The sequence below is a fragment of the Coloeus monedula genome, assembly GCF_965178545.1.
Source record: "Coloeus monedula genome assembly, chromosome: 1".
Lineage (NCBI taxonomy): Eukaryota > Metazoa > Chordata > Aves > Passeriformes > Corvidae > Coloeus > Coloeus monedula.
In genome coordinates this window covers 25,877,933-26,006,084 of record NC_138781.1, presented here as the reverse complement: position 1 = coordinate 26,006,084, position 128,152 = coordinate 25,877,933, and the positions used below count along the sequence as shown (strand labels likewise).

Sequence of the window (128,152 nt, the reverse complement as noted above, 5' to 3'; positions counted from 1 at the left end):
AAAGGTAACCTGTGAAAAAAATACTGATTTTAGAAGGATAGAGCAGGAGATATATGTGATAGAGGACCAGGCTTTCTATATATTAGAGCTCATATTCTTCTAGGGAAACTCATGAAATAAAAGGTAACTCTTCAGTTTTGCTCACTGTAGGCTGTTAGAGAACTCCTTTTGAGCTGTATCATATGTTATGATAACCAGAAACATAGAGGATTTACAAAGGGTTGTTTAAAGAATTTGAAAATGAAATATGCTGTATTTTAACAATATTCTCTGTTGCTGACCAAAGCCCTTATTCAAACCATCAATTTCTTGTAGCCACAAAATGGCTACACAATGGATCCTGTAATGGCTGCACATTTGGCCATCTTTGCTTTAAGCCATCAGTGAAGTAAAACATTTACACAAATAATTCTAAGTTGGAGTTTTGGAAGTCTTTTGGTGTTGTGGGTTTTGTGATTTTTGGTTTGGTTTGGTTTTATTGGGTTTTTTTTCTTTTTTGGGGGTGGGGGGTATGTGTTTGTCTTTTTCTTAGGGACAACAACAAAGTGAGCCTGGTCCAAACAGGACTGGAATTTCAGGAATGGGACTGTCAGGAAGTAAAGTGAATCTGTTTTAAGCAGTTACTGTTTTAATCCTTGCTCCGTTTACTTACAAATGGAAGTAATAATTTACCTTTGTACTAATGCAAAACACTTCTCAGGCCAGTGCTACATAAGTGATGCAACAAGACTGTCATTTCACTTCTCTGACAACCTAGAACTGTACTTACTTCAGCAGTTCATACTGCCTTGCCAGTACATTCGCTTTTAGCTTTTATTAACTTTGCAGTACTCAGAAGATCCATGTGATGTACTTGATGCCTGAAGAGACCACCCTAAAAACAGAGATTAGACAAGAGTAAGGGAATAAAGGTAGGTATTTATTTGAAAGGCCTTCAAAGGTACACCCTGGGGAGCCAGAGGCTACTGCCAAAATAGACCCCAAGTTGGACAACAGGTCACGAGTTCTTCACACTTTCATAAGTTTGGTTCATTTGCACATCAGGGTTAATTCTCCAATTAAAGCTTCAGTTAATGATGTAATTTCCCCAAGCTTGCCCCCCCTTTCAGAGACTTTTGGTTTACACATTTTGGGCCTAGGACAGTCTGAGTGTCCTTGTAGAGCAGCCCTGGAGAGGCTTTGTTATGTCTGCCTAGCACGAGAGAGCAGAAGTTAACAGGCTACAAGAAACTTCAGAGTTACACACTAGGCAGTACAGGATTTGAAAAATATGAAAGTTAAAACCTAAGGCATCATACTGGTGCTCTCAATCTGGGTATCTAAAAGAGAGGAATGTGTGAAACGAGTATTTAGAATCTCAGGATCAGGTAGGAACTAAGGAGTAATACCAATTCTTCCAGGAGATATCCTCGCTCCTCAAAGTGTTGTATCTTAGTCTTTTGATAAATTAGTCTTTAGCTTCCACCTTCTATTACAAGGGCACAAATCTTTTGCCCAGACAGTAGCCTCCTTTACTAGGTGTGTATAAATGATTAAATGCTGAATGAGTTGCCCGGTATGAAGTACTGTCATTACTATCATTATGCATTATCATGTAGATACACCAGAGGGCAGGATTTAAATAGCATAAATATCTTCATTGCATAAATATTCAGCAACGAAATGATCCTTTTGATACACTTACTGCAATCTGGTTTTAAGAAGGCAGATAATCACAACTTTGCTAATACAGTGTATGAGTAACAATGGCACTGAATTAAGACACATCTAGTACTAGGAACAGTGATTTTTAAAAGCTGTTTAAAATATTTATTTCAAATTTCACCTATTAGTGTCTCCTAGCCAGAGAAAAAAAAGCTAGTATTCTTTATAGTAATTATTCACCTTCTTATTGAGTGAAGAGTGCACCAGGGGAAAAAATATAAATTTAAGGCAGTGAGTTTTGATTGATATTGAAAGGGTTAAAATCATTGTACTTGTGTAGGCATTAGAGATATAGTAGCAAATGTTAGAGGTTAGCAGGCACTAACCACAAACTTAGGAAGCAGAATGTTGTACAGTAGAAAGATAGTCGAAGAGACAAAAAGCAGCTGGAGCTTGCCAAGAAACTGCAGAGGCAGCAAAACCATAACTGCACATGCTCTGCAGCAAGGGGTGAAAAGTGCATTGTGAGGAAGATTGTGGCCTTCACCAGAACGACCACAGAGGAAGACTTCGAGCCTTCCTTGGTGCGACCACCAGAGTGCACTGAGCCTGTGCTTCGTGTATGCTAATGATAATAACGAGTTCTAAGAAATTACTTGCATAACCACCCCTTTTCTAAGAAATGTAATGAATATGCATGAAATGCAACCATATATTGTAAGTTACTGTGTGCTTGGCATGCGTGCTAGGAGGAGCGATCCCCCAAGCACCCAGCGCTGAATAAAGCAAATGCCCACTTCTCTGACTCTATCTCAGAAGTGTCTCTAGGCTCAGTTTGGAGTGATTCAGTATCATCGAACAACCTGACCCATAGTGTAAGTCCTCTGACATTTTACATTCATGTGCTCTAGAATAGTCAGGTTTTTTACTACTTGTACTACTTGTATACATCTGTATCACATCCTCATTTAGCTGTGGCTTTTGAAGCAACAGAATCATAATTTACTTTGTCTGTCTTCATATAGAAGCTCTCTCTTATCTTTGTCAACTCTCTCTTTTCATTTCTTCTTTACCATTTTTGAGTTTCAGTAATGAGAATAGCAGGAAGTATTCAAGGAGGGAAGGTATGTACCAGGAACAAAAGTTATACACTATTTTTTCCAGTAGAAGAGATGACTTAGCATGTATGCAGGAACTAAAGGCTTTTTAACTTGAAATGTCACTAGCAACATAAAATGAGTTGTACAGATAAAACTTTGTGTTGCAGACTAGAGCTTTAGTATGGTCATGTAATGGGTGCATTTAGACAGATTCAGTAGTCCTGGAAGCTGAATGTGCTGAGCATCTAGTTCAGAGCATGTGGTTCTGGGCAGCCATTGGAACACTTCTGTACTAAAAAGTTTTGCAAGAAGTATTGCTGTTAAAAACAACGCTGTAAATCTGGAGTCATTGCTTCCATCAGATTTGATTTCTAAGTGAATACAAAGCCACGAAAATATATACTAACAAGACTAGTGAAAAAAAAAAAGCTCTGAATTGTAAATCAACAATCCTGTTGTGGAACTGTCAAGATTCTTACTGGACTTCCAAAACACAGTAAGAAGTGAAGAAGAGCTTAGGCTGTTCCCAGAGATGAGTTACAGACCAGCATGTAACAGATTTATGGATGTTCTAGCCAGAGAAATACAACTAAATTTGACCCTATTTCTGTCCAAATACATCATGTGCATCAGAACTACCATGGTACATGTATATTTGACTAGTCACATTGTTATGTCTAAAAATTCTAAGTGTTAACATTTTCTGATCTCTGCCAGATGAGAGTCATGTTTGCAGGTCCCAAAAAAAAGTGCGAAATCTTTGAACACATCTGGAAATCCATTCATTTAGTTCTGTTTTGGCACATAGTGCAGATAAACCTTGCCAGCTGCTGGAAAAAGCATTTTTTTTCCATAGCTGTTGATCCAATTGGCTGTTTGCAGTCTTGGTCTAAGCATGCATAAGGGTGAGAATAAGTAGGTAAACAGTACGAGTGATCTTGTGACTAGTTTGTTGCTAATGAAGTGTTTAATGATCACCAATGTCTCGAATACAACAGACGCTGGGTGCTGACAATATTTATCATTTATACAGATATTTAATGTAAATATTAATGTATTAACAGATATTTTGTGTAAAATATTGTATTCCATTGAAACTCTTTGTTTTCCATGTGTGTAATGAAGGCAATATTTACTTAATGAGGACAGTTAGCCTCAATAAAGATGACTTGTATTTGACAGGAGACGATGTAGAGGTTTATAGGAAGGAGGCCCTTTAGAATGAAGGTGCAACTGCTGGACCAGCAGATCCTTCCTCACTTGAACTGGGTGAAGAGGGTGAGCAGTGTTGATGGGTAGAATTTTTTCTGTTAGCAGCATATTCCTTCAGTACACTTCATGTTAACAGAGAGTGAACAGACTGACAATTCTGTGTAGGAATGGTACTTCATACAGTTGTAGGGCAAAGGTACAGCTCTCACGTGCAACCTGTCGTGGCTTAACCCCAGCCAGCAACTAAGCACTGCACAGCCTCTTGCTTATTCTCCACCCTCATCAGGATGGGAGGAACAGAATTGGAAGGGTAAAAATAAGAAAACACACGAGTTGGGAGAAGAACAGTTTAATATTTTTTTTCAACCAATTAACCAATTAATTTTTTTAACTAATAACAGTAATAATATTGTAATGAAAAGGAAAATAGCAAAGAGAAATAAAACCCAAGAAAGACAAATGATGTGAATGAAAACAATTGCTCACCACCAGCTGGCACATGCCCACCCTGTCTCTGAGTAGTGGCCCCCCAAACAAGCATCCTTCAGCTTTATATCCTGATCATGACGGCATATGGTCTGAGATATCTCTTGGGTTAGCTGGAGTCAGCTGTCCTGGCTGCGTCCCTTACCAACTCCTTGTGCATCTGCAGCCCACTCCCTGCTGGGGTGAGATGAGGAGCAGAAAAGGCCTTGACCCTGTGTAAGGACTACTCAGCAACAGCTGAAATATCTCTGAATTATCAACACTTTTTCCATCATGAATCCAAAACAGCCCCATACCAGCTACTGTGGACAAAATCGAGTCTACCCGAGCCAAAACCAGCAACACAAACAGATTAGTGTTATCTCCATCTTTACTAAGAGCTAAGGTCTCTTTGAGTTCCTTAGTATGAGTTGTCTCACCCTTTAATTTGGTTAAAGTTACATATGCCGTCATGCTCATGGCTCACAGCACACACGAATAAATAATGGCGTTTGCAAAGGTGGATTTCTAGCTGAATGTCTCTTTATAAAGGTATACACCCTTGGAGAAGCAGAAAGTGAGTGCTTAAGAAAGTGTTTGTAGTCTATCAATACATGAGACCTTGCACCCAGGCTACATGAAGGATGTTTCTACTGACCTTAATGAAGACAGATACTTTCTTTATGTTCATTGGTCAGTGGTGCCTTATTTTTTTCCTCCCTATTCTTTCCCGTTCACCAACATTTTAACGAAATCAGCAGGAAATGTTCTCTGCTCACTTAAAAGCTTAATGTACTTGGCTTACTTACAAGCTCCTACTCAACATATCCCAGCCAACCCTGAACTAGCATGGGATTTTCTGCTCCAGCTGGATTTTGCTAAGTCTGTAGGGCCTGGTGGGATTCATCCTAGGGTACTCAAAGGGATGATGTCATTGTGAGACCTCACTCAATGATTTTTTAATGGTCTTTGGAATCTGGAGAGGTTTCAGCTGTCTGGAAGCTGGGAAATTTCAAGAGCAAGACGGATGACCCTGGTAACTACAGGTGTGTCAGTCTCACATCAGTGCCCGGTAAAATTATGGATGGGATTGTTCTGGGAGGTAGTGAAAAACTCCTGAAGGAAAATACAGTCATCATCGGTCACAGCTAGCATGGCTTAATGAGGGAGAAGTCCTGCTTGTCAAAGTTTATTTCCTTTTATGACAAGGTAACCCACCTAGTTGATCAAAGGAAGCCAGTTGATATAATCTTTTTGGATTTCAGTGAAGTTTTTTATACTGTCTCTCACAACATCCTTCTGAACAAAATGTCCATCACACAGCTGGATAAACACATCACGTGATGGGTGAGCAAGTGGCTCAGGGGTCAGGTACAGGTTTACAGTGAATGGGGTGACATCAGACTGGCAACCTGTCACTAGTGGGGTTCCACAGGGCTCCATCTTCGGCCCTGTGCTCTTCAACATCTTCATAAACGACTGGGACACAGGTCTATAAGGTATACTAAGTAAATTTGCTTATTATACTAAATTGGGAGGTGCTGTTGACTCCATCAGAGAGGCCCTGCAGAGATACCTTGACAAATTAGAGGGCTGGGCAGTCACCAATTGTATAAAGTTTAACATGGGTAAGTCCCAGATTCAGCACCTGGGACAGGACAACCTTGTATGTATGGACAGACTGATGAATGAGAGGCTGGAAAGGGCTCTAGAGGTCCTGGTTGATGGCAAGGTGAACATGAGTTGACAGTGTGTCCTGGCAGCCAGGAACAGGCACTGGAACAGGCTCCCCAGGAAAGTGGTCACACACTAAACCTGTAAGAGTTCAAGAAGCATTTGGACAATTCCTTCAGATGCATGGTGTGATTTTTCATTTTGGCATATGCAGGGCTAGGAGTTGGACAAGATGATTCTTGTGGGTCCCTAACAGCTCAGGATGTTCTATGGTTCTGCCCTGTGACCAAGGTGCTGAGGGATGTCTTGCCTGGTAGGCAGTCCCTGTCTAGGGGATGTCTGCTAACCTTCTGCTGGGCATTTGTACTTAACTCCCTCAGGGCATGTTATGATTCCTTGAGACTCATCATTGCGTACTTTCTCTCACCCCATTTTTTAACTTAACACTGTGATAACACAACTTTACTCTGAAGCATGCCAGTAGATAGAGCAAATATAATTTCCGTGCAACATTCTGAAAGCTACCTAAATGACCCATCACCTTTCAGATATCCTATCTGTGTCTGATCCCTCAGAGGATTTAAAAAGCAGAAAGAATTTCTGAGGAAACCAGCTCAAGAAGAATTTTTTTTTTTTTTTTGTCTTTTATTATTGTAATTGCTAATGCAGTTACCGCCTTTGAGTCCTGCAGACTGTCAAAACCATCAGGTCAGACTTCAGTTCTAGCCTGCAAGTGATGTATTGCTCTCACATCTCTGATCTAGCCAGTGCTGCAACATTAACACAGACAAGGTGAAGACATGTGACTGGCAGAGTGAAGGGTAAAGATGTAGGTTGCCTAAAAGTGGTTTTTTTTCAAATGTAAAAGTACAGTTACTTAAGATGGAAAAACACTTGTGGTCCCAGACTAACACTGTCCCTTCTAATAAAATGTCTTGGTCTCTTGCTCAGCCCTGGCCAAGTGCCCGATGATCTTCATTTAAACTTTGGCCAACTAAACAGCAGCAATAAAAGATAAAACATCTACATGCAAGGTAGAGCCGTTTACAAGTGGGTAGGCTATTTATTCGTAGATTGCTTTATTTTGGTAAACAAAACATATTTTCCAGTATGACCTACAGGACATATTTTCTACGCTGAAAACTTCTTCAATCCACAATTTGCTTTCTGAATGCCTTCAAAGGTAAGAGGCTTTGTTATTTCCTTTTTGTTTTTAGAGGACTGGACTTATGGTTTCTGTATATGTGACTGCTTGATGGACTTGAAAAGAGGATTTAGGAAGGATTTTTACATTTAAAATATTGTCTTTGTTGTTATTGATATTTAAAATGAATTTTTATAAAATACAGGCTTTTTTTTGTAAATCAGTTTTAATATATTTCAGTGTACTCTAGAAATATGTTGAATTGCTGATTTAAATGTTCTAATTTTCATTTTGTCAGTATATTCTCATTAGAGTAGAATGTTGGGGAGGATGAAAGTTTGGTAAGAAAGTTTCACAGACATGTAGGCTTGGCAGAAAGATCTCTGAATGTAGAAACTGAGGATGAGATAGAAATGAAAGCAAGTTTTGATATAGAGTAAAAGATGTTTTGCTGAAACACTGACCACTGAATAACTGAGAAGGCAAAAGTTGGAGATGAGTTGGAAGGAGATTTTTAGGAGTAGGACAAAGGTATGTGACTACAAACAAAGACATGTTTTTCACCAAGTAAATAAATCTCAAGAAGAGCATAAGTAAATAGAAAACATGTCTTTACCAAAAAGAGAGATATGGCAGGCAAACAAGAAATGTTGAAGTAGTAAGAAAAAGAGAGGTCTGAGAATTCTCCACTGTAAGCTTAAATTGTAACTTACTTACTGTTGTGATTGGATAATAATGACTATAATATGGTGATGGTAGTAGCTAAGATAGGCTATAGGCAAATGTAAAGGTATTGTGTATGGTGCTTATTGGTTGTTATGTGTTAAGATACTCTGCAAAGAAAGGTATAAAATGCTTTGTAACTTGAACAGAAAGGGGCTTCAGGTATGCCTACAGCTGGAGCTGGCAGCTGTAGGGCTCTGGATACCCACTCCCACAGGATACCCACTCCCTGAAATGCTGTAACTTCGCCTATGCAATAAACAGCTTTCAAGAGAGCCGCCTGAAGTCCAGACATCCTTTGTGAAACTTTCTCCTATAGTAGAATACTGTCTTTATGAAAAATATTGCACATATTCTGTAATAGCCATGTAATGTTAATAATATATTAACATACTGAATTTCATTACTTAGCCACTGTTTCTTAGAGGAATAAGTTGTTCATACAGATGCTCCAGACCTAGGTAATATATCTGTATCCCAAAATACCCAGATCTTTGTTTATTCCTAATAAATAGAGTAACAATTCATTTAACCTTTTTTTGTTAGCTATTCGAATGACTTTTTGTTAAGAACGAAAAGGCAATCCTGGGTTATACCCATATTTCTTCTGTAATGAAACAGGTTCTACTATACATGTGAGCTAGAGTTGAGGTAGTGCTGGTTACTGTGCTTAAATTAGCTACACAGTGACTTATAGAATTGTTTTCTGTATATTTTCTCCAGCACATGCTTCCAACAAAGATGTATTTAAAGTATCTGTATTTATTTATTTGCTTCTATTAATGAAGTATTCACATGCTTTTTACTTTTTACTTTTAACAGGAAGGAAACGTTGTCTAACTGGGAGGAAAGTCACTATGAGGAAAAAATGTCTTTTCCTTTGCTTTATACTTCTGGCTATGGTAACAAACCAGGTAGTACATGGGCAAAACAGAAAGAAAGGAAAGAATATTTACTCTCCCATGCCAAAAGATGAAGGTAAAACTATTTTCTTAAAGTTTCTGGTTGACCGTGTTGCAGGTATCCATGCATTTTAGCATAATTATTTAGTAATTGATAACTTTCATGTGAATATATAAAATGTTTCTTTTGATTATCAGGGCTGGAAAATACTTTGTGACTACTTGGGCATGGATTCCAGTTTAATCAGTGATTTTCATGGACATGCATATCTCTTAACAGAAATTATAAGAAACCTGACTTTTTGTTTTAAATTGCATGTGGAAAATTTTATATACAATATCAACTAAAATACTAAAACAATCCCATGAAGATGCTAACTTGACAGTTTGCATTAGAATTTCTGGGATTTTACAGTGAAATTTATCCTTAGAATTTTTACCGGGAAGACAGAGGAATCTTTGGGAAAATAATTTTTGCAGAGAATTATCTGAAATCTGTTGTGCAGGTGTTCCCATCATTCATAGATTTAACTTTCTTGTTCCATTACAGGTGATATGTGTCTCATTGATATAGTCTTTATCTTGGACAGTTCAGAAAGTGCCAAAAATCAGTTGTTTGATTTACAGAAGAATTTTGTTGGAAACATAACTGACAGCATTTTCGAGATGAAGCCAGTTAAGTCCCACATGTATAATGTTAAACTAGCAGGTATGCAGTTCAGCAGCACAGTCAGCATTGATCATCCCTTTACAGCCTGGAAAAATGTCCAGAATTTTAAGCAGAAAATCAATTCTCTGGGCCTTATTGGCCATGGCACTTACTCCTATTATGCAGTTTCAAATGCCACTCAGCTGTTTAAAACTGAAAGTCGTAAGAGAAGTGTAAAAGTGGCTTTTTTGATGACTGATGGTGTGGATCATCCAAATAGCCCTAATGTACAGGGTATAGCCACAACAGCCAGAAGTCTTGGAATACATTTTTTTACCATTGGCCTTTCTAAGAAAACAGTCCAAGAAGGAAAATTGCGCATGGTATCTGGTGATTCATCCTCTAAACATGTGCTATCCCTGGATGATGAGAACCTGGTAGCTGATGTAGCATTGGAACTGGTAAGTTATGCTGATGTTATTCTTGTCACGTGTCTACCCATGGCAGATTTCATTTGACTTTGGTTAGGTAAGCCCTGAAGACAGTGCAGAGGGTTTTGTGGTGCCTTCTCTGCTACAGCAGGAGTCAGGGCAGCTGGAGCTTCCTTTTCCCAGCCCCCCTCCAAGGAATTGCGTGCTTGGACAATAACAGCTCAGCTGTGCTGATCACGTTTCCCAGCACACCGCGTGTGTCTCTGAGCAAATGAAAACACTTTAGAAGGTAGCTTGATCTCATGCATAGTCACTGAGTCTTTCCCCTACATATTCTGTTTGTAGGGCTTTCCAAAGGAAGGCCTTAGATTAGGAAGTCTTTTCATGGTCCCTGTTGTTAGCACTGCACCTTGATACTGTCTGTTTAGCTATCCCATTATTTCTCGTGTTTTCTGATCGTTGGGTCACATGGAATAACCCTCTCTTTCTACCAAGAACCCTTTTCTTTATGAGTAGTTGCACAGACTGGTTCTTACCCCTTTGAGGAAGGAATGAGGGATGAAGGTATCTCTACCATTCACTTTGGAAATTCTGTAAACTAGAGGGGAAAAATTAGTACTCTGTTAAATTAAATCATATCTGTATGAAAGTAACATTTTTGTTTCATTTTATTTTCAGGAAGCCTTGCTACAGAAGCAGGTAGGGTTTTTGAGCTTTGTGTTTGATTACTGTTATTGACACTAGACTTCCCAAAGTCTGCTTCTTCTATAATGCAACAATACTTGAGGATTAATCAGCCTTCCATCGCTGGGTAAATTTTCTGACCGTGGTTGCTTTTATTTTAACTTTCCTCCATTTCTTCTGTCCCTTTTCCTGAGAAATCTATGCTGTTAGATCATTAGTGAGTAGTATCAACAGTAAGACATAAAGAACTCTTCCTACAGCAGTGGAATATGTCTAATGCAAGATACGCAAGTTAATTCGTGGTCTCATTAGAAAACAATAACAATGTCAAAATGGTTCAAAATTTATATAAAGTTTCACAGTGCTGTGTACTGTGTATATGCTATCTTAAACATTTGTAATTATTACAGTAACTACAGTCACTGCAGTGAGATTTATTTTTGTTATAAATAAATCAAGTAACAGATTTTTGTTGCTCTAGATGGAAGTTTAATGTTGATTATATGAGAAATAAATGTATTAAAACATCTTTTATTTCCTATTATTCCACTTTTATGTTCTTTAGTCTCTGGCTAGGCAAAACCAAAACTTTCACTTTAAAATTTTGAAATAATATATTTGAAAAACATACTGCTTTATCTTTCTATTAACCTTGTAGTGTGTGCAGAAGATCTGCGAGTGTGAAAAGGGAGTAAAAGGAGACAAAGGTGATTCTGTAAGTATTCATTCATTTGAATAGGCTCAAGAATTTGAATTTTAATCAAAATCAATACTGCACAGGACTTCAGTTGGTTACTATGTAAACTATGTAAAAACCAAGACATTAGCTGTGCGCATACTGCAAAAAGATTGATTTATTGTAGCATATGAAGTTGGTAGTGAAAGGCCACTGTTAAAAGAGCTCAGAAAAAAAATCTATCCATAATCAGATACTATCTTGAAAATGTATTTCTATTATTGGGTAATAAAACACTGTGGATAAATAAGTACATGATTTTGGAGCCCAAATGAAAAAGTTATTCTTGAATCTTGCAGTGGAGAAGGAAAGGTCCAGTAGACAAAGGTTTTCATCCAGCAGCAACTTCTATTTTTGTGAGGAGTAAAGGTTCAAAAGTTTGAAGGTAGTGGGCTGTATGAGGAAAGATCTAAAACTCTGCCTCCAACACTCTCTTTTCTCTTGTGACACTTCAGACATGTTTCTTGGCTCTGGTAAGGAACAGAAAAGTGTGAGTTCAGATGGTGGATGATCTCTCTGATAATTTTTCTGACTTTAATATCTCCCCCAGAGACAAGCAAGGTGCATTCAGAGGTTTTTATCTTTCTCCCTAGACTCTAACCAGTCAACCATACAGTTAGGTTATGACACCAGGGCCTATCATTCAATCCTTCTGGATAATGGGCATCTGGATAACGTGCATCTGAACCTCTGTTTGCAATTTAAAATTTTAGATCCAAGATTTTTTAAGTTATTTTATCCAAAATTATTAGATGTAACTTATTATACAGGTGTGTGTACACCAAACTTTCTAGTCCTCACTGTGATGATCCTCCAAAGAGTAATAATGGTGCAGTAATTTTTTTCCTTAGGGCTGCTGAGTATTTACCCTAAACTGTTCTGTACTGTTTTTTTCTAGGCAGAGAAGATGAGATGGTGGTGGTTAATTGAGAAATGGGAAGGAAGAACTGTGTTTGCTTTCTTCAATGCCTTCCTGATTAGATTTTTCAGATGCTCTGTAGAAAATCTATTTATTGTTGAATATTGTTTAAAAAAAAATTGTAGATACCTGATAATACCAGAGTGGGTTTAGCTAAATGAATGTTGTGTCATGTGTACCATACTTGAATCAGTAGGGGTTTCTACCAAAGCTTATTCCAGAATGATTTTGCGCTAAGATATGGTCTTAGACAAGCAGGTGAATTTTATCCTTACAATGGTAATAACATTTTCTTGCTTTGTTTCAGGGCAGTGCTGGTGACAAAGGGGAGAAAGGTGACCCAGGACCAAAAGGAAACAAGGTAATGTGAATTTAAAAGAAAGAAAGCAAATTTCTATCCGGTTATTCAAACCATAGGTATGAATATAGCAAAGGAAAAGTATGTTAAAATAAGTTCTAAATATTGAGGTTTGCTTGTTTATAGTGAGCTGCTTTAGAAGTATGAGAAAAAAATTTAAAACTAAACTGCTATCAAGTTAACACTGCCTATCATTCCAGTTCTCCTCTGGCAGCAGAGGTGTCTGAATATAGCTGAAGGCTCTTTGAGTTCCACAGAGCTTTCTAACAGTACACAGATCCCTTGAGCAGAGTGCTTCACTCTGTTGACTAAGATTTCAGTCGTCCAGTGACAATAGTTGAGTTTTCTATGTTAATGTTCAGGAAATGTGTATCCTTAATTGTGGAAGGAGGAAGTGTGAATATTAGTAAATAGTAACAGTGTTAACAGTGTTCTTGGTTTTAGTGCAATAGGGATAAATGAAAGGGCAATACATATTTCAGTTGTATTCCTTTGCTTCCAATAGGGTGATGCTCAAAAAGGTGATCATGGAGAAAAAGGTGAAGAGGTATGTGACTACTACAGTGCTAACTCATACTTTGTCTTTTCACATTTTCTGAACTAAAAATGTTATTTTCATTTTTTATATGTCTACTTTATTCAATTATTTAAAGCACCTACACTAAGGCCTGGTTTACAGAAGCATATATACTAAGAGAAACAGGCTAACCATGTGCTTAACTATACAAATGAGATGCTACTGGAAGAAGGAACTTTCAAAGCTGTGCAATTTTGAATTGACTTGCATTAGATTTATCCCAAAGGCAGAACTGAAAATGTCATTACTAAAAACACTAGATAGTCCTTCAGTGGCTTCTAAAAACTGATAATTCTCAGAATTCTTGTTGATTCACTGGAGAAGGATTAACACTACTCCCTGTAGAAGAGTAACTCAGTTTAAAAGTCCCATTTAAATGACAGCATTTATCTACTAGGAGGCTGGCAAACTGAGTGGCATATTTACAGCTAATATATGAGTAAAAAATAGACATCTAGATTTGCAGATAATTATATGTTTAGCAATTTCAGAGATATATTTTATTGTTGTGAATTGTTAAACTTCTGAAACATAATTCTTTACTGGGGAAGTGGGGCTTTTTCTACTTAAATTAGCAGTATGTTAAGCCTTTGCTTTCTCTTCTATGATTTTTTCCTTTTTTTCAATTTTTAAATAGGGAGCTCCTGGCTACAAGGGAGAAAAGGTAAGTTTTCTGTAGAATAGAAGTAGTCTGAAAATAAATTGTCACTTGCTGACTGTGTACATGAAAGAATGGAAAAAAGAGCTCGTCTTGTCTTTTTGTCGTGAAAGCTCCTAATGCAATCCCTAGAAGTAAATTCATAATTTATGTAAATGCTTACAGACTGGATTGCTGGAAAAAAAAAATTAAATAAACCAACCACAGAATGTAATCTAAATACAAAAAGAAGAGTGGCAAAATCCAGAAATGCAGTTTCTGGAAGGAAAAAAAATGGGGGTTGAATAAGAGGTTAAGTGAAAAGAAAGTGAAAATGTTTACTACAAACACAATGTGGCAATCATTAGCTTTCAAAAAACTTTCCACAAGGAAGTTTAGTTTTAAGCTATTTATAACTTGCAAGGGCTAATGCTTGATCAAGAAAATTTTCAACATAGTCTCTCCAAGAAGATAAAAAAGTATGCATTTCCGTAACTTGCGGGATTCTAGAGATGAAATTACAAAGTGGACCATCATAGTCAGAAATGAAACAGAGATAATCCCATTTTGACTTTTCTTGTTTTGGACACTTATCTCTCTACATTGTTAATAAAAGCAGTGCCTCTATGAATCTTTGTATTCTTCAGTAAAATGCTTCAGTCAATTTTGCGGTAACATTTCGTGAAAATGGGCACAGTGGACTCATAGGTCTGCTTTTCATGTGTCTATCGATATGTTAAATCATCAGAAACACTGAATTCTTTCTTCATTTCATATGTATAGTCTCACAATTGTTATTCAGAAAAATCTCAGACATCACAGTAATGAAATCAGAGCATGGAAAGGATCTCTGGAGGCGGTGCGGCGAGGTGGAAAAATGCAGCAAAACTTATTAGATATTAAATATATTATTCTCTGATGTAAGTTGGATGTTTTGCATGCATTTTCAGAAATAATCTATCTTGAGCAGAGCAGATCATATCTTCTACAGACCATGTACAATGACACCACTTCCACGTCCTCAGAGCCTACTAAACTTCTTGTGCTACTGCTTGCAGAGTCTTTAATGCATGAAGTATAATCAAATCATCTTGTTTAGCTGTGAACCCTTTGATTTCTTATGAAGGGTGAAAGGGGAGAATGTGGACCCCCAGGAACAAAAGGAGAAATAGTAAGTATAATTTTTATTTCAACTGTTTTATCTTGATGAAGATACTAGAAAACAATGTAACATATTCATAAAAACAGCTTGAAAAGATTATTTTAAATTTGGAACACCTTATAATTCCCTGATGGTAGAGATGCATTCATAGTAGAAGTATGATTTATAGAAACTGAACCCACAGTTCACCACATTCTTTTTTTTTTCCATTTTGCATAAGAAATGCAGATCCTTGCCTAAAACAAAAGCTGCCCTGACCAGTGCCAAGCCTTGCTTACACTTGACTGAGCATTTTACAGAGACCACCCAATTTATTTCCGTAAAAGTTTGACTTCAATTTGAGTGTATAAATTTATATTGCAATAAAAGCAGGTTCTTACCCGACATGACCAACTGTCAGGTCTACGAGCCCATCTGTGCATTCACGCTTCTATCCTGTCCTCCTTTCTTTTTAACCTGGAGTGCAGTAATGTTGCAAGTGAATACAGATTTTTATCTGGTTTATTTGCATTCTGAAAGAGGGAAGGATAATTTACTGCTAAGTGAGGTAATCATGTATCTTGATTCATACGAGCAGGTTTGTATGAGTAATGCAAACCACTGATTTATAGTTAGAATTGTTAAGAACTACCAACTAGATTGCACTTATCATTCTAGTAAAGTACATTTCTTCAGTTTTGCCATCCATATTATGTTTACCTTTATCAAAGACCTTGAAAAGTTTTTGTTTTCCTGGAAGCTGCTATTTGATGACTAATTTCAGGTAGGAATTAATAAATATTCATTCCAGAAACACTTATAGCAAAGAGAAAAGGGCATTATACTATAATGAAAACCTAAAGGCTGAGAATATCTTTTGGGATACTGTGGTTCAAAATGGCAGCAAGTGAATCAGAAAAGTCTGAAATATCAATGAAAAAGGAGAGAGCTGCATCTCTCAGAGGAATAAAGAAAGATCATACCTTCTTTATCCAGGCAATAAGTGAGAAGTAGCATGATGTTATCTGAAATGTCTACTAAGCTAAAAGGAAGCTGTTCAGAAGCTGGCAAAGAACATAATCAAAGCAGCCAAGGAATCTGGATATAGAAAACATATGCCAGGGCTGCCAGAAATCTGCTTGCTTCATTTCTGTTGAGGACAGTGATGAAAAAACTTTGTCTTCTGCAGGGGATCAGTCAGTTCCAGAATTCCCACCTTCACATTCACAAATCCCGAAGATAGAACAAAGTTATGACTTTATTTTTAAAGAAAGCATTCTAGGCTAGACAAAATCAGACACAGAACACATATAGCCAAATGTATGAGAAGCAAATTCAGTGTTCTGAGATCAATCTTTAACTGGAGTGATGGATATTGAAGGATAATTGGGAGTCTGATTTGAAAATGTTGCATTTTTCCACAAACAGTTTTTCATCTTACTGATCAGACTGAATCCAGTAGTTTTGGTGCTGTATATCAGAGCTTTTTCAAATGCTGTTCAGGTTTGAAATTCGACAGTTTGTTTGGCTTTGAAATCAGAACTGACTCAAGTGATATGTTTGTGTGCTACCAAAAGTAGCCATCATTGCATCAGCCACTGTTTGTAGCCTTCATTCCTTGTGTAATTGGGCTGGAAATGTGCTGGAGCTGAGTGGGATTATCTCTCTGGTGGCTGATGCTTGGTCTGGGAGCAAACGCCAGGGAGTAGAGAATCTTTTAAAATTTCTGACTCTCAATCTCTAGGGAGGGCAGTTGATGGAGTTTCTGCATAGGTATCATTGCTAAATTTGTCAAGGCTATTAGGAGTTCAAAATGTGACACATAACTTGAAAAATGCAGCAGTCTGCCAGTGCCTCTGCCTGTAGAGATGTTACTAATTAAAAGAGAAGTAAGAGAAATAAAAAAATAGTAAATTTGCTCAAAACTATTTTTGCTTTAGAAATAAATTATAACTGAATATTTACTCAAGTAGTGAAATTCTGTAGAATATGCATTATGGTGACTAAATAAAAAACAGTGAGGCAGAATGATTTTTGAATAATCTGCAGTAGTGGTGACTGGTAAGAACTCATTAAATGGAGAAATCACAGCTAATGTAATTAAATAGCATGGCATTTTAAATTTTTGGATGCATTTTTGATGGATTTTGTGAACTATTAGTGTGACTCTGCCAGGCTACTGAACAGCAGTTAGAGTTAGTGAGGCAAAGTTACCTGAAGTTATTCTGGTATATACACTGCAGCATTTTTATTAAGAATTCTGTATCTAATATGTTTCTAGGAACTAAATTCAAAAACTTGTAGCAAATAAAAATTTTTTAATCAAATAGCTAAGATATTAAGTAGCCATTCACTATGCTTGTTGTAGATGAAAAGTATTTTAACCAAATAATGAGGGTGAAATGTAACAGGTAATTACTGAATACGTATGAGAGCAGCAGTGCTCTGGTGAGAGAATAAAGTGCCTAGAAAATGCTTGAACAGAGATTTGAGCCATTACATATACATTTCAAGTTCTTGACACTTGAAAGTAGATTGCAATTTCCTTTTAATCTGATAATTGAATCCAATTTTTCCTCAGGGTCTGCAAGGCTCTGTGGGCCCTACGGGACCTCGGGGACCTCAGGTAAGGGAACTAAAAGCTACCAAATAAAAAGGAAAGACATGTTCTGTAAGTTTCTTCTACGTACAACCTGTCAATTCTGTGAAGAACAGCCATGGTATATGTGGCACCAGGACAGCAGAGTCTGCCAAATAATTTTGTCCTGCAATTCACATGGAGTAATAAGTTACCCTTTCTGTCAGCACTGGTTTTTGAATATTAACAATATTCACAAGGTATGATGCAGAAAACTCTTGTCCTTTAGAGCTTAGAATTGTGCTGTATTATACTGCACCCCATTCAGGGGAAGTAAAACCCCAAATTTATATGTGTCTTCAAAGACAGCTCATTCTTTGCTTTTACTTTTTTGTAGGGTATCAGGGGAGATCCAGGTCAGCAAGGCCCAAAAGGCATTCAAGGCAATAAGGTAAGATGTAGTTGTGTATGTGTAGTTGAATATGTTATTTGTATAGGGAGAGAGGATGCAGAAACTCTGTAGAATCTTTATATTCTAGTGTCCTTTTTTGTCAGTAGTTTTTTTATTATTGGTGTTATTTGCATAGCAATAATGTCCCCACCTGCATGGTGCACCCTCATGTGATGAAGGCTTGGTGTTGTTGGCACATACAGCCACTTCTCCATCTGGGTCTCCAAGAGCATTTTGTAGGGCCGCAATAGGATGCAACCAAGGGCCTCCCTAGAGACACAGCACTTATGTCAGAATTTCAATCACCTGAATATGTGTCTTGACTTTTGCCATCACTTGGGAAGTTTTTTTTCTAGAATATTTTTGTCTATAATGCCTGTGTTTAAAGATTTTAAGTATTTCTAGATATTGGTTAAAACCTTCAGACTGAGTATTTATAACAATTTTTAATTGCTTGTGTACTGTAAAAACTTAAGACAACTTTGAAATTGGTTGACGTGAGAGATTTTATGACAATTAATGCCTTAGTGATATTTAAAATAGATAATTTAGAGTTAATGACTACACCTTGTAAAGCAAAATCAGTTGGATAAAGTTTGTGATTAATTTGGGAAGTCTTCTGGTTTTCAAACCTTTGGGAAATTGCTTGATGTGAACACAGTTGTCTTGCCCATGGGAGAGTTATTAACATCAATGTTCGGTACAGAAAGGTCTTTCATTTATCAGTTTGATGCAACAACTTTCTATGACAGGATCATTGATAGCCTGGCTAACAATCTAAGTTATACAAGGCAAATGAATTCATACAAAGCTGCTTTGTAAAAGATGCAATATAGAAACACTCATGTTTTGTTTCTTAGGCAACAATTTAATTAGAAAATTCACAGAAATAAATTTAGATATGGGAAATGCTTATTGTAAAAGGTTTGGAATATTGCCATCCATCATGATTTTCCTCCTCCTGATAAATGCTTTTTCATACTTCTCATTTCTTCATCTTCTCAACAAAATGCTTGATTGGGAAAGCTTCTGCAGAGTATTTCAGAAGTGGAAAAAGAAAGATGATGGATTTGAAAGAAGCTATTCATACGTGTGGTGGAAAAATCATGAGTCTCTTAACTTCAGTACAGCAAATGACAGTAATTATTTTATCTGTCATTTCACACTGAAGAGTCCAAGATAGTAGGACCAGATATTTCTTTTATATACAGAACTGTATTTGTTGAATCTTTTATGTCCTCCTGTCAGTCTCTTCACATACTTTCATGTCTGTAAAATACATACATCTTTCTCTAGAATCCATCTACATGGATACAATATTTATGGTCTTTTGTTAGGCTTTAGCTGCAGATTTTCTGTAAGAATAAAGAAGCTTCCTTATTTTATCAGCTTCCAACTCCTCAACCTGCTGTTCAAAGCCTACAGATGAGATTTTTCCATGCTCAAAACATCTATAATAAAAAAAATACCGCCAGGCAACTTTAGCTAACACGCTTAGATATATACTTAAAGAGTATAGAAGAAGCATATGTATGTTTAAGGGTTATCTCGTGTCCATACTGAATACCAAAGCTAACCTTTGGCATTTTGGGGCTTATTTGACATGAGTGAAAAATTTTTTAATGATCAGTAGAGATAATCAGTGGTTGTTTTCAGATTAATAAGCAGCCATTCAGCTAGTAAAGGTCAAGGCCTTTTTTGGTTCAGACACATACCAGTCCTTCCAATATTTTTTGTCCTGACAGAAGGATTATTAAATTTCTCTTTTAAGATTAGTTTTCATGACATGTAACACAGTATCTCTGAAAAGTGGCAGTTGTTTATAATTGCCTTGGATTAAATAAATAAGTCTATTCTTAGTGCAGTTCCTTGGCCTTTCCATGCTAATACTTTCTGCTTTTTGAATTGAACTAGTGAATTCATCTTGGTGGCATTGGTATCGATGCGACATTACGCAAAACACTGCTGCTGAACTTTTGTTCTTTGTTACTGGGCCATGTTGAGGTTTGAAAGAGTAGATTCGGTTCCTCAAAATACAAACTCCAGCTCAGCCTTGGCCTACAGATGCTTTGTGTCTCAGTAGTGAAGTTTACAGTCCACTCATGTGTCTGGCCGGCTCAGTGCATCCCACACCTCTATAATGCGGGTTACAGGTATGGATGCATCCCGTCACTTGGCAGTGCCAGGTGGCAGACACAGGTGGGGACAGTGTTGTCTGTGTGCTGTCTGGGTGCCACTGGCTCTGGCAGCCACCAACAGGAGAGGCTTGGTGGCATTACACCTTCAACTAATTCAATTTGACTTGTCTGAAGCAAGGTAGCATGGAGTCCAGAAACATTGTCCAAGAAATAACTTAAAGGAACTTTTCATCTTTACTTCCATTATTCATAGGCACTTTCTTATTCTCAAGCTGCTGGCTAGTCTCTCAATGTGAAGTTTCCCTGACTGTGCAATACTTTCTTTCCTTCTAATGATACTGATTTATTGTGTTGCCAGTAGTGAGTTGAAGCTCTCTAAGTCCCACTGCCTGCACTGAACAACTTTCCACTGACAGGAACTGAACCAACCTGTTTCCATGTAGATGTAAACGTTTAGAAGCGATCATATGGACCTGAATCACATCCTTAGCCTCTTAGTCTTTCTAATGCACTTTGTAATTGGTCCTTATATTTAATAACCTCTTTAATATACAGACAAATTTCATCACTTTACCTCTACCCTCTTTTCAAGCCATGTGTGAGTATGTTGAACAACCTGTATCCTGCCCAGAAGGCAGCTCAGTGTGGCATTAACTAGAACCAGTTTTTGCCATTATGCAAATTTTAAAAAAATTTTTCTGTTTGCAATTCTGCAAAGTTCTAACATCTCAAAAACATCTAAATAATCTTATTCCTGTATATATAAACCTTCTCCATAAGGAGGTCGAGGCATTTAAAATGAGACATTTGAGTTCCATTTCCAGAAAAAAAACGCATAAAAGTATGTTGATTCATATTATTATTATTATTAATTTACCTGTCTAAATATATTTCCATTTAACCAAATACTAAACTTCCGTGTCAGCAGTAAACCTACAGCACAGTATAAAATACAATTTTTAAGCGAAAAACACTAGAGGGTAACAGGACACTTCACTCAAGCACAGGTAGGAGTTGGGAACTGGCACTTTTCACTGTGTATCTCCTGTCTTCTGAACGAGACATCTTGGTCCTGTTTCCAGAGCAAGTCCTGAGCAAAGGACTGCTTGTTTCCTGGTTTGCTGATTTTCTATTGCCCATTGACAAGTTTCATGCAAAGATGTTAAGTTTATCAACGAAAAAAATATTTTTAAAGCCAAATTCTATGCTGTTTTTTCTATTTCACTAACTTGAAATACCAAAATAAATACTATTCACACTGGTGCTTTATGTTTTCTTAGATATCTGCTTCACTTTAAGGCATTCTTCAGCCTCGCCAGCAGTCACATCTTATCTATATTGTAACATAAAATAAAAACTTGGATCAAAGTGTACCTCATTCAGCTATAAAACTTACAAAGAAAACCAATGGGAAAAAAAATGCAGTTATTTTATCACACAGAATTAATTAATTGAATTTGCAGAACACCAATTAGTAACCCTGGGTCTAAGGTAGAGATGCTCAACTCTTGTCAAACTGCAGCTTATAGGAGCAAGAAACTCAGATTTTGTGTTCCTTGTCTCACTAAGAATTCAAGGGTGGCCCATGATACAATTTTGCTGGATGATTCAACAGTTTCCAAAACACAGAAGATCCTACTTCACTTGGTAAAAGACTAAAAGTACAAGAAACAGAAAGTTGGCAAAGAGAAAAGCCATGCCACTCTTGGTTCTGCTCTGTAAATGTAATATAGTCTGTCATAAGCAGTCCATAAACATTATCCAGTGAGAATCCCATCTATGGTTTGACTTTTCCAGTAACCTGATTTCTGTCATTTTCCTGCTTAGGTTCTACGTATCTCTTAACTCGGTTCATACAATTAAACAGCATCTGAACTGGTTACTTCATGTCTTTTGTTAGACTTACCTATTCCCACATTGTGTTGTTGTGTTCTCAATAGAAGACAGCTTTGCTCTCCAATAGCAATAAAAACCAGGAAAAACCCAACATTCTAACACAAAAGGACTTAATTCATCTTGGTTTCCTCTCCAGGAAGGAAACAGAATCACCATGATTTTTTCTGGAGTTCTAGGAATGAATATAGCATTTTGCAAAGCTAAAATGGGGTCACCTAGTATTCTTAGTGTTGGATAAAAAGTTTATTTTAGGCATGCACATATCTGTTGATTTACTCAGACTAGTTGACATTATTTTTTCTGGTTTTAGTTTATTTTCAAATGCTTAACTAATATTTATTAGAAAAACCCCAGACCAACAATGAGGTATTCTATGCAATAGCACCAATAAGGTTCCGTAAGAGTATACTTCAGGTAATTTTTGAAAATGTGTTTGTTAGTGAGGACAATAATAGTGACTATTTACAAATTTCAGTGAATAATTTACAAACAGAATTATATGGTTACAGATTATAAAATTGGGGTGTGAAATCAGGGTATGACCTGTGCTCCACTCATAAAAAAGTAATGAGCAGGGAGTACTTATGGTTATCATTTCAGAATTGACATTGGGTTTATTTAAACTCTTAAACCAGCTACTAGATATTAAGTGCATGTTTCTAGAAATCACAATATATTCATGGAAAGGCTGAGAATGATGATCTTAAAATCCACTGCTGTAGTAAGGACCCTCTCTGATTTGATTTGTGTAATAAGATTTTCAATTAAAGGCTAAAGTTTTATGAACAGACATGTATTCAAACCTATAAGGAAAAGGTTAAGTTTGAATGTGGATATTCAAAGCTGTTATTTCTGTAAAATCCTCCTGGGACAATTCTATGAAAAATCTATCATTGCATATTTTCCCAAATGCATGTCCCAGAATGAACTGCTAAGGCATCTGCTTCTTCTCTCATGACATATGAATTCTTTCCTCACTTATGTGGCAAGTTACAACTTTCCCAGGAGACTGAAAAAATCCAACTTTCCTATGAACAAGTTTAGTTTCTAGCTATCTGTTAAAATGCTTAAATCTATTAAATCTATTTGCATTGTTGTTGCCAATGTTTAAAGATAAAATCATTACATTTGAAAGACTTTTTTTTTTACCATAGCTGTAGACTGAAATATAGAGTGTTTGTGTTCCTTACAGTATACATGGGCTTTCTGAAAAGGAAAGAAATTATTTATATTGGCACTAACAGGAACTCATCCTAACATAATGAACAATTTGGGGGGGCAGATGGTGGTTTTTTGGGTTAGACTGTTAAGTATGTTCCAGACCTAAAATGGTACAATTTCAATATGTTAAAACATTAAGCTCAGATCGAGTGTAATTTTCCTTCCCATTGCTCCAGATTATATTAGATGCCACCTGAAGGAAAATCCCTATAAGGAGAGAAAAAAGAATGTGAGCAAAGCATTAAACGAAGAAAATTATTACAAAAAAAGCTATTTGGAGAAGCAGACTTTTCTCTCTACATGTAGACATAATGTGATATTATTGCCAGAACTTTATGGTTTTCATAAATTCCACATTACCTGTAGCACCAAGACCACAGAAGATAAAACCCAGATTTGTTAATAGCCATTTGAAGCTTGAAGCATTCAGTCTTTAAAATAGACTGAATCATTTAAGTTTCCAAGTTTTGCATGTGGTCTGGTAGAAGGTTGGGTTTCTTTCTCCATTAATATTCAGGCATCCTCTTCTATCCATAAAAAAGTGTTCTGGAGAACAACATTTTCATACTACCCTACATGGTTTTTTTATCACAAGGGCTTCTTACACTCCCTCCCCCAGCACCTACTAGTACCATACCTACAGCAACAGCTCTTGCAAGGCACATGACACCAGTCATTGCAAGGAAAACTGTGTAATGTTTTTATCATGGTTAAAAAAAAGAGCTTTTGGAAAAATATTAACTTCAGTAGGACTATCAGCTGCATTCAAGGCTTGGCTCTATCATGTGGGTAAACTTGCAAAGGAGTGAATTATTTGTGATAGGAAGCATCCCTCAGAGTTACTGTCCTTGGGAAATTCTGTCAGGGACTATCAGCATGAACAGGAAACACAATGTCCATTTGGATGACAGGAAAAAATTGTATGGCACTTACCAAGCACAACAAAGGGGGTTGGCTTATTGTTTCAGCTGAGAGATGAGCCTGTATTTATCAGATATAATTTTTCAGCATGCAACAAGTTCCTACACCATTTCAGAGGTTTAGTTCTATCAGCTGGAGCCAGTGTGCTTAGTTGCATTTGCCGTGCCCAGGGCATGGTGGTGCTGTATGCAGTTGAACGACTTTTTTTACCTGACACATTTTTTTTAATGTATTTTCAACTTTGCGTATCTTTTGGATTCATTCTGTGGGGCATGGTCACATATCCTGGCACGACAGAAACAGCAGTCTGCCTTCTCCATGGAAGAAACAAGGATTGTGAATTGGAACAACTAATACTTAGCATGCTGCCTTGCCTGACAACAGCCTGTGCTTGTTCCTTTCTCACTCTGGCACCTCTTGCAGAGGGTAGATCCATCCCTTTCCATCTTAGACTGCCTTCAGGCCCTGAAGCTGCACAGGGCTGAATCTGTTAACGTGACTTGTCAAGTGGAAAGGTACTGAAGCCAGAGTTGGTGCTGAGGTAAGGGAGCCTATGGGCTGAAAGGCAAAACTTCCCGGCCACCAGGCTGTACAAAGTGTAGAAGATGGGTCATTTAAGGAATTGTTGTTGTTGTTGTTGTTGTTTCATCAGTTTCAAACAAGCACATCAGGAAAAACACAGCTATGAGGAAAACGGGTAAATTTGCAATTGGCTTTATGTCAGTAAAAATTGTCATTTGTGAATAATCTGGATACAGATGAACTGAACTGTGACTCTGGTCCAAAGGTTTCATGAAAATATTATTAGGAAACCAGAACAATAAGTTCTGCCTAGCAATACAGTTAACCTTCTAGCTGTATTTTGTATTTTGGCAATAGTTGCATGCACAGAATCCACAATAACACAATATCAATGTTGTTAATACCCTGTCAGTGTCCTGTGTGGAGATACGCTATTCTGCTGGGTAATACCAGTTTTGTCTGATTTGTCTCTGCCTTTTAGGATGTAACTTCTCCTGGTGCTGTATTAATTTATTGAATTAAAAGATGTGCTAGAAAACCTTGCATTTTGAATAAGTTTTACATTTCATAGCTACTTTCCAAATTATTATACTGTTAAGGTGGAATGAATTTAAGTCTGGGCAACAAGTTCCACATTATTCTAGATTTAAAGCTGCAGCAGTAGCACTCCAAGTGCATAGTTATCAGAAATTAAGCTTCAAGAATAATCTGTTTATTTACTTCTCCTGTATCTTTCCATTCCTGCATCTTATCTTCGTTCTTTGGCTGAAAGAAAACCTGATTGGTTTTGTGAGGAAATGTAATTTTTTACACTTCCATTAACTTCCCAAGTGCAAAATTGTCATTGAAAGAACTCGGCACATAAAATTTCTCAGTAAATAAAAGTTTAAATCCCCAAAAGATTAACACTTTCCCATAAAATAAACACATTTTGACAGAAATGTTTTTAGTAACTTATTGTTAGTAATTTTATGTGGCTGTGTTGTCTGTCTTAGAAACACAGTATCCAGAAGGGAGGAAGAGAATTAGGAGCTGCAGTCAAAGATAGCAGTAGGAACAGAAGTCATGCTATGTGTGCATTTGTTGTTATGGCAAGAATCTTGAGTGCAGTGTTGCAAGCACTGCTTCATTTCCAAATACCCATCTTTCTATCAAGGAAAGTCTGTGGAAACACCAGAATATTGGATGAAGTCAGGACCAAAGATAGGACAAAGAATAATTTTTTTTTTTTTTTTATCTTTCATGATACATTTGAAAGAGTGGCTTTATAACATTATTATCTCTTTCAGTAACTTGTATGGCCAGGATATTGACCCTGCTTCTAATCTTAACCTATTTCTTAAAGACAGGTTCAGATTGTTTTGTTTTGTTTATTTGTTTTTTACTTAAAATGTATTCTCTAGTCCTAAATGAGGCTTTGGAAAGACACTGTCAGAATTTAGTTGAAATTCTATTCACATTAATAGTTTCTTTCCATTTTTTCTCCTTAGGGAGAGCAAGGCCCTCCAGGTCCCTATGGTCCTGCAGGACTCCCTGGCATTGGAGAGCCAGGACCCAAGGTAACTCTCAGCAGTATGTTTGTTAAAGTGATGACTATGGGCAGTCATTTTTTTGAATTAAATTTCTCACTCACTGTTTTATCAAATTCTTATCATCTAAATGTAAAACTGATTGACAGGGTTTTGTATTCACATAGGATAGAGATAAAAGACCTGCTTTTCCAGCAACTGTTGAACTTTTATGATGATCCTATTGATAGAAGTCAGAAATAATGCCATTTAAATGGGGGTTTTCTGTGTGAGGTAATTTTCAAGCACTAGCAAATGGTTGCACTAATGAGTAAACCACACTTGGAGATATAGGAATACATCTCGGTCACTGTGATATATGGTCAAGTGAGAGATTTGCCTTGTCTAGGGAACAGATATTCATAAAAGTTGTAAGATACTCTCGTGCAGCATTTAATACCTCCATCTCATTTTATTGCAAAAGACCAGAAGGTGGAATCCAGCCTTGGAAAAGTCATGTCTGCCTATGCTGGTCAGACAGATCCCCCTTTGGAAAACTACAAAAACATCTGCATAGGAAACATGACTCCTTAGTTTACGGGAGTTTTGTCAGAGACCTGCATCTCAGTCTCAGACAAGAAGTGTAAATTGGGCAGAGCACTCTAGTTCTGGTGCTGAGTCTCTGGGGTAGCTTTATGCCATCTTTTCACAGTGTTTTGGAGCCAAGTGCCGTTGTCTAATATACTTACATTTTCTTGCTTTTAGTGCTCTAATTTTTATGTTCATTGAATTCCTACATATTTCCTGTGCAGTGGGGCAGATCCCGGAACACAGAGAGGGTTTATAAGCTCAGAAACTGGTATTTTGCCATGTAAAAGGAACAATATTGGGTCCTTCCAGAAGGGAAAATAGGTTATGGAGAAGAAATGGCACCCTCTGTCTCTTTACTACTCTGTAGAAAGATAAAAATCCTCTGTTGCCTTATCCTCAAAGCACATAGTTTTCAGTAACGTGGAGAAATTGTGAAGATTATGACACCTTGTAAATAGAAGATGCAGAAAGCATGCAGCTCCTGGAGTTCCCATGCAATCCCATATTCCACTGAAGCAGGCAGGCTACAATTTGAGTACCTAGATAGAGGCTACAGTGAGCATCCCTCCTGCCTCAGCAATCCTGCTTTGGTACTGTAGCCAAATTCAGTCTGACTTAGCTCTCTCATGTCTGTCATCTCTTAGGCTTTGCAATTTTAAGCAGTTACCCCTGTGTCTTGAGGGCTGGAATGCAATCTAGTGCTTCAAGTATTAGTTGAAGGGTACTTACCATGTATGGGGTTTTTTTTTTTCCTTTAGGAGAAGCTACACATTAGATTTCAAGCCTTTGTGATGACACAGTTAAATCATCTATAAGTAAATGTTACACTCTTCAAAAGTACCAAGTTGAATTAGGACTGAACTTTCTAATTTTCTTTTTCACAAGGGTGCTGAAGGTCGAGAAGGTGCAATTGGATTGCCAGGACCTCCTGGAATTGGTGAGCCGGGAATACCTGTAAGTCAATGATACGTGCGTTGGAAATTGAAATGCAGCAAAGTAAGTGAGTGTAATTGATTGTCAGTAGCTATACTGGCTACTGATTCCATAACCACCTTGTACCTTGTCTGGAGCAGCACGAGCGTGTTCAGCTATTCCAGTCCATTTCATCAGTAGTTGCATGTGGCTTGTCCAAGCAGGAGAATAAAACCACATCCAAGTCAGTTTTGGGAAAATAAAAAAATTATATATGTATACTCCTACTTGTTTAAGTTGAGGATAATCTTTAAAAATTGACTCCTGTGTGTAATTTGGATCGCTTCAAGAAAAAGGACCCAAATTACATGCTTTTAATTATGTCTTTATGTTCTGAATTACAGAACTTTGGCAAGCTCTTGATTAATGTTCTCTGGCTGCTTTTTTTCCCTGAAATGTATAAAATGTATGGTTTTCTTATGCATATGAAGCCACAAATATAGATAGATGTGTTCCAGTTTGGCCAGATTAGAAATATATCCTCTGAGAGAAGGCACAACCACCCCTCCCCCCACCAGGTTTGGGAAAAAAAAATTTCCTCGAAGGAAAGTGAAGGAGATAAAACTATTTATTTAACAAACACACAGGAAAGGAAAATAATGCTAAATAATAAAATCTGTCACTGTGGAGGAAAAAAACCTGGGAAAGTGTTAGAGTCCTCCCTTTGGTCTCCTCGGAGCTGGGGCTTGGCCCAGGGCAAGGCCCTCTGTGCCCGGTGGAAAGTCCTCCTGATGTGCTCTGATGTTAAAACAATCAAGCAATCCAGTAGAAAAGGGAGAAAATCCGAAATTCCAGAAAAGGGAAAATTCAACTCTCAGTCTCTCTCTGGAGAAAAAGCAGCTGAACAACTGGCCAAAAAAACCTGTCCTGGGAGCAGCCAACCGGGTGCCTCCTCCCTCCCCCACTGCAGCTGGAAAAAAAAATTGCTATCTCTGTATGACCTTGAACAAGCTGCAAACTGCTTTGAAAAAGTTTTGCTCAGTTTTTTTCCTTCCCCATCTCAGGCTCAGTTTAGAGGCATAGAAGGGCACAAAAATTAATTTCTGGGCATAGGCAGCGATATGGGGTACACATCATAAGGTCACCCCAAGACAAGGTGTTAGTTTAATTCTAATAGTATTTTTGAAAGTTACTTTGTGGTTTGTGAAAGACTACTTTTCTCGCAAAAATATATGGAAATTTTTTGTTTAATCATGACCATTTTTAAAAATACTTACTACATTTAAATAATGAAAGTTGGCTGAATTTTGCAAGAAGAGAGAAAGTATTAGAAAAAAACTTATTTCTGTACTTGTGTAAATCAATATTAACATTCATGTTACGTGCGTAACCTGTCATTATGTATAAAGAAATGTGTTCAAACTGATTATTTTTATTAGGAAATTAATGAAATTATATGAAATTATGGGGAACACATTTCACTGTAATAACATTTTTTTAATAAATAAATCTACATATTCATTTGAGTTTTAAGAGTACAATCTTTAGACATTAATTACATAATTTACATCAATTCAGCATTGGCTTTTTCTAATCTAAATGACCCAACTAATGGTTGTTACACTTTACTTTACTTTCCTGGGCTCAGCCAGATGTTATGGAAGCATTTTCACTTATCAGTGTCATAAGTGTTGCAAAAACCTGTACTAGCAAATTAGACAAAATGTCTATAAAAAATTGAATTGCTGATACAGTTGAATATATTTTCTCTTTTCTTTCAGGGACCACCTGGCCCTGCTGGTTCACCAGGTGAGAGAGGTCCGCCAGGAGAGGGCATTCAAGGCCAAAAGGTAGTTTTCTGGAAATTACTTTATTTAACACTGTGGATCAAATTTGCATTAGTGTCTAAGTTATTTAAGGCCATTGATAATTCTGTTAGTATAAAATGTTGGATGATGGATCTTGGTTTTCTGAATCTCTGTGCTCTCTGCATATCCCACTGATTTCAGAAACGCTATCCAGGTAACTACAAAAAAAATTGTACAGTCCCTCATCAGCAGTAAGTTAATGATTTTCTTATTTATGTGTTTAATAAGATAACTTCTTTTGATTGCATTAGTGAGATAAATTGTCTTCCAAAAAACTACTAAGCTATTTATATTCTGTATTGGAAGAAAATATTCAGCAGCTGCTTTCATTTTGCTGTACCATTTTGGGAAACTGGAAGATGGGTTGTATGAGTCTCTGTGGACAGTTACCTCATTTAGGGCATTTGCTAGGTTAATAGATGTCAACTTTCATTTTTTTAAAAATAAGTACAAACAATCAAAGATCTATGAATAAATCATAACTGAGTTTCCTATCAAAATATATCCCCCTGTTTTAGTGGCGTCAAGATTCTCTAGAGCCTTGAACTACTAAGCAAACATTTTTCTTCCTATTATGGAAAAGGCATCAGTCATGTCTTTGCACTCAGTTCTGAACTGATCTCTCCAACTAGTGAGCATATTGTCATGTTTTAAAATATAACTTCCTTCCTCCTTGTTGGGGTGGCTCAGCTCACTCAGGAGCCCAGATCGTTACGTGCCACTCAAGTCAGGGCCATCCATTTTTTGGTTTCCCCGCCCGTGACAGTGGGTCGGAGGGTGGATCATGGGATGGCTCGGAGGTCTAAGCCACATCCCCCTGAGTGGTTCTCGGGCACAAGTTACCTCACCCTGTTCTAGAAAGTTCTATTTCTCTCTGTTGTTCATTGGTTCCCTGTTGTGACTTCCGCCTCCCTGTTTTCCCCAGTGATTCGAGTTTAGTGGTATCCTCCCGCTTGGTTGTACTCCATTGGGTGCTTCCCTTTTCCCTGCCTTGTTCCACCCCCCTTTATAAAGCCATGCACGGCTTCCCTTGGGGACTTTCTGGTCCCTGGACCCTCCGGCAATAAACCTGTGTTGGAACCCACACCAGAGGCCCCTCTCTGTTCCTTTACCCCCGGGCTGACGCGAGCCCAGACGCCGGCTGCCTGTCGTGCCTCCTCTGAGGAGGAAGCAGCACACGTGTCCAGCTTGCGCCCTGCTTTGCCACCAAAGGTGTTCCCTGGGGACATCGTGGAAGTGACGCTGTGTTCCCTCTGACTGAGGGCACGCCAGAGCTCGACCCTTCGAGTCGGCCTGCGTCACCTCCTAGTATTTAATTTTCTTCCTTTGAAGTCCTATGTTCAAAAACACAATGAATGCAGATGAAGTATGTTAAGAATTGTAACCAATTTCTTTTCTTTTCTCTAATATTGGTAATTCCATTGATTATTTTCCTAGTTTGTTTGTAAAGGAATGCTTTTTTCCTTATTAACCACATTGAGATGACCAGTTTGTCTAAGATGGTGTTCTTTATAAGTTCCCAAATATAAGTTTCAAAACTGTCATATATTTCTAGGGTGAAAAAGGCTCTACAGGTAAAGATGGTGATCCTGGACCAAAAGGTGAACCAGTGAAAGGTGACAAGGTGAGGCACAGGGTATTTTTCTAATTGTATCTATACTTAATTATAGTTAAATTAAGACTAATTTTTTACACTATATCACAACTATACAAAGGTATGTTTTACCTGGATCTGAGGAGGTATGTTACACAGTTCCATGCAGCTCCATGGGGTGCATTCATCAATACAAGCAGGTGTTAGCTTGGAGCACTAAGGACTGTATTCTATGCAGCTGGGAGTATGAGGGAAGAAATGTACTTTTTTTCTCCTAAAATAATTTCAGAACTATTCTATTTAAAATACTTTAATTTTTTAAATAAATATTAAAATGTAAAAATCCCTGAGTCATCTCATCTAATGGACCTGGAACAGGCAAAGAAACACTCAGATATTTTTAGGTTTTTGATGTACTCCGTAGCTGTTTTTCTTCTGTTTCTTCTGCAAGTTTTTCTTCTGAGTGTTGTGCAAGAAACTGTATATTTCTGTACAAGAAAAACTTTAAAATTAACATCAATATGTAAAGATGAGCTATGGATCCTTCTAATAATAAAGTTACAGGTATGATCATCTAATGTTATAAATGAGATAGAGTTTGTAGGGAAGAAGGGCTATTATTTTTATTAGAGCAGTTGTCATAGGCAGACTTCCAGATATTCCAAACATATTTCATTCAAATAGAAGCAGTGACTTCAAGATAATACAGCTTGAGGACTGCTGCTCTGTAGCTTAAATATGTTAAACAGGTAGCATGAATTACTGCAATTTAGTTCTTGGGAATACTTTTTCTATAGGGTGAACAAGGCCAAGTAGGACCACAGGGCCCACCAGGAGCACCAGGAATAGGCAGTCAAGGAAGCCGGGTAAGTCTACATTTTGGACATGTAATGAGTATTTGCATACAGTTTTCATTTTATATTTTATCAGAGCTGTAATTTTGATGTAAATACATTAAAAAACTCATAGTGATTTTTCATTTTTAAAAGTTTCAAACTAGTCTTTAGGCAAAGCTTGTAAATACAACTGTTTTCAACTGATCTGAATGGTCTTAGAATCAAACAAATGTAAATTTGGTCTAATCTGCATGATAATTTGCATAGGAGATAAATCAGATGGCATTGTTCTGATGGTGAGATATTGTACATAAGAGTTTCACAAGGTTAAGAACCCACCACTTCTGAATGTCAAGCCCTTTGAAACTTGAACACACCCTTTAGAAGTTGGATAAAGAAAAATTGAAACATTCCAAAAGATCTTCTGGGTTCTGTTAATTTTGGAAAGAAGATTTCATGCTTCCATCGTAGTATCCCATGGAATCAAGACTTAGGTGCAGATACTGAGAGGTTTTCCATTTGTTTTTTCCCTAAAAGGTAATTGTCATTACACTTGACACGTCAGTGAAATCCACAGGCTAGTGACAAAGGAAAAATAAAATAAAGATCTCAGAACTAAGCCCAAGGACAGGCAAGCTAATTGATTTCTTTTAAAGATAAGATAAAATCATTATTAACTGAAAGATGGGCACATGGTGAATTTCAGATGTGGAAGAGTGTAATGCACTAACTCATTTATTTTGCTTTGTAGGGTATACAGGGTCCACGAGGAAACCCTGGGGCAAAAGGCTCTCAAGGTTCTGGTCGGCCAGGACCAAAGGTAATGGTTCAGACATTGTTTTTTAAAAGCAGCACTGTCACAAAACAGTAAGTGTCTTTGCCAGGCTTTTCAAAAGTGTGTTTCATGAGATGAAAATGTAACTCTTCATTGGAGATAACAATTCCTGTTGAGTCTTAGAGGGAAAGCCATCCATGTTATGAAGATCTTCCCAAAGTGGAGCATATGGCTTCTGCCTGCTTAGCATCAGCTCTTAACCTTTGTGAATGTGAACTTCTGGTTCTAAATGAACACATAAACAGAGGATCTTTCAGACTTCTTTGTGTCCAGTGAGTTTGGTGCCACATGCATGCTCTCTTCAAGTAAGTAATTTTACCTAACAATTTAGCTTTAGTTCAGTGATGGTTTTGAGACTTCAAGCTAGTCCCACCACACCTTCAGCCTGGCCTTCAGCGTTTGGTGATCATTGTAAGAAAGAACCAAAACCAAAGATAGAAACAATAGGAGAGGAAAAAGAGCTGAAGGGTACTTAGCTGACCCTGCACTGCAGAAGGAGGGGAAGTAGGAAGAGTACACAAAAGTGTGGAAAACAATTACTGCTGTCAAAGCCCAGGCCTCTAGTGGTACAGTGCCAGGTGAGCGCTGTGAGAGGAGAAAAGGGCAATTGCTGAAATGTAACGAGAACAAGTGGAATGAACTGATGAACTGTAAATCAGAAGTGTGCTTAGTGTGCTCACCTTGATTTATGAGAGGAAGATATTAGTCACTGTAGCAAAAGCAGGGAGAAAACTAGTGATTTTCTTCTGGGTATAACTTTGGCACGTAAGCAGCAGTTATAGCAGCAACATTTAATATTAATGTGCAGAAAAATAGGTATCTGTGAAACATGTTATGTGGTAGGCCAGTTCTCTTAAGGTGATAAAGCAAAATTGAAAAATGGAGTTCCTATCTTTTTAACTGTTTTAGAACCACAGGAAGAAAGAATTATGAGGGTAAAACTTCCTTTTAAGCAGGACTTCTGATTGTTCTTTATTTGGACTCACTTTTCATTCAGTGACCAAAGAGTTTTTGATATAGTCCTGTAAAGTAAAAAATAAAATGTGTTAAAGCATAAGGAAAAAAGTTGGAGTGATTTATTTAGACTTGCTGTCCACTGCAGGGTTAAAGTAAAATAGATGCAGTCCTACAAGTTACAGGGGGTTTTAAAGAACAGAATTTTCCAGTTGAAAACTGCTTGTCTGAAAACTTGACCACTTAGAAGGATAGAATTGTAGAATATTGCAAGTTGGAAGAGACCCGTAAGGATCATCACAGCCACCTCTATGTGTAAGCAGCTAATTAAATAGTGCAAGTAGTGAATGAAGCTAAATTGTGTTCCTCTATTAAACTAAGGACTTCTTGTGTCCTAGGGTGAACGAGGTGAACCTGGACAAAAAGGAGAAATGGGACTTCCAGGAATTAGCTCACCAGGAGTCAAAGTGAGGCTGCTTTTATTTTTAACTGTTCTTTGCATGGTCTTTTAATACTCACACTAATTGCTGTTAAACCAAGTAGAAGATTTTTTGGCATAAATTAACTTGTGGTAAAAATAAGATGGAATTTCAGTGACTCTTATAAAAGCATTGCCACAACCATAACTGGAACAAAGTTTTCCCCAAATCTTTTTTAGTGAGGTCTTTCCAAGACCTGTTAGAAAGGTTGCTAACTCTGTCCCAGTGCAATAATTTGAAAAAAAAAAGCCAGTCTGTGTCACAACAGTGGTTGTACTGCCTACATGTTGGAAGAGATGTTAAACACTCAAAGCTTTGACTTCAGATGCCATTTTGAGGACTGTACACTGTATCTTTAATGACTTAAGTAGGGCTTCCAAAATCAGGTAAGGTGGCACAGTCATCTTGTTTTTAATGATTTTTTCTTGTATCATGAAAGATCCTGCTTCCTGTGGATTCTTCCAACTCTTTCTGGTATACATCAAAAGTAATGCCTTGGTCAGTTTGTACAAATGGTGAGGGGTTGGTGTCTGGTCAATGACACCATTCAGGCATTTTTGGCTGACCTTTCTTTAAGTCCCAGATGTTTGACTAAATTACATTCATCTAACATTGTTATTGTGCACAGAATAACAAACAGCTTTCAATCATGATTTTATTCACTGAATAAATATAAATTTATTTAATACAAACCCAAGATTTAAGAAGAAGGTGGGAAACTTGGTAAGAAATTTCAGATACTTATTTTATGGGTATTAAAAATTCCTGTCTCTGTAGAACATTTAGCTTACTGGAAATAACAACTTTTATTTGAGAAAAAATATTGTTTATCTTTAATCAATACTTTCACAAACTGTTAGATCCATTTTACAAAATAAAGAACTTACTGAAGTATGCAGACATAATGATTTTTTTCTTCTTTAAGGGAGATACAGGTCTACCAGGATCCGCAGGAGAGAAGGGGGTGAAGGGAGAGATGGGGTTGACAGGGAAAAAGGTAAGGACCACATGTAAAAGATGGACAAAAATGGTGATGAAGTGAGAACAGATTATTTGCAGGTTTGCCATGGTAAGGAGTTCATCCTTGAGGAAGGCATATGCCAATACTTCTGCCAGGGATAAAGGACTGGGTGAGATGTTTTCAACAAACTCTACTACCAGTGGTTACCATCCGAATGAGCAACTGAGCTGCAGGCAAGCAGTCCTGCCTTTTGTGGGCAACTGACTACTGTTTAATTTCACAATCTTCTTGGAGAGCAGATAGCTCGTGTCTTTCACCTGTTCCTCATGGCCTGTTCAGATTTTTCCTGACACCAAGAAGTAATGCTCAATCAGTGTGACTTAGGGCATCTCACAGCGTGGTGAGCTGTGGCTGAAACCTGTCAGCCGTGGTGCAGGAGCCATCACAAACAGCTGAACCCAGGGCTGTTTGATTTCAAGGGAAATTCTGAGGATCTAGGAAAAACTGCACCACACTGGGGAAAAGAAGCATAAATTCAAAAGGAGGGACAGTAATTTAGAGGGGTGCAAAGCAGAGTGCCCAAAAGAGTAAATTTAGAGCAAATTAAATGAAAGCTTTTAATTGTACTCTTTCCAAAATGGATGAGCTGCTGAGTAAGCAAATGCCAGTGCTTTGTATGATTTTTAACTGCTGCCTCCAGACTGCTACTGTGCAGCTCTTATGTGAGGGTAGCACCTGGCTGACATGTAGAATTGATAAACTAAACATAATTTGGAGTCAGAAAATCATCATTTTTGACTGAGGGCTTTAAATCAGAAAATATCTGAATAGCTGTAATAAGTATCTGTTAAGAATGCAGCTTTGCATTTTTGTCACCTAAAAGTGCAATACCTGTTTGACAAGCTACGGCCTGAAGCAGTAATCCTTCCACTGTGAGAAAAAATGTAGCGTTTTTGTTGCTACTTAAGTATACATTTAAATTTTGTATCATCCACTGCTCAGAAAGTAAGATTGCAGTGTATCAGAAGTGTATCAGAATTAAGAGTACATGTTGGGTTAAAGTTACAGATGGCCATGCTGGGTTTTTGTTTTTTTCTCTTGCATATTGCCTTTATTCTGATGATTAATTCTGTCATCTTCCCTGTTGTAACCCACTGAAGGTAAAAGTAGTAGTACTGAGCTGCTACCCTGGGTATTCAGGGCAGTGCAAAGAGCAGCTGGATGCCTGCAGTGAGTAGCACAGTGATACTACAGCAATTATTTGCAGGTGTGAAAATATCTCACCCAAGTGGGATCCAGACTGATGCCTATCAACAATGGGCTCTGTAATATCACTTTCATCAACAGTTCAAATCAGAAATGGATTTTAACCTCATTTTAATCTACCTTTCACTCTCTAAATTACCTACAGGTATCCTGAGGTACTGATCTGACTTGTATTATGCATAAATATTTTCTAGGTAATGTTCCTTAATAGAATGTTTTATGTGGGCTATTTGTGAGTTATTTGCTGTAACGTTCCTGGCAAATATTTTCGGCTTGGATTGGCCATAGGCTACAGACTTGTCTAAAATTACTTCTCAGAATTGGTCCATCAAGACATTTTCTGATAACTTTGGAAGCATTTCTCTTCCTCTTATAAGAGTATGCATGCAATCCTTCCTAAAAAAGATTGATGCAGTTGCAGATGGCACTATTGCAAATGTCTGTGAAAAAAAGGAATATGAATGTAGGAGATTGCAAGGGCTTTAAGAGACAGAATACTTTATTTTTTGTAGGAAAAAAAAGTTACTAGATATTTACTGACATTTTTGGGGAAAGTGTTTATGCAAGCATTGTTTCTCATAAGTCTAGCAATAAAATTAACTATGTGAAAAGTAATTAACCATTTAATCTCTGTTAGGGGGAAAAGGGAGATGAAGGTCCAAAAGGCTCAGAAGGACCGCCTGGCAAAGGAGCCACAGGCCAAAAGGTATGACTTGACATGCACACTGGGGAAATACTGCAGACTTTTATAAGTTTGGATTCTGAGCTATATTTTCTTTCATTATATCTTAAGTAGCAATTCTATTTTAACTGGACTTAAAAGGATTTAAGAGAGAGCAATGTGTTCTATAGCCTGAACAAGTGCAGCAAAATCAGACTCTAAACATAGAGCCTAAAGTTAACAGGGCAGCAGAGATTTCCTAAAAATTCAGTAGAGAATTTTCATCAAAGTTCAGAGGTGACAAATTAGCTCAGTATGTTGATAGGGAGAGAGAAGCTAAGACAAATTAGGAGAATAGTTAGACATCTAAATATGAAATTAAAAGCCTGGAAAGATGTATTAGTAGGCAGACAACTTTTATCTCCCACTTCATATGGTTTAGGACATTTGGGGCAGCCTCTAGAAATGAGTAGGATTTCAGTTGGAGTGGAGCATCTAAACATCTTTCAAATTATGGGTGTCATTATTGTTGTGGTTTTGGCTATTTGTGTATCTTCAGCTGTGAATGAATCTTTGCTGTGACTGAAAAAAAGTTTGCTTTCTTCAGGGTGACCCTGGAGGAAAAGGCTCCAAAGGAGACATTGGTCGTACAGGACCAAAAGGCCTAGCTGGACCAAAAGTAAGCTTGTTCTTTCAGGGTAACCCTTCTCTTTGTATTTGTTAAAGAATCTATGGAGTTTATGCAATGTAAAAATTTCTCAAACGTCTGATGCTTAAAGACTTAACAAAAGAAAAGCAGAAATATTTCCATTGTCTGTCCTAAATGACACAAAAGTCTCAACGAGGCAAAGAATAGGTAAAAAAATAATTACATACCTTGTAGTTATGCATGAACACTCATAAGCTACATTAAAGTTGTCCAAGTTAATGTAGCCATGAGTATTTTGCAAAATTTTTACTTTGAATCATTAACTTTCTGTTGTAGTATTTTGTAAGTGTTGCTCTGAATGATAAGTAAATTGGAATAATACAAGTGCTCTTGTTATTCCATTGGACAGACACAAAATATTAATTAAAGCTAAAAGAAGTCAAATACACAGTTCAACCAATAGTTATTTAAAATATGAAACTTAGACCAGCTTTCGTAAGAACAATAGGCTGATTTAAGTCTTTTTCACGGTATTGCCTGTTTTACAGGTAGATCTGTATTGCAGATATTTTTGGTTCAGAAAGTCAAACTGTCTGTTTAAGTCTATGTTATACCATTTTGTAACAGGGTGATCCCGGAGAGAGAGGACCTCCTGGTGCAACTGGATCGTCTATTCAGGGACCTCCTGGACCAAAGGTGACTGTCTGATACATATTTCCTAGAGACCAGAGATTGCAAATTTCTAGTGTACATTTCTGTCAAAAGAATCTGATTTAAAGAACTTAAAATTCCTTGTTGTAGCAATAAAAATACTGAATTTTAGAAATAAGGACTAAAAAATAATAAAATTTAACAGAGAGTGTTGGAGGCCAGGTCCTTTAATAGTAAGCTGAACTTGGTACATAGTTATTTCCTCCTGAAGCCATTTGTTTAAAAAAAAAACCTTATTAGATTTCTGTTCTGGTTTGGTCCCTCCTGTGAAATTAATCAGTTTAAAGTTGTTTTTCTTCCAGATTTGCTATGTTTTTTGCTTCTTAAAATATGGCATTAAACCCCTGCAAGAATATGTTTATGTATAGTTCTAGGGTGTTATATGCTGGGTTTTTTTGGAGCGGAGTGTTTGTATGTCACTTCCAAGTGAACAGCTGGCCTGCAGCTACTACTTGAAATGAAATGTCGCATATAACATATCTAGGGCTACATCCATCTCATCTTCTCTATGGGAAAAGTGTACCTGAAATAAGTGGGACTTGTCCTGCTGAGTAAAATGGGCAGATTCAGCAAAAATGAAGCTAACTTTGAAGGTTTTAAAAATATTTGAAAATTCACTGCTATTTAAATAATAAAACACTCTTGTTACTTAAATTATTCTTGTTATAATATGTCAGGTAACTTCAACTTTAATTGGCACTTTTCACCTTTGGTGATAATTTTTAGAGTGAGGGAATCACTAACGTATATCATGTCACTCAGAAGTAATTTAAGTAATTTCATGCCCATTTCTCTTCCTCCTTAAAAATATATGTGCACCCCCTCCCTCACTCCCCAAGTACAGGAGGGTATTACACATACAATATACTCATCCATCTGGCAGTAGGACATCACAGAGGGATATGATGTGTTTTGGACTTGCTTGTGCATGGAGGAGAAAGAAAGACGAAAATGCAAAATGCTCAGGGTAGACCTGGAGGAAAATTGTAACCATAGAGCAGAAAAAAAGAAGATTGTGAGGTGCTCATATCTCTTATATTGGTTTCAAACTATAATAATGTGACAAACGTTGTGTGAGGAGAGTACAGGTGGTGTGTATGAAGACAGGATTCATTAAATCAGTTTCCCTTCTTTGTGTTTTTCTAGTTGCTGTGACATTTTTGAATAGACAAGAAAGGGAGTCAAGATTGTTCGTTAGTAAATTCATGCTGAAAAATAACAGCTTTGTAGACTTCCTTGTCTTTTTCACCATGATTTTGGTCTGTTCAGTACAGTTCATATAACTATCATAGCAGATGAGCCATTATCCAAAATCCAATGAAGTCTGTAGAAGTCTTTTGAAATTCTTTACTAAATTTTAGAGCAGGGCTTATATGGGCAGTAACTGATGAAAAAACCCCAAGTATTTGGGGTAATTATAAAATGCAAGTTGATTTTTAGAAAATATACAAAACTTTGTCTCTTCAGCTCCATCATAATTACTTTGTTTAAACAAATATCTACTATGTTTTGGATGGTTGATCAGTAATGTAACAGGCTACACAGGTTTTCTCTCTCAGCTGTGGAAAGTACAACAATAACTACTAATTTTGTTCCTAAAACGTCCTGTTGTCTGCAGTTGAGAAGACAGACATTATAAATTTGTAATGCAGAGAATGTTTCTCAAAGCTGGGAGTTATGGTCTGAGGTCTTTTTGGGACATCTCTGAGATGGAAGTGGGTGGTTGCTAGGGGTTTTAACTCCTGGGCAGCCATGGTTGTGTCAATTGGGAGTTTATTTACTTTAAACTACGCCACGTTTGGAGACTGGAGTTTTATTTCCCTTAACAATCATTATGCTGTTAGTAATGTGGGGACAGTAATATGAGAAAGCTGTTTTTTCTAATATTTCTTCATCAACTGCTCAGTGGTTTTGAAAGAGCATTTAATTGCATTCCCTAGTGAATGTTTCCTGAAATACTGCATGTCCTTCTCACTGAGAAATTGCAGATGTTTCATGGAACATTTAGATTTTCTTTTTAAGTTCCCTAATGTAAAGTGAAACATATGTTGCCAAAGTTTAAGCACTAGAAGGAGCCAAATTTTGCTCTGTGAAGGGTTACAAAAGGAACGTAGATTCTAAACCTGATTGCTTTCCAGGAAAGCCACTGACAGAGCTATTACCAAAAAGTTGTGCTGTGTAATATTCGTGGAAAATTCAAGTTTCTCCCTGAGACTTCAGACTATGGAACCTGTGATTTTGAAGTGCTACGCCCTAGCATATATAGGCTTTCTAAGCATACTCTGTTCCAGCACTTGTCTTTGAATTTCCTTGCTGTTCTCTATGTGCTCTGACAGAAACAAGGTTATGCAGCCTGCCTGTGGCCAAAAGCAGGTGCATCTGGCCTCTCAAAGGGAATTATGATATTCGACCTTCATTTGAAAACTAAAGCCATCAATTTATTTGTCAAGGTAAAACAAACTCTTTGAAACAGCTGGGGAGAACTAGAAGTGTAAGAGAGGTCAGAATCAAGGTAGCAAAAGCTTCCTCTAGACATACTGATTTCGTGTTACCTAGCTCAAAAATTTTCACTGTAAGAAAGAATTGAATACATGTTTTTTTCTGTAGAACTTTGGAAGTTAAAACTTAATATAGTTAATATAAATTTGAATTTGTTTCTTTTTGAATAGGGGGATCCAGGAGACAAGGGACCACCAGGAGATGATGGACTTCCTGGAAATTCAATAATGGGACCAACGGTAGGAGGTTTTAGACAAAAGATGGAAAGTAAATAAGCATGAGACATATACAAAACTTCTGTGAAAATATAGACACCACTGGAATCTTTTCAGGAAAGGAGCTCACCAATTCTTCAACTTTTCCATCATTCCAGGTTATGTCTATTTTTAAAATAAACTTACTATCTCTGCAAAGAACACAAAATAGTATAAATATTTATACTATTTTGTGTTTGGGTTGAGGGTGTACCTCACCCTGCACACTTCCCATAGGAAGTCTTCATTAGGAAGGCAGTTCTTCAAATTCATCTCACGTGGTCCAAATTCATCTCCACTTGTCATTATCTCATGTCATCTTTTATAGCTCTACATGGGCAATATGCTTGTTACTGAGTATAAACTGAGAGGTATTCATTACCTTAACAGTGGCATTTCAGTATTACCAAGCTTGCACATTCAAAAACATAAGTGAGATCCAAAATAAAGAATTTTAAAAATAGATCTTTTGAAATTTCTTATTTGTATATAGGTTAAGGAATAGGATTTACTTGGTTATACCCTTTAAAATTTTAACATCAACACCAGGAATGAAGTACGGTAGTCTGTAGCAGGCTTGCAGTGCTCACTTTTCTAGCCTTTAGTGGGTAAATGGCAAGATCAACATGCAAGTGAAAGACCAGAGATGAAACTGAGGATTCAGTGGTAACAAAGAGCTTGCAGATTTTACAAAAGTGAGAGAGTGAAAAATTCTCTTCTGCAGTACATATGAGTTGACATTAGGCTGCTTGAAGAATAAGGTAAGACCAAGGACCATCCTCTTGCCAGTGGGCAATAGCTTAGAGGATAAGAATATAGATTAATTTACAAAGAATTAAATTTATGGGATTTTATCACTGTTGAACAGTGAATTGAACTTTTCAAGGAATGGTCCTCTCTCTTGTATTTCTTGAGTAATGATAGTAGTTCAGGATGACTGTTAGGTACATAAAGTTATGTCTGTGTTTTCTCCTTGTATAATGCATTACAGTTATCAGCATGGAATTTGGCTGGTATTTTATCACCAAATTACCAAAACCCTCTGGTAAGGTTTTTCCTTGGCTCCTTGAAATTGCCTTTCATTTAACTAATCAGAATAATAAGGCAGTATTAGAAAACTGTGGCACTCACCTTTCTACAGTTGAAGAGCAAACTGAAAAGCCCAGTCCCTGGAACTGTGCTCATGTCCACTGCTGCAAAAACTGAATACATTTCCTTTGCAGCTTTCACCTCTTCCCCTCTAACACACTTTATATCATATTGTACTTCTGTCAGTTGTGGTTTGGGTTGCAACTTTCAGACTTTTGCCGCTTGTGATAAGGGAATAGTTCAGGGAAAGGTACCATTCTTGTGATCTTCTTTCCAGACTGAAACTGGGAACCTTCTTCAGAAACACCTTTTTTTTCTTTTTTTTTTTTTCTTTCCTCTTTACCATGACTGCACATAAAATATTCCACTCAATTCCATTGCTTCACTTTGTGGAAATATAGACAATAGACCCAAATTCACAAACCAATTAGTTTATGTCTACCTAACACAATGTAGCTCAAAATACAGCCACTTAGTTCAATAGCTTTTGCATGATAGCATTTTAGGAATACCAATAATGCTTTACTCCTGGCTTGACACAATTCTACCAGTACACCTACCAGAGGATGCTGAATAGCACATTGAACCACACTCATTCAGTAGCTTTTATTTCTGATTTTTGAAAACTCTAAATTTCCTTTGTCTATAATCTAGAATATTGCTTCACTCTATTTTTCTTATAAAAAGAAGTGATGAACATGACTTAATTGTCCAGTCATATCCTTAATCAATTAGGTTTTGATTATGACAACTGTTTTATTTTCTTTATAACAACCATGGATACAAGATTTATGTTTCTATACATTTTCTTTGTTTTGAAAGAGTGTAGAAGCAACTATCTTTATATTACTTCTTTGGAAAACTACTTTAGAACTTGCCCTGGAAAGGCTGGAAAAGCAGATTAATTCATTTAGCAGACTGTCTGTGGCATCAGTGGCACTTGTCTTCTTGCTAGTGCACTGACTTAGAGCAAGTCACTGTGATTTTCTCTTCCAGACACCACAAAACTGTGGGAAGCAGTAATCACAGAATTGCTCCTGGGACATCTCTTGTGTGACTGTTAAAGCCCCAACAAAATAATCTGGACTAAAGAACTGTTTCTTATATAATATTTGTCTGTAGATCTGACCTAAGTAGATTTATAGCATTTATAGCTATGCTATTAATAGGAAACCCAGGCAGTTGACAAAATCCCAATTCTCAGGGAAGAGAATGTGTTAACATGTATTTGATATTTACAGTGGTCTGCTAAGATTAAATGAAAACATCTGTTTGGCTGTTTTTTAGTGTACTGAGATTAGAAGTAAAAACAGATATGAACCTATGATCCATATTTTCCTTCTTGTAAAATAAAAATGTTATTAAACATTTCTAAAACACTTCTCAATTCATCCACACTTGCAGAACTATGGATCGTAAGAATCAGGAAGAGGTGAAATTGACTTTCTATTATAAAGCTATTTATGATCTAGAAGCATTCTCATTATTAAATTTTTACAGAGGTGGATCAGAATTCCATCATTTGAAATTAGGAGGCACGAAGAGACATCTTCCAGAGCTGACACAGTTTGGTCAGGGTCTGTTTAAAGTTTCTCAGTGAAACTGTCCCATTGGATTCAAGAGTAGATGCGATTCATACAGGAACGACCCACTATACAAAATTTACTTAAGCATAAGGCATGCTTGCATCCCTATCCAAATGTCATTTAAAGCAATTGCAGGGTTTCATCTTAACCAGAACATTGAGTCTACCTTGTCTTTCTACATTTACCTACCTGCTAGCCTAAACCTAGGATGTATATCTTTAGGAGACCCAAAGCATCTCTTCCGTTTTTCTGGTAGGACTAAACTGGTTGATAAGAACTGATTATTTGTGTCTGTGGTAGAGACATTCATGGGACGGGAGATTTTGACCCAACGTCTGTTTTTGTTGTATATCCAACTAGAGTACAAGATGATTTGTTTTCCAGACATGGATATTGTATTCAGACAGACCAGCTGCTGAGGTCTGAGCTGCTAACTGGACTCTCTTCTTGAAGGATTATATTATTGTAGAAATTTACAGGCACAATGCACAGTGAAACAGCTGTTTTCTGTTCCTTGTAGTTTTGTTTTTCTTGTTATTTCCTTTTACTGGAATAGACAGGGAAATATTTGTGTATTTATATGCAATTATTCTTGAGGATATGTTTTACCTATATACATTAACAAAACTCTGGGAGCTGTTGACAGCCCTCTATAACACTCTTTTGTAGAATGTATCACATTTCTTGGTTCTGTGGGACTGAGTGAAGGGCGAGCAGTTCTCTGTGAACAGCCACAATATCCATGCTGTGCCTGGGAGGGAGGTGGGTGTGTGTCAATGAGGATTTCCGATTGCCAGGGCTGTCGTGTGAGCATCTACAGTTCAAACCAACAACGTACCTGAGAGATGCCTCAAAGCAATATGTTCTCTTTCTTGGTTCTGTGAACAGTCTGTTGCAAGTTCAGTTAATTTTCTTGTAAAATGTCCGGAAAACTCTCACTGGAATGAGGAAAGAGGAAAAGTTTGCTGTTTGCTTCTCTTCTGGCCATGAAAGGAAGCATTGAGTTTTTGCAGATGCACAAATCTTTAGTGGGAGTCAGTGACAGGGTCAACAGGAGTGATTGTCTCTTGATAAGAAAGTATTTTAGGCTGATCTTTTTCTTATAACTGGTTGTATTTCTTTCTTTTCCTACTTTCCCTTGTAGAATGAAGTTTTGCTTTACTGTATGAGAGAACCAATGTTATTACCTGGAAGTGCAAAATGTGCAACATGTAACTTAAGGCTGGCATATTATATTTCAGTATTCTAAATTCAGTTCTCATTGCTCAAACTTACTCCCAAATTCATAAAAGTTTGTTCTTGAAAATAAATTTAACTTTGTATTGCCTGAATTTCAAGTCAGTGTTCTGAAGGTTTCTCTCTGCAACTACAAATCTAGAAATTAACAATTTCCTAATAAAAATTCTTATTCTTCTAAAATCTTAATTAATTCAATTGAAACCACAATAAAAAAATCACAGAATTTCCTGAACTTTGGGAACAAATTTCAGGAGCTGGTAACTGCTATTCTACATTAAGCATATTAAATTACTTCCTTACATATTTGTTAAAATTCTTTACACTGTGATAGTCCAAGTAGTGGCATGATTTCTGACTTCCTAGTTTGTGTTTAGGGGGACCAAGGACCACCTGGACCACCTGGATCCGATGGAGCGAAAGGTGACAAAGGTGGCAAAGGTGAAGCTGTAAGTACAAATTTAATTTAACGTACTTTATGTTCAACAAAAAAAACAAAACAAAAATGACTATGTGATAACTCAATATTTAGTTGCTTAGATTTAGTTACTTAACTAAGTGCAGTTAATCATCCTTTAGCTAATTTAAATCTTTCATGGATATTTTGAAGTCCTTTCCTGTCCTAGATACAGCACCAGTTGTACAAGCAGTTGGAACTGGATATAAATGGCTCTCATTTCATTGTCATGAAAGGGATACCGTGTAATTCCATAAAAATCGTTATGACTGCTCATACCTGTTTAAATACAATCACTGCTTTGAATTATTTTTCCTCCTTCCCTTTTTTTACTCTTCTCTGATCAAGATTTCTAATACCACCTGCTTGACCAAATTTTGCAGTTTCAATTCCTTGAATTTTCAGCTGTTTTTCATACTGGGCAGTTAAATCCTCTTATTTTAAGATTTTCCACCTCTTGCTTTTCTGATGGTTGGTTTTAGAGGGAATTAATGCCTGAGTGTCCCAGCTGGCACATTCCGTTACAAGGACATATCATCCTAAATTTCAGTCACCCAAAGCCACACAGACATGTTTGACCAGCCTCTCTCTTTTCCACTAGAAAGTGGAAATACTGATGCCATCCTTCAACCACCACATGTCAAACTTCCACTAGCACTATTTTCTTTATGTGTCTAATCCAGCTTTATTTCAAACTACAACCCTGCAAGCACTCCCAAATGCACTGAGGTGGGGGACCTGAGTGCTTCCAAATTCCTACTCAGCTCCAATTTCCTATCATTCAAACTGATGCTGAGAAGATCCTTTGGGATGAGAATTAGTTCATAAGGCATTCACTCCAGGTTCCTGGTGTAATGCCGTGTGCCTGACACATTTCACATCATGTAACGTGCAAAGGTTCTGTTGTGTTGTCATGGGGTTAACATCTTTCCCCTGCCATTCCATGCCCATGAGCTGGAAAGACCAACTTAATAAACCACTGTCAGACATGGACAAGATTTATATGGCTAAGTGGGTAGCAGGATGGGTCAAAGCCATCTGCCCTATGAATGCTGAAAGGGAGCCTGGGAATGCCTCCAACAGTATGAAAAGCAGCTGAAGGGGCAGATGAATTGAGCGGGGAGTTCAGGAGAACAGACTACCAAACATAAATACATGTTAGGGTTACCTAACCCCCAAATTTAGATGGGTTAGCTCTGGTATTTCAGTTGTCTAATGCTTGCAGCATATGAATCATGGAGCAATGTCTGCTTTCTCACTGCTTTCTCTGAGCTGAGAACAATGTTCTTAAGTCAAGAGTTGTACTTCTTCCACCAATCTGAGTCTTTTTAGGCTTCCACCTGGGACTGAGGATGGCTGTTGCTCAGTAAACATCAGAAATGTGAAGAAATTATTTTCTTTGTTGAAGAACACAAGTACCTTGGGACAACTACTGACATGCTTTATTCCTCTGCTGTACCAGGGACCTCCAGGACCAGCAGGCCCTAAAGGACCAGCAGGCCCAAGAGGCATGGGAGATGCTGGAGCAAAGGTACTTGTCCAGTGGTAGACCAATGCATCTGACTTGTAAACAAGGTAGACAGACATCCTCTGAAAAATGTGTTAGATAAGAATGACAAATATATGACAAAATTCTTTTGTCCCACTTTTCATTTCTGTTAGAAGAAAAGCTTGTGATAGACTTTTGTGATGTGGTAGAAACTAGTTCTTGCTTTATCCTCAGAGTTGATGCAGATCTGCAGGTTTTCCATACATCCAAAGATCCAGGATGTTTCTAGATGCTGGTGTTCCCATGTGGAAGTCAGAATCCAACACAAGCACAGTATTGCCTAATAATTATGCCCTTCCTTTCTCTGGCAGAAGTGTGAGGGATGCGGCCAAACAATGAGTTAGGGGTTACATGGAACTACTGAGATATCTTTTAAGTTCTCTTTTAAGAGAAGACTATAAACCTTTATCTAAAATTAGTATTTATTTAGAGGCAAAACTCACAAAAACCCTCAAACAAGTGAAAAACTGATAAAGGGATTAGAAATACAACACTGAAACACTTCCAAGGTTTTTCATAAAACACAGAATAGTTAAGTCTTATCTATAAGCAGTATGTAACTCACCTAAAAGTCACATTGTCATTTTTATGTTATTAAAAGTCAGAAAAATAGACTTAAGACCAAAATCAAACAACAAATTTCTTTAAAATATCCCAGAGTGGTTTTATTAATTATTTCCTCATTGCATATGTGAAATGAGAAACAGGCAGCCTGTTGCAGGACAAAGCAAAAGAAATACTGCCCAAATAAGGTTTTTCCCAAACAGAAAGAACTTTCAACTTCAGTTCCCTGAACAGCAGAATTCACATTTATATAAACTGCAATAGCCTCTCAAAAAAATCCACAATAAAGGAAAAATTGAAAGACATTCATTCTTGGAATGTCTTGACTTTAGAATTACCACAGAATGGTCCCAATGTCACTGGGATCTGGGAAACCTGGTGTTGTGCAACTATTCTGAATTACTGCCTATCAATACAAGGCATTTCACTTTAAGTAATGCAAGAACTAGAAGTAATTTCAATTATGTTATTCAATATAAATTTTAAAAAATGCATATGGCTAAACTAATTAGATTTTTCTGTATGAGGTTGTATCTTTCCAAATAGAAGTACCAAGCTTGATATAATGTAGTCTTATAATACATGTTTCTTGATACTACAGAAAAACATTAAAATCCTAGAATCTTGTATGAAATTATCAAGGTAGATATTGATAAAGATTTGACTTACGCCTACAGGACGTCTAGGGGTATCATTATGTCTGAATTCTTCCTTGCTTCCTAATCCATAATTCTGGAAAGTAGTGTTTCCTAAAGAAAAGGAATTAGAAAGTCACATTATCAAAAACTCCACACGAGAGTTTGAGGCTGGACTGGAGGTGTGCTGTTGATGTGATTCTTCTAGCACTTTCTGTGCTTAGGTTTTCAGACCAAAGAGGGTTTGAGTGATCCCACAAGCCAGGAAATGGATTTCCTTCAGATGAAGCCAAACTAGGTGATGTGATCTGCAGGGGCTCTTAATGTTCTTCTACCCTGAGTGGGGGTCAGTCCATGGGAGCAGACTGGGCAGGTCTCCTCACACGCTGTAGGTGTAGCCACCAGGCTCCAAATTCGCTGCTGTTGCACCTGCAGCTCTGTGTGTTGATGGACACATTGCACTAGGAGCTGCCTATCAACAGCTTCCTACTCATAATAACCATGGATAGATTCATGGTATAGATTCGGAATGCACTGTATTTATGGGTTGGGAAGTGGCATCTTGTTCTAGGAGGAGCTGTATTACACGGAACCCTGCAGAGTAACACAACACAATGAGGGCAAATCATGCTTACACCAAATTTTGTATGAAAAATTTTCATGGATCTACAGGTTTTATTTGTGTTACAGTGTGATATTGCTTACCAAACCTGCCTGCTCAGAGTAATGCTTGTCTAACACTCTGTCAGGATAATAAAAAATTCAAGAGCTAAAAACACCTGGTAAAATACTTAATTTGTATTTTTTACTTTAAAATAGGTATGTTTCTTTTTGATGATGTCCCTAGATTGGTGTGTTAGCCATGTTGAGTGAAGTGTGTGTTGTTCTGTGCAGAGTGAGCAGCTGTAGCTTTTGCAGCATATGAGTGGGGCACCAAAGCAAGCATTATCTAATGAGATATAACATCTCTGATTTACTTCTGTTTATTCACACCAGACATAGTATAGAGTGCATTGGAAAAAAAGGAGCTAAATATATAAGCATCTCTTCTCATTTCCTGATTTTTTGCTTCTGTTTGCCCATACTACATTCTGATTTTTTAGTCTTTGCATAACATCTTGGTAGCAAAGGTGCAACAAGGAAAAAGAATTCACTTGAATTGCAAGAATTCCCCCAGAACTTAGTTCATAAAATGGAAAATATTCTGGCTTTTTCCAATGAAATGTAAATGCAATGTCTACCTCTTACACCTACCACAAAAAAAAAAAAAAAAAAAAAAGGTAAGAACAGTGACAATCTCTGCATATAAAAAAAGAACATTTATTTGATTAAAGAGGCTCATAAATTTACATACTAGTTAATTTGAAATTCCTTTGAGGATCATTATATAGGAATGTTCCACTCATCTGAATCAAAGCTCTGTTCTCTCTGCTTTCAGAAATGGCTCACATATGTGCACACTGCTAGACAGGAATTTTATGTATCAGAGGTCAAATTCACACGAAAACAAAACTGGAACATGTGGGATGCATTCAGTCCTGGCAGAACCCTGTTTTCTGTAGCATTACAACAGAAGCACATAATGTCAGAATATAATAAAAATTTGATTTAAAAGCACTGTCGCCTAGTCTCAAACTAGAAGATGAGTTACAGACGTTCAAGAGCAAGAGCCTAGCACTAGAAATAAAGCAAGTAACTGGATAGCAGAAAGATTATTAAAATCCTTAGCACAGTGCATGAACATTAGGGCTGGATCCAGTTGCAATATGAACAACTTTTGCAGCTTGGGCCTTGCCTATTTGAACTAAAATGTGGAAAGCAGAGATGTAATATCTTTTTTTTTAAATATGTTGTTCTTACAAATACTGTTATATCCATTAGCTCTCACTAAAGAGAGTATTGCAGTGTCTGCTGCATGTTTCAGTATCAAATACATATGCTTCACAGTAAATGACATATATATTGGGAAATCCAATATTTACTTTTTAGTTGACCATTAGGTCATTTAATGTTTTTTTTTCTTTAATAAAAGGTACAGAACAGACATTGGACTCCCACACTTTACAGTGTCTTGACTCAGCTCTTTATTTCTTTCTTCCGTGGTGGTTCTCTAGTTCAATGTTTTGCTGATGGTGACAAGCTTGTCTACAAGCACAATACAGGAAATAAATTAGACCTCATCAAAGAACAGTATTAATCATTTTTGAACTGAATTCCCTGAAGGACAGTTTAGTATGACACCTTAGAAAAAGGAACTGCTCCACTTCACAACTCATAAAGCAAAATAAAAGTCTTTTTCTTTAAGCCAAGAAATACAGAAGCTGTGAGGATTACTATAAAGCTCTACAAAAGAGCTTTTCAATGAGACATCTGGTATTAACTAAGCATGTGAGGCTAAAATTCAATCCTTCACCTGCAACGACCCTGTGGAAGACTGTGTTACCCGCGGGAGGAAGAGGCAGATGGCTTCAGGTCACACTTCAGGCTCTTTCTGGTCAGGGCTGGTCTAAGAGCAGGTTGTAGGTATACTGGATACTGGGCCATAAGGAATCATTTAGGTTTGATAACCTCCCATTCAGTTTCCATCACAGCAGCTCACAGGCTGTTTCACAGGCCACAGCATCCCAGGATCCCCTACAAAATACATTTTAATGTAATATCTGTATCTCTTAGCTCTGGCATCTCTGGCAGATTTCAGAGGGAGGCTTGGGCAGGGAAGGCTTTGGCTGCTCCACACAACTTCTGTTCATGAAGAGTTGTCCTACAAACAGCATAAGATTGTATTGTGGTTGTGGGGACATTGAGGACAAATAAATATTCCTTTGATAATATATGGTACTAGATAGGAAGATGGCCAATGCCTTGGCTCTTTGCATTGCAAGGAAGGTCTGATATAAAAGCCTTAGGTCATCTGAGGGAAAAATTTCCTCCTGACTGAACATGGCACTTAATTTAACCCAATCACCTTGACACAGCAATTTGAAGCTAAGAGCATCCAAGTACCATGCCTATGTCCTGCTCAAACTGGCCAGTCTCCAGTGCTTTGGATGAAACAGGAAATGAAATTCAAAAGCTAAATATTACATCAGGAAGGAGAGCATTGTAAGCTTGGTCTAAGCCTTAGCCTTTGGGGTCAGGTTCCCACCTCTCCAAATCCCTCAAGCCTGAGTGTAGTTTGGGCCCTAGTACCTTTGCATAACTAGCACGTGTGTTGGGACTTAGCATGAGGGTATCATGGCCATGGATAAAAAACACAGATTGCGGTGATGTCGTTCTAGAGACTGAACCTTGGGAATTTCACCTAAAAGTAGTCACTATAATGATTACACACATTCCTCCCAGAGTGTAAAGAAAATCTGTAGAATATTCTGTTTGTTTTTTCCTTTTTAATCTGTTTGATATGTTGTTTCATTTCACCTACCCCAACTCAAGTGACATCTGTGATTTGCAATTTATACTTGCACCTCTCTCCTAGAACGAATGCTCCCTCTGCAGGCACAGCCCTTTCTGCAGCTTTTCCAAGTGTAAAAATAAGTACAATTAAGTGTTTTTATAATGAATTATTTTTAATTTTGTCAAGAAATACAATTTCTTCTGCTCTGTTATTAATATATGATATGATCAATAGCTTCTCAGTGCATTTTTTTATTTTGCACTTGCCTACACAGGAATAGGTTTAGGGATATCAAGCTAAACCCAGTTCAGAATACTCTGCATCTCTAACTTATCGATTATAGACTTCTTTTTTTTTTTTCAAGGAATGGATGGGAGTTTTCAAGTAATCTTGCGCTGAATGTGTGCCTATTCCCTCATTTGTACAATCACAGTCTGAGGAAAACAAAACTGTACATTCCTCCTATCATTAATGTCCCCTGTCCCCCCATCTCCTTCACTGGGTTTGTCTGCAGCACAAGGGCCAGCACCAGGCTCTCTGTTACACTCATTTTCCCGTGACCAGACAGCTGCTGCCTTTTCTCTGCCTGGTTGTTAAGGGGTGAGTCCTCTCTGGGTTTTCTTCATTCTTCAGCAAAAGCATAAATTGAATGTCTCTCGATTACCCAACCTCCTACTACCACCAAATATGCTGGAAATTAGTATGGTCAAGGCCCATACATTTCTGATGAATTTGGCTGAAATCAACAGATGACTTCAAAATATACTGGAAGAAAAAACCAGAATCAACACACACAAGCAGAAGCACAGGCGGAGTATCACTTAAACTTAATTTCCTTCAGAAATCAAGCTAAATGTATGTACTTTTGTATGGCTTTTAAAAAAACCAGCTATTCTCTTTATTCTTCTATATTGATGCTATTGAAATTCATTTAGTTTTCATAAACACCTAGATTTGGCAGTTCTGGAAATTAAATGTCTCTAGTGTCAGAACAAGCACAGTATCAGTAAAAGGTCATGATCACGGTGCCACTAGTAAGCTCCCTGTCCATCCTGGTAAGCCCCTGCAAAATATGATGGGAAAATGGTGATGTTTCCAAATGGGTTCCTTTCTTTTTCTTTTATTTTTTTTTTTGTAGCTCATAAGCCTGCAAAGTAGAGCCCTAACTCTGCTGGTGATTTTGATCACATGGACCTTTGCTTGGGAAATAAAGTTCTGCACCTAGACCTTAAATGATGCGGGTGCCTGTATTTTGGGCTCCTTTTTTTCATGCCTATCTATAAAGCAGCTATTTACTTATGTAGCATTTGTTTGGCTTGTTTTTTAAACTGAGTAGTTTGACTGCTTCATAAGTGGATGAAGGATGTAACATTTACTAGATGATGACTGACATTTCTGTGACTATTTTCAGGGAGACCCTGGAATTCCAGGCCCTCCTGGGCCCCCGGGGCCACCAGGAGTGGGAAGCATGGGTCCCAAGGTTGGTATGATGCCATGTTCAAGTTTTTGGGCTCTTTTGTGGTGCTGGCTGCCAGACTCTGATCTCTCAGACACCAAGCGATCTTCATCAGTTATTGATTTACACTGGTGCAACTTCAGGATAAATCAAGCATATAAACATGGTCACTAACCATACACTTCTACCAACTGGATTAGGAAGAATACTAATGGGATGAAAACTGCGTTTGCAGCCAGACTTTATGAGGTTACATCTGGAGATTGAACAGAGTATCAGGATGGTAAATTAAATGAAATATCTCTTCTGGTTGTATCTATCCTGTTTACAAGATATTCTTTTGTGCTGGAAGATACATTAAATGTGAATTTTATGTTTGCAATTTTTGCTCAATCAGATTAAATCCAATTAATTTCGTTAGTAAAATCATTAGGAAAGAAATACGAAAACAAAAAGTTAATTCTATAAGCAACCAGTGTGCAACGTGGGCAATTTTTTCTCCCAGCACTGAAGTGATTTGTAATCTAAAAAAGACATACTGATAAGAAAAGGCATTCAGTACTTGCCTGGATTTCGTTATTACAGGTTTATCCATCAATTATTTTTACAGAGGCAATGGGGACAAACATTGTGTATATTTCTCCACTTCTGTTTCATTTAAACATAGACACACCTTTGTAACTTTTTGCATAAGAGCAGAGAGTACAGAACCCTCCACTGCCATTTTGTATAAGCTAGCATCTGAATGAAGAAGCATTGCTATCACCAACTCCAGGTATGCAATAAGCAAAGAGTGTGAATACCTTTTCAGGATGTGTCTGATTTTACCTTGCTTTCTGAAAGCTGCAGCAATTTCAGTACCTTAGTAAATCATACTGACATAGCCTGTTTCAAGTTTGGACTGTCAAAATCCTACAAATGTGTGACCCTATGTGCTCTTTGCACAAAGCCTTTGGGACTGAAAAATATGTTATGAGTGGAGAAACAGTATTTTGTTTACAAGGGTGAGGACATGTCTGTAGTCACTCTCCTATGAGGAAAGGCTGAGACAACTGGGATTGTTCAGCCTGGCACAGAGAAGGCTTCATGGTTGAGATGACCTACCCTTTTTCAGTGTGTAAAGACCAGCAGTCCTTGGTTATTATCAACAATTCTTGTCTGTTATTACCACCAATCCTTGGCTGGCTCCACAGCCATAGGTGTTTGAGACATACAATTACCTGCTTACCTTCTGGGAATCGAGAGCTGAAAGGGCTCTCACCTTGGACTGCTGTTTATAGGGTTGCAAGAGAGTAGACTTTAGTCATAGTGATTTTCCATCCTGGCCACAATTTGAGTCTGTAACTTTCTTTGAAGGTTCAGTAACTAAAATATTCCACTTGGGTTGTTATTCAGTCAAGAAAGATAAAGTTTCCAAGCCTGTTTGTTAAAAAACAGGAGGTCATTAGATGCCTGTTAGTTCCTGGGAACAGACAGTGTTTCTGATAAGCTCAGGAGGGGCTTAGTCCAAGTGCAGTTCTTCAAGGCTGAGGTTTAATGAGCATTTCTTACATCCTAGTGCAGCCTGGGGCAGGGAGAGGCACTGCCACAATCCACCCTGGAACTAAAGTTAACTTCTTTGGGCCTCTACAGGGGTCACTTAATTGCAGCCTTCCAGTACCAGAAGAGAGCCTGCAAGAAAGACAGAGATGGACTAGGCATGTAGTGACAGGACAGGGGGGAATGGCTTCACACTGAAAGAGGGTGGGTTTAGATTCAATATTAGGAAGAAATTCTTTAGTGTGAGGGTGGTGAGGCACTGCAACAGTTGCCCAGAGGAGCTGTGGATGCCCCAACCTGAACTTGACAAAAACTTTTATGAAGCTTGATCAAATTTTGAAAACTTTGTCAACTAAAAATAAAGAAATAAAAAAGGAAAATCAATAATTTAGTTTTGATGTAATCAAAAGGATATACTTCACTTTGTCACTTTGAAATATTAGATTAGCCTGCCTGCAAAGCACAAGGGCTCTACCTGATTTTTACTGTATTGATACAAATCAGCATGTGCTGCTTTGGCTTTACTCTATTTCCCTCCCACTTATGATTTTCTGAATGACTGATGCTCCTAAAGACTATGGCACCACAGGGGCTTGGCATATGCCCATGGTGCCCAAGAACTAACATGCCTGTCAGACTTACACTAGGTTTTATTGCTCTGGTCCTTTGTGTCTCTGCTGTTGTGCCTTCCTTTGGTGGAGTGATTGCACAAAGCTGTTCTGTAAACAGGGTTTCTGTTGTCTTCTGTGTGGGGAAAAATGAGGAAAATATCACACTGTGTTATGAATAAATTTTATTCTGTAATTATTTCCAGATTAATTGTTCCTTTGCTTTCCTAAGAATTTGCCAAGGATAGTTACCACAGCAAGAAAGTGTAAACCAAAGAAGAATCAGAACTAGAGTCTTTGACATGGTTTTACTTTTTTGCTTGCAGCAATTTTGGGATTATTTCCATAGTGTTACCACGAGTTTACCTCCTGATCCTTCTTTTTTTGCCTCACTGACTGTTATAGGGTATTATGGGACGTAACGGCTTCCCTGGCCCACCTGGCCCCCCTGGCGCCAGCATACAAGGAGACAAGGTAATCCAGGTTAATGCCATATCTGCTCAGTTTCTTCTAAAACTGTTTCTTAAAGAGACTGTCTTTTTCTTGTCTTCGCCACCAAATCAATGAACTCCTGCAAGTATTAATTTTGCACTTAAATTTCTTATTTGTAAGCTATGCAATATTTACTTTGTTTGCTGTGTTATCCGTATTGTTTGCATCCAATTGCTCTTCTGTTGTTCTTGTCATTAAAAATATATTTAACCTGGAGAAAAAAGGCTTATCTCTGCCACATCTTATTGTTTTACTTAGATCTGTGGTTTTCTCTGGGTAGCACTTGTAAGAGGCAGTAACGGAGATCTACTGTGGCAAAATAAGTTAAACAAAATGTTGGAATATAAATGAAATTAGGCAGTCTCCCATATACTCTTAATTGAGTTTTTACTCAACCAATTCCAGCCACAACTTCTGTCCTTAAAAGGAGAAATACAAACAAGACAACATATTCTGAGCATTCAGTTGTTAAATTGCCTTGTCACAAATGTGTGGAAAAATTATTAAAACTGGAGGCTCCAGTGGAGAACAGCCCAAGTTTCTCCTGTTTTCCTTAAATCAGTGTGCTTAAAATAGAGCATATGACTGAATATTTCCCTGGATCAAGAGTATTGTGCTCAGGTCTCCAACTCTAAGTGGTCAACCACCGGTGATTCAGTAAAAGGAGCAATGTTCTAGTTGGGTTAGAAAAGGTGCCTCCCTATACTGTGATTTTGGCTCTAGATACTAAAGCCATCAGGAAATTCACTGGCAAACAGGTCTTCCTTGGAAAACAGTGACATTCTGAAGCAAACAAACAAACAAATTGTGAAAATGTATGTTGTTTGCAATATGATTCAGAGGAGAATCAGCTTTACCAGAAAAGCACAGATTCCTTTGGAATTTATTTTATTCAAGACTTACTTTGATTACATCTTCAATGTCTTTCATTTTTATATTTGTGTTCCATCATTTCTGTTTCTATTCTGTAGAGGGCTCTTCCCTTTTTTTCACTGTGAGGTGTTTCATAGCATAAAAACATACTTTCTTATGTTCTTTCTTTTTCCCTTATTGTAGAACTCCCTTTTATGGGTTCTGATTTATCTTGTTTCCAGACTTTCTTAGACAGAGATCTCGACATGGTTAAGAGTCACAACTGTCTAGACCTTTGTTCTGATCTGTTTGCAATTTGCCTCTGTATTAATTGTTATCAGTAATCACAAAGCTAATACATATTGTAGTGTGAGGATATAAAAACCTCCTTATTTTCTTTTCTCTTTTTCCTTTGTTCACTGAATCTCCACAGGCTCTTTGCTGTATTCTTGTGAAAATCAGAAAAATTTTCCCATCTCTGTATTGCTTTATGGTATAGGAAAACTCTTTCCTGTCTGCCTTTAATAACAATTTCTGTTGTGTTTCCAGAATCTAATATTTGGGTTATATCTTTGTTAATTCTGTGGGTATGCAAGGTTAATTATAAAAGCACAATTACTATTCTGGACAAAAATGTTTCAGCAATCAAATGCATCTGATGATACATTAAAAAATATGCAGATTACATAATATTATTCTGTTCCGGTGAGAAGGTAAGGGTTACCCAGAATATGGTCAGTGTGCACATATACACTTCTCTCTCTCTCTCTTTCTCTCTCCCCCCTTGTCTCTCTCTCTCTATATATATATTTAGATATGCACAGATGTATGTCTGGATGTTATGTTGGCACTGCTATGAAAAAATATCTAAAGCATGTTTTACAAGTGTAGAGAACTCAGTGTCATTATGGAAGCTTTCCAGTGGAAGAAGAGAGTTCACTGACACACTGTCAAAGAAAGGCATGTTTCTAATGCAAGGATGTGGAATTTAGGGATGTTGGAAAGTAGTGTGTCCTGGTTATGAAATGTCTTTGGTCTTGAAAACAAAACTGTAATGATATGGTGGGTCAAACTCAGCTTCTATTGTTTTTGTAGCAGTCCATGAGTTGTGTAGGCACCATCAGTCTTGCAATTTCTAATTTCTTCCCTTACCAATTGCTATTTTAAATTATGATTATTTTTATATAATTCTTAGGAGCAGCTTCTTTCTGAGCCACTTTTGCAACTGTCTTGCTCTGGTAGCACCGGTTTCCTCCACACACTAATGCTTGTTGATCTTCTGTCTATTTTGTCATTCTATCTCTTCTCATGTCAAACTTCGTTCTTTTTGGCCACTCTTCATCAGATAAAAGCTACTCTGCTCCTGCATTTGAGCTACCAATATTACTCCAAATATTTTTTTATATATAGAGAGAGATCTTGGTCTGCATATGGTAAGAATGGAATGCCAAAAATGAGTTGGTTTTCAAGTTATTTTATGTTGATAGCTATGTTCACAGATCTTCTTTTTTTATACTTGATTCCCTTTCAAAACCACAGTCTAGACATTCTCAGATCTGCACTCAGTTCATTTTGGTAATACTGGTGGTCAAGTTTGATTTTAATTATGTACGTGGATTGAACTGTCAAAGCCATAAATATTTTTAAATTAATACAGCACACTTCTTGGGTTTTACTAAATGTACTGTTATGGAATCCATGATAAAACCTTCTAATGTTGATTGATACTTGTTGCACAAGTAGAGGAAGCAGGATTTGGTTCCACAGTTGATGTTTTAAAGGATGAAACTCACATGTGTGCTTGTGAGAAATGTCAGCTGTATGGGTATGAATTTACTTAGAACAGTAGGTCTCATTCAGTTTTCATTGCCTGAGCACCTTCCTAACAATGTCAAATGGGCAGCAACAAATGGCAGTAATAAATCTGGTTTTGTTTGGTCTGACATGTATTACTAGTGAATGACCACTGGAATACACAGCATATCCTGATTTTGGTTCATATGCGTGTGCTCTGCAGACCTGCAGAGGTGTTAACCAGGAAGCTGTGCGATGACCCAGGGGGGAGGGATAGTCCATCCCAGTGCTGAACAGCAAGCCTTGAAACAAACTGGCACACCATTTCACTGTGTTTAAAAGCCATTTGCATTAATACCTAAATGAGGACCCCGAGAAGCACAATCCTGCTGAAAAGCAACTTAAAGGAAAATAGATTAAATAGTCACTGTGAGCTCCTATGACAGAAATAAATAAATTGTGCATCCCATCACCTTAGGAGTATTTCCTATTCACAGGAAATCCCCCTAGTGGATCAGCTATGTAATTTGATACATCCACTGTTTTCCAGTCTCCAGCATTTACATAATAGTGTCTGAATTGCTGCTGCTGTCAGAAACTGGGGAGAGGGGAAGTTCTGCTTACAGAGGCAAGAGGCTACTGGTTAGCGGGTCAGGGATAGGTAGCCCTGATGGCAAGCAGAGCTTTTAATTCCCCAAGTCGGGGCTAGTAGACCAAGAGGCACCCACAGGGCAAGGCTATGAAAGCAGTGCTCCAGTGGAGATGTGAACAGTGGAGTGCCTTGGATACCTTTCCTTGCACAGGGCAAGACCACAATGCACCCAAGTGCAAACAGAAGCCGTCATCTCAGCAGGATCTCAGTCAGATCTGGAATTTGGACAGGGAAAACCATCCATTGACACGTAGTACACTGTGTCTTTGAGGAGCTGCATGTCATTGCCTGACTCCTGGTGAATTCCCAACTCATGGGAGCCAGGAGCCCTTAGTACAAGGAAGAGAAGGCTGGCTTAGCTGTGCGCTGTGCAGCTGTTTCTCTGCCTGCAGAAATCCGTAAGCTCCTATCCAGCACAGCAGGGATAGTCAGTGATCGGTCTTGCTGCACTGGTGCACCTTAGGTGAAGGCTGGATAAACTTGGAAACATCTTTGTGTTTTTCTGTCCATTTTGAGCAGTATCACCCCTTTAGACCCATTTGTGAGTAGCAATACAAGAATTAGTAAAGATGCTTCAGAGGGGCAGTGAGAGCTCTTGACTGAAAAGTAGAACAGACTAACCCTGTACTTGCACCTCATAGTTAGGTTTGATACAGGTGGTAACTGCTCCTGATCTCACTGACATTCTCTGGAGCTGGCTTTGGTATCTGCACCAGGCACTGCTGTTAAGTGAATTATTTATGTAATATGAATTATGGTGAAGCATTTATGTAGCAGGAAATATAATCACTTCTAGCTGTGTTTAAAATGCATACAGCAGCTGATCTGTAAAATCATTTGTGTTACCCTATTAAATAAAGCAAGAAAATTTCTGGAATCCAGAAGAATTTTCTGTGTGTATATAACAGCTGTGTTTTATAACATTGTGTGCCCACACTGCTAGTATGGACATGCTTCTAAAGTCAAAGTACATGCAGCAGGGCATGTGTAGCAATCCTTATAAACAGTTTTGAGCTTTGTAACTGGACTGACACTCTCTTTTGAAGTATCAGCAGAAAAGTGTTCTGCTTTCCACACTGTGAAGGGTAGAGATGTCTTCTTATTTACTTAAGATCAGAAAAACTAAGTTTACCCTGGAGAGATCATGAATGTGTGTTTTTAGAGAAAATTTGGTTTGGACCTCATTTTACTGCTTGTAGACAGGATGACTACAAGCCTCAGGATGACTGAGCCTCTAAGAGGTTACTTTTGTCTTTCAGCTCTTTCAGTGGAATGACAAATTTTCATTTAATTAATCAGGAATTAATAAGGTTCTCATTTATGTTCTGAATCATAGCCAATTGCTTATTTCTCCAGCCTTAGACCAATTTTGTGTGCTTCATCCCTGCTTTCCCTCTGATGCAGAGTGTTCTAAAGTGAATAGAGAACAGCATAGATTTTACATTAATTTTCAGTTAAACTTGAGTTTCATATTCTGTTTAGGGAGAAAAAGGAAATAAAGGTTTTCCTGGACTAAAAGGATCAATAGGACATGGCCTTCCTGGACAAAAGGTAAATCCTAAGTTTGAAGTAAGGAAAAAAAAAGGGTTTTTTTTCCTTTATTGGTGATTTGGTGTGACAGGTCTTTGAAGAGAAACAGAAGGCAAAGACATTACCTTGTTTAGCTAGCAAGGTAGGTACCTACCATTCATTGTCAGCTTTGAAGTCTGTGAAAATCCTAATGGTCATTAAGGACCAGATTACAAAGTAGGATCTAGAATGAGGTCATACCTGTTAGCAGGAGAATAATTCTAAGTTATTAAAGTTATGTATTCAGTTATTTTTGATGTTTTTGGGGTATTACAAAATGTCCTTTTATTTGCCAGTCTCTGACAAAAAAACGAATTGCTTTAGAATTAATATCATTTAAGGGCTTTGTTTTATTTGACTTGTTTTTTTTCTGCAATGATTGAAAGCCAAGCTTGAATCTTTCCTTACTGAATAACTTCCTGGTTTTTATAAAAATTGTGATAATTTCCTACACTCTACTATTCACATCTAACAGCTTGGGAGCTTTTATGTGAATATCAAGCTCTTTCACACAGATTCAAATTTCTGCCTCCTAGTTCTGTTTTCACTCACATTCCAAATGCCACATACTATAATAATAGCTGCAATATTTTCACTGATCTTCATATTCATCTTGTATATTGGCTAATCTTTGTGACCCAATGTAAATCTCTCCAAGTGACTTTTCTCCAAGCAAACTTTTGTGTTTGCTATTAATATAGCAGTCTTGTCACACATGAAAAGGAATGGTTTAGTTCAGCAGGAATTTTGTATATGAACCAAAAAGATCAGGTTTTAGTATATTTAAGGGTAAGAAAGTAGCAGCACCCCCACAGTCAGCAAATCATATTTGCTTTCCCATTATTATTAATGCTGACATTAACTTTGATGATGTTCGATTCAATTCATTGACAGGTAATGGAAAGTAATATCCTTTGCTGGATACTATGATTTTGTAAAATAGAATAAGAACTGTCTTCCAAGACCTTACTTAGTTGAAACTGGTTTTCTTAATGCTGTGGAGAAGCTGTGTACAATTTCCAGATTAACACCAGTTTGAATAAGATCAGAATCAGACTGAGAGTCAAAAAGGTTCTTTAAAACTGGCAACAAACTGGTAACCATAGTGAAGGCTGTAACACAGGAGTTACCTGTGTGATTCCACTGGCTGGATAATAATGAGGAATGATATCAAAATAGACAGTAATCTAGACAAATTCATAAGCTTTAAAATTTCAAGTGAAATGTAAGCTGGTTAGTAATTTCCAGAGAGAAGTAAAAAAACTGTCCTGTACAATCTTCTTCTTTAAAAAAATGTCTAATTTAGAACCTGAATCTTATTTACAATACATTTCATACCTGCATTGTATGAAAACTGTCTCATAATGTTGAAACCTCTCACTTTTTGGAAATCAAAAAGTCTAGTCAGTTGAGGGGAAAAGGGCAGAATTGCTTCTAAATGTGAAACATTGTATTTTCCAATGGATATAACAGTCCAAGCATGCCTCTTCTCATATGTCCTTTGAAAGCTCACAGGTTTTCATTTGGCTTTTATGCAGAGCTGGTGTGAGTTTCAGCACAGTGGCTGATCTGAGGTAGTTGTATCTCTCCATAAGTCTAAATTAGCATAGGTCCAGTATAAACATGGTTTTAGAGTTCAAGAAAATCAAAGAACAGTAAATATTATAGATTCTTGACATTTGCATATAGATGTCTTTACTCCCCCTCAAGAACTAAGGTAAGTTTTCGTAGAAATTTCTCAAAGATGCTTTTACTGCCCATTTTGCTTTCTCTGAGAGCCTGCTTTCAGATATTCTCCTTATAATACATACAAGATAAGCTATTAATAAAAAGAAAAAACAACAAAACAAGCCAGAAAATTTATCTTTAAAGCTCATGGAACCTTCCAGCTCTGACAATCAACAAAACTAGAGCTATGACTGTATTTAATACAGTTGTTTTAAATTAGGGAGACTATGGAGATAAAGGTGATCCAGGGAGCAAAGGTGCCAAAGGAGAGATTGGAGACCCAGGACCTCCAGGGCCAAAGGTAAAACACATTTTCATGTTACTTAAATTTACAAAATAGAAATTAAGCAAATTGTTAATTATATCACCCTACATGTTTTCAGGGAAGTGGGGGAAGAAAAGGTGAAGCTGGTCTTTCAGTAAGTATATAAATAAATTATTTGAAGCAATAGTAATTTATCTGGGGAAAATATTTAAAGGTTATGTGATCTTTATGAGGGTCTTTATGAGATATTGCATTGCCTGCATTTTTGTAAATAAATAAATGTTTCAGCATTCTTAACACCAGAACACACAACAAGTTAATACTCTTTTTCAGAGAGAAGATGTTATCAGACTTATCAACGAAATATGTGGTAAGCATTACAGTATGGAAAAAAGTAGTTCTGATAAAACACAGTGAATTTATATTGACTGAATGGATTTTTCCCCTGCATGTTTGTATGTCAGGATACCACTGATATGAAAATGATGCTCGCTATGTTGCCAGAGCTATACCTGAAGTAATTTGGTCCAGCTCTGTTTCTGTGATCAGTACCAGTAACTAGAAATCAATTCATTAACTGAGTTTTAACTGACTGTAAATCTGATGTGTGAGCTCAATTCGTTTTTTGAAGGTGGTTTCTCATAAATTGTCTGAAATGGGTATTTTCTAGGTTGTGGTATCAAATGTAGAGTAATACCACTGGAACTAGTATTCGTCATTGACAGTTCAGAAAGTGTTGGACCGGATAACTTCAATATTATCAAAACCTTTATGAAAACATTCATTGACAAGGTTTCAGCCAACCACGCTACAACCCGCATCGGCGTCATCAACTTCAGCCACAAAGTGGACCTGGTGTCTTCTCTGAACCAATACACAAGCAAAGAATATCTGAAATCAGCTGTTGACAAGATGCCCTACTTAGGAGAAGGTACATACACAGCTTCAGCTATCCAAGAAGCCATTCGCTTATTCCGGGCAGCGCGCCCGGCAGTAAGGAAGGTGGCTGTTGTAATAACGGATGGACAAGCGGACAGTCGTGATAAAGTACAACTGGATACTGTAGTAAGAGATGCCCATGCTACAGATATTGAGATATTTGTCATTGGGATTGTTCAAAGGACTGATCCTCATTATGACGATTTCCTGAAAGAAATGCAGCTCATTGCAACAGACCCTGATGATGAACATGTTTACCAGATAGATGACTTCATAACACTTTCAGGTAAAAGAAACTATTTCATTAAGAGGAAACTTGAAATAAGCATGTAAGGGAGTGTGGCCTCTCCCATGGCCAGGCAGGGCAGCCTACTTAGTGGCAGCTTTTATTTCTCTGTTGGATAAAGCTCACTCTTGTTTCGCATCATCTTTGGCCAAATGAAATCTTTGCCAAATTTTTGCCTCTTGCAGAAACAATAAACTACAAAGAACATCAGTTTTCTAAGCCCAGGTCTTCTTTGGGATACCCCTCTTTTGTGAGAGATTGCATCAGCCTTCCTTCACAGTCCTTTTGTGCTTGGCCATAGTTTCATCCAAGAGAGATGTAGATTTCCCTCCACCTTGATGTAACATCTTGGACTCTCTCTTTCTTTTGGGCCTTGTCAGTCTTGGAATCCCTCCACTCTCTCTTACAAGCATTCTTTCATTTTTTTGGTTTTTTTCTGAAAGCCATAGGGAAACCTATGCTTTTACCCTGATTTCAGGGAAAAAATGCTGGACCCACACACAAGGGAATGGGATATGATAGACATTGTATATTTCAATGTATGTGGCTTGAAAAAATTCTGTGGCTACAGGTGAAATCAGGAGCAAACCCAGAGGAAATTTATAATGACCTATGAAAAAAAGTACATTGACCTAGACTAACTGTAGACCAGCCTATACTTTTCCTGAGCATAATCTTATTTTGCTATGCTAAGACTGTAAATGAAGTTAAGTCTGGATTTAAGGCATTAAGAGGAATCCAAGCTAAGGTTCTGGTTCCAGTGGGATTACGTTTAGGGCTCTGACTCAGACTTTAGCATTCAATATAAAAATATTCCCATTCACTAGTGTTTTTTGTTTTTGCAAATAAGTAGAAAACTGTTGCCCAGATTTTCTTTTTCTTTCTTACATGTAAAGGCTTTCTTCCCTTCACTCTCATTTTTCATCTGTTTCTTCTTAAAATGAAAACATGGCATTAAAATAAAATAGTTGACTGTGTTACTTTATTACTTGTCGTTTGCATTTTGACATCAGTACAAAAGATGGTGTTTCACAAGACCCTGTGATTAAAGGTTTAGGGTTAATACTGCACGAAGAGCTTGTGCTGAATCATTGTGACTTCTTTTGATTACTATTAAAAAATGTCATCAATTCATTAATCTTTTCAGCTCTTGAAAATAAACTGATCACAAAAATCTGTGAGAATGAGTCTTCAATCTACACCAGAAATTACAATGTGTTATCTCCATCTCCAAGTCTGGAATCTGAAATTCCCAGGGAAGATGCTAATAGCCAGTTACCTAAAATGACTACTTCCGAGACTGCTATGCTTCCTACAGAAGGAATTGGTTCCCCAGTGAGTAAAGAAGTAACAGTTATCAAATGTTTTTAAAATATGTGTGTCTTTATTTGAATTCAAATATTTTACCATCTTTATTTCACCATCTGCCTTTTAATATGCAAATAACATGTCATTTGACCAGACCAATGTGTTTGGAAAAAACTTTTAAAGTTAGAGTGAACTTATTTGTTGAGAACAAACATTTACAAAAGAAATAGGGTAATACTGCCTCTTGGTTTCAATAAATGCTAACAGTACTCATATTTTTTGTAGGTCTTAATCTCAGAAGTGAGTTAAAACTCGTACATTTCTATTGAGGTGTGCACACAGTGGATAAGACATTTATTTATGTGCAAGCTGATTGTTAGTACAATGCTTCTTGTTGTGGCATGCACTTTCCAGGTTGTTCCCGGCCATATTTCCAAGTTATTAAGCCTTTGGCGTTGTTTCACTTTCCACATTGGGCTGTACTTGTAGGACTCCTTATTTGTTACTCTTCATTCTCCAGCTTTAAATTTCTCCTGAGCTGCACTGAGGTTCTGCCCTCCAAAACAGTGCTGCTGCACAGACAGACAGGACAGGAAGAGCTTTAATGCAATAGATAATATTTTCTGCAGGTGTGTATCACCTTAGTTCCCTTATTGGGTCTCCAGTATTTCTCAGCCACTGTCAGGGTATTGGGTTAGGATATTCGTCACCTTTGCAGTAGATCAGCACTAACACCTTAGGGTGTTTTTATTGCTTTGCCTAAAGTAGTCAATGATAAAAGTTGAACTTTGCTTGCCCTTATAACCAGATGGATAAACTGGTTGAAATATTTGATGTGTAAACCTCTGTAGCTGCATGGAATGGATATAGCAGACCATGATAGTGGTATTAAAATATTAATTGAATACAGATTAGAGATAATTAAATATTACTGACTTACTGTGGAGGAGTCAGTGGATTATCCACTTATTAATTATTAAAGATTATTTATCCTTGTGTTATTGTTTATATAATACCGTTCATAATTAAATAGTTCACTTTCAAAATCCAGGTTAATTTCTAAGAATAAGAGCTCCTTTGGTAGGCGTGATTGATTTAGGGTTTGGGCTTGTAGTACCTCTAGACAGATCTGTGAGACACTGAGGGTCAGTTTTGACATTCTGTATTATTAAGAAAAATAAAAGTAAACCAAGACAGATGCTGACTTTATAAAGCATGTGATAAGAATCAGAAAGGATTCTTAGGTAGGTTCTCAGATAGATAGGATTAGATGCTCACACACTTGGTTCTGGCTGGCTGTGGTTATAGTTAAATCTTCAAACTGTTGAATTACTATCATATATAAACACAGTCTTTTTGTAGACCTAGAGAAGAAATGCAAAATTTAAGGATTGGATGAATTGTCTGCACCTTTACATTTCACCTAGGCTGAGTTCCAATGACTCTGAAGAGTTTTCTCAAACTGACTTTGTCAGTAGTGGCCTGTAAATGGGAAGATATTGAATAGTATCAAATTCCTATCTCTTCTCAGTAGGTAATCAATGTCTGATTAAGGCAGCTATTTGTACTATACTGTACTAAGAACCTTGCAAATCTTCTTGAATATACTAAAATTTTAGAGAGGCAATTTCTTATATAATAGTTGTAATTTGAAGACCAGGGTTGACTGCTTAACACTTCTATCAAGGTAAATTCTAAAATTCTGATGATTAGCAACTGGCTGTTAGCCAGAAATATGACAGATTGAAGATGTCAGATCATGCCCAATGAGTGTACTAGATGTTAAGCAGCACTGATTTATCAAAAAATTCCTTCCATTTTTTGTTTTATTAGTATTATGGACTAAGTAGTGACTGGAAATTTGCTTGAATTGAATGAATTCAGCTTAGTGACTAAATTGAAGTCATTACTTTGCCTTTTCATTATGCTCTCATTGTCAGAAAATTATGGTTCCATACTGAATAATCACTAGAAGAAGGTCCAAACTGACCTGCTGTTAACAGTATTTTTTCACACATTGTTTAGCAAAATTTTCCTGCATAATTCTGTAATTTTTTTTCTTATAGCATCTGAGCCCAGACAGAATTTTTAGATTTTGACTCTTTTTGCAGCATAGTCCATCACAGTCCAGATACAGTGAACCTCTGCCATCTGCTCAGGACCACACTGTGACCACCTCTGCTCACAGAGAATCAATACTTCCCCCAGTTTATAACATGTCTGAAATCAGACCCCTGAGTCCAGTTGTCAATCCTTTGTTTGATGGAACTGCTGCTGAAGATCACCAGCCAGCTGTGTTGCAAACACAGGTAGCAACAACCCAAAAAAGTGAGTAATAAATACTGCCCACAGATAGCGCGTAGCAAGACTGTACCAAAAAAAGCAATGAGCAAACCCCACTCCCCCTTCCAATATAATTTAGATTTTATGACTTTTTGTATTTCTGGGTGCTCTGTCTACAGACACTACAAACAGTCAGAGCCAGATTTTCAGACTCAGATTATACCCTTGTGTACCAACTGCATGCTTAGGTATTTCAATAGCAGCTTGATTCTTGCATCAGGATTTAGGCAGTCTTATTTCCAAGTGATCCTGTGTATTTTTAGGCCTGTTCAGGTATGTCATTAATGGAAATGGAATTTGGCCAGGCACTACAAGAAAGGAAAAAAAGGGGTGCTTTTCCTACTGAAGGAGGCACTTCTAAGATAACAACTTATCCCCAGAATCCGAGCTGACTTTTACTGATGCACTTTCAGATCCAAGGTGCTTGGAACCTATGAAACCAGGGGATTGTTGGGACTACGTGGTGAAATGGTATTATGACAAGAATGGCAATTCTTGTGGCCAGTTCTGGTATGGAGGCTGTAATGGTACTAACAACAGATTTGAAACAGAAAAAGAATGTCGAGAAACCTGTGTTGATTGATTAATAAGTAAGTTGTCTCCTTCAGGTCCTCCCTCAATCACTTTTTTTCTCCCTTATGTTTTATTTTACATTAATCAAAATTCAGTTTTCCTTTTCAACTCACAGCCTATGCAGTCAATATCACAAGGTCCTTCTGCAATTTCTTGCAGTCACTCCTTTTCTTTACAACTTTACTACTGCTAATTAACTACTTTAAAGGGACACAATATTGTCACCAACTCCAACTTTGTCACCTCCCTATTTACTCCCTTCTCTAGATAACTTATTATTATCTTGAGTAGGACAGACCACGGCATCCATCCTTCAGTGACATCTGTCCACTGACCATTTATCCCCTTTTTTTGTTTTATTCTTTTCACAACTTACAAGTTATAAGACTGTCCCTCTCAAATCAGTGCAATTTTCCTTTGGGGAGGGACCTTCCATTTTGGAAATCCAGTCAGCCTATACTGGCTATCTTAGATCCATACTCTTAGTGAGCAAGGAATGGCCTTCAGAGAGGTTATTTATCAATAGTGCAAAACTGCCTTTACAAAAGCCATATAACTCATCCCCAATAACTTGCATTAAATACTCTATTTTGACTTTCAGTCCAGGAAAATTTTATTGAACTGCAGAGCATGTTTTTCAAAACTTTTCAGGAAAATTAAACAATTTCTTATTTATTCTAGAAATTACTTCTGTTGGGAGCTTTTGAAGCTGGAAGTTCATGTGTTCTGAGGAAGAACTGGCTGAGAAGAATCCAAAATGATGTGTTAACATGAAGTTATTGCTGCTGCACTTTATTGCTTTCCCCACTATGGTCTGCACGTTAACCAGATTCCCGTATAATGTACGCTATCTGCAACACCATAGCAATAACTTGGGATCACACATACAGACACACCTTTTCCCTCCAAACCTGCAGTAACTTGATGCTACTTCACATGGCAATAATGAGATTCTGTTTTTCAGATTAAAATGTCAAAACTGTTTACATTTTATTCTTAATGATAGAGGTCTCTTAGTCTCATGGAAGAATAAAATATGCTCTAGTTTTAAACAATAGTAAGTGGTTCCTGAAATTAGCACTCTTAATACAGCATTTAGAGACATAAATAAAGATTTCTATTAATTAGAGTTCCTCTTTGGAATGTAAGTAACACAACTATAGGTGATTAGATAGGGGTTTTGTCCATTAGTAAAGCACACTTAGATTAACATCCAAAACACACATTAAAACCAGGATTCTTCATGTCCTTTAGGCTAGTCAGTACATTTCAATTTCTCAGGGCCTCTGGGTTAAAAAAAAAAAAAAAAAAAGTTATTTCACTCTAATATATGCTACTAAACCAAAAAAGGGAAAACCACTGAAAGATGTATAATAATGTTTACCCATATCCTTTCTATTTTTAGCCATAATCCTATATAAACACGTTGTTAAAACTGAAAATGACAAACATATGATTAAAATGGAAAGTAATACCTGATGAAGAGTCAAGCATCATTATTTCTTCATAAACAAAAGACTAGAATCTACACAGCCAGTATGGACAATTCTTGATGTGTTTAAACAATTCCTTACACAATTTATGAACAAATGACAGGATGTACCTTGCAAAATGAGCTTTTTTTGCAGCAAATAGGATGCAAACCTAATTCTGTGGAAATCAGTGCTTGAAGAAGAGTTTAAAAGTTTTTAATTTTTTTTCCCAAAAATCTGACCTTTTAAAATAAGTTTGAAGTTAGAAATGAAATAAACTGAGAACAACCCCAGAAAACATCCTGTTCTTACACTCTGATCTAAAATGATGATAATATACTAAAATGATGATCTCTCAAAAAACCTCTGAGGGCACAATTAATTTCTGTGTGACATGGACCAGTAAAACAGAAACATATTACCTTGTACTATGCATACTATGAAGATCTCCTTAATCCTACCAGGAATATTGTACATTAGCTGCACTTGGAAACTCACAGCAGCAAAGCCCACTGGAGTTGCAAGAAAGCCTAGGAATCTGCAAGATCTTTCAAATCTGTTCTAATCTTGTGTGCTTGGGCAGTTGCTTGAGGGATGGGATTAGCTGTGTGTTCAGCTCCAGATCTCCAGACAAAGAAATACATCTGTCTAAGAAATATTGAGGATAATGAGTTTGGGAATAAATGTGACAGTGTAGGTTATGGGTTTGCAATATCTTCTATAACGGTTAGTGAAAACCTTTCTGGTAAAGCCGACAAGCTTTAGTAAGTACAAAGAATGGCATCATTTGTTACTTAACAAGGTTATAAAACAAGCAGTTACTCTTTAACATGCACACAAGGACTCATTTTAATGCAGTTAAACCGGTGTTATACAAAAGACCACTGCTTTATTTTTCACTTTTATGTAGAGTTGACTAAGCCTTTTGTAGCAAAGAGGGGAAAGTGAAGGCTATAAGGTTGTTTTAAAAGTTGTATGCTGTTCAAATCAGATTATCCCAAAATGAGCATCCTTTTCTGTTTGGGTCTTTTTGTGTATCTCCAGATTGCAAACTCTGAAGGTATGCTCTGATATATAGTAAACTATGGAAAAGCACATAACTCCCTCCTGAAAGGACCCTTCTCTAAATATGCATCAGCAGTGACTGGCAGCATTGGCTCCTGTCTTCTCAAGGGTGTCATGGGGCAATAAACCAGGAGAGGGCCCTGCTTGCCAAACATCCACTGTTTTATTCCTGGCTAGCGTAAAATCATGCAAGATCATTGCTGAGAGCATTACAGTTTTCACTGAAAAAATAAACCCTTTATTTTTGTCACAGGCAAATTTTAAAAGCAAGAGTAGTTTAATCATTAAATCCTTAAATCTTCTGCTGGACTGGGCCAAATGCTATAAACCATAAAATCTAAGAGTAGTGAGTAACAGAGACTTTTCTATAGAACTGATCATTATAAGATTAATTCTTTTTTTGACATCCTTGATTTTAAGAGTTCAGATTAAGACTCAGAAAATTACCAGGAAAATAGTACTCCATTTGCTCAACATAGAACAGCAGCAGCTTTTCCCTTTGAGAAGCTCTACCAGTCTCTTGTTAATGACTATCAGATGGAATTCATCTTTTGCCTTAACCCTTTACTCAGTCGCTGTCTGTCCCTAGGACTCATTTAGACATTAATAAAATTGCCTTTTCATTGACCTTCCTGCTGTCTGCACTCCTCTGTTTCTTTCACATCTTCAAATTTCCTCTCTTACCCTAAATTGACTGAAGATATGCAACATTTCCTGCACTGCAATTTTGAACATCCTTGGAAAACTGATTAACATTTTTCCTCATTCAGAAGCTGCCATCAAAGACATTCCTTGGAGGGGGAAATGGAAATAAAAAGAAAGAAGAAAAAGACTAAGAAAAAGAAATTTTAAAAAGTTACTATTGATAGCATAGCTGAGACCAACATCCACATTTGTAAAGAAACATTTTATGGACAGCATAGATTTAGTGCCAGATGCCCGCACTTCTTTTCCTCGGTTGCTTCCTGAATTCTTTTGATACCATCTGTACATACAGCACACCCTTCTCAAAGCCTGCAAGGGCATCACAACACACAGTTACAGGCACAGTTCTCACAGGTAACTTGATGATTCTCCTTTTATTAACAAAACAAACAACTCCTCCTGCTGCACCCCTCAGTGAAAGGGCCAAAGCATTCATGGGCAGGTGTGTGGGCTGGGACACCCCAGCTCTACTGGCAAGTAGAGCAATTTTTCTGCTGACACATGAGAAACTGTAGGTTCAGCGCTGAGATCTTAGACATCACTGTTACTCCTCCTGTAGCTTCTTTTCAGTCATTCTTTAAAATCATTTCTGTCTCCCTAGGCTGACCTTTTACCTTCCCAGTTGTAGAACTCTTCCAAGTGCTGCTGAAGTCAAGCTGCATCAGAACAAGGTTTTGAAATTCCACAGGCAAACATAAGGAGACAGCTACCATACTTGATAACTAGACAAAGAAATATTAATTATAAATTATATTTAGTTACTAGATTTTTTGCTTGAGACTGCCTTAAATATAAGGGTCTTTATTTCCAGGGGTATTATTATATCTTTTCATGGACCTGAACAAGTTCTAAGCTTCAGGGATAAGTGAAACTCAAATTTTGAGCCAAATGCTACTGAAGTGTGACTTTTTTCCTAACCAGGAATATGTAGAAATTCAGACAAATGGGTAAGTCTCTAAAACATACTCCATAAAGGTTTTCTGTTTTGGCTTTCTAATGTATGTAAGACCTATTTTAGAGCAATTTGTAAGATAAAAGAAGGAGAGCCCATTGTCCCACAATCTCTCCTTTTAGCAGCTGCAACCTCCCTACATGTGGACAGGGAGACTTCTTGCATTTTATTGGTTTGGCAAAAGGGATCACCAACATCTGGCATGGTTAACCCTGGGGCACAAAGAAAACTATTTCTTATTATAAAAATAGTGGTCAATAAGGGCTTTGACAAGAATCAATCTGGCAAGCACAAGCTCAACATGTGAGTAAAACCCCCAAAGAGTTTTGGATCAGCTTTAAAATAACTCAGCTAATCCCAAATGCTACTGGAATTGTTTTGACTGGTCCTGTCTCAGCAGCTTAAAGCTTTCAGGACAGTTAAAAAACCTGCCAGAGCAGTAAATAAATGATCAGTAAATCAGAACGGCCCCCAGGATGTGCCTTCAGTAGCAGGGGTTGGGAAGAGGGACTGCAGGGGAGATGCTCAGCACTGGAAAGCATGATTTCAGAGAAGGATTTCAGGGATTTTGTGGCCTGATTGCTGCCTGCTGGCCCTGGGGTGCCTTGGGCTGGCTGAGCACACAGGCATGGGTGTGGAGATTGAGGCTGGGGACAGATGTTTCCATGGAAAGCAAATAGCTAGTAATTCTTCTGAATTACATTTATGACATAATTGTCAATCTCAGCTACTTCTTACTTCATTCAGGGCAACTCCCTAGTGCATCACGTTTTCTCAAAGGATAGCTTCTATCAGTCTTAACTACCTTCTAAATTAATAGGTAAGATATATTTCTGCTGACCAGAGAGGCAGTATTTTCCAATTAATTAACACATAATGAGATTCACATATAAAATCTGGGTTTGAAAATTAGTATTTTTATTTCAAAGTCCCTCAGGGAACTACGATTGGGATGTTTTTAGTCTGCACACAACGTAACTGAACAGATCATAAGTGACTAGAGGCAAAGGCAGCCAAAATACACAGTATCTGTAATAACTGGAAAGTATACTGATGAGGGCAGTGCTGGAGGCAGCACTGCGTTCTGCCTGAAGGGAATAATCATGTTTGCAAGTAGAAATCTTCCATTCTTTTTCCATATGGACTGTACAATATAGTCAACCAAAAGTCACAGTACTTGCTGGACATTCTAGAGGATACAAGTGAATGTGTCTGAATGAAAACCACTGAGCAGAGTTGTTGAGAATTTAGCAGTCATATGTCAGGCTTTTTTGAGATTTTTTTTACACTCTCAGTGATGTCTGATCTGTTTACAGTTCATAAGCTGGTTGAAGCTTTCCTTTTTAAGAGGAGAAAAACATCCAAAAAAAGCTCCCCTAAATAAGTTGAAGTCCACATCAGTAATTTAGGTTATCATGGAGTAATGATGTGGTACTGGTCCTCAAGTCAAGCATAACAGAATTTGTTGTGTCAGCAAGAAGATATCCCAGCATCTTAAATGATGCAGCTGCAGTACAGGGTCCCAAGGACCACAGTATTACCCTGCGGTGCCACCAGGAGGAAAACAACAAAATGCCTCTGTAAAACAAACAGCAAGTCATCAACAGGTTTTTAGAAGGAATATCGAAGTAACAACTTCCAAAACTCAGCTCAGCAGCAGAAGCTGCTTAAATTACCTCTTAATTCATCTCACAGCTTACATTTTCTACCAGCCACTGTAGCTTCTCCTTGGTCTCTTTGTCAAGTTCATAAGTTGTCTTACAACTGGCTTAACCTGAACGTTGTGTAAACAGGATGTTCCACAAACCAGATTCTGAGCATTGCAGGGTCAAGGTATTTACACTGAGCAGGAACCCAGCTGTAAAAAGGGCCTGTATGCACTCACTATACCATAGTATAAAGGCCAAAGAGCAACATATCCCATAATCATATTGTGAATGCCCTTGCAGAACCCTGCTTCATCTGTAATGGTTGCAATACTGCTGGATCTAGAAAGTCAAGAAAAAAATCTAACAGTCAGTCAATAAATAAATGAAAAGTGAAGGGCTCCAGAACTCATGAGCTGATGTTCAAGGCAGTGCAGCAGGTCTGAGACAGGAGTAAAGATTTCAGTCTCTGCTTTTGGATTTTGCCTCGATACACCCAGCATGACCCCTCCTGGATACAGCCTGGGGCACAGGCTGAACCTGCCCCTCCACTCAGCTCAAACTCAGCATGTCCCAACACACTAATTCTCTGCAAAGCTTTCTGATGTTACAGAACAAGGCTTCATTCGGTACATCATTTCACTAAACTCCTCTTTCTTTTTTCTTTTTAACTGGTATATTTTGCACAGGGAAATATTTTTACTTTTATTTATCTTAGACTTTTTTCTGTAGCATCCTGTTCTGTAATGAGAGCCCGCTCCAGCACTGCCTATTCATCACACAGCTGCAATGGGAGAGGGAAGCATTAACATCAGATCTAGAAGTTATTTATGATATTTATAAAATTCATTCAGTCGCATCAGGATCATTCTCACCCTCATTTTCACACCGGTGACATGCTAGTAGCACTCTCTGGTCTCCAACTTCCTCATGAAGGGAAAAGAAGGGGCAGACACTGATCTCTTCTCTGTGGTAACCAGCGTCAGGACCTGAGGGAATGACCTGAAGTTGTGTCAGGGTGGTTTAGGTTGGATATTAGACAAAAGTTCTTCACCCACAGGGTGGCTGGGCTCTGGAACAGGCTCCCCAGGGAAGTGGTCACAGCACCAAGCCTGACAGAGTTCAAGAAGTGTTCAGACAACGCTCTCAGGCTCATGGTGTTTACTCTTGGGGCTGGTTCTGTGCATGACAAGGAGCTGGACTTTGATCCTTGTGGATCTCTCCCAACTCAGGATAATCTGTGAATCCATGATCTCCACCTCCTCTCAGGCAGTCTACTTGCTACCTGGTTAGGATAGGGTAGCAAGCATTTTTTTGGACATTGCCTCCTGTGGGTCTCAATGTACAGTTTTTGGATACTGGCTGTGTTTCTCTAACTGTGCTTTCTTTAACCAGCTTGCTTCCTGATCTAATACTGAGCAGATGTATTTGTGAAACAGCAGTGAAATGCTAAATATCAGCATAATGCTGAAGTGAACATCAAGGGAAAGTGTTTCCTGCCTTGTTGCATTTGTTTCCTGTTCTTTATGCATGTGCTTTTTAAGAATTACAAGTAATTTGTAAGCACTGGACTTAAGCTATGTACAGGTGCTACAGGCAGCACATACCCCACTTTATTACTTCCAATGTAGGAAAAAACATTTTGGATCCTGTTCTCACATTGCCTATAATCACTTTTTATGTCATTTTTCACAGCAGATATCTGCTGGCTGTCAGACATTAGAAGTTTTTGCAACAGAAAAAGGAACTGTGCCCATAGCAGGGTTAACCTTCTAGCTCTGCCTGGCAAGGAAATGCGAGCTCATTATTCAGCAAGCAATAGGCATGGTAATTGTACAGGGACAGAGAGAGAAGGGGACCTTGGGACCCATAAACCCCAGTGTGCATTAACCAGGACACAACACTGGAAGGAGGGCAAACTCATAGTTAGTAATGCAGTCTAGCAGAACAATTCCTTTCCCACATGATGGAAATGGCACAGACAAAAAAGATAGTTTAACCACCATTCTATAAAATGGGACTATAAAGAGATGTTTTGTGTAGTGCTACTCAGAATGATAAGCAGAACTTTCACAATACCACCGTTCCTCTGGAAGGAAAGGGAGAACATGAAGAGTCATAAAGGGTAAGATGGGCACAATCCAGCACTGCTGATGGTCAGGCAGGGCTCTCTGGGCTGCAGAAGGGAGCTGAATGCAAAGCAGCAGCAGGGACCAACAAGATATGGAGGAGCTGAAGGTAAAACACGCAGGTGCAAAATATGTGCAAAGCTTATGTTTTCAGGATTGTAGGATAATTCAGATAGGAAAAGACCACAGAAACCATCCAGTCCATTCAGGATTCCCTCTCAAAGGAGAGTCAACTACAAGGTCAGATTGCATTACTCAAGCTTCTAAACTCCTGCATACAGGCAAATATCCTAGGAAAGTGAGTCTCATCCTCAAACCTGACCCTCTTGAACAGTCCAAAGCTCCTGAGGGCAGTCAGGGGGAGAGGTCAGGCAGGTATTAAATACAGAATGTGCTGGCTGGCAGCAGGAAGTAAAAAGCACTGCAGCTGTATGCAGAAAACCCACTGTGAAGGTATTCCCTTGATGAGGTGCTCCTGCCGAAACATTTTGGAGTTCAGCAATCCAGGCACATTACAAAAGTGTAAAATCAAAAGGGATTGTCCTCTCTTCAGTCATGTTAGAATCTCTTCACTACTGACTGATAACTAGCATGGGACATGCACATTCCTCATACCAGCGTTTTCTTACCTTATGCTCATCTTAGAGACAATACTCCTACATACACAATTATATATTGAAAAGCCAAAGGACTAGGTGGACCAGCTGAGCATGTGTAATTAACCTTTGTTTAACTGCAAAAGCCATAGGAAACCTGCGAAAGTTTTTGGTTCATTTATATGCTGCAATAGCTTTCTCAGTCTCTCTTGGGCCCAGACATCTAGCCCACAAATATGTTTGGCTAATAGGACACAACAAATCTTTTCCAACCATGCTTTCAAATTTTTTTTTCATCCTGTTAAACAATTGTAATAGTTTCCTCATTTTGCCCTGATGTCAGGAATAAAATTCCTAGATGCTGCATGTAAGAGAAACTCATGCTCCCTCCACTTCTTCGAGGCTCACAAGGACACAGAGTTCAGGGTGGCAGCTCACCGCCTGTACCTATGGATCTTTTAGAAAGCTTTTGCTTTTATAATATACGTAAAACCTACAACTCTGACTCACGAAACAAAACAAACAAAAACTAATTCAGCAACACTGAAACTCTTTGCTGCAGGACTGACCAGTGTGGCAAAGACTGGATCAAACCAGAGAGCCACCACACATCTGAAAGGCTCTGGTTCCCAGTTGGTATTGCTGACACTCCTTCAACCAGAAGTGCTGGCCAATGCATGGACTGGCACAACTGGGAATTTTCTGCAATTACAATAGGTTTATATGAAATAATCAAGGCTCTGTGAATCTAACTTACTCTCCTGAAGAAAGTACTAGTAGTTGTACAATTACTAATGAGACTCAAATGCTACTTTTGTATAGTTTTAAAGCAAGAAGATAGAAGTGATGCATGACACTTCTCCCACTGGGAACAGTATGAATTTGTGAATATTCAGATCTACATTTGATAAGACAACTTCTGTTTTTGATAAGACAATTTCGGCATTTAGACATCATGACGCTTACTCAAAAAGAAGACATATCCAGTGCCTTTTGGGAAATATTTCCTTGAATGAGTCTGAACAAGACATATGAAATACAGCTTTGGAAGCTGGCGAAGATAAAGTGCATAGAGCCCAAGCTGGCTGACAGGGAAATAGTTTAAAAGCAGGATGCCATTGATTAGACAGACAAATGATGTTTTAATCTGGGTAAACAGACACAACCCATTCTCTGAAAAAAAACCTGAGTAACATTGCACAGGAATAGGAACAAAGGCTTCATTGTCCCCAGGGAAGCACTGCCAGCTTCTGAACAGCAGAGTTTGTTTTTCTAAATGGTGTTTGAAAATTTGGTTTAGACATGATTACCCTACCTGTCCTTGAAACACTAACCATATTTCAGCTATGATTTCAACAGAGCCTAGAGTGGAATATGTGAAACCTGCTGTTTTCAATGGTAAATGATCAAATGCTGGTGAAACACTCTCCTGTGCTGGGAGAAATTTCAGGTCCTTGGGTGTGATTTTAATTTAATTTAGGATTAATCCCTGCAGAGTGGTCATCTGGATTACAAATCTGGGAAGGACATAGGCTCCAGTTTACAGACACATCCTCCACTTGAGAAATAGTCGGAGAACAGACATTTAATAGTACTCCCACATTTAGTGTAACTAGATTGAATAAAACACTCATTTAAAAAATTAATTAGAGGAATATCTATTTGTTTTGATTTCTGCCAAGTACTCACTTAGCCTTAAGTTAACATTTGTGTTAAATCTTATGCTCTCCATCTCCAGGGGCAGGAAGTAGGAACACAGCACTTAAGAGCACAACATTTGGGTGATTCCCAGTTAAGAACTCATGTGGGACAGTGAAAGAAAAAACACAGCAAAAATCATACTCCAAGGTTTTAAAGCTGCAGGGTACTAATGCACATTAATTCCTAACTCTTTTTTATCAGTTCTTAGACAGAGGAGGAAGAGTCAAAACCTTGACTCTCTGAGACCATGCAGGATCCAGATCTGTTGGGGAACACTAAAAGCACAGGGTGGAACTGGGAAGTAGCGGCACCAGGAGGCTGCTCTGGTTCTTTAGGTGATTGAAGCTATTGACAAAGCTCCTTTCCTTGCAATCAGTTAGAATTTTATCCTAGGAGGGGAAAGGAATGAGAAGGTGGCAAGGAGTTGCTGGAAGCCAGGTTAGAAATTCAAAGAAGCAAACCAGCCTTTTTGACTTCAAGATGCCAAAGTGGTGGGTTCACAGACATCACAGTGTGGTTTTGTACAACTGAAGAACAGTTAACTGCAAACTTACATACCTGCTCAAGTAAAACAGAGCTTAAATGAAAGAAAATAAGCAAGCTGCTCACATTAACTTTTTTTATAATAAATGTTCCTGTGAAACTCCCATCTCTATTCACATACGAATTTGAAACTGTTGCCACGTAGTCATCTTTGCAAAAGACTGTTCACCTCTGTGCAAAAGTGGAAAGTAAGATAGTGACTTCAGCAACACTCAGAAGACAGTTGGAAAGCTCATGTTCCTTTTCAGACAAGATTGCTACAAATAATTCCCTCTTCTCCAAGGAGAAGATTTTTCATGCCTCTTTAGCACAACTGGCTGCTGGAGTCTCGAGCCAGTCCACCTATCCATCCTACCAAACTGAGAAGTATTTTAGCACTAAATGATAAAACCTGGTTCCAACTCTTGCTCTGGAAGTGATTGGCTTTAGGCTGACTTTAAAACCTGTTGTAAACCAGTAAGTTTCCTTGCAGACAGGTCTGTCTGTGGGATCACAGTCTTCAGCTCCAGCTGGTACCAGGTACTCCTCAAACAGCACTTTGCAGATCAGGTGGTGGAACTATTGAAAGAAAAAGGAAACTAAAAAGAAGAGAAAAAGATGGGAAGGTTTAAAAGACAAATCACACCTCCAAAGAAGGGAACATCTGAGCTATGGCAAAAGAATTGACACTTTCTTATCCCCACAGGTATGTAACACAGAACTGGATGACGCTTTTGTCAGTACAGTGTAGGCTCCAGCACTTGAGGCTTCAGGCTCCCTAAGTAAAACAAAGCTTACAGAAGAGCATTTCTGGGAGAGGAAGGAAAAAAGGGGCCGTACTTGTCTTGTAGTTTTGCAACAAAGGAGGAACGTTATACACAACAGAACAGGGGGCTGAAGAAGTCTGAAGAGTTAAAAGGAGAGTGTGTGGGTCATAGCTCAAAACCACATCGAGTACGAATTCCAGTGTTAACAAAAACATACACAGAATTAGCCTCCCTGCGATGTTCTTTTTACTAATCAGTGACAAGAGCACCTTTACAATTTATTTTTATTGCCATTTTAAGAAGTCTTGCAGGACTATATATTAGAAAGCCAAAAAAATGAAGATCTCAGGCTACATTTCTGAATTAAATAACCACTTTTCCTTTAAGAATGCCAAATATCATCCCAACCTAGAAGTGAGATCCCACGATCCATCTGTTTTCCCAAATCTGTGTTAAATTTCTTTACATGTGGAACAATGAAAACGTTCACTGCAGAGCTCTGATTTTCTCACTTACTCCTCATATTGTCAGAAAAAGCTCCTCACCACCAAATTTCAGGAACTCATGGAAGGGCTTAATTAAGGTGAAACATTGTCAGAAAGGAAGAAAGGCTGCTAAACATTCAGGAGCAAGAGCTGGAATGAGCAATACACAGGCTTATCTTCCCTGCAGCTTAGAACAAACTTAGCAGTTCCTGGGTGTAAAATGTTTACATACTTTTTAGTTGGCACTAGTGCACAGGGAAGAGCTCTAGGAAAATTCCCTTGAGCCACTGAAGCTTTCTGTGAGCTGGCTACAAGAGCTTACCGTCATTTACGGACATTTCACTGTGCCTACAACTTCTGGTAATAAAATGGGTGAGTCTGTTATATGTTAATATAAAAAAGACCTGAAAAAGCAAGCAAAGCAAACACACACTTAGGAAACAGTTTTCCTCCAGAGCAGCAGCTGTAGCTTTTGCTTTGCTCCAGCACTCGCATTGCCCTGCAATGTGCTGGATGTAGTCTGATCCTGGCAGTTTGAAAGTTACAGCAGCACCACATAAAAGCATAATCTGTGCCTGAAACTTGAGAGAGCTTTTATGGTCTGTTCAATTGGCTTTTGTTCCCTTTAATATGCCAGCTTTGGAGCTCAGTTAAACTGGTTGTCACCCGCTTCCTGCACTTTGAAATGCAACAGTTAATTAATCCAGGTTAATGGTATTAGCAGGGTCTATTACAGTACTTAAGGTAAAGACACACAGCTGTACTGAGCTTGTGCCAACACCTTGTCCAACAACCAGCGTTCCAGATGTAAAGACACCTCCCAGCTGCCTAAGTGCCAGCATTTTTACTGCTGAATACTGTTCTGCACAAACATCTAGGTTATAAAGCACAACTTTTAAATCTTAACAGGACTTTTTTTCAGAAATAAGAGGTTCACTGAAAGAATAAATCCCTTTTCTTAAAAAAAAAAGTGGTTAATTTTGGACAGTCTTTCTTTAGTTTTGAGGTATCGGTTGTAGCCAGTTCACTCAGGAATCTGTAATAATGTGGAGACACTGAAGAATCAGGAAAATGCAGAAACAACTGCCTGCTTATGTGAGTCTGAATCTGGTACTAGCACTTATTCTACACTTCAAAAATCTTGCTATTTGTTAATAGCATAAATATAGAATCACAGAATCATAGGAAGTGAGAGAAGCTTTTTGAATTTCCTGTACCCACCCAAGAAAGAAACTAAGAACGTTTTTATTGGACTGAACTGTGCTGCTATGCAACACCATTAGCATGCAGAGGGGTAAATGAAGACAGACATGAACTGTGTATGACATAACTTATTTTATTTGTTCAATTCTCAACCTAATTTTGATGCTAAAAATTCGTCAAAGGCACTTCAAAGAAGGTATTTAAGAAACAAATCCTTATGGTGACCATTCCAGACAAATCACCAACTTTTATCTGCCATTAGGAACACAACTACCTATAATTGCAAAGTGAAACATTCACAGGTTTTAAGTGGAGCAGACTGTCCAGCAGCAATATTCAATTCTTTTAGACTATTAATAACATTTGTGGAATCTTTTAAATACAATATGGTAAAACAAAGCAAATTACACTTTCGGAGTTCCACAGAAGATTTCTTGACAGAAAAAGGACAAAACTGCCTTTCCCAGTGGTCCTGTATTGGAAGGGTCTATTTTCATCTGTGCATGCACTATCAGCATCAGTACCAGGTACAGCAGAGAAATAACCCACACTATTTTGTCATATGAAGACAAAACACCCTGCTCAAAAAACAAAGTGTTTATAAGGTCTATCAGCTACTCACTGAAATTTATACTTCTGGAAGCATAACAGAACAAATGGCAACAGGTGAAGAAAAAGCGATTTTTAATATACATCCCCACCAAAGCAAAACAAAGAAAGTGTCCTTCAAGGCAAAAGCACTGTGAAAAGAGCTTCCACAAAATGAGAGATGGTGCAAACATCACCATTGTGTAACCTCTTAAATAACACAAATACAGACTGCAAAAATAAATTGGGAGTGAAAGAAGATTAAAATTGGTCTTTTCTGCAAACAAAGATCAATTCTCTCTTCTGCAAACAAAGAATAATACTCTCCTCTGATTAAGATCTGTGATCAGAAAGTAACTTCTTGCCATTCTCAATCTTTCTGAAGTGAAACCACTTAATACAAGGTTGAAATGTTACTCTGTCACAGTAGGGGACATTCCCACATCCACTGCCTAGTAATTTCAAGAAAATAGTCCAAAATTTTTAGATGGGTCATTTAAATCACTACAGTGCCAATGAAAGCTTTTAGGTTTTACAAAATTAAGAAACCTGTCTTAGAAACCAGACCAAACCACAGAGCAATAATCTGCACAGCCTAAGTAAGCCCGTGTTGCTGTGCTTCAGAAAGTCTCTGCATCTGAAATACAGTCTCCTTGGGCTGCAAAAATTCTCAAACTCAATAAATACTTTCTCAAAGCACAAAGACCTGAGAGTGAAATAGCAGACTACTAATAGTGGTGTAATATTGTACATGAAAATTGTACTAACTGTTCACATTCCAACCTTGTCCACTGAGGCTTCTGAAGGCAGTGAGACAGAACCCAATTATTCCAGAGGTACCAGCTCATGGATATGGGAATGCAATTCAACAGAGAACAATAGGTCTCTGTTATAATCACAGAATGTAAAACCTGATACTTTTCTAGCTTGTCTGGAAAGAAAAAAAATTCTTTGTAGTGTTGTTATAAAGGCAAAAGAAGCAGATTCAGTGGAATTAAAGAGACTTTAAATTCAGAGGATTTAAAGGACACTTTAAAACAAAGAATGTACATTTGAAGAAAAGGCTACTCATTCCTCCAGACAGGCCACCCATTTATCTCAAGGTAGTATGTCCTTAGCCTTATTCCCTTCAGAAAGGGAACTTGCTGCTTTACTTTTCCAGTCTCTCTGAGGTCCTGCACATTTTGTGGAAAGGGATATTCCTGCCTGCTCTGCTAAACCCACAAGGCCCAGCTGGGCAGCAAATAAGAACTAGAACTGCTGCTGAGAAAAGGCTTCATCCTGAGCTCAGCAGTGGCTGGTTTACCTTGTTACCCCAGCAAACAACCTGTGTGAAGCTCAAACATCCTGCTTCCTTCTGTCCACCTGAGACTTACACTGGATGAGACTGGAAAGTCAAGATAATAGTAAGGAACATGAAGAGGAAATGATTTTGCTTCACAGGACAGCACAGGGCAAACATACGACACAAATCTGCAGAAAATATGCAGGATTAGTTCTGCCTGTTGTGGTAGAAAATCTCCAAATCCCTATGGATGAACTGAAGAAGAAAGCAGAAATAAAGGAACTGTACAGCAGTTCAGCAGATCTTCTACATGGGCTGAATTTACAAAGAGATTAGGTTGGGATCTCGATTTCATTTTATAACTTCTTAAAAGTATTCCTGAATATTTTAACCTCTTGTTTGAGCAATGCCACTGGAGTTATCAATTCCATATGGATTTCACAGTATGATTGGTTTGTGCTGCATGTGGGATAAACATTTAGCTCACAGAAGGAAGCACCTTTCAGCATGTTAACATCCACTGTTCTCTGGACAAGCATCCCTCTGACTACAGCAAACTGGAGACTTTTTCCTTTCCTCAACCAATGCAATTATAGTTAAGTCTACTTAAGTTAACGAATGTAAAATAAAGCTTGTGTCCCTATCAGTACTTCAGAAGCATTGCTGCTCATAAAGACCAACAGATTTAACCCTGCAGGAACTATTGAACCAATACTTGATAGATGAACTCAGCCTACATTCAGGCAGAGAAGGTGTGTGCAGCATTTCAACCCCATGAGCTGTTTCAGTAATTACCATCGTGCTGCAGAGCAATGGTCAAAAAGAAAAGTAATGACTTTACTGCTGGACAACAGAAAGAACTCCAATCCGTACTAGAACTATCTTTGGAAAAAAAAAATTCCAGTACTTTATGGTAACATCATCTTCCAGGAACATCCTGAAGGACCAGCAGTAGTAAATAAGGCTGTCTGCTACCACTATGTGCCCTTTTCAAAGTAATGACTGGAGGTAATTAGGTTATGTCCAGATTCATCAATATGATGAAGGTGAAAAGTAACAAAAAGATGAAGCTTTTGTTCAAGTGTGAAATAAAAACACACTACATGTCATGCTTAATCCCATTCCCCATACTGCTATTTGCTCAATTTGAAAAGGAGAAAACCAGAAAGTTTTATATTAATTCTATAAAACATATATTTGGCCTCTGAAAAAAAAACCAGTAATTAAAACACCTATTTTGTCCCACACCAAGAAAGTGTTTCCAGTTAAAAGGCAGAGATACTTATGAAGTAGTGGAGAAGGTTAATGCACTTTGAAAGATCCCTGCATTCAGGCTTGTTTACCTGAATAACTATGTACTTCTGCTTCAAAAACAGTGAAAAAAGGATCATTTAACACTTCGTAGTGAAAAAGGTAACAAGAAGCAGATAAAAAAAATTTTTGAAGTGGAAGAAAAAACTGTTCAGAAAAGTGAAATTGAATACTTCAACCAAATAAACTGGCTTTCATGCAGTTTTAAAATAGGACATTTCTGTATCTGAAAATTTTACCTCTAGTGAAAATTAAAATGGAAACAAACTAACTATAATAGTGGCTGAAATCAAGTTGTTACAATGCAACTTCACTAAGATGCTGTTCTTCCTGGTTTATGTGGCAGGTGGGATGGAACACAGACTTCTATTTTCAAAAGCATCAACCTTATGCTGAGAAATGCTAAGATGAATTTTTATATCCATTCAACCAAAAGGATAAGTTAATAAAAGGAAAATAAAAAAAGCCACAGGCAAATATGTAAGCAGCTTGCATCACCTCAGCAATTTAAATAACAGTAACCGTTTCTGGGCTTCTCTCCAAGAGTATTTGTCCCCAAAAACTTCATATTGTTTTGCACAACACAATTCAAAACTTTATAAGTAATTCATAGCAGTGAATTCTGTTTCTGAAACAATTCAGATTAATCTTGTGAGTAAAAATCTGCCACTCTGTTGTTAAGGCAAAGCAGACTGGAGACTCTAATTCCGTGTCTCTGCCTTACTTTTAGGGCAAGGTACACAAGGTAACTTCAAGATGTTGAGAATACTTAAGAAAGCCATCATGAAGTGTTTGACTGGGCAGCATCCAATTTCTAATATTAGAACTGACTTAATAGAAAGGAAATAGAGAAGAACAGAAAAAGGAACAGAAATACGGTACGCTCATCTGAGAACCTGTCCACTGTGGTTTTTATACAAATTCTTCCACATGTTATTATACCAGAGCAACCTCCAATTGCACAGCTTTAGGGCCCCAAATCTTAGTGAGCAGGGCTGCGAGGTCACACTATCCAAAACAGTCAGAGCCAGCACCACACTCTGTAGTACACAGGGTGACAAGTGCTGCCAACTTGATTTTTGAAAGAAGAATCGCCAGGAGTAATTTCAGCCCACAAGCTTCATGCACAAGTTTGAGGAGCCTCTTACTCATTATACTGGCTTCTTTTTGGTTTTTTCTAAGTCCAATTAGCCCTCAGAAATTTTTTGCTTTAGCTTTTGATTATCCTCCAGTGCTTCATTTTTGCTCTGCTCTTCTGGATTCTTCGACAAATCAGGATTGTACCTATACAAATATCCATATGGACGAAGATGATAAATCAAATATTCCAAATGATACATAGTCACAGAGTCAACATAGTGGAATGAAACTGCTAGATCGGAGCAGCATCCAGGACCCTGAAACACAAAACAAAGCAAAACAATCAGCAAGAATTGAAAAGCATGTCCTGGATTAAAGATCCAGGGAGAATTCAAAGAAATACTTGATTTAATGGTAAGAAATTCACTACCATCAGTCATACACATACTTCAAAAGTTAATGTTAGGCAAGCAAAATGTACCAGACATATCTGCCAAGGCATCTTTCCAAAATAAAGCTGACGAAGTCTTTTGCTTCTATGATCAAGCCAGTGAAAAAACTAGCTGCCCTCATTAACATCAGAGGTTTTCTGCTTTTCCATGCTTAATTTTTGATGCTGGTGTTTAAACAGCACCAAGAAGCAGCAGGCAGGCCTAAATGAGTTACATTTATATATGAAACAATACATGCCTGTTACTTATGTCAGCATCCAGACAGAATGTATAAGCAAAATGTGTGTGTACCTGCAAAATGTGTGTGCTGACACATTATACTGTTTGGTATATTGTCAGTATCTAACCTCCTACTTACAGAAAGTTGTAACAAGCAATTGCAAAATTTTGTTTTAAATGTATTGATTTCATTGACATTATTAAGAGCTATAGGATCATTGTTAACACATTTGTCACAACTTATATTTCATAGCTCACATTCAGCTTTGAGAACACTTTTCTGGAACATAGTTTTGAGATTTCTGTTTTCAGCAGCTTTGATTGCAGAGCTGCTCATATTTCTACTCCAACTGGAACTAGGATTAAATATTTAAAGATGCCAAAAAGAACAATTGTTATATAACTGTCATTCTTTCAATACCTACTAAGTTTGGTCAATATAGCTTGATTTCGATACCAGATGAAGTAGTGTCTATCCAAGCACAGGTATTACAGGACAGGATCCAATGGGCAATTCCCATTATGAATCAGTTACAGATGGAACTGTCCACAGCTCAGTCACCCATGCACTGCAGCCATAGCTAAAGCTGCTGCCTCCTGACACACCAAATACAGTATCATACAGCTGGTTTAAGCTACAGAAATGCTTTTGCTGCTGAATACACGTATAAAAATAGATTGCTGCTTTACAACAAAAAAAATCTACTGAAGAACTAGACTATCTTTTTTTCAGCTTTAATACATAAAAAATTCCAAATCTTGTTCTCGAATTCTTCCACCTAATGCTAATTCACACATCACACGCTCACGCACATCATGAGATGCACTTGACAAAATGGGTTCCTAAGGACTTACCTCTACAGCAGGATAGTAATTGTAATTCCAGTACCAGAATGTTTTTGGTAGGTATCCTCTGATTAAGTGATGTTCTGGAACAAAGGGATGGAAGGTTTCTCTACCACTTGTATCCCTAGAATCTCCTGCTTCCACATTGATGATCTCCATGCATTTTCCTAGTGCCAGATCTTCAATAGAGGAACTGTGAGAGCATTTGTTTGTTTTAAATGCAGCAACAAATCTCTTCAGAGCTTCTTTGCTCAGAACATACCCTGCTCCTCCACTCATGTAGCCCTGCTTCACATAAGGCTTAAACCTTCTTCCAAAGTATATTGGTTGTTCAGGACTGTATTTTGAAAGGAGCCATCTCAAATTGTCCAATATAACATATGTATCATCATCTGCTTTCATAAACCAATCAGCATCATCAAAATAATGATCATATACATATTGAAAAGCTTTAATAGTCTTCCAGTACAGCTGGTCCCTGCCTTCTTTGGTTTCTAGGCCCACAGTTGGGAAGTCTTTATTTTCTTCAGAGCTCATAAAAAGTACTTTATTACAGCGCTGGGCCCAAGTGGCCTTAACATGCTTGGCTTTCTTTTCTAGATTTTGAGGTCCAGTCATGACCCAACACAGTATTTTCACCTTGTGATACAGTCCTTCTGCAACATTTTTATCCTCATCTAAAAAAGAGGAAAGTTGTAAAACCATATTAGACATGACTGCCAAACAAAGAGCAACCTCCCACCTCCTCAGATACTCTGTTTCTACATCAGAAAAGACATGCAGACAGAAAAGAGGCTTTTGCTTCCAAATGTACCAGTTAATGAACTCCATGCTAGATTCTGGAAGGAAACAAACAAGACTCTCAAAGACTAAAATTCTTAAACCTATTTCAATTTCACAAGATAAAGGAGAGTGTAAGAGTCATATCAAAATGGGTGTCTGTTCAGGCAAGTGTGACTTTAGCAAACCTTGATTTGTACATAAAAACTGCTTGGAGGCAACCTCTTTATGGTCTTGGAGGACTAATGAAAATTTAAAAACAGAATATTTTTGCCATTCACAATGAATACAACTTAATGATTCCAACACAGAAAGGCCAAAAAGCTAATGAGCTCTTTTATATATATTCATGTTAACTAACAAAACCTAATGAATATTTCTAAAACAGGAACATATGTTTTAAGAATAAAGCCAGTGGTAAACCAGAAATTAACAGATTAAATAATTTAGGGTACTATGAAACTAGTATTATTGTTGAACTAGCATGTTTTTATTTTCCAGCAATCCAGCAGAATAAATACAGTTATCTGAGGTGTGTAACAATGTTTTTCAAGCTATGAAAGCATTCCTTGGTCTCAAAGAAACATTTTCACTTGATACATACAGAAAGATTTTAACTTATGTAAAAGAATATTTCATGGAGAGTGAAATCTGCATAACTGGTACTAAAATATTCCTGCTTGCACTTTATGCAACTATATATCAGATTTCTTTGTAACAATGTTCTACAATTACATGTGAAACACTCACAAACTCATCTTACAAAGTTTGGAGTTTAAATACGTCTAAGTAACAAATTACTAACATCTTCAGCAAAAGCACTGCAGTGCAATTTTTCTCATCCAGATGTCCCTACTCAAACACTCTCTGTATTTGGGAGCTCATTTAATGAAATATATCAAGTATAAAAGTATTCCTGAAGTATCTGAAGGGTCTACCTTCTCTGGAAAAATAAAAATAATCAAGAGTGCAAGAGAATTTCTCTGGCTTTGACTGCAAACAGCAATCTGTGCCTGGACTGCTGTATAATCAGCTTGGCAAATCATGCCCGCAGTGACTCCCTTTGCCCCCCTGCTCCAATTCTGTGTTTTACTAATTGTACCAAAAAGTGGGTTTTCTTAAATTTTATTTTAGCTTTATCTTAGAGGCTAGATCAAAAGTTAGAAGTGGTCCAAAATTAGCTTCTTAAGGCTAAAAAGCAATCCAGCTACATCTACAACACCAGCAAAGATATCTGCTTAGCAAAACTGCCATTTGGTGTCAATAGTTCATTTGAGAAATTCCTGCTCCAAACAAGTCTGGATACAGACATTGGACAAACAGTTGGACTCAAAGGAAAAAAAATTACTACTATAATAAAAATGTCAACAAAGAAAACCACCATTCAGTAGCCCTCAGGAGAAAAAAAATTATTTAGATGTAACCTGAATATGGAGAAACTGAAAGAAAATGATTCATATAAATTCTTGACAGTGAAGAAGCAATGTTTTGCAATGCATGAAAAGGGAGGACATTTTCTAATCAGCCAGGTGTAACAAAATACCTTTATGCTGTCCAGCATCTGCATTGAAATTCATTTGTCCTTGCAGCTGATTGTTGTCAGTATCTGCTGAGTGCTGACCATGCGGATCATTGTGAAGAACATGAGGCTGGGTCTTAACTTGTTCTTCTAGTATAATGCTAAACAGAAGATAGCAGACGAAAAATCCTATTGCTGAGCCAAAAACGAAGGTGAGAAGGTTCATCAAAGACTTAGAGGAGGCCATCTCCTGAAGGTGAGACACTGTCAAAACCAAATGAAAAATACGTTAGACTTAACATAGAAATCAAATCTAGAACTATAGGAAGAAATCAAGGACTAAATCTCTGAAAGCAGAGAACTCAGTTCTAGCTCAGATTCAGCTCCCCTGGACTTGCACAGAGATTTAAGTACAAGAGCAATGCAAATATCAATATAAAATTGTACATCTATTGATAGTGGCTGTACATAAAAAACCAATTAATTATATTTATACAACATTTAAACAAGAATGTATACACTGAAGTGCAGTAACTTTATAAAACTGTAATATATGTACACTTTTTTATTTTCTTCAGCCTACAAATCTGCACTTTATAATATAATACCTAAGTCTTTTATGAAGGTAGAAGATGATGATCAATGGCAGTCTACAGGTCAAGATAGAACATTGGCACAATATGTTCTTAAAACTCCAGCCAAATGTATATTACAGGAATTCTTAACAGATGTCAATCACAAGCAGATTTCGAAGAGTTATAAAAGCAAATCTACTCCCAAAGTAGGGCAGCTGTCCTTACACTTTTAGGAATTACTGAGGATTGACTTTCAGAAGAAAGAGTAAAACGACATCTGAATTTTCATACAGAAAATTTTTAAAAGGAAGAGAAGAAGAAAGTACATCAACCTTAAAGCCTCTTCTACACTTCAAAACCTTTGTATTCCAGTAATAAAAACACACCTTCATATCAGCCACACCCTTACTCCTCAAAAACTAAAGGGCTTGGCTGACCATTTTTATTGAACCAAATCAGCAGCTATGCCTGCATACAGGGAGTTTTATACATCAAAAAAGAGTGTGAATTTTAATATATTAAACACTTGAAAACCAATTTCAAGTTGTTGAGGGCTTTTCATCTTCAGAAAGAGTTGAGCTATTTTCAAATAACTCGTGACTAAACTACAAAAACATTGACTGTTAAATACATATTGAATTCAACCCAGAGCCTTACAAACAAGTCAATGATGTTCCCTCCATTAGGATCACTATTAAGACAGTGGGCAGAACCCAATTTAGTTCATTAGGGAGCCCAAAAGAAAAAATTATGGACTGCACAGAGCATCGATGAAAGCCATCGATCAGAGAAGAGCTGCAGCCACCAAAACAACCCATTTAGCCTGCACCCCCTCCTCTCACTGGCTGTGCAGTCTATTGGAAACAGGCTGTCCTCAAGCAACTGCATGAATCACTGTGCAGCAACACACACTCCAAATTCCAGCTTTCTGTCTGTCCTTCTGCCCTCCTGAAGGGAAAGCAAAGGACAGAATGCACATGTGCACGTTGTTACGTTGGCACTTCTAGAAATCCATCAGATTTACTGTACGCATGCAGATCAAGATCATTTGAGAGTGAAGCAGCTCTCACACATGGTAATGCTTTTCTTTCCACTCTGCTAGAAAAAGGAAAGAAAATTGAAAACACAACTTGAAGCACAAAATAAAAATCAAGAAATGTACAGGGTGTATAAAACTATTATAACTGTGGTTGATAAGGAGCTGTCATAAAACTGTTATAACTGTGGTTGATAAGGAGCTGTCATTCTTTAATATGAATAAGCTCATTATATAATTTTTTAATTGCACATTGTCTTCCCTCAATTCAGTACTACATCTTGGTGGAAACAAATGACTGCCTTTAGATATCATACCACAAAGTACAAAAGTGCCTGTATAATCATTTGTGATCCAGGCCTTGAAAAAATTACTTGGTTTCCAGGTTTATTTCTATTGTCATTTAGGCCACTAAACTGTGAAGAAAACATGGGTATTTTGATGAGGTGCCTAAAAAAAAAAAAAAAAAAAAAAAAGGCAAAACCCCAAAGCCTTTCTCAAAAAGCCCATGCATACAAGCAGCCTATGAAAACGCAAAGGATCTGCTGTACTAAGATTATCTTTTTGTTTTTGCTTTCCCAATCTATCACCACAAAGTTCCCTCAAAATTTGCAATACTCATAGGGAGATGGCCACAATTAAACAATGCCTTCCTTTGGTATATTCAAAGTGGGGAAATATATAAAGCCAAGCATGCCCACAGTGTAGCTACACCACCTTCTAGAAGAAAAGGTCTCCTTTCTACTGTTCTACTTTTAAATATTAGGTGTCTCTCTGCAATACAGTTTCAGTTATCTGCTCCAACAGCTGTTAAAATTAGTCTTGCTTGGAGAGAAAAAAATGAAAATAACTTGAAAATAATTGCTGCTCATTAACTATGAAATTACATACAACTGAATTCTACAGAAAAAATATTAAATGTGCTGGAAATGCTGAAAAATTTAAAAAGTGCATCATCACACTGGAAATCAGAAACTGATTTGGCAGTACTTCAGACACAAAGAGGATTTCTCAGGGCAGGTAGGTAGCTGTACTTCATAGTTGATATAAAATGCCTCTAGTTACAGTTTTCAATTTAAAATAATCTCCTTATCATTCTATCAATTTTATACCAACAGTGGGTCACTATAAACATGTGTGGGTGTACATCCATATGTTTGTAAACTCCAACAGTAAACAGGACAGAAATTTTCATTTTTTATGGTATCTTGATATTTCACATAAACTGAGTCTTTTAACTTGACAGCAAAAACAACTGAACACTACAGCATTACAGTAGAACCAGAAAACACCTAAAAGGAAGGTCAGTTGTCAGATGATAAACATCCCCACTCCTTGCTGATATTCTTTCCTACACACGGATTTATTCAGGGGGAAGACACGCAAAATATTTAAGGTCAGGTTGGATGAGGTTTTGAGCAACCCGATCTAATGAAAGGTGTCCTTGCTCACGGCAGTGGGTTGGACGATCTTTAAAAGTCCCTTCCAACTCAAATCATTTTGTGATGCTACAATTCTATGACATTCAGAGAAGAAAAAGGTAAGTGCAAAACCTACCAGGTTACTGAAACATCCCCACTTTTATTCACATTTCTATTTTTGCTTCTGGAGTTAGAAAAAGCACTATTTAAAAAAAACCACCTATAATAAAAGGCTAGGTTTGAGTTTAATTTGTGCTCCACTGCTCTATCATGGAAGCTTAAACAAATACAGATATTTAGATATTCATGTAGGTAGCCCTATTCACATCAATCAAACCAATAAATGTTTTCAAATTCTATCGCAACGTAAGAGTCATTGAAGATTTGGTTCTAAATTTAAGTTTCATGAGTCAACAATTCCTACACCTTCAAGCTTACACAAAAACTAATTTTTCTGTGTTGGGGGTTGCTGAACCTGGCAGCCCACTGATGACAAGGCTGCTGCAACTCCACGTGCCCAGATCCAGCCAGGCTGAGGATGAATTCCCAAAGCTGTGAATGCAAAGATGCATATACACATGGCTGACCATACAGATCAGCACAGATACAAACAAGTGCTCATGCAGCCACAAACATGGCCTGGCCTTACGCTGCTCCTCCCCACAGCTGACCCAGACAAAGGTCTGCTAGTGGGAAATATAAACATACACACTATGTGGATCCCTCTGTAATGGGTCTCAGACCTTCAACCTATTCAGGAACCAACCCTGAATCCTCAGACTCCCCAGAGCCTCACTCTGCTGGTAAACTGATGACTCTCTGATCTCACTAGTACCTGTCCCACACTTACAGCTGCCTCAAAACATGGCTCCCAAAACTCTTAATCCTACTTATTAGCAACCACACACTGGCATTCTTGGCAAGACCATACTCATGCACTCCAGTCTCCCCAGATACAGGCACTTCAGACACACAAGCCTCTGTGGCTTACAGTCCCCACTCCAGCTGCTGGGCATTTAGGCCCTCACTCACTCCAGTCCCTCCAGCTGCTGGCACACCGGACACAGAGGTCCCTACAACTTACTGTGCGTCTCCAGTTGCTAGCACTTAGAGCTCAGTATGCACCTGAGAATACGACAGAGTCCTCTCGCACAGCAAAATGGTTAGAAAGGCACTTTAATGAGAAAAGAGGACAGGCTGTGGCAATCTGGCCCAGAACACAGTCAAACATAATGACCAGCCACTTGCTTCTAACTGACCAGGCCCTTTATCTAATCCTTTTATTTTCCCATATTTATTCCTCCTGAAACACCTTCCTTTAGTCCCCCCTCCCAGGAGCACCCCATAAATTTTGTACAGTCACAAGATGCTCTTCCCCTGCATCCCATATGCCCCATATTTTCTAGGCAGTTAGCACCCTCGATCTTCTGAGCTGTACCAGACAGCCTTCCTGGTGACTTCTCTTGCTGCATGTCACACCTGGGCAATGCGGCTGGTGGCTCCTCAGTGACAGAACCAGGGGCCGCTTCCTCTGATGAGACTACGGGAGTCCCACCTGCCCCCACCGTGTCTCTGTGCATCCCGTTGGTAAGCCTTTGAACATGTTAATCTGAATTACTGCTCTCACTCTGCTAGATCTTCCAATAAGGGCTTTAAGGTCTCTTCCTCGAGCCAATGGAAATTTAGGGAAAAACCATGCAATATGAATATATCATAAGAGTTTGGTCCCACTGCCAAAAGAAAACAACCCAACGACATTTAAAATTAATACTTTCACACAAACTTGGACAATCTAGAGAAACACATTAAACAAAATACCAAAAAGACAGAAATACCCTAACCCCAAAACAACATAAGGCCGAAAAAAAGAAAAAAATTCAACCATCAAATCTGGGATTTTGAAATTCAAAGAATAACTCCAATTTTAAACATGTTTATCCCAGTATCATTCCATAATCACTTTAAGATTTGATTAAGTTAAACCCACATACAGAGCTGATTCTTTCTTGTATCCCTTACTTAGGAAGCAAGCTCTGAGGCCCCATGATAAAACAGTGTAAATGTCCTTTGCAAGCTGCATAATTAGCAATGAAATCGATCTCTACCACCATGTCCTTAATAGTCAAGCAACGCATCAGAATAACTCGATCAAAATGTAGAAATGTAGTTAACTGTGCAAACAGGCCTTCTGCTCCTTAAGTCACATTTATTGCTAGATGGTCTGTATATTCATATGCTTCTGAAATGCAGCTATACGGACAAGTTGTGCATTTGCTAATGTTGTCTGCATCTAAGATTTCTGTGAGCTGCTGCAGTTTCCTATCGACGAAGCACAGATCATGTCCTTCCTCTTTAAATATCTAATGTTGTGAGCATTTCTTTGGAGAGCAACTCTTCCCATCAAAAAAATACCTGCTTGTTCTACCAAAAAATACAAACCATCAAAGCCAGGTACTTCGGTATAGGAGACCAACAACTGCACTGAAACGAGACGGGTAACAATCCACAGTACCGGTGAACTAGAAGGAAGATTTAGCAACCTCCTTCCTCATTCCAAAAGCTGACACCGTCCTTCGGCAACAAGTGCCCGTGCCCGAAGCACGGCTTCCCAGACCTCTCCCAACCCAGCCCGTGCTACGGACGCCCGCCCAGGAAGTCCCCGCTGCGGAGGCGGGAGCAGCGATTCCCGGCTCCCCGGGCACCTTGCTCCCTCCGCTGGGCTCCGAGGGACTCGCGCTTTTCCAAGGAGACCCCCTCCTCTGGCGCCTCTCCTTCGCAGGCGTGCAGCCGGGCACCTGCTGTCCCTGCAGCCGCGGGCACCCTTCCCGCCGCCGGGGTGACACGCAGCGCCCCGGTCAGCTCCTCCCGCCCCGTCCCCGCAGGGAGAAGACACCTTCCGCGCCTCCTCCCGCCCCGTCCCCGCAGGGAGAAGACACCTTCCGCGCCTCCTCCCGCCCCGTCCCCGCAGGGAGAAGACACCTTCCGCGCCTCCTTCCGCGCCGCCCCCGCGGGTGGGACGCTGCCCCCCGAGGCCCGACCCCCCCCGCCGCCCCCCGCCCTCACCTCGCGGGCCGGCGGGGCCCCGGTGCGCGCTCAGCCGCGCGACGGCGCGCGAGCACCTGCTAGCCGCGCGCAGGGCAGGCCGCAGCCCCGGCCCCCGCCGGCCCGCGCCGCCGCCGGCCCCATCGCGCGGCCGCCCCGCGCCGTGCTGCGCACCCACCCCGGGGCGGGCACGGGAGCGGCACCGCCCCGCCCCGCCGCCCGCTCATTGGCCGGCGAGCCGCCCGGGGGCGGGGCCTTCGCGGCACGCGCGGGTTTAACCCTTTTCCCGCCGCGGCGGTGGCTCCGCCGCGTGGCAGTGCGCGCGTCCGCTGCGCTCCCGGCGCGGGAGAAGCGCGGCGCCCCCGCCCGCCCTGCGCGGTGCAGCCACGGGAATCCGCCCCTCCTTCCCCGCCCGCCGGGAGCGCGCCCACGTCGCCGGGCCAGGCCGCGAGTAGCGCCCGCGCCTCCCGGCACGCGGCAGTGGGCGAGGGCGGGAGCCCCAGGCCGAAGCCGCAGCGTCAGAGTGGTGGTCGGCCCGTCTGCTGCGCTCGGTGGCTCGGCCAGGACTTCCAGGGGTGTGGGGGAAAAGTGTCCCGGGGGGAAGGGGAGGGCGCGGGAGGGACAGAGGAGCGCAAAGGGGCGGCTACCCGGAGCTCCCAGCAGTCGGTAAGCGGCGCGGCGCTCCGGCGGTGCCTCCCCGGGCACGGCTAGCGGGGAAATGCCCCGGGCAGCGCTGTCCACCGCCTTACCTCGCTCTCGCCTGCCTGGTCCTGCCCGGAAGCGGCTGTGCCGGGCGCTCAGGCCGGGCTGCGGAGCTCCGCTGCGCTCCAGCCCCTCATTCCCCTCACTTCAGCCGGTCTGGAGCCGCCGCTCTTGCAAAATACCATTAGGCAACTGCAAGGGATGTTGCTAGGATACCGAGCCCTCTGCAATCGCTCCTTATCTCCCCGTGCGAACGCTGCCTACCTTTCCAACAGCTCTTGACGTTTATCTCTCGGTGGTCTCCTTAGGAAAAAAATATATCAAATAAGAGGAATTGTAGATTTGGAAGGTGTTTTTCACTATAGTGTAACTGAAGAATAGCATTTTGCAAGCACTAGGTAGATAATGGAGCTCTGCAGTTCATAGATAGAAGGTTTGTGTTGTGGTATGTTTTGGGTTTGAGGGGTTTTTTTTGTGTGTGTGCTGTTTTTTCAAGTATTGGGTGCAGGTACGTGTAGAGAAGAACTGGTCCATGCTGATGGCCACTAGTGTTTCTGTAAATGGAGGTCACTGCACACACTGTTCTTGATTTTCCCTCTCTCCTTCATCCTTCCTCCAGCCTCTCTACGGGTCCAGTCCAAACCATAGGTTTCCCTCACAGCTGTAGATTTGTATAGTTTACTTCTGTCTCCCCTCTCTCCAATTATTGCCTCAGGGGTGTGCCCTTTCATCTCCATTTTCATGTCTATTTTTACTTCTTTTTCTCTGGATGATAGGTCACACAGAATCACAGAACCATTTAGGTTGGAAAAGACCTCCAAGATCACTGAGTCCAAACTGTGACCGAACACAACCTTGTCAACTAGACCATGGCACGAAGTGCCGCATCCTGTCATTTCTTGAACACTTCCAGGGACAGTGACTCCATACCTCCCTGGGCAGTCCACTCCAATGTTTAACAACACTTTTCATGAAAAAATTCTTCCTGATGTCCAATCTGAACCTCCCCATGTGCAGCTTGAGGCCACTTCCTCTTCTCCTGTTGCTGGTTGCCTAGGAGAAGAGTATGGCCCTCCCCTGGCCCCAGCCTCCTTTCAGGCACCTGTAGAAAGTGATAAGGTCTCCCCTGATCCTTTTTTTCTCCAGGCTAAACACCCCCAGCTCTCTCTGCTGCTCCTCATGACTTACTCTCCAGATTATTCACCAGCTGTGTTGCTCTTCTCTGGACACGCTCCAGCACCTCAATGTCTTTCCTGAAGTGAGGGACCCACAGCTGGACCTAGCACTCAAAGTGTGGCCTCAAGTCATTCAGGAGATGCTGGCTTTTGTACCAGTTTAGGAAGCTCCCATGTCCCATATTACTCCAGGTCATAGTTTCTCATTCCCACCCCATCCCACTCTGCTATCCACTTTAAATAAAAATTACAAGCAACTTGGTGAATAGTATCTTCTTGAACTAGTTTCATCAGAAGAAAGGGCTTCTTGTAGGGAAGAAGTTTGACTGGCATTAAGAAAATCAACAATAAACAATAACAAAGACAATGGAAACTGCAAAGGCTGCAAAACAAACAAAAAAAAGAGTGATGTGTCTGTCTTCTTGTTTCCCTTTTTTTCACCCCCACCAAATCTGGATAGAATTACTGTCCATCCCATGTCCAGTGCATGCTTTAAATTTCCAAAATAGATTAAGTGAAGTTTTCAGACTGTTTTATATTACAGATAATGCAGCATGTCTGAGCTGAATACAAGATTTCCATTTTTCCTGGTGAACTTTAAGGCCTGGTCTTGCATCACAGGAGTTCCTCTATCAAGGACTGTGGCCCATGTATATTACATAGCCATACATTTATGCATGAAGTGCTACACTTTTTTCATACTGACATGTTCATTGAGCTGTTTCACTCTGTTAGGCTAGTTTGAAAGGGAAATTTCAGAGAGAAGGTAGGATGTGCTGTAACTTAACAAAAGCCACAGCTTGCCTATTAATATTGGTACAGAAAGTTTGCTTTAACAAATGTGAAATGGTTTGGCCATGTTGTAATGGCTGTTTAATATTTTATGGAGATATTTACATGCCACACATACAAGCAGCTTTTGTTTGGTTTATTTTTTTTTCATTCAGGGAGAGGTGAGCAGTCTCTCTTACAACTCTCTATCAGCAACCTCTTACAGTTCAGGGTAAGGAAACAGGCCCTCCAAGGAGCCGCCTTGCATGTGTAATGGTAACAAACACTTCCACAGCTTCTGTGCAGCACTGCTTTGCTCAACGCGCTGCCTCTGGGTGGATGGTTCAGAGAAAAGCCGTTCTCTTGCTCTGAATCAGAAGGGGGAGCAGGCCTGGTGCTCTCTCTTGCTTCCAGGATGTGCAGATGTACTTGACCACAGTCCCTTTCTATATAAATGTGCTACTGCTATGGGAGGTTCTTCTCAGCTGAGAAACCCCAGCAGTGTTGGGGGACACAGTTGTATCACAGTAATATGGCAAGGAGATCCACACTACTGGCACAGGTGGCTGGGAACAAATGAAAGGGAAATTAAATTTCTGGTATTTTAATTTAAAAAGGAATCAATCACTTTGGTCTTCATATCAGTAAATACAAAGAATGACATCTTTCCCCATGTTGGAGGGCCAGCCATATTCAACAAAAAGACTCTTTTGAGCAGGGCAAAAGCAGAGTAGCAGGCCCTTAATCCCTCTGCTCATCACTAGGTAGGTCTCCATGAGATAATTGTCTGGGCATTTGAATGCTTACACCCTCTGGAGAGCACTCTGGAGTACAGACCTACCATAAAAGCCCTTTCACAGATCAGCTACTGTTCTCAATTCCCCCCATTTCCACGTGCAGGAGTCTGGGAACACAGGTTTCTAGATAGGAAAGCTCACACAAAGTTAAGGAAGAAGGAAAAATGCAACAGCTGCTGTGAGGCTCTGCAATTTGGCAATTGACTGCATAGCATTTAAACATGTAATTGGGTATCCAATAAATATCTGTGGTGAAACTGATTGCCTTCTGCAGATAGCTTTCTACAAGCTAATGGCTGTTAAGGAATCATGTCTTCTTAACATTTTGTTTCATTTTAAATGGTCTTATATTAAGTCCATTTATGCCATTGCTTTTATGGATCATCAGCAAGACCATAAAAATATATACTATATAAGTAATTTCCAGGTATTTTGACCGAAAGCTACTTTTGTGTTTTCTTTTCACTCCTATTTGATCAGACAACCAGATTAAACTGAATGCCTTACTGATTTAATATTATTTATACAAGATCTCACTAACTTGCCATTCAGATTTAGCAAGGCCATTATTCTCTAAAGAACCTATTACCCATTCTGTGCCCACTTAGGAACCCACAAATTGTAGTTGCAGGCACACTGGACCAGATCAAGTTTGAGTATTACACATGCCAACCCTAATTCCTAGAACAGAACAAAGGCCTTTAGAAAGGTGAATGGAGTTTCAATTTACCACCACTCCTTTGCCCACTTTACTTGGGGCAGGACGCACTAATGTGGTGTTGGGGTGTCCGGAACAGTCAGAACAATGTATGGAGCTGTAAAAGTAAATTATTTACTGTGGTAAGATTGCTGTGTGAGATAAACTGTAATATAATAAGTACGAGTGTATCACCCCACCTTCTTTTTACCCGTAAGAACACCAGCTGGCTAAAAGTCTGACATCCTGTTCTGATATGGAACTTTAGTCACTGTGTTTCTTGCACAAACAATAGAGGAACCACCAGGAGTGGAATAATACACATTGCTGATCAGTGAAGTTAGAAGTACTGTCTTCATTTAAACAATTGTACAATCTTTATGCTGCTGTTCCTGCTAACCAGACCTCCTTGCAACAAATAATTGACTTAAAACAAGCCATTGTGAACTTCCAGATTAGTATTCAGTGTAGATTAGTATTCAGCGTGTGCCAAAAACTCAGGTTGTCCATTTCAAGTGGCAGAATAAGGAATTAATCACCGGATCTTGATAAAATGTGAAATTCTAAAGAACACTTTAAAAAGTTTGAAGTAAAGGGAATTCATTCATTATCAAAATTTTAAAAAATTAAATATCTTTGTATTTTCATTGGAAATACCAGACAAAATGTAATAGGCTCATTCTGGAGACACTGCAAGAAAAGCACTTGTCACAATTTTTCTATCCTGCTTGCAGACCTGCCCCAAAGCCCACTTCACAATGCTCTGGGCTACAGCTATGTTTCTCTAGATGAAACAGTGCCAGGGACCAATCATTGACAGAAATATTTCACAATTTTTCAGTTCGAAGTAAATTGAAAGCCATGTTGCAGCCCATCAGAATGAGATTTTCATATGAAACTGAGAAAACGACATTCATTTTCAGTGCTGTAGAATGTGATCGGCAAGCATGAAATAGCAATGATGGGTTAGGAATTCTGTTGGGATTCCACTGGATGGACCAAAACCTCAGCCTTGACCATACTGCTCTTTAGAAATAACACTTGGCAAGTGTTACTCTATTACTTTGCCCAGAGATTTTCTTAAGGAAATACTACTTGGCAGGGTCATAAGTCACACCAATGAGTGTGTTAATAATTAGCCTCCCATACCTGAATTTATTTTCTGGCCCTGATTTACTTGTAGAAATAGCCCCGTAAATCTTATTTAAGCACTTAAGAAAAATGTCTCTCTTTATTCTTGTTGCTGATATATTTCTGTATAGATAACTGTTTTTCCATTTATTTTACATATGCATTGTTGCAGTTTGAAGCCAGGCACACATGAAGAACTATACACTCATTATCCCCTGCTATAGTCAAGCAGAGGAGGGGAAACTAAGATTTCATTTTCATGAGTTGAGATAAGGATTATTGAAAAAAAAACTTTAAGGCAAAACAAGTTCAAAACTCAAACAGTATAAAGAAGATTTATTATTCACAGAATTAAAAGTAAAAAGGGTAATGAGAACAAAAGCAAACTTTCAGAACACCTTTCTTTCCCAGTCCCTCCCTCTTTCCACCAGATGCACAAGGAAACAAAACATGGGGTTTTGGTCAGTATTTCACTTCTTAAAAGCCTTTCTTCAGTATGCTTAAGGAAAAGAGTTTCTCCTGCTGTGCTGTGGGATCCTTCCCATGGGAGATAGTTCTCTGCAAACTTTTCTAGCGTGGTTTTAACTGTCACAAGCAACAGTCCCACCTGAACCTGCTGCAATGTGAATCCCTCCCACGGGTGAAGCAGTCTTCCCATAACTGCCTAGCGTGGGTCATTTTAGTTCATGGGGTTCAGTCTTTTAAGGATGAGCTGTTGTAGTTTGGAAGTGAAGGTTTTCTTCCTCCATCTCTAAAAGCAAAGGTCATCTCTCTCTGTTCGAGTTCCTCACTAAATTACAACTCTTCAGCATCCATATGCTCCAGTGTGAGTACTCTTCTTCACGGGCTGCACATGGATCTCTGCAACCCCCCATGCACCTCATGAATTATAGCGAAACAGTTTGTTGTATTATAGGCCTCACCATGGCTTGCAGGAGAATCTCAGCTCTGACACTTGGAGCACTTCCTCCCTCTCCATCACTAACCTCGGTGTCACCATGTTGGTTTTCCTCACTAGTCCTCACTTTTCCTTTTTCTTTGACTTGGAAGAAAATTGGTCTCTGTAAGTTGCAGTTGAGAGGTTGATCTTGTCCAGGCTCTGAATTGGGGAATTGCTCGCCATGTCTCTCGCATCTGGCACTGCAGGGCTGGCCCTGGCCGTGTGGTTCTCACCGGCACCTGAGGGCCCTGGCCATGTGGTCCAAACCTTAGGATGGCCCTGGCTGTGCAGCCCCCTGCGGCCCGTGCCAGGAGGGGTCCCGGCAGCCACCTCACCAGCCCTCAGGAGGAGAAAAGAGAGAGCTTCCTGCACTTGTTCCTTTCTTAAATATGTCATCACAGAGGCATTACCAACTCGTCTAATTGGGCTAGTAACCTGGCCCCAGTCAGAGCCTTCAGTGACTGGCTCTGTGCCAGGCACAGAAGTTTTGAGCAGCTTTTCTCTCACCCCCACCAAAACCCAGGCTGTCTTAAACCAACACATGTACACAACTTAGAAGTTAGCCAGGACAAGTGCAGATATTTCATCTGAAAAATCCTACAATAGAAATAAAATAATGCATTCTCTAATAATAAAAACTCTAATAAGAGAGATAAATTTCAGAACAGATTGAGGAGTAGCCAACTCTTGCAGATAGATCCTTTCATTTGCCCATCTGGTACCTGGCAAAAGGAAAGAGGTTCTGAGGGTTGCTGTCAACTAAAACAAGATTCAAAGTAATGCTGCTATAAAGTATAATTCTTATATAATTGTATTTCTATGAGAATTGATAGAAGATTTTAGTTGGTTCTTTCCTTTCGGAAAGAAAGCTTCATAAAAATGTTGGCATTAATACTGGAAAACACATTTTTATCTGGCATCTGCAGTAAGACATGAGATATTGTGCAGTAAGAATTAGAATGCAGAACTAACTCTTCTTTGTAATCATTCATTATTTAATTCTTTTAATCCTTTTGAATGGATACTGCATTTTGAGTTCCTTTAGAATTGGTTTTCTTTGGATTTGAATCAGGAAGACATCTCTTTATTCTCTTCGTATGTAAAAAGACAAAGCTATTTTTATTAAATCTGTTGTTAGTTTCTAGCTAGGAAAGAACTGGGAGGAGAGACATTAGATTTTACTGTTTATACGAGAGCAGTAACAACACCAGAAGTTTACTTCTGTAAAGAATTCAGAATCAATTCCTAGTAAAAAGTGAGAGCAAGTAGCTATAATAACTATATAACCTTTGAAGAATTCAGTGATGGTGATTTAATACAATTAGTAAGACATGCCATGAAATGAACTCTATTTTAGTGTGTGCTTCTGTGAGAAAATGGGGGGAAATTACTTCCATTATTAAATTTTTTTCTTTTACAGAAATAATTTACTTAGTGTGTGTGGTAGTGCAGCTATTTATTTTCCACACTGCAAAGGTTACATTTGCCAGTCTAATTATTTTACTGCAGACCTTTGGTGTATTTGTTCTACACCTCTATTTCTGGTAACAACAGTACTAGCAGGGTGATGGCTTCTCATTTTGAGGTAGTAGCTCGACCTAGTGATGGGAAAGAGCTGCTACAGTCATAGATTCTAGAATAGTTTCTCAATCTTTTATAAACCAAAGACCATCTAACTTTCTTTAAAAAAATTCTCATATAATGTCCAATAACTTTTCTTCCTCTATTGTTCTTAACTGTATTTAGGAGAACATAATAGTGCCTTTTTAGCACGTTTTACTGAACACTTTTTTTTGTCTTCCAGAAATAAATCACAACATTAAATACACTTTAAAAGACTAAAGGAGCACAATGGAGGGTGTCAAAATAACTTTTTATTAAAATTATGCCCATTTATTCCAGCTGAAAAAATATGTATCAGTGTATTTTAAAACTTAATTATATATGTTCAAGCATGAGTTTAGCTGTTACAGTTTTATAACAGCTAACCATCTCTCTTACAGGTGAATTTAGCCATATTCTAGGTGAAAAGAAATCTTGTATTAAACAAAACATCTATTGAACAGGGTAAAATTTCACAATGGGCGAATTACAACGAAAAAGTGAACTGAAGATTGTAATTTGCAGTTAATCCTGCTGTATTGACTGCAAGAGTTAGTTTAAATGCTAATTCAGCTGACACCTAATCTTTACTACTATATGAAAAAGAACCAGAATTTAAATTAGTTTTACCATTATAGTTCTAAAATCCCTAGAGAATTATGTTATGTTGCAGAGTCAATATCAGACAGCTAATTTTTCTTTCTTATTCTGTAAGTCATTAAAAAAGCATGTATATATATATATATATACGCACACATATATAAATATATGTATATGTATATATAGTGCTTTGGTTTTGTGGTTTGTTTCCATCTCCTCCTCCCCAGGAAGAGAATAAATTAAACTGGAGTCTTCCTCACTAGCCAAGACCACTATTGAGTTAAAGTCAGCAATGTTTCATTCCTCTGTGGTCCTGGGCCTGGACAATAGAGCCATTGGTGTGCCATATGCCATGCCTGCCATGTGTACTGTATGGCCAACAGCTCTTTCTTGTCTGTGCTAAGAAACACAGGGGATGATGGAAGGGCTGGGATGTTAAAGAAAGGATGCAGCAGTAGTGAAAAATGCTTAGTCTTTTGTGCAGGCAATAACAAATCACCTTACTTTGTGTTCTCCCTTACTGGTGCACTAGCCATGCCTTCCAAGTACTTAACCGAAGTCCTGAATGCCCGGACTCTAGACAAGATTTTCTTTCAACACTCAGCAGTGCTGTGACCTCTCTAACTCCGAGGTCAGAGCAAGTATTATTTGTTTTGAAGCTTAACATAATTAAGCAGGAAGAAAACAAAAAGGAAAGAGAGACTATAGCAACAGGAACTCCCAGTGGGACAACTACTTTTTATACTATGAGAAAAAAGATTTTGTCTGGAAGACAAGTAGACTGTATGTCCTTTAAAGGTCTTTGAAAGGAAAAGAACAGAGGAGAAAAAACAGGAAAAATAAACAAATTCAAAATTAAAGGAACAAAGAGCTCTGTTAGGTCAGTAAGTTATTTAAAAGCTGCAAGCTTGCTGGCATGTGATATAGTCCCTCTGCATAAAAGCCAGACTAAATGATACAAATGGGAGCCTACCTTACTTCAAGCTACGGATCTTCGAACAGCTTTTGAATTTGACAGTTTCTCTTTTCATTTTTTACTCTACTCAGGAATTAAAGTATGGTTCTGCCTGAGAATTTGAGTGCAAGCACTCAGACTTTAAGAGCACACAGTGTACCATCTCTTGGGGAAGGAAAACCAATATAGGCAAAGGCCTTTGCTTTCCGCATATGCATATCCTCGACATACAAACATGCATTTCAAATGTCAGATGTGTTAGCAGAACACCTGTCACTACAACTATTGCCGGGTGAATGTACATGTATCCAACAAGCCTCTGTATTTGAAAGATAGCCAGGTATGAGATATATTGTTTATGTCAATCCATGTGACTGGGGAGGAGGAACTGATTTCCACCTTTCCCTGAGCCCTGCCCACCACTGATCTATCTCAGTATAATGAGCTGCCAATGCCACCATGGTATATGGATCTTTCTGTGTAGCTCCATTAGGAGAAACACCCTTCTGCTTTCAAGCTAAGTCCCTGTCCTAGAAAACATTCAGCCACTGAATGCTGAAAAGGATAGTTTGAGGCATCTGGAAACTTGGAATTGCCTATTCCCACACCTCCATTACTACACAAGTTAGGAGAAGGAAAAGACAAGTCTTGCTATTACAATTTGGGATGTGTTCAAGGTCAGATTGAGAGCAGTTGGTCCAAGTAGTTGGTCCAAGCTAAAAATGGATACTGGTTGCAAAGGGAGTCCTGAAAGTGTAGACAAGATACATCCTTCTCCTTCCCACAGCCAAAATCTTCAATTTTTCAAAAACAGCATTATTTTTATTTCCCTCAAATTGTTGGTGATAAAGCATTTCAAAAAGTCCATGACTAAGTAGGTGGCCTGGTAGGGTGCAGAATGCTTCTTCTCTAGTAATTTCTGTGCAAAGAGCTGGTGCAAGGCTGTGCTGAGACACACAAATGGAATTTCAGGTGTTTTACAGTCCTGCCCATCTTAATGACCTGGCCCATGAATCCACTTGTGGCAACTTTCACCATCAGCAAAAGACGTTCAATTCCTGCCTGAGAAACTCCAGAGAATGTGCACTGGATGATGCCAGAAAAGGGAAAGTCTTTCTCTAATATTTGAGTCTTGCCATTGTTTTCCACTTCAGATCTTGTTTTCTTGCACAGCTCCAGTGAGAGCAAAGGATGGGAGCAGAGAGCTGGGAGAGCCACAATGAGAAAACCAACTGGAACGTGTTGTCTCATGCAAAAATCCGTCTCATGAGGGCTATCTTCAGGGGACTAGGCCCTGTAAAACCCTCGGTACCACAGGCTGATAATCTGTTAATCATTGCTGTGAAAGCAAAAGACCTTCACCATATGCCTTTGTTAAGCACAGCCTCCACTTCTCCCCTTTCCCTCAGTTCTGTCTCCTCTCCAAACACATTTTACTAATCTCACAGAACTTAGATATTTCCAGTCTTTCAAGCATGCTGATGGCACCACATCCAACAGATGCAGCAAAGGTATTCATCTTCAGTGGGACAAAATGAGGAGCACAGCCTTCATTTATGAGAAATGCTCAGATGAGAGCTGAGCTGACAGTGACCAGTGTAAGTCATGAGGCTGCGCCAGTTCATTCTACATTGTATTAATTGTAAATTGTAAACCTGTTAGCTTTGGGTTAACTGTTAAAGTTGACATTTTACTCATTCACCTGTTGCCTTTAGAGAAACCTATTAGCCTTTCATCTCAGCTAACTAGAAACAAAACTAATGCAAGCACTTCCTAATTAATTAAACAGGAACTTTCTTACTTTCTGGTTTTTCAGCCATTATTAAATGGTTTTAGTCTGTGGCCAGGTGGTTATTCTCAAGTACTAAACACATCTCACAAAGCGGAAGGTCTCCTAGCTACTAATGGCATCCAATATTTACATGCAAACCTGTTCTCTCAACACAGCTAGAAGCAATTTAAATTTCTTTCAACAAAAATGTAAGGAAAAATCAGCTTCAGAGGAGTAGAGTAGAGAAGACAATGCTTTGGAGAAACTATTACACACGATAATGTCTGCAGGAATGAGAAAACTGAGAGGGAAGATGTGACTTGAGAAGAGCACAGGTGAGAGACAGGTGTAATTACATCTAGTGCTGTCTGTGGATATGCTGAAAGAAAAGACTGGATATTGAAGAATGAGACTTAATATAAGCAGACTATAATGGGCTACTTGACAATAGTAGAGAAAAGGCCAAGGACATATCAGTTTTTTCTTGCACTTTTATAACTACCAAACACTAACATTGTCGATATTAAAAAACAGTTTGTGTGCAGTATTTCTGCCAATAGTCCTATATATATAACACCATCAACTTCATTAAAATTTGGCATTAAACATGCAAGACATAGTTAAATGCAGCAGTTATCCCTGTTATCCCCAGTTTTTAGAAGTGATAGTAAAAGGTAGGATAAATATGTGGCTGTTACCCAGTGCACCCTAAGGATGCAGGCTTAATGAGGACTTTAATGAGGACTTGGGAGGTTTTACTCTACCCTGGCTGTGCCTATCCAGCCTTACCAAGTCACTTTCTGCAAGTCACTTCTCACTCTCTCCGCTTCGGTTTCTCCATTAAAAGATTTTTGTTGTAGCAAATGGTTTGTGACTTACTATCATAAAGCACTGTATCAGATCTAGCTATGAACCAGGAATTCAACAGTTATGAACCATCAATGAAAATGCCCAGACCACAATTTGAGCCTAAGCAGACCCATCCAAAAATCTCTTCTGCATGGGGAAAAGAAGATGTAAAGAAAGGCTGCTTACAAAAGCCTCTGAAAAACAAAAAAACAACCCCCCAAAACAACCTAAGCTAGTACAAGGTTTGTCTATTATTTCTTGTAGCTTTCCAAAATGCAGAGTGACATTTCGATCTCTGGAAAAAACCTCAGGATATAAGGTGTTCCTCAGCACAACCATTCCTCTTCTGTGAGTGGTGACTCCATTTGCCATTGCACACACTTTAACTCTGCCCTTCCAGGCAGTGCACAGCTCTAGGAACTGCACACATGGCATATGCAGGCTGCCTGAGTTCAGGTGAAGTGGTACAGAACAGAAACGTCCTACATTTATTCCTGATCAGCACTGGATTCTACTTCTCATGCACAGGATTCTTCAATAGATGTTTCTTTCTGAAGCCTAAAAATATCCTTTTAATGGCTTCTTAAAGGTCCTTTTAAAATTCTACACACAGATCACACTCACTATTGACAAACTGCATGACCTGAAGAACTTTATGCACAGCACTGCAGTTTTACAGTAACTCCACTAAAGCTGCCTATGAAAGCACACTGCATGTGAATTACTAATTGCTCTCTTTAAGTATACATGGAGAATTCGGGTTTATATTTAGGACTTCACATCCTAATATTCAGAGTTGAATTTCATTTACTTTAGCACTCTCCAAGACAAATAGGCAAAACGGTCCAATAACGAAGTTCAGGTAAGCACCAAGATCCTGTTTTACCCATCGTGTCTATGATTCAGAACTTAGTTTTGCACAGAAAATCGTACGTCCTCGGCAAACGCTTCCAAAGGTGTGAGCTTCGCATGCACTCACCCCTCTCAAACCAAATAAAGGAGCTTTAAAGCAGTGCCATAGCTCTTCTCGCTGGACACCGCACAAGGCACGCCTCGGAGCAGACCGGCAGGGACAGGATTTCCGATAGCTACAAATCGCCCGCCTGAGCCCGCAATACCCAGAGCGCCCAGCGGTGCCTGCCGGCGCACGCTTCCCCTCACAGCGGCCCGGGGAGGTGCCGGAGCCGGCACTGCTCGGCCTGCGAGCTCCTGCCCTGCCGCGGGGCGGCCCGGGCCGGCTGCAGATGGAGATACAGCTACGGGTGCGGGCCCAGACCGTACTTCCCCCCGCCCCGCCAGCAGGCACGGCAAGACGAGGAGGCGCATGATGAAACTTCGCGGCGTGTTTCAACAGCAGCTGGCGGCGGGGGCGGAGCCGGCGCTGGCGGGAGCCGCCTCCTCCATCCTCCGCCGCGGCACGGACGGCGGCTCTTCGTGCGCCGGCGGCCAGCACCGGGTAAGGCAGCGGGGCGGACGCGGTCCGGGGCCGCGCCGGGCAGGGCCGGCCGGAGGGGCTGCCGTCGGGGGCCTCCGGGGGAGCTACCGCACTACTCGGCCTCGTGCCGCCGGCTGGCGAGGAGGCGGCGGGCCCGGGATGCGCGGCAGCCGCTGGAGGAGGGGGCGGCCGTGTGGAGGGGCCCGAGCGGACCGGGTGCGCGCGCGGACGGAACCTGCCCTGGGTGTCCGCTGGCGCCCGGGGACCGTGGGTTACCAGGAGGACGCTCCAGATGGTGGGAAAGCCCAGCTCCATGTGGTGACGCTGAGGTCCGCAGCGCCATCGCTTGTCCAGATAGGAAAGATGTGGAGGGGGAGCAGTGTTGTTGCAGTGCCGCGCTCCCCTTGGCACGCCTTTTGCGTCCCCAGGGTCCCTGGAGCTGTAGGCTTTGTGGCTCCCTGAGCCTTAACCCTAATGGCCGCGTTGGGCTGATGTCTCCAGCGACATCACTTGATTTGGAGCTCCCCAGCTTCAGCCCAGCTGCACTGTTAGGGTTAGGTTCAGAGAGCTTCAAGGCCGGTGTGCATCTCCAGAGGCACCGGGGCTGCAGCAGCGTGCTGAGGGGAGCATGCCACTGCAACAGCACTGCTCCCTCCACAACTTTGCCAGCGGGGCCTGCTACGCTGCTGATGGGGAGCTCCCGTCTAAACCTATGCTCCTTTGGTTCGAAACAGTTCCCCCTTGTCCTGTCACTACAGGTCTTGCTAAAGAGCCTCCCTCTTTGTTATAAACCCCCTTTGTATGTAAAGGCGACAAACTGAAAGGACAGCTAATGTTTCTGCTCAGATTATGTTATTTCAACGGATCATACTCTATGACCAGTAATGATTTGTTCTATTTGTGCTCTATTAAAAAAAAAAAAAAAGTCATAGACAGCCTTGCTGTATCTAAAGGTAAAATTGAAACCTAATTTCTTGCTGGCTAAGATTTGCTTACCATACTTTGAGCAAGCCAGGCTCTACTTCGTGTTAGTAAAGTCTGCTATTCTTTTGATCAGGCCTCTTGAAGGTTAAGTGATTAATAGCCTACATCTGTTATCTGTGGTTTTTAGGTGTGTGGTGGATTGACCTTGGCTGGATGCCAGGTGCTCACCAAAGCACTCTATCACTCCCTCTTCAGCAGGATGGGGTAAGGGGCAAGAAAATATAATGAAAAATAAAAAACATTACGGGTTGAGATAAAGGCAGTTTACTTAAGGAAAAGTGAGGATCGTGCACAAGCAAAAGGAAAAAATTAAGATTTTATTCTCTCATTCCCATCAGCAAGTGATGTCCAGCCACTTCCTGGGAAGCAGGGCTTCAGCACATGTAGTAATTGCTCCCCCTTTATCCTCCTTTCCCTTAGATTTTTTTATCTGGGCAGACATCAGATATGGAATATCCCTTTGGATACTTTGGGCCAGCTGTCCTGGCTATGTTGCTTCCCAAGATCCTGCTTGCCCCCTGCCTGCCCCTTCTGATGAGGGGGTAGTGTTGGTTTGCGTTGATGCTGTGCAAGCACTGCTCAGCAGTAGCCAAAACAGTGCTGTGACACCAATACAAAACACAGCACTCTGAGGGCTGCTGAGGGGAAAATGAACTCCCTCCCAGCCAGACCCAATACACAGTGTCAGCTCTTGCTTACAGTGTTTGTGTCTCTCTTGAACAGGTTCTCCACTTGCAGGTAGAGCAAGAGCCTCACAATGTGTGGTATCTGGGCCCTGTTTGGGAGCGATGAATGCCTTTCTGTGCAGTGTCTAAGTGCCATGAAGATAGCACATAGAGGTCCTGATGCATTTCGTTTTGAGAACGTCAATGGTTTCACCAACTGCTGTTTTGGTTTCCACCGCCTGGCGGTTGTTGATCAGTTGTATGGTATGCAGCCTATCCGCGTGAAGAAATTCCCATACCTGTGGCTGTGTTACAATGGAGAAATCTACAATTTCAAACAGGTAAGTGTTGTATACATAATAAGGCAATTAAAAAAAAAATTCTTTCTTTTTTTTTTTTCAATTTCAAGACTAGTGGATATTCAGAACGTCTTTAAAATGTGTTGGACGAGAGTATCAGAAAAAAATTTGAAAGTTAGCAAAGAACTAGTATTTAAAAGGAAGTAAATTGTCTCAATGAGTTATGAATCTGGTAGCTTATTTAGCAGCATACCTAATCTTTAATACTGAGAAATCACTTTTTAATTGATAAGAAGGGCAGTAAATATTTGCATCTTCAGGTTTGTTCAGTTGAAAGTTAAGACACATTCTTCATTGTCTCTTGGGGAAGAGAAATCCATGCCTCTTTCTCCCCTTCTTCTCTTTTCATAATACTAATGCTTTCAGACTGTCTTGCTCTTCAGTTGTTTTGGGTTGTAATTCTCCCAAGTTGTTGGATATTGCATTCTTATTATTGCATCTCAATCTAGATGGGATATGTCACTTAAGATATAGTGATGCATAGTATGCATGCTTACGTATTTATATAAAAGCAATAAGCTTAGGGAGATGTTTCCAGTGTGCCACAAAAGTCCTTAGGTGTCTGCAGCAGAAGTCAGATTTTTTGTGAGGTTTTTGAAAGCCGCCTAAGTCTCTTAGGCACAAAACAAGCAGCAACTCTATTTAGTTCCTAAAGTTTCTAAATGTCCCTGATGGATGTGATGCTGTTGCTGAACACTGTCAGTGTTCCTCAGTCCCTGTGCTGAGATGTCCATACTGCCTGTGTTACTTGGCAAGATGATTCAGATCATCCAAATTTGATGCATAAAGCAGCTTAAAACTGTGTCTGCTTCTGAATCATGCTGAATGAATGTGTGAAATGTATCATATACTAAGTGTGGTATCATCAGAAATGTATGAATAATCTGAGATATAGCATTTCTAATACTAATGTTACAACATTTCTAATGTCGCATTTTTTAAAACAAGTCAGGCTGCAGTCAGTCACATCAGTGACATCAGTAATGTCATTAGGAATTTGAATAGGCAGGAGATTATATTTTTTTTCCCAGTCTTCAAGTATTTGGCTGTTTGAAGGGTGAGACTTTGCCCTGCAGTACATGTGAAATGTATTGTACCAACAGTCTGTATTACTTGCAGTGTTTTGCATTGTGGTTTTTCTGCTGTTGAAAGTAGTTAAGAATTACTCTCAGTCATGCTATGCACCGTCCTAAGGGTACCTTAATTGTGCAACACTTGAATTCTACAGGAATTTGTTTGGTTGTTGTCACTGCATTATGTACCCTCTTTCTTTATAATGAGATTTTTCTTTTAAGCTTGTGGCTGAAATCCTTTACCTAGGAAAGGATCGTTGGTAAAACAGGTGCCTTCCTTAGGTTAATGACTTACTTATTTTAACATTGACTCAATTTGATCTAAGACTGCCCCATAAGTAACAATTAAAACCAAAGAACTTAAAATGTTAAAGCATTGTTTTTGTGCAGTTTCTTGGCTTGTTAGTTTTAATGAAACCCTCTCTTTCCCTCTGTTTTGTATGTATTGAAAGGACTTTTAAGAGTAGCACCCGAAGAACATGAAGAATAGTTGGTCTGACTTAAGTCTGATGGCTAATTTCTTCCTCCCCCATTTTATATGCACAGGCAGAGTGAAGGGGCTAGTTTGAGGAATGGAGGAAGATTAGGCAGAAGGAAATTCTCTGCATAAAAAAACGCTGAGGAGTTGCAGTGACTGCATAAGTAAACCGAAGATTATTTCCAAAGTACTTTACTCTGCAGAGATGTTGCACGTGTCTATGTGTTTTGAGTTCGGTGGTTTTTTTTAAACAGTGCTAGTGCTTCTGAAGACCAGTGCTTCTGCACTTCTGGCTAGTGCAGTTTGACATCCTCAGATAGAAGTGTTTCCCTGAAAACTTGCCTTAATGTGAATTGCTTAAGACTGCAGTGTCAGTCTCATTGCCTAAGAGATGATCCTGGGTAAAATTTTTGTAGTGGGTTGCCCCTGACTGGATGCCAGGCACCCACCAAAGCTTTCCTCCAACAAGTGGACAGGGGAGAGAAAATACAACTTAAGTTTCTTGAGTTGAGATAAGGACTGGGGGACATCACTCACCAAATACTGTCATGGGTAAAACAGACTGAACTTGGGGAAATTAAATTAAATTGAATTTATTACCAACAAAATCAGAGTAGGATAATGAGAAATAAAACAAACCTTTAAAAAAAACCCTTCGCTCCACCTCTTCTGCCTTCCTGAGCTCTATCTTTTCCTCCCCAGCAGGAAAACAGAAAATGGGGGTTATGGTCAGTTTATCACATGATGCTCTGCCACTGCTGAAGGAGATTTCTTCCCCTGCTCCACTGTGGGGTCCCTCCCACAGGAGACAGTCCTCCACAAACTTCTTCAGCTTGAGTCTGTCCCACAGCAACAGTTCTCCACAGACTGCTTCAGTGTAGGTCACTCTTCCATGGGGTGCTTGTCCTTCAGGCACAGCCTGCTCCAGGATGGGTTCCTCACAGGGTCACAAGCCCTAACAGGAGACCTGCTCCAGCATGGGCTCCTCTCTCCCCAGGTTGGCAGGCCCCTGCCAGGACCCTGTTCCAGCATGGGTCTCCCATGGGTTCACAGCCCCCTCTCAGGCATCCACCTGCTCTGGCGTGGGGCTCCTCCACAGGCTGCGGGTGGATCTCTGCATCCTTGTGATGCTCCATGGGCTGCAGGGGCACAGCTGCTTCACCATGGGCTGCACCCTGGGCTGCAGGGGAATCCCAGCTCTGGCACCTGGAGCACCTCCTGCTCCTCCTTCTCCACAGACCTTGGTTGTCTGCAGGGCTTTTCCTCTCCACATATCCTCACCCCGCTCTTCTCTGGCTGTAATTACATCTGCACAGTAACTTTTCTCTCTTCTTAAATATGTTATCACAGAAGGATTGCTATCATTCCTGATTGGCTGGGCTTTGGCCAGTGACAGGTCCGTCCTGAAGCCACCTGACATTGACTCTGCCACATGTGAGGAACACTTCTGGCAGCTTCTCACAGAAGCCACCCTTGTAGTCCCTCCGCTACCAAAGTTTGGCCACACAAACCCAGTACAGCTTTGAACACAAAAGTTTTCCTTCTTTGGCAGAAATATTTATATAACTTCTAAACTGTGATTTGACATACAAGATTATTCATATGAAACAATTACTAAGCAGCCAATGTTTGCAAATGGTTATTTATGTTTTTCTTTATATTTTTTCTTAGCTGCAGAAGCAGTTTGGATTTGAATTCCAAACATTAGTGGATGGTGAGGTTATCCTTCATCTATACAACAGAGGAGGAATAGAACAAACAGCATCCATGCTAGATGGTGTATTTGCTTTCATCCTTCTGGACACTGCAAACAGAAAAGTGTTTCTGGCGAGAGATACCTATGGAGTCAGACCACTGTTTAAGGTGCTGACTGATGATGGATTTTTGGGTGTCTGTTCTGAGGCAAAAGGTAAAGCCAGTTGTGTTTAGTGCCTGAATAATCTTAGGTATTGCTGTTGGAGACAAACTTCTTTGTCAGGCTTTTCTTCTTAGTGTGAAGAGAAAATGAACTGTAAGTTCAGTAATATATGAGCTATACTTAGTAGTGTAAGAACTACACATCGTTAAAATAAGACATCCAAGATGTTTAATTATCCTTAATATCTCTAAAATAACTTGCTTATTTAATTAGAATTCTTTGTGTTCTGGAGTTATAGCAGTATTGAATTCAAGATGTTTTATGTTAGGCCAAAGTTAAACATAGTCTATTGACTTAGACTAGACTTACACTACAATAAATTATATTAGACTTTGGTCTTGGTGTTATGTAGTGAACTAAGTAATTATGCCAGAGAACTGCTAATCTGTAAAAGTCAGGAATTTTGAAACCCTCCTGAAATTTACTGCAGCATTGGGTAATTTCCCAGAATCACATACTTTATTTGATGATAATTTTTTTTGTTTGAGATGACACATCACTGCGCTCTCTTTTGAAGTAATTATCTCTAGTCTTGGCACTATCATAAACAAATCCAAACAGTGTCAAAAGGGAGTGCCTAAAAGGCACTTTGGCTAAAATTGACTTTTATGATTATTTCTCTCCCATTTATTGTCTGTCTATTTTATTAGCAGACTCCAATGTTGACTCTTCTAATAGTAGTACTATGCAGTAATACTAAAAGCTGCACCATTTCTGTTGCTTGGGAAGGAAGAAGGGAAGGGAATGTTTTGGAGACTGTGTCCTATAACAATCACAGTGAATTACTGGTCAGTAATTCACTAACAAGAAATTCTAACAAATTCTCTCTAACAACAATTCTGTGTCCCTTTTGAGGATGTCCTTAAGGGGCATCCAGGTGACCAGCAGGTGCAAAACATCCTCTTTCACATGGGGAATGGAAATGAGGTTTGGCTACAGGTCTGATACCTGGCATTCAATAGCAGTGGAGTAGATCAGTTGAGAACTGATGAGTTTTGAAATCACTAAATAGATGTCAATTAAGCAATCACTACAATGATGTTGTTTTATTGCAAACCCCTTGTTAGCTTGGCTACACTTAATTTTAAACTCAAAATTAGTTTATAATTGTCATTCAAATTCTCCTAAGCATATTATACTTTACCTGGACATCATGTAGTCAGTTAGAAAAGTGCTCTTCCTAGTGCTCACAGGGATAAATTGCTACTTGCCAATTAGTAAAACTTGCTGGTTTACTTTCTCTGCTATCTGCCTCAGCTTGAGATGGCTCATCCTGCCAGAAGCAGAATCATGCTCTAGCCAGGACTGATGGTGACTCAAAAGGATATTTTTTTAATACCAGGTTTAGGATCCAGAGAAAATATTTGTATATAGTTTTAGTAGAGAGGCTGTTGAGTGAGGTATAATTTAACCATTTTAAGTCAAAAACTCTGACATTTTCTTTTTTCCCATTTTATGTGTAGGACTTATCAACTTAAAGCATTCAACATCCTTAGGTTCTAAAGTGGAACCATTTCTTCCGGGTCATTATGAAGTGTTGGATTTAAAGCCCTCTGGCAAGGTTGCATCAGTGGAATTAGTAAAATTTCATAGCTGCAAAGATGAACCACTCCATGTTGCATGTGATACAGTGGAAGCTCTGCCTTCAGGTAGTACAGCAAAGATTTTACTCTGATTTAAAAGTGAAAAAAATCATAGTCTTTGAATGTAAAATTAGCTTTGATTGGTTTAAAAAGTACCATTTAAGAAAGAAAACAACCTGGAAGAACCTTTAAAATGTAGGGACTTTTGAATTGTTTTTGTAGGCAGTCATGTACAAAGATGGACTTGAGTGTCCCTGTTATCAAAGGAGATTCAGACAAACATCTTTGTTTCCTAGTTAGCATCATCCTGCAAAGTCTAAGTAACACTTTTTGGACATTTTTTGACCTTCTCTTTTCTTTTTTGAGCAGGTTTTGACCTTGAAACGGTGAAAAGCAACATCCGTATTCTATTTGAAAATGCTGTTAGAAAACGTTTGATGGCTCACAGAAGGATTGGTTGTCTTCTGTCAGGTAAGTAGCAAGAACCACAGTGATTCTGTACCTTCTCTCTCTTTTCCCCATCCTCTACTAGTTAAAGAAAAATATATTGGCTGTTCTGCTGTGATGTACCTGAAGGGATCTGAATCTTCATTTGCATTTTAGAACAGGCAACAGAGAACTTGTTAGTTTGGAATAAAGTTTTCCAATTTACAAATATCTTGAAAGTCTTATGCTTTTAAAGTTTACTCTGGGCTGGGATCTTGGCTTATTGAGACACTGAGCATTTTAAAATAAGGCAAATAAATATAGTATTCCTATTGAAAATCACTCAATGTATTCTTAAATACATGAGACTTAGAGTTAGGTTGGTGTCTAAAAAGAAAATGTAATTATTACATTCACTTTGTGCAGATTGAACCTAGAAGAAAGCCTTGGCATGTTTCAGAAGCAGGAGGAAGTGAAATTCTTACTTGCCACCTTTGCTTTAGTCTTCATCCTAAACTTCCTTAATTTACCGTATTACAGGAGACCATCTGGACCAAAATTATTTGCTACACTCTTTTGCAGATAAGGTAATAGCTTGTGGTACAGGAAGTTGTTCACTGACTTAGCTGATCACTGTTGTGATCTGATGGTTCAGTGTTACAGAGGTACTTCACAGAAGTAAGGCTCTGTAACCATGGATCTGACACCTTATTTCCTGTGTTTGTGTAGCACTTGGTACTTGTGGCTAGAGTTCTGAAATGCTTTTCATGCATTCACTGAGCAACAGTAATTACATTCATTTGTCATGAACCCTATTAAATGTGCATCTGAATGAGAGAACTGGCTAGGAGATACTGCTGGACCATTTCTTTACTATGCAATCATAAAAAGTAGGAAGAAGGTAAATTAAACAGGAAGATACACAGAGTTGGAAGATCTCAGTTTCAGTAAAAAAGCTTGTTTAAACCCCAAATTTCAAATATCAAATTAGAAGGCAGTCACCAGCTCCTCAGATGCACATGGAGGAAGCAGCAAAACTAAGTGCCCGTGCTGGTATAAATAATACCAGAGTATCTCAGTGCTTCAAAATTTTGAGTATGCTTGGAGCATCACAGAGAATTGCTTTTGTTTCCAGTCACAGAGGGAATTCTTCAACTTCACAGTGAAAACTCGGGTTTTTATTTTCTTGATTTCCACATCCTGAGCACTCTGTTTTCTGTGCTCTCCTTTTCTCAGAATTTGCGTGTAATTTCGAAAGGAAATATTTTTTTTTACAAGAGAGCATCCCCACAAAGGGGATCGGGGTGGGAATTGATGCTAATGCACTTAGCTGAAGAAACATATGCAGACAATAAGAAACAAAGAGAAGAGAGTTTTGCCTACTGCTTATCAGAACTGCAGGCAGATGTGGGCAAACAGGTACTGTGTTTTGCTCAATACTTTGTAGGAGAACAGCAAGTAGAACTAGCCAAGGATTAGCAGAACTAGCTCATGATAATAAGAAGGTGGATCCTTAGAGTACATCTAGGGAGCTTGTGCATCTCTTCGTTTTATTTTTTGCTTGTTCTCCAAACTGTTCAAATCCTTTCACTCTGCTCTAGAAAGAAGAGGAGGGAAAAAAAGAATGATTGGAGAAGAGTGGAACCCTTACACTAAACGTTTTGTTCTTTTACTTAATTCTGTTCTTTTACTTACTGCAAACAAAAAAAAAATCCATAGTCCTGTCAGTAGGCTATCAAATGTGTAGGTGAGGGGAAGATAGGGAGTGGTTTTGAAATGAAGAATAAATCCCATTTTATCAGAGCTGAGAAGGGGCATAATCTCAAGTGGTACAATGTGTTCAGTACACTTTCTGTTTATCTGAAAGAAGGAGTCCCACTGATGCTTCTGACACCAAAAGTACTAACAACTGTAACTGAAGATGTTCCATCATAGTTGCCTGATTCTTTTATTAAAGAGGTAAATGTGCACTTGTATGAGAAGTACCTTCACACAGCTTAAAAATGAAGCCCACTTACAGGATTCCAGTATCTAGATTCCTTAAGGAGAAAGCAAGACATCATTCAAACACCTAATCAGATGATTTGTTTTGTTGGCAGGGGGCTTAGATTCCAGTTTGGTTGCAGCCATTCTTCTGAAACTGATGAAAGAAATCAACGTTAATTATCCATTACAAACTTTTGCAATTGGAATGGAAAACAGTCCTGACTTACTTGCTGCCAGGAAGGTATCTTAAGCGTTGCTTTCAGTTTGTTTTGAGCTACTGAATGCTAAACAGTGTATATTAATGGTGCTAACTTCATGGTATGGCATTAATAGTAACACTGCATATTCATTTATTGCTGTGATGTAGATCAGTTTGCAGTAAGTCATTTGGTACAACATTTGCTGCTTAATCTTACAAAAGAGGCAGCTGGAACCTTACCTGTTTTCTCTTGCATTTGGAAGACTTTCATGATGGAGTCCCTGTTGCATTGTTGCCAAAAGGATTGTACTTTGGACTTGTCTCAGTTCTCCCTCTGGGTTTTAGGGTAGATCTCCATGCTGTGGTTCCTATACTAAGGCATTTGTATATATGTTAAGTATTGTCACTTAATTATCAGTTTGCTGAATTAACAGCTTGGTACAAACCGTTTGGCATCTGGGGTACTGTGCAGGCTTTCATTACTTTTGTGCTGCTTTTTCCCTTAAGGGCAGATATCTGGAATATTTAGTCTCTACAGATTCTGTTAATGTTTTAGGCAAGCAGCTGGATGGTCTGTTGCAATCATGATTGAACACTGTAATTAAGGAGACGATGTTCTCTCTGGTGAACACATCACTGCAAGTCAAAGAGCTGCTAAGTAATGTCTTTTCTTGATCTAATGTAATAATTTTCACTGTAGCAGAAGGGAACTGGTGCTTTCAATAAATGTTTTCTTTAAACACAATGTATGTTTATAAAATGTTTTAGTTGAAAAATGATGCATTGTTTTGACTTCTTGCAAACAGGTGGCAGCACATATAGGCAGTGAACATCATGAAGTAATACTTAATACTGAAGAGGGGATTCAGGCAATAGAGGAGGTTATCTTCTCATTGGAAACCTACGATATAACAACAATAAGAGCTTCTATTGGTAAGATTTTTTTAATGGCAATCTTTGGTTTATGTCACCCAAATAAAATTTTATGCAAACCCACATGTTCATCTGCTAGATCCTTTAGCTGGCACAGAACCTGGGGACTGGGATTCCAAAGTTCTGCTCCCCAGTCTGATCTGTGATACCACACTGAGGCAAAAGCAGTTATTTGCAAGTCCCTGACTGCACAAAACAACTGTCAAGAACCGTTCTTGAAGCTTTGAGATGAAAAACAATTAGTTACATAAAGAAGAAACATTAGATCTGCAGGTCTAAGTTTTCTGCTCTAGTGAGTATGAACCTTGGAGGAAGGGGGAAATTCACAGGTTTTCTGAGGTATTTAAGATTATGATAGCATAACATAGTTACCCTTTCCTTGCATATTTTTAATACTAACATGAAGTATTTATTATTGCTCTTTAGTAACATAGGTTTAGTAACACAGGTTCTTATAATGTATGTTTGATTCCAAGAAGTGAAGGAAGTCACCAGCAGCTTCTAACAAAGCAATGCCAGCCTGATAAGAGGGAAAAAGCCCCTAATCCAGTGGGGCCTTTTGCGTAATGCAAGCTACAGCATTTTACCCAGTTAACCTTGTGTCATCCTAAAACGTCACAAAAGAGTTATGAAGCCAAATAGGCAGCACAGTTTTCGAAACTGAACTCCCTGTGTGGAATTTTGTCCATGAAGATGGGATTTAGCAATGTAAAATAATGAATGCATTTCTTTAAAAATTAGAGCAAACATTTTCTGTCATTTTTAATTTGTGATTTGCTGCTTAGCATAAGAAATAATGAACTAGATCCTTTTCATTAGATTTGTAATACTTTTGTTACAAAAGCGTGCCATTCAGAGAGATGCATTGAGTGGAAGGCATAATTCTGTTTAATAAATAAATCTTTACAAAAAAATTTGAAAAAAGGGCTTCATCCAGTTCAACTCTGTGGCAGAGAGTTAAACATCAACTTTTGCTTTTCTCCAAGGCTAGAAAGGTTCTTCAGCACTGTGCTGGAATTAATACGCTTAATTTCGTATTGGGTCAGAACAACTCCTGTGTGTGTTCCCACGGGAATCCTCCAGTGTTCCCAGGATCATAAGTAGACACATCTTTCTGATATATTTGAGGGCCAAGTGTAAATACACAGTTCAGATATATTTGCAGCACCAACTTAGTGTGGCTGTTGGTTGCTTTGAGTAAAAATGAGATGCTACTTTACATTAGTTGTTTGCTACAGAAGAAAGTAGTGTAGAAGACAAATTTGTAAAATGCTAAATTTAAAACTACTATCTGTATATAGCATCATGTATGTAGATGTACTTTAATAACTTTATCCTTTTTTTTTTTTAAGGTATGTATCTTGTCTCCAAATATATTCGGAAGAAAACAGACAGTGTGGTCATTTTTTCAGGAGAAGGATCAGATGAGCTGACACAAGGATATATATATTTCCATAAGGTAAGTACATTCACTATAGAGAATGCCCTTGAGCTGCTTGTTCTGCCTTTCAATAGAACATCTCTGAGATTTCAAGGTGTGATGTTTGAGAGTTGTCACAACTGTATATTTGTTGAGTTTTTCTTCTGGGGTGGCTTAAAATCCAAGGGATCATCTCAGACATCATAATCACCTAAAAAATAGCTTTCTTAATCTTCAGCAATTCCTGAGACTGTTATTTCTTGTACGTAGTTTTTGCTGAGTTTGAGATCACTTGGTGGTCCTACAATTCAAATGTAGGGCAGCCAGCAATGATTGCCTCAGTGCAGCTATATTCTACCTGTGTGCTCCATGCTGTGTTTGTTTTCAGGCGCCGTCTCCCGAGGAAGCTGCAGAAGAGAGTGAGAGGCTTCTGAAAGAGCTCTACCTGTTTGATGTACTTCGTGCAGACAGAACTACTGCAGCACATGGGTAAAATATATTCCCTTGGATGCTGAGCACTCATAACTTAAAAGCAAAAGAAGATTAGGCAGGAAAAGACTGCTGAGGATTTGTATGCCAACATGAAGTTGTAGCCTGAAGGAATTTGAGCAACAGTAAAGCACACTGCCAGATTTAATCTGATCTGTGACTGTAGGGCCCACTGTGTTGCCAGCTGAAATATTTTTTTTGTCTGGGACTGTACTGGTCTTTACAGAAGCAGTGAATTAGAAATACAAATATTCAGAGTTAAGGAGGGAAGGCAAACTTGTATTTGACTTTGGGGTCTTTGGAGGTTTAGACAAAGAGGAATCTTGAATCCGATGATCATCAGTACTAAAACAACATACTGAAAAGAGGAAAGTATGTGCATTAGTCAGATAGCTGACTGTAATAAAGAGGTATCAGTATACAATCTGTGTAACTGATACCTTAAAGAATCTCCAAATTGAGCGCTGTAGAAAATAGTATTGTTTTACTAAACAGAAGCATTTTACTAAAATAAATACATTAATTAAACCGAGAATGATGTTGGAAAGCTATCTATAGATAAGAAAAAGATGGTACCTTTGGCAAAGCAAACGACTTAGCTATTGGGAAGCTTTTGTTGTATATTGATCCCACCACAAAATGACTTGCCCAGCTTTTTACAATTTTCTTATGTTTCTCTTTCCTATTAAAAAGTTGGGTAAAGTGCTGGAGAACTGCCATTTGCCTCATAATTTGTTTCATGCTTAAAATTTTCACCACACTTGGAAGGCTGTTTAATATCACATGCTGGCTGCTTTTGTTTTTCTTTAGTCCCTGCTGCACAGCACTGCTAGGAAGAAAGAACCCTCATTAACAAATTAAAACAGAATTTAAGGAGTTCAGATTTTTGGAGAAAAGGGAGAGGAACTAAGAGTAGAGAGGAAAGGATGAAATTACCATTATCAGTTAGGAGCAAGAATAACTATAAGGAAAGACTTGCAGTGCAAATCTTGTCAGTATATGGAGAAATGGAGCCCTCAGTATCTGATTACTGAATACTCAGTATTGGGTTCATTTGGGGTTTTTTTGGTAAGGTGGGTATTACTTGAGGTAGCTGAAGCTTTTTATCACAGTAGAAACTAAAGAGACAATGAAATTACTAGGGTGCAGTATAACATCTCCTTTCACTTGTGAAGCTGGACAGCATAATGTCTCTTGAGGAGACACACTGAGAGGGGTTCTTTCTGCTGAAGATGCAGTTACTGTCATTTTTTGTTGTCTTCTGTGTCCTTAGAAGCTGTGGTATACAAAAGTGGGAAGGCTTTGTATGTGTATATCTGCCACTGGTATAGGAGAGAACTAGTGTGAATGCTGTAGGGCTCCTTTTTGTTGTTTCTTGAAAACACAAACAAATGTAGATTTCAGAAATGACAGCAGAAGTCCTTGCTTGGTTCTGTGATATGTTTACAAATGCTGATGCACTCCTAGTGAGTGACTTGGTAGTTCTCTGAGAGGATTTTTAAAATGCGCTTTTGCATACGTGTTGCAATGGTTGTTGCAGATCCTGTAGGACTGTAATCTGTAAATTCAGGGCACTATAAACTGCCCAGCATATGGCATTATAAAACATCATAGTCTTTAATCTGTGTAGACCATACACTTTACAAATTGGTGAATTAGAATCTGGTAGTCGTCAATATGCAAGTGAAATTTCTTCTAAGTAAAAGCAGAACCTGGTGTTTATGTGAAAGACAGGGAAAGCTTAGCTGCTGTGGAATTTGTAAGTAGATGACTTGTTGGATTAATTCAGTATCTTTTCTATTTATTCCCCCTGCTTAGTCTTGAACTGAGAGTCCCATTTTTGGATCATCGGTTTACTTCTTATTATTTATCTCTGCCAGCGGAACTGCGAATCCCAAAGGTACGTAAAACTAGGGTTGGATCCAAGTGAAAGTTTACAAATTCACTGATACATGTTCTAAGCATGACCAGATTGCTGAATTAGATGGTTAAGTCCTCCACCCAAAATCAAGCATTCTCTTAAGTACTTTACTGAATTGTTGGGCTACTGGGAACCCTTTTCTGAGAAAAACTTCTGAAGGGAAACTATTTCATAAGTGTTTAAATCCAGATCTTTGCACTACAATTCCTGAGACTCATGACATTGTTTTTTTTTGTTCTGGAAACAGAATGGAATTGAAAAATACCTTTTAAGATTGTCGTTTGAAGATTCCAATTTACTTCCCAAAGAAATTCTCTGGAGACCCAAAGAAGCTTTCAGTGATGGTATAGCATCAGTAAAGAAATCCTGGTTTTCCATTCTTCAGGACTATATTGATCAACAGGTACAATACCACTTTTTTTCCTTTCTCACTTAGGTCTGTTAGGTATGGTTGCCAATGGGAGGCAGCTCACATGCTTAGTTGAGAGAATAAATCTGGGTATAACAGTTAACTTGAGCTTCCTGGTGGAGGAGTAAGATAAATCTTAATCAGTGTGCTTCTAGATATCTGAGTTGGTTAAAGGCATTCGTGATCCTAGTTACAAAGAAATGTTAGACCCTGCCAGAAATGACTGTATGAGGAAATGAACATCATTTAAGTGTCTGGATTGCAAATTAGATTGTGCATCAACAAACACAATTTCTGTGTTACAGGCAAAGCAGCTGCTTCAGCTGAAGGCACTTGCATGAACTTAACTCTGCAGCTGAGTAACAACATAATGACTTTATAATGTACTTTCTCGTTTGCGTCATTAGTTTTTCAAAGCTGTCCCTAGCTAAGCCTTTTTGCTTTTTAAAGCCTCTGCTTGCGTTGTTAACCAGTGAAGACTTACAGCATTTTGACTCTGTACAAGGGATAATCCTCTCTGGAGTGTAGAGGTAGTTTAATCGTGGAGAGGAAGGAATAACAACCTATTTACACCCGAGCTCCATAACATGGAAATATGTGTAGTCAAGCCTGTTGATGGGAGCTTGTCTGTCCTACCACCAACTCTGTGTTCCCCATTTTTCTTTCTGTGCTTCCTCAGGCAAGAAAGTAGTTGGGTCAGGCAACAGTGTTGTGCTGCCTGCTCTGAGCCTGTATTGCTGTAGGAGCAGCAGATCTATTTCACAGAGATGAAAAGTTAGGCAGCATGTTGGCAGTGGAAGCTGCTCATTGAAATTCCCTCAACTGGTGCAACTATTGATCCTCCCTTTCTCAGCCAACTTAGCAACTGCAGGTGTCTTTGCCTCTGCATCCCAGGTCTTTTTTTGCTAAGAGTGTGGTTATACAAAGTCACCTGTTCCCCAAGCTATGAAAACAACCTAGGAAGCCACTTACAGGGCAAAATGACTGTGTTTAGTTTTTCAACTCCTTTCACAGCAAAGGAAGGGTAGGAAAGAAATGTCTGTGACCTCACTAACAAAGGTGGTTGTGACCCAGAGAAATGGGCTTCCCTTGTCATGCAGAGAAATACCAACAGCACTGGAAATACATTTGCATATTCATAAAGATCAAGTGAGCCGGTGACAAAGGTTTGACCTGTCAAACCTGTGCCTCTAGAATAGACTTTTTTTTTTTTTTCCAAAACTGGACATTCAGTGGTGGGTAAATCCTTGTGTGTCTTTAAAAGTTGAAGATATTTGCAGCTTAACTTGAGTTTTGCTTATGTCTGTAGGTTGATGACCTTCTACTGGAGAAGGCAGCAGAGAAATATCCTTTCAATCCTCCTAAAACAAAAGAAAGTTATTACTACCGCCAGATCTTTGAAAAGCACTACTGCGGGCGGAGCAGCTGGCTGCCCCACTACTGGATGCCAAGATGGGTTAAAGCTACTGATCCTTCTGCACGCACATTGAAGCATTACAAGTCGGATACCCAAGAATAGGCTGTTCAAATAATCCCCCAATAAAAGTGCTACAAGCGTTTTGTGTGCACTCTGCTTTAAGAAAACCAAACAAATTATGCAAACCTAAAGCTTAAATCATCTTTAAGATGTACTTTGACAATGCTATTGGAAATGACAGCTTTCTGTTGTTAGTGTACTATTAAAAACTTATGCTGCTGTACCAAACCTTTGTAATTCATGGGAAAATACTTTCTGGACAAGGGACTACTTTATTTGACAGCTCTGTTCCTTATGTAACCTTGATGGTATTAATTTTCCTTGAAGTCATTTAATATATTTTAATGTGAGCTCTGTTTTGAGGACTTGAATCAGGCTGAGGGATGCAAACTGCTGCTGACCCTCTGAGCAAAGGGGAATTGGACCCTTTCTATCTAGTGATTTGTGTTCCTGTCTGTGGGACTTGGATAGTCTCTATATTATTCTATTCTGAATGTCCTTCTACACACTCCTGAAAACCTTGGTCTAGTTTTCAAAAAGTATTTAGATACTCATAGCTATGCAGAGATGCTTACTATAGTTTATAATAGGGGTGGTGCTGGGTGTTAATTAAAAGAATGGCAATCTTATTTGTTACTGTGAAGCCACCAGTTGGCTGTTCTGTAAAGAACAGTTGAAAGACTTATCAAAGAGCAGAATAGATAAGAGAAGCCAAGTTATGTCTTTGTTTCTAACTCAAGGACTTCCATTTTTTAATGTATTTATTATTATTGAAAAAATCGTGTTAACTGGGTGAAGTGTATCAGTCTGATGAAAATTGCATGAATAAGTATTTTAAGAAATTTTTCATTTGTTGTGAGAGTTTTCCCACCTGTATGATGAAAAGGTCGCCTGCTGCTGCTGAACTGCGTGTGGCCGACTGTGGGTGAACCGAACCTGTCAGCCATAGACTGTAGTTGGACAAAACATCGCTGACAACAATGGGATCAGACGCCTTGCTTGGAAAAATGGGGGAAAAGCTGCTTCAGAAATCACAAGAACTTCTAATACTCTACTGAAAAAAACCCTGATTTTTTACCCAAGACAACTTTTTATTAACTACTTAGTTGTGGGTGTTACTTTTGTGAAGGTAACTTAAATATAAGGGTGGTCAAGAAGTATGTATGTGTGCCGCAGATTGACTTGATTAGCATCATGCTCTTTATGAAAACAAGTCTGCTTTATTGTCCCTCTTGACTAGGAAACCAAAGCCATTTTTTATTTAAAAGATAAAATATAAGCTGTTCTGATTTAAAACCTTCATAAAATGACTGGTTGTCTGTTTGTTGCTTCACCCTAATCCTGCATTTGAGTCTCTATCCCAGAAACTTTACTGAAACCTTTTGGTGGCACCACTGCACTTGAGTGCTGTCTGTAATATGTTCCTGCAGCTTTCTTCACTTAAGGGCCATGTGCTTGTCTTTTTGGATGTCTTTGAAGCAGTAAGGGATATTTCGATTTGAGAGAGGAGTTTAGAGTATGCGGTTAGGTACTGATTTGTAAAGATAAGATTTACTACTCACTGTAAACTTCCAAGACTGAAGTAAGAAAACAGCATTTGCCTGAAGTGAAAATAGGCTAAACACATTTTGGGGTCACTGCTCAAATGTACTTTCTGCTGCAACCTTGCAGCAGTCAAGGAAATCCAGCTAAATTTTTAAAAATTCCTAATACATTGGAGGTTTATATATCAGGGCAATATTCTAGACTGATGATTCAGTTATTTTAGCTTTTTACTGATGTGCAGAGAAGAATACAGTATTTGCTGCCTCGTTAAAGGTCTTTTGAGTGTAAAATCTGTTCATTCCTTCTCCATGTATGGAATTCTACAGCCTTTTTGGTTTCTGGGATACTATATTTTCTCTTTTTATCCTTTAAAATAAAAATTGAGGCAAAAAAAGACAAAACAAAAAAGAAAATGTAAGACAAAAAGCATCCGGCTACTCTGGATCATCTGCTAGCTACATGATGTTTGTAGTTTGTCACAGGAGGGAACGGGATGCAGATCCAGGGTGCACTGCTGTCTTGTCTAGTTTTCCTCTAGCTTTATTCCTGATGTGGTGGCCTCTTTTTCTCACTCTGTTTCTTTTGAATACAATTAAGCTGGACTGTTCTGACAGCTTGAGTGTATTGGTTTGATGTGGGATATGCCCAGCCACTGCCCTGGAGGGATGTCTGCTGAGATAAGAAATTTTGCAATCGCCCAGCAGGACTCCCTGGAAAGGAAAGGACTTTTGAGTCATGGTGAGGAAAAGTAGACCCAGAATCCTTTGGGAGACCCTATGCAGATCTTTCTGTAACCCACTGGTCTATCCCAGACCCTCTGTAACCCATTGGTCCCCTTGCTGATCCCCTGTATCCCTATAAAAGAAGACCAGTTCGCCTCTGTGGAGGAGAGCTCGTTACTGGCCTTCCCTTCGCCGGAGGGGACCCCCAATAAAGCTCCCTTCGTGTGGAACCAGCCACACGGGTCTGCTCGTCTCTCTCTCCGGTCTGGTTTGGCCTAGAGGCTGCCCTGCAGAGCTGAGCTGAAATCACGAGCTGATAATCACTAAAGAGCTGATAGCTTCTGCAAGGGCTCCTCTGCCAGCAGCTGAGAGGAAGATACCAGACTTCGGGCAGGCGATTCCTTTCGGGACCATCTCCCCGGACCGGTCATCTCTTCCTGGGTCACAGCCTCGGACCCCATCACCAGCTGTAATAGTTTGAGTATTGTGTCAGATGGGGATGGGGAAGGCAGAGATGAGTAGTTGCTT

At 38.9% G+C, this 128,152-nt stretch overlaps 3 protein-coding genes across 3 annotated transcripts; 2 read left to right on the top strand and 1 right to left on the bottom strand.

Moving 5' to 3' along the window:
* Positions 1 to 7,153: 7,153 nt before the first annotated feature.
* Positions 7,154 to 69,525, top strand: COL28A1 (collagen type XXVIII alpha 1 chain). Its single transcript, XM_082297063.1, has 36 exons — positions 7,154 to 7,278; positions 8,785 to 8,940; positions 9,415 to 9,974; positions 10,623 to 10,643; positions 11,287 to 11,343; positions 12,591 to 12,644; positions 13,147 to 13,188; positions 13,856 to 13,882; positions 14,982 to 15,026; positions 17,578 to 17,622; positions 17,972 to 18,025; positions 26,214 to 26,282; positions 27,708 to 27,776; positions 29,516 to 29,584; positions 31,158 to 31,226; positions 31,994 to 32,062; positions 32,784 to 32,852; positions 34,220 to 34,288; positions 35,226 to 35,297; positions 37,165 to 37,233; positions 37,796 to 37,867; positions 38,465 to 38,533; positions 41,218 to 41,286; positions 45,590 to 45,661; positions 47,132 to 47,200; positions 53,223 to 53,291; positions 55,820 to 55,888; positions 60,687 to 60,755; positions 62,722 to 62,802; positions 62,885 to 62,920; positions 63,100 to 63,136; positions 63,437 to 63,991; positions 65,139 to 65,326; positions 67,411 to 67,627; positions 68,056 to 68,232; positions 68,897 to 69,525. The coding sequence occupies exons 2-35, from the start codon at positions 8,820 to 8,822 to the stop codon at positions 68,223 to 68,225; spliced, it is 3,492 nt and encodes a 1,163-aa protein (XP_082153189.1). The 5' UTR covers positions 7,154 to 7,278; positions 8,785 to 8,819; the 3' UTR covers positions 68,226 to 68,232; positions 68,897 to 69,525.
* A 12,048-nt stretch (positions 69,526 to 81,573) lies between these two features.
* Positions 81,574 to 95,700, bottom strand: C1GALT1 (core 1 synthase, glycoprotein-N-acetylgalactosamine 3-beta-galactosyltransferase 1). Its single transcript, XM_082287946.1, has 4 exons — positions 95,634 to 95,700; positions 89,563 to 89,802; positions 87,249 to 87,916; positions 81,574 to 86,039 (listed from the first exon to the last, which is right to left on the bottom strand). The coding sequence occupies exons 2-4, from the start codon at positions 89,783 to 89,785 to the stop codon at positions 85,830 to 85,832; spliced, it is 1,101 nt and encodes a 366-aa protein (XP_082144072.1). The 5' UTR covers positions 89,786 to 89,802; positions 95,634 to 95,700; the 3' UTR covers positions 81,574 to 85,829.
* A 15,078-nt stretch (positions 95,701 to 110,778) lies between these two features.
* ASNS (asparagine synthetase (glutamine-hydrolyzing)) lies at positions 110,779 to 125,412 on the top strand (the record flags this gene model as incomplete). The annotated part of the gene is made up of 11 exons (XM_082280821.1): positions 110,779 to 111,027; positions 114,268 to 114,505; positions 115,978 to 116,163; positions 116,467 to 116,568; positions 118,623 to 118,750; positions 119,515 to 119,641; positions 120,994 to 121,100; positions 121,450 to 121,550; positions 123,369 to 123,450; positions 123,719 to 123,874; positions 125,190 to 125,412. The coding sequence occupies 11 exons, from the start codon at positions 110,779 to 110,781 to the stop codon at positions 125,397 to 125,399; spliced, it is 1,686 nt and encodes a 561-aa protein (XP_082136947.1). The 3' UTR covers positions 125,400 to 125,412.
* Between the last annotated feature and the right edge of the window lie 2,740 nt (positions 125,413 to 128,152).

Bases quoted from the DNA above. Each gene is read 5' to 3' on its own strand.
- C1GALT1 (XM_082287946.1), bottom strand. From the start codon at position 89,785: ATGGCCTCCTCTAAGTCTTTGATGAACCTTCTCACCTTCGTTTTTGGC. The intron at 87,917-89,562 runs GTATTTTGTTAC...CCTCTTTTTTAG, and splicing joins AGATGCTGGACAGCATAAAG to ATGAGGATAAAAATGTTGCA. The intron at 86,040-87,248 runs GTAAGTCCTTAG...TTTGTGTTTCAG, and splicing joins ATTACTATCCTGCTGTAGAG to GGTCCTGGATGCTGCTCCGA.
- COL28A1 (XM_082297063.1), top strand. From the start codon at position 8,820: ATGAGGAAAAAATGTCTTTTCCTTTGCTTTATACTTCTGGCTATGGTA. The intron at 63,137-63,436 runs GTAAGCATTACA...GGTATTTTCTAG, and splicing joins ACTTATCAACGAAATATGTG to GTTGTGGTATCAAATGTAGA. The intron at 67,628-68,055 runs GTGAGTAATAAA...ATGCACTTTCAG, and splicing joins GGTAGCAACAACCCAAAAAA to ATCCAAGGTGCTTGGAACCT.